The sequence below is a fragment of the Lacerta agilis genome, chromosome 7, assembly GCF_009819535.1.
Source record: "Lacerta agilis isolate rLacAgi1 chromosome 7, rLacAgi1.pri, whole genome shotgun sequence".
Lineage (NCBI taxonomy): Eukaryota > Metazoa > Chordata > Lepidosauria > Squamata > Lacertidae > Lacerta > Lacerta agilis.
The window spans coordinates 9,204,189-9,348,367 of record NC_046318.1 but is presented as its reverse complement, the minus strand read 5'-3'; positions in this window follow the sequence as shown (position 1 = coordinate 9,348,367).

Here is a 144,179-nt window from a genome sequence, read left to right as displayed (position 1 = left end):
GAGTTTTCTATTACCAATTACCACCCCTGTCATTTTTTCCATCGCGAGGCTCATCGTCTCAAACGTTTCTTGTTGCTGCACCAACTTAAGTTTTCCCAACTTGAACAGTAATGGCGCAATCTATCAAGAAATATCTGTGGCCAAGGGTCAAACTACACATGGCTAGACCGTCTGATGTCTTACCCAAAAAGTCACCATGGAGACTAGATATTTGGATTGGTGGGATTTAATGCTGCCCCCCCCCCTAACGCAGATTCACAAAATGTCTATATGTTTTCCTTGATGGAGGTGGGCTGAGGATTAAATCTTCAAATTAAAACGAAAACTATCCCATGTGTGTGAGAGAAGTATGAGAATAAACAGGCTGTGCATGTGCGCGACGTGATCCGACGCCTCTGTGCATGCGCGACGTCATTTGACGCCTCTGCGCATGCGCGAACCGCCAAACCCGGAAATAACGCGTTCCGTTATTTCTGGGTCGCCGCGGTGCGTAACCCGAACGTACGTATCCCGAAGCGTACGTAACACAAGGTATGACTACTACTGACTCCAATAAGAGCTCTGTTTCATTTAAACACTGTAGCCAACTTAATGTTTATAAAATTGGTAGGCCCCAATGAGTTTGAGTTTGTTTAAGCCTTCAATGTATGTAAATTCATGATTTTTGAAAGGACAACATCTGGCGACTGACACCAAAAGCAAGCAGAGGAATCGGGAAGACGTTAGTGCGCACAACCTCATGCCAGTGTGGAAGTTACTGTGAGTTGTTAGCTGTGTAATATGAGATAATACATGTTCCTGGTACTTTTGTCCATTGACTATTTATTTTTCCAAATTTGAACTATAAAATGGTGATTTTCTTGAGTCAAAATAAGAGTACCCCTAAACATTTTTAAAGGAAAAAAAAGCACTGCCCAAGGGCCACATTCAGTCATGGGCAAGCTTCTGGGGACCACATGTTTTGGAACAAGTGGGTGGAACAATGGATGTGACACCTCATCTTTGTTCAATAGGCTACATTCCCAGCCACACCAGTTCAGAGGTTTTGACACATGCATGCTCCATGTCTCTCCATTCAGGCAAGCCAGAGGCATTAGCAGAGTTCTCACAACTCAACAGCACAAGGACAGCGCAGGTTAGCATCTGTGAGGGGTGTGGCTTGCAGAGAACCCCATGGCCAGGCAGAGAGGCCAGGTGAGCAGCTTTTGGCTCAGGGCCCGAGGTTCTCCCTACACTTGGTTTAGACCAGGGGTAGGCAACCTAAGGCCCAGGGGCCGGATGTGGCCCAATTGCCTTCTCAATCTGGCCCACACAAGGTCCGGGAATCAGCATGTTTTTACATGAGTATAATGTGTGCTTTTATTTAAAATGCATCTCTGGGTTATTTGTGGGGCCTGCCTAGTGTTTTTACAGGAGTAGAATGTGTCCTTTTATTTAAAATGCATCTCTGGGTTATTTGTGGGGCATAGGAATTTGTTCATTCCCCCCCCCCCCAAAAAAAAATATTGTCCGGTCCACCACATGGTCTGAGGAACAGTGGACCGGCCCACGGCTGAAAAAGGTTGCTGACCCCTGGTTTAGACATACCTGCCACACCTTTCAGGATCGAGTCCTCATAAGGAAGTACGGAACTAAATAATTAAAAATATAAGAAAATATATAATGACACAATTATCGGCAATGAATTATAGAAACTTAATTACTTCGGTGTGTGTGTGTGTGTGTGTGTTTGTGTGTGTGTGTATATATATATCTATGGTGTATCTATGTAAATTTTGTATAGTATGTATATCTCTTTTTTAGTGGTGGTTGAAATAACTATGATGGTTGTAACAACAAATAAATTCATCCATTCATTTAACAACACAGCTTAAAACCAAGTGGTTAAAAACAAGAATGTGTCAACATAAAGTCATTCAAGAGAAGACTAAAGGAACCAAATGAGTCTTTATGGGCTGTTTAAAACAGCCAGAGAAGGGGCTTGAGGGAGATATTTGGGGAGGCAATTCCAGAGATGTAGGCCTACCATGAAAACAGTCCTGTCTCTGGTTGCTGGCAATCAATTATTTCTTAACGGCCTCTAAGATCTTTCTCTTGTAGCCTTGATTCAAATTGGACAATGGTGGAAATGAGGAGGAGGAGAAGAAGAAGAGTTTGGATTTGATATCCTGCTTTATCACTACCCGAAGGAGTCTCAAAGCGGCTAACATTCTCCTTTCCCTTCCTTCCCCACAACAAACACTCTGTGAGGTGAGTGGGGCTGAGAGAGTTCAGAGAAGTGTGACTAGCCCAAGATCACCCAGCAGCTGCATGTGGAGGAGCGGAGATGCGAACCCGGTTCACCAGATTACGAGTCTGCCGCTCTTAACCACTACACCACACTGGAGAAGAGCCTGTGACTGTATCCAGCCCTCTACCCTGTAAAGTGACTTGGTGACCTTTGGCTTAGTCACCAATAATGATGGGATGGGACTACTGTGAGTTGGACTCTCATCCCTTTGGTTGAATTGTGCCCTATGAGTTTCACAGCAATTTTAAAGCTTACCAGGTGTTCTCCAATAAGAACAAGCTTTCCTGATGGGTGACCCTTCCTTGAAAAACAGCTTGAATGTAATTATTAATCTTCTCCTGTTCTATTAGTTTGTACAAGGCCACATCTAGACCCACCAGATTTGCCCATTGCCCTGGATAAACAGTGGCGTTATGGTCTCCTCAGCGGACAAGTCAACATGGGGAACATTTCCTGATGGCCGAAAGTTTGATAGCCACTGGGCCAGGCTGTAAAACAGATGATAAGTAATGAGAAGAAGAATCTGAAACAAAGATATGAATATAGAATGCTCTATTTTGGTAAAACGGGTTCCCTGGAGAAGATATTTTAAATTGATTGATATGCTGGCTCTTGAATCAGCTGTTGTGACCTTAACTTAAAGCAAGGCCAGGAGGTTTTGCCAAGAAACACAAGGCATATCTCCTGGCTGTACATATTTTAGAAGGAATCACGTATGCATGGTCACACTGAAAATGGGCCTTTTGTGTGAGGCGGTGAGGCATGTAACACCCAGGGGGTAGTGATGCATGAAGGTTGGGTTTTCAGTGTATCACACACAGAGCGCTCTCAGAATGTCTCAGACTGAATGCTTCAAATGCTCAGAGAGCAGAGGTAAGGGGCGCAGCAGCAGAGACAAATGGCTTCTCGGTGGCAAGAGGCATTTCCCTAATTGGATGGCATTGTCACAAAGCAAGACAATTAGCTATAGCTAGGCCATGTTTGGTTAATGTAACAGTCTGCCCATACTAGCCCCAAAGGAAGCGATGGCCGTTGAGGTGCCAGGTCGAGGTTATTATTAAAGTTCATTGAGAAATGTGCCGTGGTGGTGTCTCTTAAGCCTTAAATACTTCAGAGCAATACTTTTGCCTATGTAAAGACTAAGCTGTTATAGCACCTACCAGGTCAGAGGGAAAGCAAAGATGATTTAGATGCATGGCGCCTCTTGGAACCCTGGGATAAGATCATAGCCTTGGGTGACGTTTCGTCTGTTGCCATGAATGTATCACCACAATGGACAGGCGTGTTTCAGTAGGTGCAATCCTCATGCAGCAGGTACAATCCTCATGTTGCTGTGGCCTGGCTGCCATTGTAATTACCCACAATGCACTGGAGCGACACTATGGGGAATTACGATGGCAATCACCTGTCATTCATCGAAGGAGTTGGCCCACATTTCTGATAGAAATAAAGCAGAGAAGAGGAGAAAAGAAGCTGCCTGCCAACATGGGTGGGTGGGGATGGCATGGTAGATCCCAACGGCATAAAGGAAGCTCACCAGGTGGACCCCACACACCTGCAGCCAATTCTGACATCAAGCAACAAACCTGGAGGTTTCCAAATATAGCCCTGGCAGCCAGTGGCGGAGGAACCCTCTCCGGCACCCGGGGCGGAACAGCCCGTACGGAGCGCGCATGTGCGGCATCCCATGCATGCGCAGTCCGTACAGAATGACACACGCGCGCAGTCCGTACGGGATGCTGCTCGCACGTGGCGGCCGTATGGGCTGCCACGTGAGTGGCATTCTGTACGGACAGCTCACGAGAGCGGCAGCCCGTACTGACACCACGCGAGTACGCGCCCTCAACCACTCTATAGCTGGGGGGAGTCAGGGACCACCTTGTCACCCCTTTCCAGAGTGGAACCCAGGGCGGCCCGCCCCCTCTGCTCCTCCCTTCCTACGCCCCCTGCTGGCAGCTCTGGACAGAGTTAATTTCCCTTGAATAGGTCTTGGCACCATTGGCAGGGTTTCTTCTTGCAATTAATATTGCGACCTGGTGTCTGACCAATTAGTCACCTGTAGTTTAGGCTGCATTACAAGATACTATTACTATTTCAAGATGATGTCACTGTTTATATTGTCATCATTGCTATTTCCACGTTATGTGCCTCTATACACTGTAATCCCACTACCCTGAAATGTCATTGATGCCATTTTTGAAAATGCTTTTGCTTCCCTTGAAATTCTTTGGATGTTTCAGCCAAGTGGAAACCTTCAAATTCACCTTGAGTTTTCAGTTTAAACAGAATCCAGTGGTAATACTTCTCTGCAGGATAGCTGGGAGAGCAGAAAGGAATTTTGCACAAGTAGATTTTTTTATGGTTTGTCGCATTCTGTGGGCTCATCCACATGATGGCCTTGTGGATTCGAAGTTACTTATATCCCATTGAGTCCGATGTGTGGCAAAATATTCCAGCATTGCAAGCGGCTGGACTAGATGCCCCTTGTGGTCTCATCCAACTGTACAATTCTACAAGTGTATGATTCTATGAAGCACACTGTGAGATAAGAATGTAGTGGGTTTTTTCTTCGGAGAGTGGTAGATGTTTCATTGGATGCTATTGCCACATCCCCTACTTCTGTCTGCTCCTCAGCCAAGCATAACCAAGTCATGTTGTTTCCAGTAGCTCAAAGGAAAAGATGCAGTACCTATTTCCACTGATTGTTGCTGAAGGCATTCACACAGCACATTTTTTTATTGTTAAAGCAGCTGTTTTGTGCAAAATTGCTCTTGTGCAAAACAGCTGTATTAAAAATATTGTCCTTCTGGAACAATTGGCAGGTATTGGCTCCCAGTATGTTTTCGAGCACAATTCAAAGTGTTGGTGCTGACCTTTAAAGCCCTAAACGGCCTCGGTCCAGTATACCTGAAGGAGCGTCTCCACCCCCATCATTCTGCCCGGACACTGAGGTCCAGTTCCAAGGGCCTTCTGGCGGTTCCCTCACTACGAGAAGCCAAGTTACAGGGAACCAGGCAGAGGGCCTTCTCAGTAGTGGCACCCGCCCTGTGGAATGCCCTCCCACCAGATGTCAAGGAGGAAACCAACTACCAGACTTTTAGAAGACATCTGAAGGCAGCCCTGTTTAGGCAGCTTTTAATGTTTAATAGATTATTGCATTTTAATATTCTGTTGGAAACCGCCCAGAGTGGCTGGGGAAACCCAGCCAGATGGGCGGAGTATTAATAATAATAATAATAATAATAATAATAATAATAATAATAATAATAATAAATATTACATGAGGAAGGAGTTGATTGAACCGCTCCTAATGAAACTACCTGGTCGACCAACTGAAGCATATACCAGATACCTTTTGGTTGACTCAGATTCAGAGACTACTAGGATTGTAGCTAAATTTTGCTACATCACGTCAAGAATAAGACACGCCATGATGTCAACAAACTCCAATGATAAAAAGCCTTGATAATCCCTGTTGGAACACCACCAGAGCGGTGATATATCACTGAGTCTTATTACAAAAGTTTTATAAAATTTTAAAATGCTGCAATATTTATTTGTAATTTTAGTATACAGACATTATCTATGAATTGAATTGTTAACTGTCTTGCTGGTCTTTTGACTGTATTAAAGATTTATATTACACACACACACACACACACACGCGCACACACACACACACACACACATTATTAGACATGGGAAAGGAAAAGATGAAAGAAAAAGGAGAACAACAACAACAACAACAGCTTACTCTCCAAATCCCTCTCACCAGTACTCTTCCCTCTTCAACTACTGCCTTGGTTGTGTTTGTGAAGCGTACTGTTTCCTCAGATCTGAACTGATTTACGACAGCTGTCAAACACAACTTTCTACAAGTCACATCCTGTTGGGGGCTAGGTCTGGAGATCAGAAACACCTTCCTCCACTTTCACTGTTGTAGTAGAAACGTGCAAGAGGATCGAGGAGGTGTAGGATTGGCCTTGCTCAATCAAACCTTCCTTTAAGGCCATAAGTCCTCGCAGGAGCACTCCTGTCCTTGAGGGTGGCCCAGCCAGGGCTCAGTTGCCCAGATTGTGGGACTTGGAAGAGCCCTAATCACCACAGGTGGCAGCCATGGAGGCATTCAGGCCTACATGGTTGGGGCAGGTATAAATGATGCAGAGAGCCTGGAACGAGCCTTGGTGCTGGTGACGTAGTCAACATTGCTGTGTCACAGACTGGATGCTGCTCTTCCAGAGGCTCTCTATGGCTGGAACAAGGGATTTGGCAATCTGGTGCTATACATAGGCTGTCTGGGTGAAGGTCTTGTGATTTTGTGTAAAAGGGTGGTTCATTGATTGTTTGGGGAGGTGTTACATTAGAAGTTTATTTGGTTCAAATCAAAGTCTCTCCCCCCCTCAATAAGTGCTTTATTGTCTACCAAAGATCCATTAAAGAACTTGTAATTGATTTGGCAAAGCAACTGTTCTTTGCCCTGTTCCTAGTGGGCTGCTTCTTCTCTCCTTGGTGTGGCCATTCTGATGCCAGTGAGGGAAAAGAGGTCAGGAGGCACCTCTCTGTTGCTGTTTGGCCAGTGTGACACTCACACATTTTTAATTTTCCTGGGAAATGAGTGAATTGCACAAAACCGGTAATGGAGAAAACCACACACCCTGTTATAAAACATTTAAAATTTGGTCATTTTGCCCACTGTGACTGTCAGGCTTCAGGGAATCCTATCCCTCCCATGGTGTCTTCCAAGAAGCAGATAAACAAGAAGAGTTCTTACCAAGTGGTTTATTCAATATTCACAGAGAGAGAGAAAGGAATGCGGTCTCTTGGATAATGGCATTGCTCAGAGTAAAGTCCCACCCCCTCCATCTCTCCTATTATGTCATCCCTGTGCCAGCTGATCAGTGCTTTCTGCCTCTGAGCTTTCTGTTTTACTACTCTCAATGCATGCCTGGTCCTAGGAGGGGGGTGGTTCAGGAATGCTTTCTAAAGACACTGAGTCTGTCAACTGTCTCTCTCCTCCTGCTGCTGCTTCTTCCTGCTACTCTCCCCATATTTCCCAGCTTCTTTCCTCAGCAGCCTCTCAACTATGACCTTCTGCAAACCACTGTTCTAAATCTATACTGTCCTCCTCTTCTTTGGAATGTTCAGGAAGAGGGTCTCCACCATTCCTCCTCAGTCCACTCCCTGACAGTGACACATGCTTGAAACTTTTGCTTTGGAGGAAGTTCATTGTGCAACCCCGCCCCCCAAAAGGTGCGCACACAAATACTTGTGTGCAAGCCCAGAGAGGAAGCTCAGGTTTATGGATATTCTGGAGGGTGGGGAAGCAGAAATTGAGGAGGGAGGACAAGAGAAGAAGAAGAAGAAGAGTTTGGATTTGATATCCCGCTTTTCACTACCCGAAAGAGTCTCAAAGCGGCTAACAATCTCCTTTCCCTTACTCCCCCCCCAATAAACAATCTGTGAGGTGAGTGGGGCTGAGAGACTTCAAAGAAGTGTGACTAGCCCAAGGTCACCCAGCAGCTGCATGTGGAGGAGCAGAGACACGAACCCGGTTCCCCAGATTACGAGCCTACCGCTCTTAACCACTACACCACACTGGCACACACAACAAATATATCCCATCAAGAGTGATAAGTTTTAAAGTGCTCCTTTGTAGATGAGAGTGAACAAAAACACACACGGGGAAAAAAAACCTATCCCTGTAACCTACATGTGTATTAAAACCCTGGCACGGACACAGTCTGAGGCTTGGTTGGACCATTACATGCAAAACCAAAGAAAGAGGTGATATTTCAATGTGGAAGGTTTGTCTCACATGCCTAACATTTGAAAAAATATATATTTTCCAGGTGAGTAATAGAGTTGGCAACATTTTTATGACATTTTGATTAATATTTGGTAGACTCACTGAGGCCAAATAAAACTGGGCCCTTACTTTTATGAAACGGGAAGACAATAGAACCAAAGTATGTCTAGCCTACATACACATTTGATCAAGTGTATTTAATACTGTCAATGACAACTGATGGTTGTATTCCTCTAACCTCCACCATATGTTGCTCCTATAGAAGATATAATTATGGAAAAACATTGGATATTTGTTTTCACATCCATACATTCTTCATCTGGCTCCAGTTTGAAGATGATGACGACGACCTTGGTTTCTTTGTCATTTTTGGTCCTACTGTTCTTCCCTTTCTTATGTGGTTTATGTTAGAGATTTCAAAGTGCCTACGTGCAGCTAGCCACCTATGTCAATTAACTGTTGGCTGAAAGCCAAGATCTGCTCTCTCTCCAGACCCTTAGCAACAACCTATGATTGGTTCAGGAGTTCCTAAAGAGATGAGCTCTGTGTGAGAGCCACTGTTGGTGTGTGGTGTTGTGTAGGTTGGTTAATGAAGGTTGAGAGAGAGAGAGAGAGAGAGACAGAGAGGAAAGGTTTTACTTTTGTTTCTTTTATTTCCTAAGTCTGTATATAGTAACTTATGGATACTAGTTGCTTCAATAAATATTGTATATAGTTATTCAAAGTGTAGTTGCTGAGTTCCTGCGTCATGCTGTCCAGTCAATGCTCTACAGCCAGAAGCTTCCAGAAAACCTGCGTTCACTCTGCTGTGTCCAGGACTATGTTATTCCTGACACTAAATCTTAATAGTTTAGCCTATAATACAAGAAAGCCGAAAAAAGTGACAAAACAATTTAACATTGGCCTCCATCCCAATATCAATACCAAAAAATATCAACAACCTCAGATATGCTGATGATACTACCTTGATGGCAGAAAGTGAGGAGGAATTGAAGAACCTTTTAATGAGGGTGAAAGAGGAAAGCGCAAAATATGGTCTGAAGCTCAACATCAAAAAAACTAAGATCATGGCCATTGGTCCCATCACCTCCTGGCAAATAGAAGGGGAAGAAATGGAGGCAGTGAGAGATTTCACTTTCTTGGGTTCCATGATCACTGCAGATGGTGACAGCAGTCACGAAATTAGAAGACGCCTGCTTCTTGGGAGAAAAGCAATGACAACCCTAGACAGCATCTTAAAAAGCAAAGACATCACCTTGCCGACAAAGGTCCGTATAGTTAAAGCTATGGTTTTCCCAGTAGTAATGTACGGAAGTGAGAGCTGGACCATCAAGAAGGCTGATCGCCGAAGAATGGATGCTTTTGAATTATGGTGCTGGAGGAGACTCTTGAGAGTCCCATGGACTGCAAGAAGATCAAACCTATCCATTCTCAAGGAAATCGGCCCTGAGTGCTCACTGGTAGGACAGATCCTGAAGTTGAGGCTCCAGTACTTTGGCCACCTCATGAGAAGAGAAGACTCCCTGGAAAAGACCCTGATGTTGGGAAAGATGGAGGGCACAAGGAGAAGGGGACGACAGAGGATGAGATGGTTGGACAGTGTTCTCGAAGCTACTAACATGAGTTTGGCCAAACTGCGAGAGGCAGTGAAGGATAGTCGTGCCTGGCATGCTCTGGTCCATGGGGTCACGAAGAGTCGGACACCCGACTGAACAACAACAACAATCATCCCAATCATATTACTAAAACGACACATATACTGCTATGTTGTAAAACTGAACAGTAGCTTGCTTCAGATCATCATTCCTCTGTTGGGTTTTCAAAGTTCTGATACTGACATCTTCCAATTGGGTTGTTGGCAAACGGCATCCCTTCTAGCAGCTCAAGTTTAGCAAGGTTGGATTTGGAAATGATTTGCAAAATCTGCTTAGAGACGAACCAGTTGGAATCAAGCAAAAATAAACTTGCCGAGAGGTTGAGGCCTGACAATACGCTCTTGCTTTGGAACAGTAGCGTAGATTTCCTAAGGTTCATTTTAATTAGCTAGTAGGAGAGCAACTGCTTCATATGCCTGCTTAGATCTTGTAAACTCAGGACTTGCGGAGGTGCCCGTCAAGGAGATTGTTCAGCAAATCTCAAGGAAGGGGAAACTGACAAGAACAAAGGCAAGTAGACCAGCTTTTCAAAGCCCCCGTGAGATAGATGAGGCCGATTTAGTGGAGGGAGTGCAAACTAGTCTTTGTGGTCCAACCATTTATTTTGATATCATTTATTTATAATGTTTCTAAATGGCTTTTCTATTAGAAATACATAAAGTGCTGTAGAAAAAAACCACATATTGTTGCAAGCTTTTGTGATCACCTGGTCACCATGGACAAGCGGTTGGGGACCTGACAAAAGACTGTTAACTTCTCCTAGCTCTGTGTGGGCAATTCACCTGGAGAACCATGCTCCCCTGCAATCGTAGTTTTTTTGGGGGAAAGAAGGTATGAATCGCCCCCTAAGTATTATAAATGAAATCTAGTTTGGTCCTAAGAGTTCACAGCTGGAATTAGCTGGAACTAGGGGTGCAGCCTTCGGTGAGGGTTTCTGAGACTCTGCAGTCTGCTTATAGGAGTTTGCTTGTCTCTGCTTATATAGATGTAAAGAATGCAAATATTATCAAGATAACCTCAATCTCCAGCATGCTCACATACTAAGCCTGCTAGCACTGCACTGCAAGTTTTCATTGTTTGCTAGTGGGGGTCCTTCACAGCAATATGAAAAAGAAAAAAGAAATGGCTAGCAATTTAAAAAAAATGACAACATATATATTTTAAATATATATAAAAAGCATTCTAAAAAGGCAATATGAATGCACTAAATTAAAACTCATGCTGGAACGTTAAATATCATTTTATGCCAACTTCAAAATACCGTTTAATACCACAGACTATTGCATGTCAGCCATCAAATGCTAACTGCTATTACATGCCTACTTTCAAATACTCTCAAATATCGATTGTCAGCAATGAAGCCAAGATGATGCCAAGCGTGTCAAGTTAGATACTAAATACCAGCAAGCAGAATGTCAAATTAGATCCCATATATTTTGCAAATAGACAATATTTGGAGACTGTTTTACTGTGCGGATGATTTTGAGAAGTAGTTTTGGAAGCAACCATTTCCCAGCTGTAGTTGTAAGAAATGCCGCTGTGATGTGCATTGTCTACCACCACTTAATCTGCATTGCACTTTATGGTTCTCCCTAGAAATGTAGGAAAGAACATTGCTATCCATGCCCTAGTAGTGCAAGTCAGTAGCAAGGTCCTGCAGGGAGTGGGAGATGTGGAGCTTACATCCCCCTCTGGATGACAGTCAGTCACAAGCATCACACCTAAACTGCCCCAGTATGACCCCACAGTCTGCCTTCAAAAGGCCCCAGTGAAGTTACTTTGCATTCGTAAAGAGGGTCACGTCCAAGTCGCATCCAGTCGGGGAGCATTATTAGAGGTGTCTAATATGAGCAGTGGCACGAACACACAGAGCCAGCCTGACCACAGCCATTCGGATTTCTATAAAACGCTGTTTCGTGCAATGCCACCTGGAAATGAGCTAAAGGGTGGCTTTGTTGGGAAACAGAATAAAAATAAAAAGGGAAAGTCTTGTTTGTGAGAGGAAATTACCACGAGGGGAGGAAAAAAAAAAAAGGAGACTTATACAGTCAGCAATATATGTTCAAAAATGCAATTTCTGGATTAATAACAAAGACACAGTTCTACTTCAGCGGTTCCTCTAGGACCTGTGCTTTTGACCCACACAGCTTATTGTACCCCATGGCTCTTAGCTGAACGGTGACTTAACGGTGCCTATTTTTTAAAAAAAATGTGTGATGTCTATTAAAACTAGCTGAAGCTTGTCTCGAGACCCCAGTGGAAATGAAATAGGTGTCTCAGTGGACCGTCCATTGGTTAAATATTAAAGCATCAAACTTTAATATTTAAGAGTGCAGGAAGTGTATTCTCTAAAAGAAATTCCCCAGACTGCGTGTTTTAAGTTGGCTCTTTCCTCCCAGCAAAGCCAACAATTTATCCCTTTCAGTATAATTAAACAGATAAAAAAGGCGCTTTGAGGCTCTATCTACTGTGAAAGATTCAGGTGCTTCAGTGATTATATATATCATTGCTCCTAGGCCCTTATTAATTTGCTTAAAAGTCCATGCATCATTTCACAGATTGTTTTAGCACTTGTAATCTTATCAGCTTATGTCTGAATAAGGCAGACTTGTAAAAAAAAATATGAGTGAAAGATTAAGTCTTCCAGATTGATATACGTTATTAATACAACTTGTCTTCATTTTAAATGAGTTACCATAAAAATGGAGTAACAGAGTGTGGAGAAAGCAGATGGGAGCCACTACAAAAATGCAGTTAAATGGGTGCAAAGGTGAGCAATCCATTTCACAGCAAAACTGGGAGAGTTTCAGATTTTTTTGCTCCCTGTTTTGGAGGACCTAGTATTGGGAAGAGAATTGCCTGCTGGAAAAGCCGGGAATTAGAGGGAAAGGAAAGCAGTTGGGAGTCCAGCTGCTGGTTGAGTCAGAATGACCAATTCACCTCTGCAATTAGAATTTCACATTTGTCATTTATGGCTTTCCATCATAACAGGGTTAGGAACATGCAGAAGCACTCAATACCTCTGCTTCCTAATGAACTGAATGGGTTTAGACCTGTGCGATAGACAGAGGCGGAGCAAGGTGGTTGTGGTCCGCCCCGGGTGTCATCCCTGGGGGGTGACATTGGTGCAGGTGGTGCCCCCCCCCAGGATGCTCCCTGTCACCAGTGCCCCCCCGGGACACACACTGCTAGCTCCGCCTCTGCCTGTTCCTATGGGCGCTGTGCTGCGTGCCCTCTCCTTAGTGCTATGGTGCACCCCATCCCTAGCTCCTATGGGTGCCATACGGTATGCTCTGCCCCGCCCCATGGGCAGTTTGCCCCCCCCTTTGGGCGCACCGCCCCAGCTGCCCAAGAGGCTTCCTCCGCCACTGGCAATAGACTCTTTTTAGTAGTTCTGTCCTCGGTTGCTCAGTCACTCAAGGTTCTGCTTTTGTTTTCAGTTCCAAGTTAAGGGAATCCAGGGGGATTCTCTCAGCGCCAGTCACCTTTGTTGCCTGCTAGCCAGCCCCATGATCTTTGGGGAGGGCCATCGGGGAGGTGCTGAAACAACCCACCAGAAGTCACCTGATGCTGGGGCCCAGCTCTCTTGGGTTTGTAAGCCAAGTAGAATGAGAGAACGTAAGAGAGGGCTGTGAGACTAAAGAATTCTCCAGGTTAGGAAGATATTTTAATCTGCAACCCTAGAATTCGGGAGTAAGTGCCGTTGAACTCCATGAGACTTAATTATGATCTGATTGCCATCAGCAGGCCACTGTGAGATTTTTTGGGGGAGGAAGTAGGCTCTAGGCAAGATCCTTCTAACTCCTGGATCCGGCAAATGTTAAAATATAAACCAGACTAGCTTCCTGGTGAGGTGGTCGCCTGGGTGATGGACTATTAAGAGAACAAAGGAAAGGAGGCTTTGTGCGAGACGAATGAGTGAGGCCCCTCCCTCAACTCAGAGAAAGATAGAAGGACAAAGCCTGAGTTTTGAGTTGAAAGGGGAGTGATGTGACCTAGAAGCAAAACAGCAAGCTGGAAAGAGAGGCAGAGCAACATTTGAGACCATGTTTGATTTCTGTTTGAATCCAAGTCAGCAGCGATGGGAGAAACAAGACCCTTTTGGGGTGTAAATGCTGTGATCCCCTCTATCGTAGGCTCAGGTTGTATATATGTGTAGATAAGCCATATATCCTTAAGACACCACAGCCTGTGCTGTTCTTCATTCAAAAAAGGTAACACAAACTCTGCGTGAGTGTCTGGAATCTTGCACCACTCGGACATTGGGGTTGGCGTGTGCAGAGCTACCGAGCGATGGCACTTTGCCCAAAACCTCTAATTCAATATTGTTTAAACAAAATAGAAAATTCTTTCCAGTAGCACCTTAGAGACCAACTGAGTTTGTTCTTGGTATGAGCTTTCGTGTGCATGCACACTTCTTCAGATACACTGAAACAGAAGTCACCAGATCCTTAAATATAGTGAGGGAGTGGGGAGGGGTATTACTCAGAAGGGTGGTGGGAATGGGTGATAGGCTGATAAGTGTGGAAAACCTGTTGACGACTCTTAACGGCTGCAATTAGTCTTGCAGGGAAAGGCAAGGGGTGAGATGGCTAAAGATAGCTTTGTTATGTATAATGAGATAAGAATCCAATGTCTTTGTTCAGACCAGGTTTCTCCATGGTTTTAAGTTTGGTGATTAGTTGCAATTCAGCCACTTCTCTTTCCAGTCTGTTTCTGAAATTTCTTTGTGTTAAGACAGCTACTTTGAGATCTTTTATAGAATGTCCTGGGAGATTGAAGTGTTCTCCTACTGGTTTCTCTGTCTTGTGATTCCTGATATCAGATTTATGTCCATTTATCCTTTGGTGTAGGGTTTGGCCTGTTTGTCTAATATAGAGAGCCGAAGGGCACTGTTGGCATTTGATTGCATACACAATGTGTTTTGGAGCAGTCACATTGCCTCGTTTCCAGATGGTGCCCATTCTGTAACTTCCTACTGGTCTGGCAGTGCTTTGCAGAGAAGAACAAGAAAAATCACCCGGTATGTTTGCAGGGAGAAGTGGTGCCCATGCTGCACAGCTTAGGCCACAATCCTGGCCACCTGTTGAATTCGGTGGATGGTAGAGTAGAAATGTATAGAAATGACACTGTTATTAATTATGGCCAAGCTAGGGTGGAAGACTGTGAACTTGAGACCACCACATATCTGAATGGTTGGATTTTCAGAAGTGCATAGTTTATGCACATTTATAATGGCAGGCTTAAAATAAAACGACCCCAGCAACCTTAATTATTACTAACTTCTTGGTAGGTAAAATGCTTTACCTCCAGTTCAGTAACAGTATAAACAACTATGAGGGGATTAATGCTTGAAATGCAGAGTAAAAAGGGGAATAAGTAGCCAAGCTCTTTGCAGCTACTGGTAACTGAGCAGGGATCTTTGCTAATCTCCCATTGTTTTTAGCCTCCGTACTACCAGGAGCTGGCATTACAAGACTCTGTGGAGAAATTCCGCACTGGATGATACATGTAATGAGGTTAAAGAGCTTTGGCTCGGAATACGTGTTGTTAATTGATATCATATGATCAGCCTGAAAGCGGCTTTGCAAACCCACCAGCCAAACACACTTGTAAACTAAAATGCTGCTCATTCAGTCTTTGTATAACAACAAATTAAAAAGCTAGCCCATATAAGTAGCAGGTTGTGTGGTAATTACAAGGGGAGGGGTCAAATGTTTCTTTATCATCTATCTATCTATCTATCTAATCATCTGTCTTTCAAGCAACTGTAGCACACCCCCACAAACAAATAAATTAGAGAGCAGGGCTTCCTGCCAAGCCACACAGCACACTTCCTATGCTAGCCTGAGTACAGTGTACCTTGGTTCTCAAATAACTTGGTTCCCAAATACTGAAAACCCGGAAGAGAGCCAGTGTGGTGTAGTGGTTAAGAGCAGTAGACTCGTAATCTGGGGAACCGGGTTCGTGTCTCCGCTCCTCCACATGCAGCTGCTGGGTGACCTTGGGCTAGTCACACTTCTTTGAAGTCTCTCAGCCCCACTCACCAAACAGAGTGTTTGTTGTGGGGGAGGAAGGGAAAGGAGAATGTTAGCCGCTTTGAGACTCCTTCGGGTAGTGAAAAGCGGGATATCAAATCCAAACTCTCCTCCTCCTCCTCCTCCTCCTTCTAGTTTTCAAACGTTTTTCGGAAGCTGAACATCCGAAAATCCAAACTCCTCCTCCTCCTCCTCCTCCTCCTCCTCCTCCTCCTCCTCCTCTTCTTCTTCTTCTTCTTCTTCTTCTTCTTCTTCTTCTTCTTCTTCTTCTTCTTCTTCTTCTTCTAGTTTTCAAACGTTTTTCGGAAGCTGAACATCCAATACAGCTGTTGGCTATTGTTTCTGGGGCACCTGCACCAATAAGAAGCTGTGCATTGGTTTTTGATTAAGATTAAGTTTGGCGCTTTTGTTTTTGCTATTTATTTTGCGTTTTTGTTTTTGATGCTACTGATTGATTGATTGATTGACTGTGTGACTGTGGAAATGGATAAAAGCCCTCCCCCCATCCAAACAATGACTATCATCAGTGCAGGTAAGATTTTTATTTTATTTTTATCATCTACAATATTGTCTTATTTATTTTATAATACAGTACATGATGGCGCTGTGGGTTAAACCACTGAGCCTAGGGCTTGCTGATCAGAAGGTCGGCGGCTCGAATCCCTGCAACGGGGGGAGCTCCTGTTCCTTGGTCGCAGCTCCTGCCCACCTAGCAGTTCGACAGCATGCCAAAGTGCAAGTAGATAAATAGGTATCGCTCCAGCGGGAAGGTAAACGGCGTTTCCGTGTGCTGCTCTGGTTCGCCAGAAGCGGCTTAGTCATGCTGGCCACATGACCCGGAAGCTGTATGCCGGCTCCCTCAGCCAGTAACGCGAGATGAGCGCTGCAACCCCAGAGTCGGACACGACTGGACCAAATGGTCAGGGGTCCCTTTACCTTTACCTTTACATTGATTATTGCTTTAATTTTATGGATCAATGGTCTCGTAGTAAAATTAATGTTAAATTGCTGTTTTAGGGGTTGTTTTTAAAAGTCTTGAATGGATTAATCCGTTTTGCATTACTTTCTATGGCAAAGCATGCCTTGGTTTTGGAATGCTTTGGTTTTGGAACGGACTTCCGGAACGGATTAAGTTTGAGAACCAAGGTATTGGCATCTCCCCCACTTTTTTTTTTAAAGGACGCTCTGCTCCCACTTCTCTTCCCAGGATTCTGATAATACGTAGCAATTTAAGGGAGTGGGTTTTTTAAAGTTCTAGCTTATGGCTGTGTTTGTGCACTGCCGCTGAACCTTATGCTGCTCCCCTGAACCCTTCTTATGGTATCCATGGGTCCTTAGCAATGATTCTCTAGGCAGCAGGGAAGGGCAAATATGGCAATTTTGTTTACTCCCAGTTTCTCATTTCTTTCAGTCTTAAGTTTGGCTCACTTTGCAATTTTTCAAGAAAACAGTCCTCCAGAATGTCCACCAGCATTTTACTGTGAATTTCCCTCAATATGCACATTTTGCTATGCAATTGTTTTTCTGATATACATATTTCTGCAAAACAATTTCCTGTAGCCTAATGCATTTCTGTATGTTGTTTATATCTTCGCACATTGTCCTTGTACATGCATCTTTGGACACAGGATTTGGCTGCAGAACTGCACTGCCAAATTCACAGGAGTGCTCATTGCCTTTCCAGCATTCCCTCTCCAGAAATTGCCAGGAAGGCTCCAGATTTGCCAGCCTCGTTGGCAGCAAGCCATGAGTGCATTGAGCTTGAGACCAAACCTGTCAGCACTCCTGATTTAGGATTATCAACTTTAACACCAGTAAGAAGTATTAATTTCAACACGTTGCCCTAGCAGAGAGGCCCTTTGTTACTTCTGCCTGGTAGAAAAGTAAATAACAGTGCTTAACTTTTAATGTTAAGGATTGCTGAGATAATGTGCCCTCAAAAATCAATCTGCACTTACAACAACCCCGTAAAACACAACAGTACTATGGGTGCGGCAGGGAAGGAGAAAATGAAGGTGCTTAGACCACCAGGCGAGCTTTTGTAGCTGAGCTCAGATTTCAGCGGAGAACTTCCCAGCTTTACAGTGAAACTCTGTCCAGGTTGACCCAGCAGAAAGTCCCACTGTGTTTGATGGAGATCCTTCCTTAGTGTGTTTTTAGGATTGCAGCCTTAAGCACAGCACTACATCCTGTGAAACAGAGGGACTTGAGATGCTGAGTTTTCTGATTGGCTCATCCTACAACTTAAAAAACTGGGTATCCAAACCCTGTTTTTGTAGTCTGCCTGTGTGTGTGTGTGTGTGTGTGTGTGTGTGTGTGTGTGTGTGTGAGAGAGAGAGAGAGAGAGAGAGAGAGAGAGAAGGGGGAGGTATAGGTGTATGAGGTTCTGGGCTGCGCAGACAACAAGATATCCCTCTTTGCCTCATTGATCCAGTTACAGGTGGGTAGCCGTGTTGGTCTGCCATAGTCGAAACAAAATAGAAAATTCTGTCCAGTAGCACCTTAGAGACCAACTGAGTTTGTTCTTGGTATGAGCTTTCGTGTGCATGCACACGAAAGCTCATACCAAGAACAAACTCAGTTGGTCTCTAAGGTGCTACTGGACAGAATTTTCTATTGTGTTTTGCCTCATTGATGTGGTCCAAAGGAAAGCAGAGCAATACGTTTGGCACCAGCTTAGCTACAGGAATTGCTGGAAGGAGGCGTACAGGGTGCCATCCAACCACCTTAGGGACCCCGCTCTGGATTTGTTTTACTCCTTAGCCTTTTCTTTTCCCAAAGATACTCCCCAAAGCAGTGGAGGTTTAGGATCAGAGTTTTTCTTTCCCTAGATGGGCTACCTTCCCAGGCTGGTGAGCCCCATTTGCCCCTCCCTTCCTTCTCCAGCATGTACAGAAACCACCTTCTTGACCATGGGTAGGCAAACTAAGGCCTGGGGACCGGATCCGGCTCAATCGCCTTCTAAATCTGGCCTGCGGATGGTCCGGGAATCAGCGTGTTTTTACATGAGTAGAATGTGTCCTTTTATTTAAAATGCATAGCTGGGTTATTTGTGGGGCATAGGAATTCGTTCACCCTCCAAAAAAAAATAATATAGTCCGGCCCACCACATGGTCTGAGGCACAGTGGACCGGCCCACGGCTGAAAAAGGTTGCTGCCCCCTGTTCTTGACCTTTGGACCTGCTATCGGTCTCGTCTGCTTAATCTGCCAGAGCCTGTCTTTGTATGCAGGGGAAGCTCCTAACTCTCTGAGGGTTTGAGACCCATTGGCTACCCTCACCTGGTTTAGCTGGCCAGTTGAAACTGCTCCTGGGGTGTGGCTGCTGTCGCATGCTGACAGCTTCTAGGAGACACAGGTGAGAGCTGAGTACAGGGTGGGGGACCAAAGGTGGACAAAGTACCCCAGAAGAAGCACCAGAGGCACTACCCCTCCCCTAACACCCCTTGCACCCCAGAGGTGCAGTTGGGCTTCATTTCACCTGGGGATGACAACTATGGTGTTAAGTCAAGGGATACATTGGGAAAGCAGGTTTTGCGGAGGAAGGTGAAGGAAGAGAGAAATTTGAAGCATAAGTGGGTAGCAACGTAGAATGTGTGGGAATGTTTAGGGATGCAGGAGAGGATATATTGTTTATTATATCCTATTCCAACTTGTGTTAACAAGTTCCAGAACTTAGCAGAGTTTTCATTCCCCTTTTTAAACACACACAGCGGATAGCTTGCTCAGGTTCACTAGATAATAATACTGTCCTGGTATTTCCCCCTTCGAATTCCCTCCTAAAATAAGACACAACACAGTCTTCTATAAAAGTATAAAGAGTTTACTTACAAGTATCATCTGTTCACATTCGGGTCCCAGAAGGCAGACTTTTAGCTTAGAAAATATAATATACATTAGGAGACTCTTCCTTAAGGGTGATAGCTCCTTCTCCTCTCTTGGCTGGAGGCCAAGAGAGCATCTTGCCTAAGCACATGTTGCTCCGTTGATAGCGAGTCGAAAGGAGAGAGAAATGGTGGCTAGCCTGTGGTTTTGCTTTACCTGCACAGGTGAAGCCACACTCATCTCTAGTTACGCAGAGGAAGTCTGTTTCAGCCCAGGAAAACAGGAAGTTCCCACTGGCTGACTCAGAGATCCCCTTTCATGTCCACTCTAGGGATGTTGTACTTGACTGCTCCCGTGTTTCACATCCCACAGAATGGGTAGAGTTAAGAGAGTACAGCAGTTTGGGGCACCTGAGCGCAGGAGAATGGGAGGACCAAAAGCCACCAGTGGGGATGGGCAGAGAAAGATTGTGCTGTAGAACAACAGCTACCCAGCTGCTTCTAAGCTTTACCACAGGGCAGGGGCGTAGCAAGGTAAATTGGTACCCAGGGGCAAATATTTTTTTTGTCAACCCCCCCCCCCCCGAGGCTTGGGAAGGTCAGGTGCTGTCCGGTGCAGAAAATTTATTGTCAACCCCCCCCCATTGATTCCCCCCCAATGGTTTAAAGTTATTTCATATTTTCTTACAAAGGAATAATAACAAGTAATAATAATAATAAACTTTCGTTTATATCCTGCCCTCCCCGGCCGAAGTCGGGCTCAGGGTGGCTAACATCAGATACGTAACATTGGTATAAAATCAAACAATAATTAAATTACCTCCTAAAAACATCTCAGAATAAAATTAAAGTCTAATTAGATGGCTTTCCACAGGGTTAGGGTTGGGAACAGTAAGTGTTCTCTGAACTGAAAATTCAGCCTTCATGACATAGGAAAACAGCCAAGTGAACAGCTATTTTGGTGGAGGAGGGTCAAGACCACATAACACTGGTCCTGAGAGATCTACATTGGCTCCCAGTACGTTTCCGAGCACAATTCAAAGTGTTGGTGCTGACCTTTAAAGCCCTAAACGGCCTCGGTCCTGTATACCTGAAGGAGCGTCTCCACCCCCATCAATCAGCCCGGACACTGAGATCCAGCGCCGAGGGCCTTCTGGCGGTTCCCTCACTGCGAGAAGCAAAACTACAGGGAACCAGGCAGAGGGCCTTCTCGGTAGTGGCGCCCGCCCTGTGGAACTCCCTCCCATCAGAAGTCAAGGGAATAAACAACTACCTGACATTCAGAAAACACCTGAAGGCAGCCCTGTTTAGGGAAGTTTTTAAACTGTGATATTTTAAATGTATTTTAATGTTTGGTGGAAGCCACCCAGAGTGGCTGGGGAGACCCAGTCAGATGGGCGGGGGTACAAATAATAAATTATCATTATTATTATTATTATTATTATTATTATTATTAAGATATTAACCGATACGCGTGAAATTTCATATATGGCTATATAATCCCTAGTATAGTAAGATAAGACCTTCAGAGCAGGCATTAAAAAAAATAAAAAAAATTCATTCCCCCATATATAATTTGTCACCCCCTCCATTATGGAACATGGGGTGGCCCACCCCCGCCCCCCACCCCCCTTGCTACGCCTCTGCCACAGGGGTAGGCCAATGATTGCATTCCTTTCCAGGCAACCTTCTGGGGTAGGGGGCATTTGCTAGTGATGGGCAGAGCCACAGCCCAAAGTGGGAGGAATGATAAATTTGAATGTATAGTGGGCTACTTTCTTCCTGCTCACCCATTCTGCCCTGTTACCCAAGGAGCAAGTACACATTCCAACCAGGCAAAAATACTCGAGGAGTCTGCCAAGCAGGGCTGGCAATGGGCATGGCTTGGGAGTGTGTGTGTATATGTGTGTGTGTGTGTGTGGCCTGAGGAGGTTGCCTTTGTTAAGGAAACGCATCAAGCGCTAGGTGCATATATGACCACAGCAGCCAGAACACCTGTTATGCAATGAGTTGGAGGCTGCGTACAATTCTTTCCATATTGATGGTGGGCAAATTGTGGGAATAAGCTCTTATGGCAAAACTAACATACATCAGAATGAGAAAGTAAGCAGAGAAGTGACAAATTTAATTAAAACCGGGTATGCCTCATTGATTATCGCAGAAGCAGATCAGCCTACCCAAATATACAATATTGTTTTTCATTTATCTAGAACGATCTCTTATAGTGGGCTAGAAAGGAGGAAAACTAAGTAGGCAAGTTTTCCATGCTACTTTAATCATTTCTCTTGCTTCTTCTGTGGTTCTGTTTCTAGGTTTCGTGAAAACTTTGGGAAATATATTGAATATAATTTTGCATTTATATAATCAAATACATACAGAGGGTGCACAGGTCCTCAGGGGGTGTGACTGGTGCTGTTTGGGGTTTAGAGCTATCACCAGTGGTGGACCTTAGCACCTCAAATTTCAGGGGCACCCTGTGCAGTGCTAAAATCTTGTCTCTTGCCTTCCATTGGAAGTCACAGTTGTGGCATCTGCTGGGGTGTCCCAGAAACTTTGCACCCAGTGTGACTGAATTGGTCACACTTCCCTAGATCTACCTTTGCTATCCCCCTGGGCTTCTATTTGATCTTCTGCTGTAAATCTGGCTACAAATGGATATTACAAAAAGATCATACATCCTCTCATCACAAGGAAAGCGATCCCCAATAACAACAAAAACAACAAACTCTAACAAACATCTGAAGTCAGCTCTGTAGAGTTTATTTTTTTTTTAAATGTTTAATCTTTCAGTATGTTTTGATATATGTTGAAAGTCGCCCAGAGTGGCTGGGCCAACCCAGTCAGATGGGTGAGGTATAAATAATAATTTTTACTACTACTACTACTACTACTACTACTACTACTAAATATTACTATGGAATAGGACACACTGATTTTCATCAGAGAAACATCAGAGGGTATGAGAATCTTCTTTCCCCATATATTCTGTCGTGGGGGAGCTGGCTCTTGGAGCAGAGTGGTCTTTCTGGCAGGGATAGGGGAAAGTCATATTCCCAGAATCTGCTCCTTCTTTGGTTGATGGATGGTGACCAGTAGTCCCCACCTGCTCTTTGCCGTCAAGTTCTTCAGGGGTGGGGGTGGGTAACCTCCCAGTGGTCCTTGGTCACTTGGCCAGGGGTGGAGGCCAGAAGGTGCTGCCCTTTAGCTCTGCAGTGGGGGCCTGCAAAGTTCACCTGCAAACCAAGGCCTCTGTCCATTTTTGTCAGGGACTATGCTAAGGAAGGCTGCATAGATGAGGAATGGTGGGAGTCTCCCCCTCCCCCGCTCCTGATCAGAATCCTGAATCTTCCCAGCAGCAGTGGGACAGTATAGATTTGGAACAGTGGTTCGCAGAGGGACATAGTTCAGAAGACCGAAGTTGGGAAGAACTGGGTGGTGAACAGTTAGGCGAAGAAGAACCGGGAGAGAGAGAGAGTTAACAGACTCCGGTTTGCTGGAAAGTGTCCAGCTGCTCAGTCCAAGGTCAAGGAGATTAGATAAGGTAGCTGCACAGAAGGCACAGTGGTTGCGAGATCAGGTTGCAAGACAAGGAAGTAATGAGGATGACTCGGGGGGGGGGAAGTGGGTGTAAACCTTAATTGGGAGCACCTTTACTCCGAGAAGGGACTTTCGCTGTGATCATTAAAATATCTTTAAATGATAAGAGACTATTTTTGCTTTGTTATGCTTATCCACAGCCATAAGGGAGGGAGGGAGCCGCTTCCCTGAAGCCTGACAATTTTATGTGCTATTATGAGGGATCTTAACATTTCAATTGAACAGTCTGGGATCCCGATCATGAGTGTACATCTTAATAACAACAGGGATGTTTCTTTACCCCTTGGAGGAGGGATATGGATGTATTTTAATGTTTGGTGGAAGCCGCCCAGAGTGGCTGGGGAGACCCAGCCAGATGGGCGGGGTATAAATAATAAATTATTATTATTGCAACCTGTCATCAACAACAGCCCTTTGTTCTTCATCTGAAGAACTTTGCTTCAGGATAAGAGCAGAAATAGTGTTTTCAGGTTAAGAATGGACCTCCAGAACGAATTAAGTACTTTTTTTTTTTTTTATAAGAATTTATTGACATTTTTACTTATAACCACATACAACCTTAACCACACCTACATTTATACACATACTAAACAAATACAATTACACATCTAATACAAAAATTGCCATGATTTTCCTTCTTAATTAAGTACTTAACCTGAAGTTAAGTACTTAACCTGAAGTACCACTGTGTGTGTGTGTGTGTGTGTGTGTGTGTGTGTATATATATATGTGTGTGTGTGTGTGTGTGTGTGTGTGTGTGTGTGTATATATATATATATATATATATATATATATATATATATATATCGTAACCACAGATTCATGGTCCAGCTTGGCATGGCACAGTTTTGAAATGCAACATGAAAGTGCTTGAGAAGACAACCGGGTTACAAAGAGTTATATAAAGAAGGACCAGAGAAAATAGAGACAATAACAGAGTATTTGAACAAAAGCAAATTGCCGATAATTCCAAAGGAGAAAATAGCCGCATTAAATTTGTCGATAACAGCTATGGAGGTACAGCAAGCAATTCAAAGACCAAAAATTGGGAAGACACTGGGCCCGGATGGCCTACCGGCTATTTATTATAAGAAATTAGAGCAATCATTGTTCCTACCTATGAAAGATACAATGAATGACATTCTACAAAATGGAATATTACCGAACTCGTGGAAAGAAAGTTTCATCACCCTTATTCATAAACAAGGATCTGACCCTTTAAACATGGTGAACTACAGACTAATTGCCCTGCTAAATAACGATTATAAGATATTTCCAGATATTATTGCAAAAAGGCTTAAAACAGTTCTAAAAGAAATAATCCACAAAGACCAAACTGGATTCCTCCCAGGGCGCCATATGCAGACCAACCTTAGGTGTGTGATTAATATCTTAGAATAACTTGATTATAAAATTGTTAAACCGGCTGCTATTATGTTGGTGGACTCTGAAAAGGCATTTGATTAGATTTCCTGGAAGTTTATGAAAAAATTAATTGAAGAAATTGGACTTGGTGAAAACCTCTGTAAAGGAATAAATGGTATCTATTCAGAACAATCAGCTAAATTAATTATCAAAGGTAAAATCACAGATGAATGCAAAATAAGTAAGGGGACCTGGCAAGGTTGCCTGCTATCTCCCTTGATATTTATTTTGATAATGGAGGCATTAAATAATTGGATTCGAGGAGATCAGTTGATCAAAGAAATAACTTTGGGAAATAAATCCTATAAACTTAAGGCCTTTGCTGACGACCTATTGATAATGATCGAAAATCCCAAAGAAAGTTTAATGAGAGTACTGGACTCGATTAAAAACTTTGGAGAAGTTGCTGGTTTTAAATTGAATACCACCAAAACAAAATTATTGGTCAAAAATATATCTCTGCAGGAAAAAGATCTAGAAAAAAAATCGGGTCTGAGGATATGTAACAAAGCAAAGTATTTAGGTGTATGGATTACTCCCCCCCCCCCATATAAATTTATTCCAGGACAACTATACAAAAGTATGGTTAGAGATAAAAAGAAACCTCAAGATCTGGAGCAGGCTGAAGTTATCAATCTTAGGGAGGATATCCATTATAAAGATGAACGTGCTTCCCAGGTTGATTTTGTTGTTTCAAATGATACCGATACTGGGTGGAGCAGGCTGCCTCAAGAATTGGCAAAAAGAATTGGCAAAAAGACATTTCTAAATTTGCATGGCAGGGGAAGACACCCAGGGTTAAACATTGGATTTTAACTGATATAAAAGACAGAGGAGGCTTCTCCCTGCCCAATTTGAAATTATATTATGAGGCAGCCTGCTTCACCTGGTTGAAAGAATTGTGTACATTGCAGGATTCGGACTTACTGGGCCTGGAAGGTTTTGACAACCGGTGGGGTTGGCATGCGTATTTGGCTTATGGGAAAGCTAAAACCCATAGAGGCTTCACAAATCACATTATCAGGAAATCACTATTGGCTGTGTGGGAGAAATACAGAAGCCTGGTTGAACCTAAAATCTCCTAATGGATTTCCCCAATAGAGGCCTGTGCAGTCAAGAGGAAAAATACCCAGGGAATGTGGCCATTGTGTAAACTACTACTAAATGAAAAAGACAACCAAATTAAGTTAAAAAGCTTTGAGGAAATGTGATAAAGTCCCTTCTAGACTAGAGTGGACTCTAAAAATGATTGAGTATGCAGAATTAGATACTTTATCAGAAAGAATAAAAAACAAATCAAAGGAAGTATTTATTTCTTTTTTTTAAAATAATATTTATTGATTTTTCCAAAAACACAAAAAGCATCAACAAAAACAACTACAAAAGAACAAGCGAAAAACAAAGTAACACAACTACAAAAATACAATACATCAAAGAAAGAAAGCAAAAAGAAAGAAAGAAAAAAACAAAAATATATCATCTTACCAAAAATCTACTTTTTTTCTTATCATCTTTTTCGGACTTCCTCCTGTTTCCCCTTATTTGTGTCCCTTTAGAATATTTCACGTAACTTCCAAATTTAGTTTCCTCACATATTTTATACATACTATTATCTCTTTAAAAAAAACAAAAAATACAACACTTTACCATCTAAAACTATTCTTATCTAAAAGAATTTCCAAATCTATTCTAAAATCCATATATTCCTAAAATTCTCCTTAATTGCTTCAACTTAAAATTGACAGCCTATCCTTATTTTCCAAACACACATTAATTTTAAATATTACAATGTTTTTTCAAATACAATTTAAATTTTCCCCATTCTTTCTCCACCGCGTCCTCTCTCTGGTTACGGATTCTCCCGGTCATTTCTGCAGGCTCCATATATTCCATCATCTTCATCTGCCATTGTTCAATAGTAGGTAGTTCTTCCAATTTCCAGTTTTTTGCTATTACAACTCTTGCTGCTGTTGTGGCATACAACACTAAATTTCTATCACATTTCAAAATGTCTTTACCTAAATGGGAAGTCTTTAAAATTTACCTGAAAAATAGCAATGACATCTTAACGTCTGTTGCAGCATTTGAATAACTTCAGTAGGAATCGTAAGTTTGATGGAAAACCCATGATAGAATAAAGAATGTTAAAACCCAAACATGTTATGAGATGGCAGTGAACAATTGATAAGAAACAGAAGTAAGGAGTAGACAGGAAGTCAGATATAAAGAACATTGATATGTTAAAAATATTGTGAATATTAACCAATATATTGTTGTTGGTGTGGTTGTTGTTTGTTAGTTTCTTTTTTTTCTACTTTTTCTTTTCTTTAGTTGTTAGAAGGTGATGGATATTTGTTTATTTTTGTATCTCTTTTTGTGATATATTAAAGTGAAATAAAAAAGAGAGAGAAAATGACCGGGTGATTAATCACCTCCCCCCAATTGCTTATTGAAAGCGTAATATTTGAACTGGCAATTTTATGGGTCAAAGGGGGGCTGCTTTGGAAGATGCACAGATTTCAGTGCCTTGATGCACAGTTACTCAGTTCAAAGAGTGGCAACAGATTGTCTTGACAGTCCCAATTAGCTCATCTGTCCAGTGGCTGTTGCTGTAAAAGTCCTCGACCAAAAGCTTTTGCAGCACAGCGTGCTAAACCATGAGCACGTAAAAACACTTGCCTTTTAAAAACTGTCTACCCTTCCCGTTCATTTACTGCAGAAGGACATGTGTGTGTTTGCGTGCTGCATTTTTATTTTGTCTTTTTGTTTTGTTTTGGCCATGACAAATTGCAAACTTGATAAATTACACTTCTAAGCAATCTGATTCTACAGGCGGAAATAGGGAAACAAGGGATTGCGCTCTTGGCTGAACATGCCTCCTGCCCCCTGAGGTGTAGCATCTCACTTCAGTGGGGGCAGGGTGGTGGTGGAATTATCTCATGTCAATTATTTTATTTATGCAGAGAGATAAAACAGTTCCTGCCACATTTTAAATTCATTCCAATTGGCCACAAGCCAATCTTAAAAATCTTCCATGAATGCATTCTTCATCAAGTTCAGAAAGTGTCTGTTCCTTCTGATCTGCACCCCCCGCCCCAAACAGAACAAGGGCTTGTCTTGAGGTGGGGTTAGAAGTAGGTCTTAATTAACTAGTGTTTTCTAGTGATGATCAGTCCTGCAATTTGTCAAGAGAAGAGTGCTTCTAAGCATGTGCAAAGGGCTTTATTTGCCAGGCCTGTAGATATTCTCTGCTTAAAAAAATACTACTAAAATTCTGCATGGGTGTAATGAATTATGCTGGGTGTAATGAATTATGCTGGGCACTGAAGCCCCACCTCCTGATCACTTGAAATCCTCATCAGAGCCCCAGTTTAGCTTTGGAAATTTCACTGGATAAGGCCTATTTTCCAGCCTATTGTCTCGGAGGCAACTTCTAGGAACTTGCCCTTCAAAAAGGAAAAGAAAGAAGGAAAGAAAGCTAAGATTCTTTGGATGCTCAGTTCTGCATTCAGTATCAGATTCTCCGACTCCAGGATGTGTTCTTCGGCATCTCTCTGCTTCACCCTCCTAAGTGGGACCCATAACAAAACATTGCCATGTGTGGTGTAGTGGTTAAGGGCGGTAGACTTGTAATCTGGTGAACCGGGTTCGCGTCTCCACTCCTCCACATGCAGCTGCTGGATGACCTTGGGCTAGTCACACTTCTCTGAAGTCTCTCAGCCCCACTCACCTCACAGAGTGTTTGTTGTGGGAGAAGAAGGGAAAGGAGAATGTTAGCTGCTTTGAGACTCCTTTGGGTAGTGATAAAGCGGGATATCAAATCCAAACTCTCCTCCTCCTCCTCCTCCTCCTTCTATCCTCAGGCTGCCTTGGTCCCTTCACCCTCCTCTCCCTTATGATTCTTAATATTTGCTGTGTGTACTTCTGCAGACCTTGGTGTTCCCCCAAGTATTATGATACTTCCCTCTTTTCATTGCGGGAAGGGCTGCTCCCAAGCCATGACTGTTGGCACTTGCCACCAAAGTTTGCTATTGGGGTAGTGGTTCTCAAATGTTTTCCTTTGGGCCACACTTTCAGAATAAATATTTGCTCATGCCACACTGAATTTTTTTTATTGATAAGAAAACAAATACAGTGCTTGATTAATAACATAGAACACAACTACTTTGTAATATGACCATGGGACACCCAGAAAGTATAAAACAATGCAGCTACATAAAAACATGTATCCTTCCAAGAATAGAATGATAAAAGAACCTCTTACATATGTACCTTAAGCATATACACAAACTCAATGAGAGGTGCCAGCTTGCTTTTGCTGGGAAATCTGATTTATATTATATAGGAGTATAGCATCTAGATCAAGGGAAGTAATAGTACCACTGTATTCCGCTCTGGTCAGACCTCACCTGGAATACTGTGTCCAGTTCTGGGCACCACAGTTCAAGAAGGATACTGACAAGCTGGAACGTGTCCAGAGGAGGGCAACCAAAATGGTCAAAGGCCTGGAAACGATGCCTTATGAGGAACGGCTTAGGGAGCTGGGTATGTTTAGCCTGGAGAAGAGAAGGTTAAGGGGTGATATGATAGCCATGTTCAAATATATAAAAGGATGTCATATAGAGGAGGGAGAAAGGGTTGTTTTCTGCTGCTCCAGAGAAGCGGACACGGGGCAATGGATTCAAACTACAAGAAAGAAGATTCCACCTAAACATTAGGAAGAACTTCCTGACAGTGAGAGCTGTTTGACAGTGGAATTTGCTGCCAAGAAGTGTGGTGGAGTCTCCTTTGGAGGTCTTTAAGCGGAGGCTTGACAGCCATCTGTTAGGAATGCTTTGATGGTGTTTCCTGCTTGGCAGAGGGTTGGACTGGATGGCCCTTGTGGTCTCTTCCAACTCTATGATTCTATTATTCTATTAGGTCTAATTTGAGACAAGAAAGCTCTCATCTCATCATCAGCACAAAGAAGGCTTTCTCTTTTCTGATCTTTCATTTGTCAGAGTTGAAAATCCCTGTTCACAACAATATGTCGTGAAGAATGGTAGAATAGCCAATTCTCTTGAAGAGAGGCGTGGATACTTTTTTCTGGTTGTATATCCAAAACCAAACTGTTTTTATACTCTACTCTATACTGAAATGTTTAAGTGTTTCTTTGCTTGTTCTTGCGCCACACCCTTGGAGAACCACTATATTAGAGGGACACTAACATTACTGTCATAATTCTCTATCTAAAGGCACATATGCTTAAACTGTGTCTCATTCATACTTCGGAAGCAAATAGGTAAGGGAAAGAAGTCTGCTATTGTACAGTATGGTCTTTGTTCTGCATTGAAAGCATGGACTGGTTTATTTTTGTGCAGGGTAAATGACATTTTGCTCAACCTTTGGCGACTTATTAAATATTTGAAAAAGAAAAACCAACACCACTGCAATCACCTTTCAGAAACATGTTCCTATATCTCATACACTTATTCTCAGGTGTATATATGCTTAGGACCCCTATTGCATTTTAAAATTACAGTGGTACCTCTAGTTACGAACTTAATTCGTTCCGGAGGTCCGTTCTTAACCTGAAACTGTTCTTAACTAGAGGCGTGCTTTCACTAATGTGGGCCTCTTGCTGCTACTGCGCCACCAGCACACGATTTCCGTTCTCATCCTGGGGCAAAGTTCTCAACTCGAGGTAACTCTTCCAGGTTAGTGGAGTTTGTAACCTGAAGCGTTTGTAACCTGAGGCATTTGTAATTCAAGGTACCACTGTACTGTACCTCTACCCTGGGACCTTATGATGAAGGGCAGCTAAGAAATCAAAATAATACTAATATCACTAATAATACTAATAGTGATAATAATAATGTTAATAGCAGCAAATACGCATTTTTCAGTACTGAAAATGTAAATAATGGGTATTTGTTGCATCCCTGTTCAAGGATGGGCCCAGAGCAAGTTCCCACAGTCATGCCACAGTGGTTTATGATCAGCTGTGCCAATAGTTCCAACAAGATCAATAGGGTACAACTGACCCTGTTCACCTCTTGTCAGAGATCATTGACCAAGTGAGTGGTAGTGGAGCACAAAGCCAATATTAACCAGGTAGTTTTTGAATGAATCCACTGAATATTATTAAAGGGGGTACCAAGCTTGTTTTCTCCTGCTCTGCAGGGTAAGACTTGAACCAATGGCTTCAATTTACAAGAAAGAGATTCCCGCAAAACATACGGAAAAAACTTTCTGACAGCAAGACCTGTTTGACAGTGGAAGTTTCCCATGGGAGGTTGGAAACTCGCCTTCCTTGGAGGTTTTTAAGCAGAGGTTTAGATGGCCATCAATCATAGATGTTTTAGCTGAGATTCCTGCATTGCAAGGGTGGACTAGATGACGCTTGGGTCCCTTCAAATTCTATGATTCTCTGGGTTGCAATGTTTCTTGTTGCCTCAAGATAGAAAGAAATGTTCCTAACTTAAGCCACTACAACTTGGAGGCCCATCAAGCTGCTTGCAGCTCACTGGTCATAAACAGAGGCCCACTAGGACATTTGAGTATGACGTGCCCCTCCCTTAACACCTCATACACCCTGTGGTAGTTTGTCCGTCTTTGGTCCCCATCCTGCCCTCACCTTTCACCTGTAGCTCCTAGAAGCTGTCAGCATGCAACAGTGGCCACACCCTGAGAATTGCCTTTGACTGGCCAGCTAAACCAGGTGAGGGTAGCTGATGGGTCTCAAACCCTCAGTGAGTAATGGACTTCCCCTGCATGCAAAGACAGGCTCTGGTTGTGGCGTTCACACAGGGACCCCCCGGACGTTTGATGGCATATTGATCCCTGTGCCACCACGGTTTCCCTATTCCGCTGCCACCAGTCTGGATCTTCCTGACAAACACCGAGTCCAGCTGGGTGTTGACAGTAAATCTAAAAAACAAGTTTATTTTTCATCACGTACAAGCGTATAGTTTCAAAATACACAACTTCCTGGCTAAACTTCACACTGACTGACTCTCTACTGACTCACTTTTTATCCACCCCTGCTCCCAATTGAACTACTAATCTCAACTCCTTCAACTCTTGACTTCAACTGCCTCTATGCTGCACTTTATTTCCAAGTAACTCCTCCCCCCTGGGTTCCCATTGGTCAGTTACTTTCATTTATTTTAACCCTTTCTTTAACCTCCCTGGGTGATGTCACTATCACAGATGGACAAACGCCACACTGGTGGATAGAGCAGATGAGACCAATATTGGGTCCAGAGGTCAAGAAAGTGGTTTCTGCAGGTGAGGGGCAGATGAGGCTCATCAGCCTGGGAAGGGAGCCAATCTAGGAGAAGAGAAACTCTGATCCTAAACCTCAGCTGCCTTGTGGGACATCTTTGGGAAAAGAAAGGGCGGCAGAGTAAACTCTACACAAATCCAGAATGGAGTCCCTAAGATGGCTGGATAGCGCCTTGGGTCCTCCTTCCAGCAACTCCTGCAGCCAAGATGGTGCTAAACCTCTTGCTCTGCTTTCCTTTGGACCACATCAACGAGGCCGAGAGGTAGGTCTTGTCGTCTGGGCAGCCCAGGACCTCCATACACATTGCCCAGTCTTGCACCACAATTAAGTGCTGAAGGGGTTTGACTTCGCCCCTGGAGGGGCACTCCATTGCTTCTCGAGACAGATGAATGCCAGTGAAGAACCTTTGAGGCCCGTATCATAGCTCAGTAGCAGAGTACGTCCTTTACATATAGAGGACACCAGGTCCCACCTCCAGTTAAAAATGACCAGGTAATGGAGTGGTATGGAAAATTTCTGCCTGAGGCTCTGGAGAGCTACTGCTAGTCAGAGTCAAGAATACTGAGCTAGGTGGGCAAAGAGCCTCTGACCTGATAAGAGGCAGCTCCCTGTGATAAGCCTCCTGTTATTGCTGCTTTCCCGAAACTGCAAGAACTGAGAGGCTGCCATGTGTGCAGCTGGCTACTGCAGCACATGGCTCTTTGGTTTGATGCAATGGATGGATCAAACAGACTAAATATGAATTTGTTTCCTTATGCTTGTGCCCTTGTCATCTCCTAGTGTGGTCCACATGGTGGCCCTGATATCTGGGCCCTGATAAGGTCTACATCTGCTCAGCTGCAGCCCTGGTTGCTCCCAAGCCGTTCAATTAAGCAGTTGCTATGAGGATGGACCGTGTTGTTGCAACTCTCCCTGGAAGGTTTTCTGCCTATATTTCTGGAAAGCGTTCAAAGAAATGTTTTGTTGTTGCTTCCCATTAGAGAAGAATGCTTCTTTTCTCCTGCCAACGTTTTCTGCACACGCGATGGGTTTCAGGAGAAGCTCCAGGTGAAGCGTTTGAGGTGCTGAAAGCCAAAAAAGGGGGACGTTTTTCTTTCTTTTAAAGAATCACTTCCCGTATTTCCTTAGGGATTCCACTGAACTGAGTACGAGCTTGATTGAACCTTTATGCAATATTTGTTTAACATGTCTTTAATATATTATCGAACATCATACTTTTGAAAGACATTTCAATTGTACTATTAGTTCACACAATGTTTGACTATGAATGATTTGCTGTATAAAGAGACTCTTAGCAGGAAAATGTTGGTTTTTTTTTAAAAAAGCTTTTTTGCTCAGTAATTTGTAAGAATATGTTATTCATAAGGGGCAAGTTTAACTCGGCAAAACTCATTGTCACCTTTCCCACTCATAGTTTAGCCAACCAGTTCCCTAGCCTGGCTTCCTGCAGGTTTTCTCTCGAGTCAGCTCTGTAGCTTGCCAGAGTGACTCATTTTATACAAAGCCATCACCTTCTTATTAAATTCTATTTTATTTGTATATTATCAAACTTAGTTACTGTTGTTAAGCTATATGTAAGCAAATGCAACCATGAGTTTTTACCCATTAAATAAACCTGAGAGGGATGAGAACAAAAACAAATCAAAACGCACAAGACTAGAAATAATAGATATTGATACAAAGGTAGCCAATATGGCACCCTTCGGATGTTGGAGCATAACTTCCATCCATCCCAACAGGTGTGGTCGATAGTCAAGTCTGATGGGAGTTGTAGTCCAACAACATCTGAGGGGAACCACATTGAGTACCCATCAAGAGGGTTACTAGTTTATTTTAGTTCTTTCATATATATATTTTTTAATACCGCTTGATTGTAAAAAAGCAAAGCTGGTTGCTAGAGGCTTGTTCCAATCAGTTCGTTCTAATAATTAATATACATCTCCCATCTTTCTAAAATGTTATTTTAGTAGGTGGCCTTTATATGGTATAGCTACAGCAGCGACCCACTTCTCATAGTTTATTGAACTATATTAAGGACAAAAAAGAAGACTGGACCATACTGATTGATTGTTTAAGAGCAATGTGTTACTTTGAATTTTTTTGCCAACATTTATTTTGTAACTATTTTAAGACTGTTTCCAGTAAAGCTTTGAAACTCCTTCCAGTAAAGCTTTGAAACTCCTTTGAAACAAATTCACTTCTACTCTGCACAAACTCCAGCTCAGGGATTCCGTTTGTGGCAATTCGAAGACAGACTAGTTATAAGGCTCACTTGTCAAATCCTCACAAACAATGTCTCTGACTTTTCCAAGCCCCACCTGATTTGGGTGCTGACACCCTCTTGTGAAAATTCAACTGCACCCAGATGGTTATGGGGCCCTCTTAGGAAAAGTTGCCCTGAGCACCTCGGTAATCTGGAGCTGACCCCAGAGGTTGGGTTTTTCTGTTTTGTTTTGTTTTGCTGTAACGAATGTCCATGTTTTATTGCAGGTCGGTCGTGTAGCAAACAGTCTCAAATACATTGAAAACAAAACAAAAGAATAGCAGGAGCCACCATCCCAATCCCATCCCATCTGTAATGCATCATGATAGGAAGTGAGGCAAGTTCTAAGGATATTGAAACAGGGCTCTTGTGATCCTAGTGTCACACCATTGATTGGGCAGCTGCGTTAAGTAAAATGGATGAGTTTTGGGGAGGGGGAGAATGTACCTTGCAGGAATCCATTCTCTTGTTGAATTTGTCTAACATCTTTGCTGATAGTTTAACAGCCAATTTGACATCGGAAACGTCTGTTCGCTGCCTTGTTGAACCCTTGTCTAGAAATCTTCCGTTTCAAACCAAAAGACAGACTAAGGGAATTTGAGGCTGGGCTGGTGATGGAGGAGGAGGAGGAGGTCAGTAGCTGGGAGAAAGAACATTTCCTGCAACTCGCCTTCAGTCAATTTAACTGCAAGACAAACTCAGGTTGATGAGAGCTGTGCCAAGTGAGTATGTGCACTGACATGTCACTGAGTGTGTTTCATGATTCATCAGGCACACAGTGATTGATTGGACCTGCAGACTGGCAGAGTCCAGAATACACACCCGCCGACACCCCCCACCCCACCCCCACACAGAGAAATAGTTGGTGGTTCTTCAGGCACTCTGTGATTGATTGACAGGCTGGCAGCAGCTAGATCCCTCCCTTCCACCTTCCTATGACTCAAAAATATTTGATTGCTGATTTATCATACACAGATTATTGATTGGCACATTGGCAAAGCTCCAAATTTCATACATCAAAGATTACGTTTTATTATTTGTCAGAAAATAGACTCCCTCCTCCTCCGTTTGATGTGGCCTGCCAGATTTTACTGTTGATGCATGCATGCATTTTCATAATAGAATCGAGCCCTTGTTATACAAGTGTCAGAACAGTGGTTTTCAGCCTTCCTTCCTTCCTTCCTTCCTTCCTTCCTTCCTTCCTTCCTTCCTTCCTTCCTTCAGGAAACCTGTTCCAAAATGACTCATCAGTTATGGAATCCTGCCTGCTGTAAAGTATTCTGGTGAATGCCCACCAACCCTGGAAAGCATGGCCAGTGGCCAGGAATTATGGGAGTTGTGGTTCAGCAATATTTGGAGGGCCACATCTTCCCCACACCTGTGCGCAGCTGATTCATGCAGGACACTGACTAGCTCTTACAACAGCAGGTTGGAACAGAGAATCTGACAAGAGATCTTCCAAGGAATCTGTCCACATCTCATCATGGGGCCCTTGAGAAGCTTCTGAGAAACCCTGGGTTTTCTGGGATGCAGTTTGAAAGCCATATGCACAAGACCTTGCAGGAGAGCCAGTGTGGTGTAGTGGTTAAGAGTGGTAGACTCGTAATCTGGGGAACCGGGTTCGTGTCTCCACTCCTCCACATGCAGCTGCTGGGTGACCTTGGGCTAGTCACACTTCTCTGAAGTCTCTCAGCCCCACTCACCTCACAGAGTGTTTGTTGTGGGGGAGGAAGGGAAAGGAGAATGTTAGCCACTTTGAGACTCCTTCGGGTATTGAAAAGCGGGATATCAAATCCAAACTCTTCTTTCTGGGCATGCCTGCATTATTAGGCTGTAACATAGTCTCACAATTGGGAATAATGGCCAGTCCGCTGTGTTTATGAAATAGCAATTTCATGCAGTGTACAGAGCGACAAAGCATGTCTTATCTCTGTTCATGTGCAGACTTGCTTCTGAAAACATACCTCTGAAAGACGAGTGGCTAATTATGCCAATAAGGAGCTACTGCCCCTTGCTCCCTATAAATATTATTCTACCTTCCCTTTGTTAAAACAATTGTTTACATGCAATTATTCAATTAAATGCACCCCACTTTAAAACAGATTTTAAAGTAGGCATAGGCAAACTCGGCCCTCCAGATGTTTTGAGACTACAGTTCCCATCATCCCTGACCACTGGTCTGTTAGCTAGGGATGATGGGAGTTGTAGTCCCAAAACATCTGGAGGCAGAATTTGCCTATGCCTGTTTTAAACCTCTGAAGTGTTGGGGGAATGGGTTAGTGACATTGTGGACAGCTGGGTTCTGTTGCAACAGCACTTTCACATTATTAGCCCTATGGTGAAATAATGCATGTTTGGGTGCCATGCAAGGCTACATCATTCCCTCCTTAATGGGCCGAGTACACATGAGTTTGGAAACAAAATTGGGTCACCTAAAAATTAAGGTAGAAACTTCTGTATATTCAGGGGATGCACAAATATGCAGAAATAAAATTAAAATGTAAAGATGGGAATTAAAAGAAAATGACGTTTAGCCTCTGCACTGAAAAATAAAAAATTGCCGACAGAAACTTGTGAGCTTATAAAAGGCAGATGAGCCTAGAGAGAAGGTTTAAAGCAGAAGGAGCCAACATGGGACTCAGCTATACAGCTGCAAATAAAACATTTTAAGTATGTTTAAAGTGCAATATACAATGTGACACTAGATGGCAATGGTGAGCCTTATGGAAAATTCAATGTATTTTTTAAAAGGCTTTTTAAAAAAGTATTTTCAGAATGGTTTTTATATGTGTGTAGATTCCCCCATGGTGAACTTCTGAATGCCGCTGGACTACAGCTTCCATAAGCCCCCACCAGTATGGCCAATTGTCAGGTGGCTGGCATCTATCTGTCTTGGAAGACAATGGAAGAGTGTGCCTTCGGGGGTGAAATAAAACCACTGGATTTAGAGCACCTGCTGTGGCTGCAGAGACCGATATGGGAGAGACATGTTTTGTTGCAGCTGGGGCAGATGAAGGTGTCCGGTTGTGCTGCTGCAGATGCACCATGGCGTTTCTTCTCTCTGTGCTCCTCCCAGTGATCATTCCTCCTCTGGTTACTGCTCTGGATATACAACCCGACTGTCTGTCTCCAGGCACTGTGGTTGTCTGCAAGGGAATCCCACATGGCAGGGTTGATGATGTCAGCCTTCATGTCTCGCTTGCAGACAACTTTGTACACAGTGTTTGTCTGCCAGTGGGCCTGGTGCCTGAAGCCACCTCTCCATGGAGCATGTCTTTGGGGAGCCTGCCATCTTCCACTCTATGGAATGGACACGAGCAAGCCAACATAGACGTCACTGGGACAGGAGTGTGAACATGCTTGGAATGTGGGCTTGGGAGAGCACATACTTGCTTGAAACTCTGCCAGCATGTGATGCCCAAAATCTTCCTGATGTGGATGGCGTTGAGGTGCCACTCCTGGCGGGTGTAAGTTGCCTATGACTCACTTCCATAAAACAGCATGCTCAACAGAGAAGTCTGGGGTGCTAGGCATTATTGTCCATGGTAGCGCTGTGGGTTAAACCACAGAGCCTAGGACTTGCTGATCAGAAGGTTGGCGGTTCGAATCCCCGCGACGGGGTGAGCTCCCGTTGCTCAGTCCCAGCTCCTGCCCACCTAGCAGTTCGAAAGCACATCAAAGTGCAAGTAGATAAATAGGTACCGCTCCGGCGGGAAGGTAAACGCCATTTCCGTGCACTGCTCCGGTTCGCCAGAAGCGGCTTAGTCATGCTGGCCACATGACCTGGAAGCTGTATGCCGGCTCCCTCGGCCAGTAACGCGAGATGAGCACTGCAACCCCAGAGCCGGACATGACTGGACCTAATGGTCAGGGGTCCCTTTACCTTTACCTATCTGGAAGATATCACCTGGTTTAACTGCCCAGTTGAAGCCATTTCCCAATGTTGTTGCTGTTGCATGCTGACAGCTTCTAGAATCCACAGGTGAGAGCTGAGTCCACAGAAACTACCCCAGAAGGAGCATGGCGTGTCCCCCACATCTCATAAGGGCCTGCATTACACAGAGAGTGATCTCTTCATGGCTAAAAAGGAGGTGCATGCAAGATTTTTTTTTTAAAAAAAATATTTATTAAATTTTATAAAAACAACAATCAATACAAACAAACCAATACAAAACAAAACAACCATAAAAAACAAAAAACAAACTAAAATGAAAACAAAAAACTTATACATTCCCTAACATCTATCCTTTACATTATATCCTGACTTCCTCCTGTCTCCACTTCCTGCGTTCCTTGTCAATCATCTTTAGTAATTTCTTACCATCTTAAAATATCTTACTTTACTATAAAGAATCATTAATCTTATCTAATATCTTAACTCATACCTTCACAATTCCTACACTCATAACCAAACTCTAATTCTACAGTCTAACTTTTCTTCCAAATTATATCTAATTTTCAATAATGTAATAGTTTTTTAAGTATAATTTAAATTTCTTCCACTCTTCTTCCACTGCGTCGTCCCTCCAGTCACGAAGTTTCCTGTCATCTCAGCGAGTTCCATATAGTCCATCATTTTCATCTGCTATTCTTCAATCGTTGGTATTTCTTCTGTCTTCCTGTTTTTAGCTAACAAAATTCTAGCTGCTGTTGTGGCATACATGAATAAAGTTCTATCACATTTTGAAATTTCTTGGCCTAGGATGACCAGTAAAAAGGCTTCTGGTTTCTTTTTAAATGTGTTTTTCAACACCTTTTTCATTTCATTATAAATCTTTTCCCAGAAGTCTTTTACCTTTGGGCACATCCACCACATATGGAAAAAAAGTTCCTTCTGTTTCTTTACATTTCCAGCATGCAAGATTTAATAGAGTAAAACAGTGTTTTTCAACCACTGTTCCGCGGCACACTAGTGTGCCGCGAGATGTTGCCTGGTGTGCCGTGGGAAAAATTGTGTTTATTTGATTCCTATTCAAGAGAATTACTTTATATATAGTCAATATAGGCACAGAGTTAAATTTTTTAACATTTTCTAATGGTGGTGTGCCTCGTGATTTTTTTCATGAAACAAGTGTGCCTTTGCCCAAAAAAGGTTGAAAAACACTGGAGTAAAAGACACCTTGGTGGCTATCACTGATCGAGGCTTCACTGCTCAAGCTGCTTGGCAAAAGAAAAAAGAAAAATGGCTAACATACAGAGACTTACTGAGAGAACAAGAAGGCAAATGGAAACTAAAAGAATATGAGGAGATAAAAGGATATGTTCAGAGTTGGTTACATTACAGACAATTGAATGAAATTTATAAAGAAGACAACAAAAAAAGGGTTTAGCTATACAATTTCGAGATTTCAAAAAGACGTGGTAGAAGAGGAGGTGAAGTTGTTGAAGAACGCTTACGGTATTTTGTTAGAATAGGAAACAAAGGATGAAGAGGTTAAATCAATAATGATTAAATAGGCACAGGACCTTGGGCATAACATACAATTTGAGAACTGGGAAAAGCTTTGGAATGTGAATTTGAAATTTACAGATTGTTCTTTGTTGAAGGAAAACTATATGAAAATGATGTATAGATGGTATATCACACCAGTCCAGATAGCAAAAATGTATAAAATACATGTTGGAAATGTAAGGAAAAAGAAGGGACCTTTTATCATATGTGGTGGGAATGCAGAGAAGTTAAAAAATATTGGGAAATGATTTGTAATGAACTGAAAAAAATGTTTAAACTGACTTTTGTTAAAAAGCCAGAAGTTTTTTTTAATTAGGCATTTTAGGACAAGACATACCAAAGAATATAAAGAATTTATTTATGTATGCTACAACTGTGGCGAGAGTTCTGCTAGCACAAGGATGGAAGAAGGAAGAGATACCAACGAAGGTACAGTGGCAAGAAAAATTGATGAATTATGCGGAATTGGCAAAATTAACAAATAAATTGCATGAAAAGTACAATCGGGACTTTAAGGAAGAGCGGGAACTTTATACAAATTATTTGAAAAAACAACAAAGAGACTTAGAATCACGGGCAGGATTTGAATAAACATACACAAATTTTATTAGCAAAACATGAATTTGAATAATAGGGAAATGATATTTAGTGTTGTATAATATGCAGAAACAATATTGAATTAACAAAACAGTTAAGGGAGCTGGGGGAACGGGAGGGGGGAGGGGGAGAGAGGGAGGGAGAGGGGAGGGGAGGGAAAGAAAGGGAAAAATGTATTCGATTGTATTGTGTGATAATTGGTATGGATTTAAAACTTTCTCAATAATATTTTTTTTAAAGGAGGTGCATGCAAATCTTCCATCCTTTGTAGCACTTGTATTGCTTGCATTTGGGCCAAGGAGAAACAGGACTCTGTTAGTCCTACTCTGAGTAGGTTCTGCCCCTGCACTTGGAAAGAATTGGCCTGTTGGTGAATGTTGACATTTCCCACGACATCTAAATATTTAAACGAACCCTGTGAGAAATGTTAGAAGAGCCTGTCATTTACCCATAAATGTTAAAGCCAACTTAGTGGCTTCCATGATGACCGTCCAAATGAAATCCGCATCGCCATCATGTACGAGCAGAAGGCAATGTGTCAATGGCAAAGTTCATGGCTAAGATTTCTTGACATTTGCCACCGAGGTTCATGTCAACATCTACCAACTTTCTGACGCTAAATGCTTAAAATATAAACGATACCTTTTCTCTCCGCAATACCGAGGTATTTGTTATTGCAGGGCACAAACGAACCTGCTTTAATAATGAGTTATTGACCCAAGAAATGCTACATTGGGGGGGGGGAATCCTAGTGTGCAACACAGATGTGCACTGCTACAGCGGCCCCAATGGGTACATACAGACGATATTTTACCAAAAGTGGTAAAGTATTGTAATTGCATGATTAAGAGGTGACATGCAAAGGTAAGCATTTTGAGTGCCCCACCTCTCAAGGTTTCTGGAGAACCTGGCACTTGAAGAAGGGTAATAGCCCCAGAAAACTAGGGTTCTAAATCACATGTGTAATCGGGATCCCCACTCCACTTCTCCTGCCTCCAGTGTGTGGGTGGCAGCCGACAGGGCCTGCAGAGAACACCTGACTAGGGCTACAGACAAGTTGCTTACCAAATGATTACATGTGCACTGTAGAAAGTTTATCCTGATAAATATGGCCACCAGTGCTGTCAAGTATCCCGTTTCCCCCGGGATTCTCCCTTATTTCAAGCAGTTTCCCGCTGCTCTCCCTTATTTTTTATTTCCCTTAAATTTCCCGTTTTTAATGGAAGCAGCTCCTCCCCTGCTGGCCAGGGACTGGGTGGGAAGACCTCGCCTACTTGGAGAGAAAAGCCTCAGCCCTCAAAGCAAGTGGGAGCCGTTTCCCGTGCTTACAGGGGAGTGTATTCCTCCACCTGCATCAGCCCCTATCCGTTGCCGCCGAGCCCCTCAGCCGACCAATAGAGTTAGCTGGCGGGCGGAGCCTGGCTGCCTTTGAGCAGCTGCTGCTTCCTGTCCTGTTTTGATGGGATCAGACAAGAAGACGATGGGGCTCCATTGCGCGGAGCACATGGCTGCCCTCCTCTTTGCTCCGCTCCGAGCCCGAGCCCGCTTGGAGTTTACATTGCTGCTCCGCCCACTTTTGCTTCTGGCTCCGCCCACCACTGACATGTGACTGTTCCCGGGATAGGTGAGACTGCTGATCCCTTATTTTCAAATCCGAAACTTGACAGCTATGATGGCCACCCTAGAGCTTATTGCAGTGAATCAATAGGTGAGGTTCACATAGTTGAATATTTCACCACAGGTAAATAAACTTACCTCTGGACGTGAAAAACTGTAGCCCTATTCCCTTAGTGCCCCCTTTCCAATTCCAATTGCATGAGTGGGGAAAAGCAGGGGGTGTGGGGTGGTGGGCACACATCGGCCTCTACCAGATGGCCCATCCCTGAAGCCCTCTATGCATTTGGGCCAAACCTGTGCAGCAGTGGGAGTCTCTTATACTTGTGTAGGTTCCCCACATGATCTGATAGAGCAGGATTCTAAGTCACACAGGGAGCCTCTATGTGTTCAGCAGATGTCCCATGGCAGAAATTGTGGAAGACTCCAGGGCTGGGCTGTGATAGGAACGGCATGAAAAGGAACAAGTGGAGAACGCTTAAAAAAGGTAAAGGGACCCCAGACCATCAGGTCCAGTCCTGTCCAACTCTGGGGTTGTGGCGCTCATCTTGCTCTATAGGCTGAGGGAGCTGGCGTTTGTCTGCAGACAGCTTCCAGGTCATGTGGCCGGCATGACAAAACCACTTCTGGCGAACCAGAGCAGTGCACGGAAACGCCGTTTACCTTCCCGCTGGAGCGGTCCCTATTTATCTACTTGCACTTTGATGTGCTTTCGAACTGCTAGGTGGGCAGGAGCTGGGACCGAGCAATGGGAGCTCACCCCATGGCAGGGATTCGAACCGCTGACCTTCTGATCAGCAAGCCCTAGACTCTGTGGTTTAACCCACAGCGCCACCTGGGTCCCTGGAGAAGGCTTAATCGGGTTCTAATATAAGGCTCCCCCCACCCAACATGCTTGCTTTCTATGTGCAGTAACTTATGTGTGTGTGTGGAACAGCAGCAGCCTTAAATCACTTGGACCCTTGGCTGAATTTGGGAAGGGGCTATATTACAATAAAATGGAATCTGCATTCTGAAAAGGCCTCAATGTAGGTGGGCAGGTGGACAGTTTGCATGTTCAAGTTATTACAATCATGCACTAAGAAGAACACTTAACATTTCTACAGTGCTTTGGAGTGTGTGGAACAACTTCAGCATGATTATCCCAAGAAAAAATATACCCCAGCCTAGTGACCTCCAGTGTGACGAATGGAAGCCATATTCCAAGACATCTAGAAGGCACCAGGTTGGGGAAGCCTGCAGTAATCTGCTATCACCCTGTAATCTTCAAAGGCTGTTTCACATTCTGGGATATTTTAGGTGTGCAAATAATAATAATAATAATAATAATAATAATAATAATAATAATAATAAAAGTGTTATTAGAAATGAGAGCCAATGTGGTGTGAGAGCCAGTGTGGTGTTGAGAGCCAGTGTGGTGTAGTGGTTAAGAGCGGTAGACTCATAATCTGGGGAACCGGGTTTGTGTCTCCGCTCCTCCACATGCAGCTGCTGGGTGACCTTGGGCTAGTCATACTTCTCTGAAGTCTCTCAGCCCCACTCACCCCACAGAGTGTTTGTTGTGGGGGAGGAAGGGGAAGGAGAATGTTAGGCGCTTTGAGACTCCTTCGGGTAGCGATAAAGCGGGATCTCAAATCCAAACTCTTCTTCTTAGAAATGGAAAGCGTAACTGAGGCAAACCCAAGTTTGCAAATGTATACCTCAGGGGTAGTATTTCTAACAGAGAGACAGGAATAGCAGCATTCCCGCTAATTGTACAAACCATGGTTTGTTGTCGTCACATAATGTGCAAATTAATCCGTAAGCGTCAAAAGTGACTGACTGGGATAAGAATTACAGGGAACTGGGCACCCCGGACTTGTGATCTATCCGCTTGGATGGACTAACGTGGCTTGCAAGGGATGAACGAGGGGCGTATAAGCGTTTCATAAGGGCATGTGCGCATTTCCAGCAGGCAACCGCACACTTAAAAAGAAATATCGAAAACAACGCTCAGGGCCAACCACGTGCAGAAGCAGCCTCTCTTTTCCCCGGGTCTCTCCCACAACGACATGCAATTAGTATCAAAATCCAACAGGTGGCACAAAAGTATTTGAATTTTATATTGATCCACCCGGACCCGTCTCTCCCTCCCGCTCCGTTTAGAGCTCTCCAGTTGTCAGCGGCGCTCCAGAGGCAACAGACGGCAGGGCGAGGCTGGGATCCGGCGCGGAGACTCCCCCTGCCTCCCCCGCTTGCTCCCATTCCCAAAAGCTCGGACTCAAAGCGCAGGCTTTTGGCTTCTCAGCCGGAGATCCCCCCCATTTCCCACCTGAGCTCTACTGATCTCTTTAAGGCGCAGAGGGGATGGGAGGCACCGGCGCGCAATGAAGGCGCGGTGGGCAGAGGAGGGCGAAAGCGGGAGCCCCCCCCCCGGTAGGCTTTGTTCTAAGGCGGGGAGGCGGGGAAGGAAACGTCCGTTTGCAAGCGGCTTTCTCCAAAGGGAGGACGGCGGAGCTTCTAGGGAAAGGAGCGGGAGAGCAGGGCGAGCGCCCTCCTCGGGCGGCTCGGTGGATGTCACGCCAGGGAACGCGCCTGCTTGGCCAAGCTCTCCGCTTCGCCAGGGTTGTTTTTCGGCGCCGGAGGGACTCCCCCTGGAGCTGAATGGAGGTGAACGAGCAGCACTTCGAGGGGTAGTTGCTGCACGCCGGGGAAATGCGCATCTTCTCTCTAGCTTGCAGGAAAACGAGCTTTTTTTCCAAGCTCCCTCCTAAGCCGCTTTTGAGTGGGGCTGCGGAAGAAGCTGTAAGAGCGCTCCCCGAAGTCGTGCGCCTCTCAAGGAGGAGGCCCTCTGCCCCACCCCGTTCAGTAGGGATAAGCAACCGCCCAGCCTGTCTTGCACAGGGTAAAGAGCCTGTGGAGGAGACAGGTGGGCGCAATAACTCAGGGATGGGGAATCTGTGGCCCTCTTCAGCCGTTGGACAGCGGCAGAACTTCTTAGGGCCTCAAATGTCAGTGGTGCCCTGTGGGATGCCAAATTTTGGCGCCCCTCCGCCTCTCGCGCGCCATTCTCAATCATAGTGGCAGCTCCCCACTGACAGCACCCTTGAGACTCCGCACCAAGTGTGACCGAGCCAGTTGCGCACCCCTAAATCCGCCACTGTGTTGGACTCCACCTGTTGCCAAACAGGCAGGCGAGCTGCGATTCACTTCCTGGGCCTGGGCGAAGCCGGAAAGGGTTCGCCCAAGCCTGAGGAAATCCATCGCCTCCAGCACAACTGCCGGATCGAGGGGAGGCGTTGTTGCCTTCCTCCAAAGGCGCCTGACCTGGTGGTATGTGTCACTGCAGCTCACTTCCTAATTTATGGGCTCTGTATCTTTAACGTTCTGTAATTAAACCTGATTATAATTAAAGTAATCACAGGCATGTTTCTCGACAAAACCCCAAATTCTAGGCTACAATTAACAAGTGCTCCTAACAAGGGTAGAGTGTGCTCAGTTTGATTTATTTATAGCAAATAAACTGGTGTTTCGTAAAGTGTCAAATTAGGTGTAACAAAAGATGAACTTGATTTAAAATGAAGAAAAGGTGCAAATAATAGATACACCAAGCGATGCTCTGCTTGCCTGCTGGACCCCCACCCCTTTTTAAAAGCAAGGGGGGGGGAATGATGGCGAAGTAAGAGTTTTCTGTCACCTACATCAAAACTGCACAGGGATGGTTACAACTTCGCAGCTTTCTCAGGCAAGAGGAAGGTGTGATATGAAGTCATTTCTGATCGCTGCTTGGTCTGGCTCACAGTGGCTATGTCAGATTATGCACTTGGGCAATATTTTGGATATCATTTCCAATGAAAAGGATCCTTATTGGTAGTTCTTCATAGGAAATGATTATTCTTTATAGCCTAGATGCCCCAGCATAAAATTCTGTTGTGCTCAAGTCATGGTTACAGACTTCCCAGAGGCATCTGGTTAGAGACTATGAGAACAGAATATTGCATTAAATCGCCCCCTGACCCAGCAGGACCCTTCCTATGGCCTGAAATTGTGAACATTGTTTTGTAAATTAGGAGATGTGAATTCTTATTCCATTCTTGGCATATAGAGCCTGTAGTTAATATTCGAAAGAGGTAATGAAGTATATACAGTAGTACTGTACATAAAGGATTGAAATATGTACCAGGAACTCCCCAATTCAAAACACATCTGAGTATTGCCTTGTTGAATCAGACAAAGAATTCATCCTTTGAGTAGTTCTCAAACTCCCCCCCCCCGACCACACTTTCAGAATAAAAATTTGCATGTGCTGCACCAAAAATTTATTGATATAAATCTTGCTCCCATTTTGAAAAGGTATCTATTCATATTCTGCAAATAAAAAAAAAAAGCTTTGAAACTATACTGTACTATAGTACACTGAAATGTTTAAATGTTCCTTAGAAGAAGAAGAAGAGTTTGGATTTGATACCCCGCTTTTCACTACCCGAAGGAGTCTCAAAGCAGCTAACATTCTCCTTTCTCTTCCTCCTCCATAACAAACACTCTGTGAGGTGAGTGGGGCTGAGAGACTTCAAAGAAGTGTGACTAGCCCAAGGTCACCCAGCAGCTACATGTGGAGGAGTGGAGACGTGAACCCGGTTCCCCAGATTACGAGTCTACCACTCTTAACCACTACACCACACTGGCTTTGATTTTCCTTGAACCTTCCTGCCACACGCATTGAGAACCACTGACTCCTGGCCACCATGCTTTCTCCAGCAAATGCTTTAGAGAAGCTCACAAGTAGGGTGACAGACATCTCTGATCTTCTCTGATCCTATAATGTTTGGCAATAAGTACCGGTAACTAGTGATGTATGGAAGTGAGAGCTGGACCATAAAGAAGGCTGATCGCCGAAGAATTGATGCTTTTGAATTATGGTGCTGGAGGAGACTCTTGAGAGTCCCATGGACTGCAAGAAGATCAAACCTATCCATTCTGAAGGAAATCAGCCCTGAGTGTTCACTGGAAGGACAGATCCTGAAGATGAGGCTCCAATACTTTGGCTACCTCATGAGAAGAGAAGACTGGAAAAGACCCTGATGTTGGGAAAGATTGGGGGCACAAGGAGAAGGGGACGACAGAAGATGAGATGGTTGGACAGTGTTCTTGAAGCTACCAATGTGAGTCTGACCAAACTGCGGGAGGCAGTGGAAGACAGGAGTTCCTGGCGTGCTCTGGTCCATGGGGTCACGAAGAGTCAGACACGACTAAACAACTAAACAACAACAACAAGAAGAAGAGTCCTATATACTGTTATTGGCATCACTCTGTATTATTAATAACGTCCCTTTCATTGTAAAATGACAAGGCAATTTATGGAATAAAATCAGTACAGTAAGAACAGCAAATTACTAAAAGCACAGATATCCAGAATGTCCAATAAGTGGTGGAATACCATTATCACAAGTGCCTGCCATATTTCCAAGGGAAGGATATTACACAGCATGGGTCTCATCCATTTATAGGAACGATAGTAGATCTGTGCAACATATGGGCGGCGGCAGCGGCGGCGGGGGGGGGGGGAGTTGGGATCGGCCCTGCTGGCTTGCCCCCAGCTTCCATGCAAACATTCAGATAAAGGATCAAAGTGCTCAGAGGCTGCGCATGTCCAGCTTTTATGTGCGGAAGCTCTGTGCACAAAGCCTGGTCAACACATACACAATACCGATCCCGTTTGCGTGGTGATTATGCACAGCTCAGAACATCTGCACAGAGCTAATATCATTAGAACTAAATACAGGCTAGTTCTAATACAGTATATAGTTCTATACGGTATAGATATAGTTCTATACAGTATATAGAATTATATTCTAAGTATTGCTAAAAAGAAAAGCGCATCTTTGACTGTCACATTTGCTTCTTCAGCATGGATGGGATTTTCTGCCTGTGCTTGAGCAATTTAGTCTTTTTGGTTTTCCTATCATACATGTGGTGGCTGCACTGGGATTCTGTTTCACCTTTCTCCCATACTCCTGTGTCTGCTTCATGTCTTATCCCTACCCCAAAACTAGGGATGTCACACAATAATGATGGGAATGGAAAAGGAAGCAGAAGGTGCTGTTGTTTGCATGTTGATCTGTGGTCAGGAATGGAAGTCAATCAAGTGAATTTGATCACATCCTTCTTTTTTAAGTTCACAAACGACACACATTTAATGAAAGGGAAATTGTGCACGTTTATAGCAGTGTGGTAGATAGCACATGAATGCCTATGGACTTGGAAAATGCTGGTGGATTTGGGATGGGAAAAGATGGTCCCGACTGAGTAGGGATACTATATGGTTCTCCTTTGAACTTAACTGATGCTGGCTGCTCCTGTAGATTTGGATATCACACACAAGGCTAAAATTAGAAATAATTGCTCACATTGAAATAGAAACACAGGTGGACTAGTAGTTTAGTTTAGTAGAACTGCTGCAGGCAGAAAACAAGTTTCTTTAACATGTATTTTGTACTATCTGTGCTACTTGCTGCGAAAGGATTTGGTACTTATCCAACCATAAAATATTATTAATTGGATGCTGTACAATCTATTGATTTGTTTTTTGCCACACCCCACTGGTCAAGCAGGCAAAAATATGAACTCCTACTCTGAACAAAGAGTTATGAGTGGTAGTTAACTAAGTTTACTCAGAGTAGACCCATTGTAGTTAATGGACCTGTTGTTGTTGTTCAGTCGTTCAGTCGTGTCCGACTCTTCGTGACCCCATGGACCAGAGCACGCCAGGCACGCTTATCCTTCACTGCCTCTCGCAGTTTGGCCAAACTCATGTTAGTAGCTTCGAGAACACTGTCCAACCATCTCATCCTCTGTCGTCCCCTTCTCCTTGTGCCCTCCATCTTTCCCAACATCAGGGTCTTTTCTAGGGAGTCTTCTCTTCTCATGAGGTGGCCAAAGTACTGGAGCCTCAACTTCAGGATCTGTCCTTCTAGTGAGCACTCAGGGCTGATTTCTTTGAGAATGGATAGGTTTGATCTTCTTGCAGTCCATGGGACTCTCAAGAGTCTCCTCCAGCACCATAATTCAAAAGCATCAATTCTTCGGCGATCAGCCTTCTTTATGGTCCAGCTCTCACTTCCGTACATTACTACTGGGAAAACCATAGCTTTAACTATATGGACCTTTGTCGGCAAGGTGATGTCTTTGCTTTTTAAGATGCTGTCTAGGTTTGTCATTGCTTTTCTCCCAAGAAGCAGGCGTCTTCTAATTTCGTGACTGCTGTCACCATCTGCAGTGATCATGGAACCCAAGAAAGTGAAATCTCTCACTGCCTCCATTTCTTCCCCTTCTATTTGCCAGGAGGTGATGGGACCAGTGGCCATGATCTTAGTTTTTTTGATGTTGAGCTTCAGACCATATTTTGCGCTCTCTTCTTTCACCCTCATTAAAAGGTTCTTTAATTCTTCCTCACTTTCTGCCATCAAGGTAGTATCATCAGCATATCTGAGGTTGTTGATATTTTTTCCGGCAATCTTAATTCCGGCTCGGGATTCATCCAGTCCAGCCTTTCGCATGATGAATTCTGCATATAAGTTAAATAAGCAGGGAGACAATATGGACCTGAAATTTGTCTTATTTGTCAATTTCCGTGGCTACACTCTGAGCAAAACTTAGTTGAGTGCCGCCCCCTGTTTTGTTTTTAAAATATCAGCCCGAGAGGAAAATGCTGTTTTAAAGCATTTCAGCTTTAACCTGTTCCTTAATCTCTTTTACATTAAACTCCCCCCCCCCTAGAACGGTCGTCCTGCTGGCTTGGCAATATAAAAATGGCCTGTTAAAAACAGTAAAGGGGCCACTGTGTTTCTACAGTTACTCAAACGTGAAGAATGTTGGGAGCTGGAATGAAACCTTTTTTGTGTGTGTGTGCTTGGGGAGGGACGAGGGACAGGATGTAAAAGCAGGTCCCCCAAATGCCTCAATCTGTTCCAGCTGATTAGGAAAAAACAGAGCAGGTAATGTGACCTGTTTTGTTTTAGAGGAATCATTTTAATGCCTTGCCATTTTCTCAGCCTTCCCCTCTACCTCCCCAGAGCAGCCGGTACTAGTGTGGGATTCTGAAAAAGAAAAAAGAAAATCAGGGGTGGGGTGGGGAATAGAGATGGCAAAGTAATTTGATGCTGCTGCCGGTGGTCTTGTCTGCCTTTGGATAGAGGCTGTGAAAATGTGGAGGAATGTTTGCGCTGGGTGCGAGCGGATGCCTGAGGTGAGGGGGAACTGGAGATCCCTTCTTAAAATAAAAAGCAAAACACTCTTAACTCGAGAAGGGCTTTTTTATGCTTCCCTGGTGTGAAAATTATTAACAGCTAGCCAAGCAGTCCCCAGCTGGGAAATCAGACTCCTGTTTGGTCTTTTTGATCAGATTAGTGGCTCATACTAAAGGGAGCGGATTCTTAGAGAGTCTCTGTCTGAGTTTATTATGGCAACTCCCCCTTTTGAATTGGCAGCATCTGGCTACCGATTCCAATTCTTTAATTCCCCCCCCCCCTTTGGCCTGCCATTTCATTATACCAAATACATCCCCTCCTTCCTCTGTCTTCATCATGGGAAGATGAGGGGAAACACATAAGGAGAAGAAAGAAGAAGAAGAAAATGAGGCTCTATTGGAGCTGTCTCCAAATTAAAACTGATGTGTCACGGAAGGGAACATGGCTGAGCCAACACGTATTTCCCCCCTCAAATCATGTAACCTGAGCTCTGAGTATGGTTCGTAAGCAGATTACTTGAGCGTTTATTACCTGGGCATTTTAAAGAAAAAGGGGGGTTTCTGTTTCTTGCCGTTGCAGAGTTATATATTTTGTTTGTTTGTTGCATTTATATCCTGCCTTCCCCCAAGGTGGCGTACATTCATCTCCTCCACTCCATTTTATCCTCACAACAACCCTGCGGGGTATGCTGAGAATGAATGACTGGCCCAAAGTCACCCAGTGAGCTTCATGGCTGTGGAGATTTGGTGTTTGGTGAAATCTCAGAAGCCTAGGGTAGCAGTGGCAGTGGTCCTGAACTGCACAGACTCTGCTTCTATTAGAGACCTGCTGCGGAGTTTTGCTGTCAAAGAAGCATAGAATTGTAGAGTTGGAAGGGACACTAAGGATCATCTAGTTCAACCCCCCACAATGCAAGAATATGCAGCTGTCCCATATGGGGATCAATCCTGCGACCTTGGTGATATCAGCGCCATTCTCTAACCAGATGAGCTATCTCTCTGGGGAACATGCATGAACAAATACCTCAAGTCAGCAAGTGAACAGGCCCTTGTTCTTTCAGCTTCTCATGGTGGAACTTGATCCCCCAGGAATCCAGAGCTACATCCTTCTTCCTCCCACCAAACTTGAATTTCTCATGGGGCTTTCAGAGGATCCAGCACTCGTCGCTTCAAGTGTGACTTTCGCCTTCCTCCTTTCTTTACTCCTCCTGTAGAGCAGGTTCCCATTTTTAAAGGGGTCTCGGTGTCGGGGATTCAATTAGTTTTGGGTAGGGGAGATGGCTGGATTTTTAACTGGGTTGGACCTGGGTGGAATCAGCAGGTAGATCCTGACTTGTCAGGTTACTGAAATAACAGTTCTTTGGAATTCAATGCAGCACTAAGTAGATCACTAGATCACTCTGCCAGTACCTTTTCTGCTTGCCCAACATAACAATCTGCTATCTGCTCTCCTGACCCCCTGACCAAATATGAGAGTGGAGTACACATGGAGAGGTGAGGGGAACCCCCTTCCCTGCACTAGCAGAAGCCCTAGTTGATTCTCACCTCTTGAGTTTAAAGAGCAAAAAGCTTTTGAGACCTGCAGAGTGTTTCTGTAACAAAGTGAGGGTGACACTAGGCATGCAGCTGATTGTGCAGGTTAAGATCAGAAATGGCAACCCCATCAACTCAGCGGTGGGCTGGATGAGGGCCAAGAAACTGACTCTGAATCCTAGCAAGGTGGAGCCATTGTGAACAGGTGGTTCTGGATAATTGGTCAATTGCTTGCCTTGGATGGAGTCATACTCCTCCTGAAGGATCAAGTTCATAGTCTGGGGGCCCTCCTGGACCTATGTCCCTCAGTAGGGGCCCACGTGACCTTAGTGGTTAGGAGTGTTTTTATCAGTTGGTAAGACAGCTATGACCATTTCTGAACCTGGATATCCAGACCACTGTTGTCTATTTGCTGCTGGTAACCCCCAGTAACGTTTCCGTGCGCTGCTCTGGTTCGCTAGAAGCGGCTTAGTCATGCTGGCCACATGACCTGGAAGCTGGCTGCAGACAAATGCTGGCCCCCTCGGCCTATAGAATGAGAGGAGCACTGCAACCCCAGAGTCATGTGCGGCTGGACCTAATGGTCAGAGGTACCTTTACCTTTAACCTCCAGACTGGCTTGCTGCAATGTCTTTGACCTAGAAGCTGCAGCTAGTGCAAAATGCGGCGGCTTGGCTGTTCACTGGGGTTACGTTGCTCTGAAAGAATTGCACTGGCTACCAATTAACAACTGAGCTAAGTTTCTGGTGCTGATAATGATGTACAAAGAAATGTAAAGTACTACACTTGGGCAAAAAAAATAAATAAAAAAATGAAAGGCACAAATACAGGATGGGTGACACCTGGCTTGAGAGCAGTACATGTGAAAAGGATCTAGGAGTCTTGGTAGACGTAGACCATAAACTTGACATGAGTCAACAGTGTGATGCAGCAGCTAAAAAAGCCAATGCAATTCTGGACTGCATCAATAGGAGTATAGCATCTAGATCAAGGGAAGTAATAGTACCACTGTATTCCGCTCTGGTCAGACCTCACCTGGAATACTGTGTCCAGTTCTGGGCACCACAGTTCAAGAAGGATATTGACAAGCTGAAACGTGTCCAGAGGAGGGCAACCAAAATGGTCAAAGGCCTGGAAACAATGCCTTATGAGGAACGGCTTAGGGAGCTGGGTATGTTTAGCCTGGATAAGAGAAGGTTAAGGGGTGATATGATGGAAATGTTCAAATATATAAAAGGATGTCATATAGAGGAGGGAGAAAGGTTGCTTTCTGCTGCTCCAGAGAAGCGGACACGGGGCAATGGATTCAAACTACAAGAAAGAAGATTCCACCTAAACATTAGGAAGAACTTCCTGACAGTAAGAGCTGTTCGACAGTGGAATTTGCTGCCAGGGAGTGTGGTGGAGTCTCCTTCTTTGGAGGTCTTGAAGCAGAGGCTTGACAGCCATCTGTCAGGAATGCTTTGATGGTGTTTCCTGCTTGGCAGGGGGTTGGACTGGATGGCCCTTGGGGTCTCTTCCAACTCTATGATTCTATGATTCTATAAGCTGTGCATGCTAGACCTGAAAGGGTTGCTTTCCTGTCCCTGCGCTGCTGGCACAGCGGTCAAATTGTGGCCGGTCCTAAGAAGTGAATTTCTTTGGCTTAGGCTATTTGTCAATAATTAATGTTGCGGTGGGAGACATTCAAGGCAGGAGCTTAAGCCTGGCTATTATTTCTGACAAGAAAGCCCTTTTTCCTACAGCGCATATAACTTAACTTATACTGCTGAGGTCTCAGCCTTGAAATTGCAAAGGTTTCTGAGGTGAAGAGAAATTGGCAGCTTCTTAGATGAGAGCAAAGCACCAAACGGCTGTGAAAGCGAAGTTTTTTTTTATATAAAAAAATACTATTATTATTGTTTATATCCTGGTCCAATACTTGCGAAACTCTGCCAGGCTGGAGACAGACAGATGATCGCTGAGCAGGTATTTTGAAGAAAAGGTTTCTGCTTGAGGTGTGTACAGTCATTCCCATTTTGTTTCTGGTAAGCAAGGGGGGAGTGAAAGTTTTTTGTATCACTTCAGAAGCTGGCAAAACCTGTTTTACCTGAGGTGACAGCGGCTGCCATATTGATTCGCCTGTCTAGGAACACCTGCATGTGTGACAGAGGCTCTTTGAGCACCTGCAAAGGTTTCTGGGGCACTTTCAATGGCATACAGTACACAACGGATGTTGGAGGAATTCAGGATTTGTGAATTCTGATATGACCCAACTTACACACACTTCATGGAATTGCTCTCCTCCAAGTATAATGCAGGCCTAGCCCCCAAACAGGCATCAAGATGCATTTTAAAATGGGTCTTTTGAGGCCAAATGCATTTAGAAATGCATATGTTTCTTTATTTTTTTTTAAAAAAACACATTTTGAAATACTGCGAGAGTGAATACACTCAGAAACTTATATAAATATTTGGAGAGAAAATACATTCAAAAACACACATTTAAATGACATCACAGGCAAATAAACCACTCCAAAAGATGCCACAGAGTTAATGCAGAAACAGGCCTTACGAGAAATGGCCTGTACACAGGATTGCAGCCTTGATCATTCATATGAAAAGCATTTTGTGCATAGAAGTTGTTTGCAAATGGAAGAGAACTTATTTTCACACTACGCTGTGAGCCAAAAGAGTTTCCTGCTTATCTAAGGAACGACAGCCATTCAAAAGGTGGATTCACTTTTTTAAACCTCCTTAAATTATTTCTGCATTTCAAATATCGGTTGTCATTTTGCAGTGAGGAGTGTCGGGGTCGTCCTGCTGCCATTTCTCCCCTTTTCAGAGCAATGAATGGAGGCTAGGCTGATGCTGATTCAAAGCAAATCTAAAGACTCTTTGGGTGTAAAAAAAAACAACCCAAACAAACCCTGAAAGGATATAAATTGTCTTTTTTTTCTGCAAGTGAGCTGCAGCACTGCACAAGGGAATGATAATCATAAATCAAGTGCACATGTGTGAGTGAACCCACCTACACTTGCACAAACAAATACATTTTACTCTTAGTGTCAATGCTGAGATCTTTCCAGGGTAATTAATAGTTATGCCAAGTGGCTCCCAGCAATCGAGTGCCTATCACACAAACTGCTTCTCCAGTGGCTGCTGAAAGCCTTGGGTTTTTTTATTTTAAATTTTTATTTTATTCATTTTGAAAGAAAAACAAAGCAAAACACAAAAAGACATAAAAAAGATTCTTCTTACAATAACGTAACTTTTTCCTTTACATCAGTAAGTGACTCCCCCCGGTTCCCTAATCTTCTTTGGCAGTTTCTAACAAATTACCATCTTAACCAAAATTTCTTTCAAAAACAGTTTAATTTTTAACCTAATTCCTGGGTAAATTCCAAAAAAACCTATAATTAATTCCCTAAGCTTTAATAAATATTACATTATTTTTCCCCAAATATAATTTAAATTTCTTCCTATCTTCTTCCACCGTCTCTTCTCCCTGATGGCGGAGTCCAACATTTTCATTTGCCATTCATCTATAGTTGGTAAATCTTGGCTCTTCCAATTCTTAGCTAATAGTAGCCTCGCACCATGCCTTTAAAGTCTGCAGCTACAAAGGTAAAAGGTGATTGCAAACAAATATGATTGGAAACATATGCTAGAAATAGTTGTGACACCCTGTTGAGTGTATATTTATGGGCAAACCTCTGTGTGAAAAGATCCTATCCACCAACTACTGAGTTAGTAGAGCACAGACCAGGTCTCTGTGGTCCTCAAGATGTTGATGGCTATAGCTCTCATCATCCCCAGTCAATGGCCATGCTGGTTGGAATAAATGAGAGTTGTAAACTGCCCTGTGATCCTTGGGTGAAAGCTGATATATAAATTAAGCCAGCCAACCAACCAGCCAACCAACCAACCACCTACAAGGGCTACAAATTCCCCATCTTTGGTATGGAGGTAATCTGTAGCACCATTCTCAAATGAATATTTTAATTTCAGGACCATGTCATCTTCAAGAGAAATGTTTCCATTCGTTTCTGAAATTTCCATTAGTTTCAACAACATCTTTTCCTGGTGAGGTCACTGGAAGTCCATTGAATTATCCACACTGCTGTTGTGCTTGGCAACAAATGCAGGGTTTCCCCCCTCAAGAGTATCCTTAATTTTAGGAACCATTCTAGACCTTGTTTTGATTTTAAACATAGTTCTGGGATTTTAAGAGTTCAGCATCTGCTACCAAAAAACCGAGTTGTATCAGATGTGCTACCAGACCTTGCCAGACTCTCTCATTCACAAGGCAACATTTCCAAACATCTCCAGCTTGTCATCTTTTGTTACATGTTTCCTTTCTCATTGGAAGCCAACATCTTCTGAAAAACCCAGTCTGTCTCAGAGACAAAAGATCGGCGAACCAAATGTTCTGCCATGCCCTCAACAAGGACAGGGAGATGGTACTGTTGTCCCTTGTGAATGAAGCTGTTTGGATCAAGATAGACACATGCACCCCCCTTTTTAAAAACCCAGCAAACTGTGGATAAGCCCCTCCAAACTAAATTGAAGAAAAGCACTGAGTTGCTGGCAGCTGGCCCTGCCATTAGGCAGAGTGAGGTGGTTGCTTCAGGTAGCTGATTTTAGATGTCATTCAAGGGCAGCAAATTGTTAGTAATATAAAAACTACTACTACTGCTACTACTCACATATAATAGAGGTGCAGTAGAAAATATCCGCAAAACAGAACCCTGGAATAATTTATTTTGTATATATCATAATCAGACTGATTTCCTTTTTTGGGGGGAAGTATTTCTATAGCTATAGCACTGTATACAAATGGCCTTACTCATGGTAAATAATAATAATAATAATAATAATAATAATAATAATAATAATAATAATAATAATAATACCCCGCCCATCTGACTGGGTTTCCCCAGCCACTCTGGGCGGCTTACAGCACATAAAAAATTGTAAAACATTAGACATTAAAAATTTCCCAATACAGGGTTGCCTTCAGATGCCTTATAAAAGTCAGATAGTTGTTTATTTCCTTGACATCTGATGGGAGGGCGTTCCACAAGGTGGGCGCCACTACCGAGAAGGCCCTCTGTCTGGTTCCCTGTAACCTCACTTCTCGCAGGGAGGGAACTGCCAGAAGGCCCTCGGAGCTGGACCTCAGTGTCTGGGCTGAATGATGGGGGTGGAGACGCTCCTTCAGGGATACTGGGCAGAGGCCATTTAGGGCAGGGGTCAGCAAACTTTTTCAGCAGGGGTCCGGTCCACTGTCCCTCAGACCTTGTGGTGGGCCGGACTATATTTTGAAAAAAAATGTGAACAAATTCCTATGCCCCACAAATAACCCAGAGATGCATTTTTAATAAAAGCACACACTCTACTCATGTAAAAACACGCTGATTCCCGGACTGTATGCGGGCCTGATTTAGAAGGCGATTGGGCTGCATCCGGTCCCCGGGCCTTAGTTTGGGGACCCCTGGGTTAGGGCTTTAAAGGTCAGTACCAACACTTTGAATTGTGCTCAGAAACGTACTGGGAGCCAATCACTCTGCTGTGCAGGTGATGGCATCCTGCAGCTCCCTTCTCATTGAGAAGAGTTTGGATTTGATATCCTGCTTTATCACTACCCGAAGGAGTCTCAAAGCGGCTAACATTCTCCTTTCCCTTCCTCCCCCACAACAAACACTCTGTGAGGTGAGTGGGGCAGAGAGACTTCAAAGAAGTGTGACTAGCCCAAGGTCACCCAGCAGCTGCATGTGGAGGAGCGGAGACGCGAACCCAGTTCCCCAGATTACGGGTCTACCGCTCTTAACCACTACACCACACTGGCTCTCCATGCCACGTTATGCAGGAATTGGGGTTCTAATGTACCCAGCACCTACCCTCCCATTAAACGCCAGGCAGGTGCCTTCACTATTGCCTTTTCAGCGCCAATTGATACCTTCCTTTCAACAAGCCTTTTAAGCAGAGATATTTGTCCCATTTTGTATCTGTGTTGGATTTGAAATTGTTTTTATGTATGAAATTGTTTTTCTAAATGTTTTTTTTTTTTGGGGGGGGGTCTATGCTAAAATTGCTGAAGTGTAATTGCTAAGCTGCTCTTTAGATGTTTCGTAGCAAGCGGTTTGTAAATGAACATTATCAGAGTTCAAGGGCACATCAGTCCGGCAGTCACAGTCGAGGAAGGTGCAAAGCCAGTGGGAGGCAGTGCCGGATTTACGTATAACATAAACAAGCTATAGCTTAGGGCCCCACTCTTTTGGGGGTCCCCCAAAACCTGGATGTACATTACCAAAATATAAGATAAATTTTTTAAAAAAACCTACATACAGCACAGTGCTTTGTGTTATGTAGGCTCCTATGATGTAAGTAATGGGCCCCACCTGCTAGCATGCTCCCTCAAATATCACTGGTTTGCTCATTTCTATATATAGGGTGCCTACATTCTGCATGTGCAAATGGCTTTAGGTCCTTAAATTACCATATAGCAAATAATAATAATAATAATAATAATAATAATAATAATAATAATAATAATTTATTTGTACTCCGCCCATCTGGCTGGGCTTCCCCAGCCACCCTGGGTGGCTTCTAACAAATGTTAAAATACATTAAAATGTCACAGATTAAAAACTTCCCTAAACAGGGCTGCCTTCAGGTATTTTCTAAATGTCAGGTAGTTGCTTATCTCTTTGACCTCTAATGGGAGGGCATTCCACAGGGCGGGCGCCACTACTGAGAAGGCCCTCTGCCTGGTTCCCTGTAGCTTTGCTACAGCGACAATTTGTTGTTGCCAAAGGACTGTTGGACATATAAAGGGCCCCATTACCTTCAGTAGCTTAGGGCCTCATCAAACCTAAATCTGGCCCTGGTGGGAGGGATAGGTTGGCGAGCAAGGGAGTGGCCAGGAAGTGGCACAGAGGCTGGATAGAGTCAATGGGAAACCCTGTGTATGTGGGGGACCCACCGGTCCATTGGTGTGCAGACAATTGTGGCTTGTGAGCACAGAATATTTTCTTGCAGGAGCCACATTGAAATGAAAGGGAGCTGTAGAAGAGCACTCCTGTATGCCTTTCCAAAGTCCCCATTCATTCCACTGGGCTTCAACAGAATAGAACTTCTTCTGTTTGAACTACCCAGGGAAGCCCTAGCCATGTGCTTTAAACAGCGGCCGGACAGGAAGTACAGATCAACTCAGGAAGTGTGTTACTCCATCCTCTCTGCATACCTCAGCTCTGTGTATTTAATGCATCTTGCAGTTCTCCATCCTCCCTCTTGAAATGTGGCCGGTAAAGAGATGCTGAAAGTATTATTATGCTGCTGAGACCACAAATTCTCTATGGCAGTATTTTTCATTAGTTAGCTTCAGCTTGCTTAACCTTTCCTCGTGTAAAACGATTCTTCTGGTTTTCATTTCTGTTTTGTCTTCTATGCCTGTGATTTCTTCTGGTTTCCCTTCAGCTTCCTAATAGTGTATTGTCTACCACTTAGCTCACTAACCGGGCAATTGTGTAAATAACTACTCAGGTCTATTAAGTTCAATGGAACTTAATCAGTTAAATGTGCATAGGATTGCAACCTAAATATAGCACATTCACATTTACATTTTTCTTAAGAATTACTGAAAGGTTAATTCACCCATGTTCCATTGAAAATGTTGGTGAAGCTTATTTTTTGTTTATTCCCCTATGGAAAAAGATTTATACACCTCTCAGATTTATACACCCTCTAAGCTGTTTATATGACACGATACCACAGAGCCTAGGGCTTGCCGATCAGAAGGTCAGCGGTTCGAATCCCCACAACGGGGTGAGCTCCCGTTGCTCGGTCCCAACTCCTGCCAACCTAGCAGCTCGACAGCACGTCAAAAGTGCAAGTAGATAAATAGGTACGGCTCCGGCAGAAAGGTAAATGGCATTTCCGTGCGCTGCTCTGGTTTCACCAGAAGCGGCTTAGTCATGCTGGCCACATGACCTGGAAAAACTGTCAGCGGACAAACGTCGGCTCCTTCGGCCAGTAAAGTGAGATGAGCGCTGCAACCCCAGAGTCGTTTGCGACTGGACTTAACTGTCAGGGGTCCTTTACCTTTACTTTCAACAACAACAACAACTTAAACTCTAATCTCCGTTCTGTCTAATTCTGAAGTTCAGAACAAATACTGAAGCCATAAGAGTGCTGGCCTGCAAATTAGCATAGAACCCCTGCCAGAAATATGGTGGTCTCTAGCGCCATGAAAACTGCAGTGATGTGAGAAAAGTCCGTGAATACTTCACTGAAACAACTAGACATTTCAAAAGCCCTGTTCAGGCACACTGCCTTCATGCAATGAAAATTGCTTGTGCACGAGGGGGATAGCCAGTCTGCGCTCATTAGTCCTGCTCCCTCTGTCCACATTGTGCGTGAAGGTCCAAAGAGAGGAATGTAACAGCAGCAATGCCCCACAGCCAATTAAAGTTGTTTCTATGGCAACATCACTGATGGCAAACGAAGCCAGTTCAGAGTGGGGAGAAATGCTCCTTGCATTTGCGTTGCTCTTGCTCCAAACTAGCTTCAGCTGCCTTTAATACCCTCTGACTGGCTCTGCCTGCAACTAGCAAGCAGAAGGGCTGTTTTCCTAGCAAACAAAAAAATGGTTCGGAAGCTGCCCAGGCTGTCACCCACAAAGGTGCACTATTGCTACTGCCTGAATGCAAGGTGATGTGGATGCTGGGCACTTGAATGTGTGTGTGTGTGGTGCCAGGGGCGTAGCAAGGTAAACTGGTACCCGGGGCAAAAAAAAATTGTCAACCCCCCCCCCAAGGCATGGGAAGGTCAGGTGGTACCCGGTGCGGAAATTTTCTTGTCAAACCCCCCCATTGATCCCCCCTCCACAAAAATGGTTTTACGTTATTTCATATTTTCTTACAAAGGAATAATAACAAGTAATAATAATAATAAAACTTATTTATATCCCGTCCTCCCTGGCTGAAGTTGGGCTCAGGGTGGCTAACATCAGATACATAACATTGGTATAAAATCAAACAATAATTAAATTACCTCCTCAAAACATCTCAAAATCAAATTAAAGTCTAATTAGATGGCTTTCCACAGGGTTAGGAACAGTAAGTGCTCCACTGAACTGAAATTTCAGCCTTCATGACATAGGAAAACAGCCAAGTGAACAGCTATTTTGGTGGAGGAGGATCAAGATATTAACCAATATGCATGAAATTTCATATATAGCTATATAATCCCTAGTATAGTAAGATAAGACCTTTGGAGCAGGTATTTAAACTCAAACTGAAACAAATTTCTCTTCCAAGCCCCCATCTCTACTTGAAATATCTGTTTTCTGCAGTTCAGCCAAATTATTGATGCCCACGGAAGTAGCCATGGGGGGCAGCTACTCCCCCTAGATCAACAATAGAAATACTTAATTAACTGACCAATCACTACGGTTCTGCCCCCCCCCAACAAAAACATTTCCCTTGATAAAAAATTTCCTTGATAATTTGTCACCCCCTCCATTATGGAACGCGGGGCGGCCTCCCCCCGCCCCGCCTTGCTACGCCCCTGTGTGGTGCCATGTCTCTGCAGTGGCCCTGCTGGGTGGAAAACCCAATGAAAGTAAGACCGGCACACTTTGTGGTGGGGGAAATTATTTGTTCAATGCACCCCCCTGTTTTTGCTCAGGCCTTCATTCCTCAATCCCTTGTTATATTTCCTTTTAAGTGGCACAGAAAAACAACAACAACGTTGTTTGGAATGCCTTATATTCCCTGATATTGTTTTAACTACCGTCCCACTCTATATCTGTCCATGATTTTGGAACTGAAGGTCTCTTTTTTTCTGGGAAAGACTATATGCATGCACCACTACCACCCAGGGAGGTAAATGCATGGTCACTGCTGATGACCACTAAGTCACCTCCCTCAGGTGAAGACTAAAACATCTTTCTGTTCAGCGGGCAAGAGCAGCTTCACTGCCACGTTGGACTTTCCCACCCATTGCTTGCTATTCTTCACCCTAGCAAACTTTTTACAGATGAAAGCAAGGGGTACAAATGCCCATTTATTATTTAATAACAGATTATAGGAGTATTCTGTATGTGGGAGATGATAAAATATTGCACCTTCCACTGATAAACACAGCTCGGCACAAATTTTGTCACTACCCAAGCAGTGGAGTTCCTTTTTTGTCTTAATATTAGTGTTTGACTCTGTGGGGTCTGACATCTCTATTCTTTTGTCTGACAAATCTGTGCACCGACTTGTAAAAAAAAGAAGAAGAAGAGGAAGAGGAAAATCAATATTGTTTTCCCTGGCACATTCTCTGCAGTTGAGTTGATTTATTATCACAGTTCCCTTTCCCCTCTATTTTTTTTTATCAGTCTGTTTCTATTGCTTTAGGGTTGAGCTCCTGATAATATCACAGGGTAGAAGACACCAAAGAGTTTCTGTGACCTTATCCCCTATGTGATCTTGTCCACTATGATTGTGAACTATAGCTATAAGGTGAACAGTGATTTTATCTGGACTTCATGATCAGATTTATGTTCTGTTTTGTCAGAAACAAGGGCAAAGTGGAGCCATGGATGTATTTTTAAAGGAACAATATAAACTCTAGATCTACACCCCCAAAACATTCTTCATAGCTAACATTAATAAACCAAGCTAATTTCCCCTAGATTTGTTTAAAAGAGATTCGTATAGAGCTAAGGTGGGACATGAGTTTGGCCAAACTGCGAGAGGCAGTGAAGGATAGGCGTGCCTGGCGTGCTCTGGTCCATGGGGTCACGAAGAGTCGGACACGACTGAACGACTGAACAACAACAAAGGTGGGACCCAGGTGGCGCTGTGGGTTAAACCACAGAGTCTAGGGCTTGCTGCTCAGAAGGTTGGCAGTTCGAATCCCTGCCACGGGGTGAGCTCCCATTGCTCGGTCCCAGCTCCTGCCCACCTAGCAGTTCGAAAGCACGTCAAAGTGCAAGTAGATAAATAGGGACTGCTCCAGCGGGAAGGTAAACGGTGTTTCTGTGCACTGCTCTGGTTCTCTAGAAGCGGCTTAGTCATGCTGGACACATGACCCGGAAGCTGTCTGCGGACAAACGCCGGCTCCCTAGGCCTATAGAGCGAGATGAGCGCCGCAACCCCAGAGTCGGACACGACTGGACCTGATGGTCAGGGGTCCCTTTACCTTTACGGTGTGGTGTACTTGAAAATGAAAGATGAATGAGTGAAGCTCAACGAAAGACCTCATTTTGCAGTTATCAGTCATACTGAAGAAAGCGGCAGGTGTTGAGATGCCATTTACAAGCTTTGCAAACCAGGTTTCACTGTGATTTCTCAATAATCAAGGTACCGTTAGATATTGCGTTATGATATCCTTTGCATGTTTCTTAGACTCCTTGAAAGTGGGTTCTGGACTTTACAAACAGTAAAATGTAGAATGTATATTCTCAATGCACACACACCAACTTGCTACCCCAAATTGCAGTTTTCAAGGCAGATATTGCATTGTAGTGTTCTGTGTCTTTTTAGCTCTGCACCTGGAATGAAGAACCGTAGGGCAAACATGCACACTAGCTACTCTCAGTTGGAAATATCAAATTGCAATTATTTATTTTACAGCTTTTCTTGCCCCCTTTAAAACATGTATAGAGGTCAAGCTTTCAGACTTAAAATATAGATTGGTATCCATAATCTCCATACAATGTTATAGTATATATAGCACAATTAGTTTGATTGATGCCACCTGAAGTTTAATCACAGAAGTCCCACCATGAAAATGAAATCTAGCGATGTCACTGGATGTCCTTTTCTGGAAGTCCCACATGTGATCTGCAGTGGACCAGTAGGGTGAGGTTTTAGCCCTCTAAGTCAAAATACAGTGTTAGATTTCCTATTCTGATTGGTCTCTTGGGGAATCACGTGTCAGTAGTGGAGCCCTATGTCTCTATAGCAGGAGTGGCCAACTTCCAAGAGACTGTGATCTACTCACAGAGTTAAAAACTGGCAGTGATCTACCCCCTTTTGGGGGGTTCAGGTCAAAGTTGTTGGGCTTTTTTTTTTAGGAAGGAAAGCCCTGTTTTGGGGGGGTTCACGTAAAAGTTGTTGAGCTTCTTTAGGGAAGAGGAAAGTGGTGTTGAGCTTTCTAAAGGGAGGTAAGCCCTGTTTTTGGTGGTTCAGGTCATTTTAGGGGTGCAGGGCAAAGATGGTGAGATTTTTTTTAGGGGAGCTAAAGTTTTTTAGCTTCTTTGGGGGGAGCCACTGATCTACTGGTGATCTACCACAGATGTCCAGTGATCTACCGGTAGATCACGATCTACCTGTTGGACATTCCTGCTCTATAGTATAGGGCCAATCTGGCACCCTATTGCTTGTCGAAAGGCATACGTTAGGAGAAATGAGCCCCAAAATACATGCACATTTTCATGTGGATTTTTTTTAAAAAAGTTCATAGACCAATGAGAAAACCAAATTTAAGATTGGAAAAAATGAGAAACTGAAATCCACACACCTGTCCATCACTAGTTGTAAGAGTTGGTGCAGCATAATGTCACGTAATAGCTTGGAGACGGAGATATGAAACTGGAAGCTGTAGATGGCCTTCTGCAAAACTGCTGTTTCCCATCTTCAGTCTCTGCTCTCATCTGCAATATATAGATAAAAATGCTCACCTACCTTACACATTGTCGCTGCATCCCTTCAAGGATTACAACATTATCCATGTGATCTGCTATCTAAAGGGGCTACCTAAAGGTGAAGTATTACTGTAAAGATCAAATACATAAGTAAATAAATAAATGAGTCAATATTTTTCATGCAACCAGGAAAAGCAGTGATGGAGGTTTTCAAACCCCACATTTCCCATTTTTCTGGGGGGTGCTCAATCATATGTACTACTGGCACTCCACCCCCAGTATTAAAAGTGTAGTGCTGCCCATTAAGCACTGGTTTTACACACACACACACACACACACACACACTCCCTCCATGGTATGAGAAGATGACTCGATGGGTGAATCTTTTTTTCCTGTTTTTTTGTGGGAGAGGTGTAATAAAATACTCTGCAAACAGTTTGTATCTGATCAATGGAAAATGCATTTACAAATGCTCCAGGTTAATGTGCCGAACATTGTGAAAGAATAAGTTATTGACTCTTGAGGAGTGATGTCGGTTCATGTTTTCCTGAACAATGTAATGTACAAGCATATAAAAAGAATGGCAGGAACTGAATCTTAATTCACTGGGCTCATTTGGATGGTTGCAATGAATAAGATGAGATAAGAATTGCATCCAGAATTCTAGAGGTACCTAAGCCACAACCTTGCATTCTTGTATTCTTAATAAATGGTGTGTGTGTGTGTACGTATATATATGTGTATATCTGTGTGTGTGTGTGTGTGTGTGTATGTATGTATATATATATATATATATATATATATATATATATATATATATATGAGAAGGGGATGTGGGTGGCGCTGTGGGCTAAACCACAGAGCCTAGGGCTTGCCGATTAGAAGGTTGGCGGTTTGAATCCCAGCAATGGGGTGAGCTCCCGTTGCTCGGTCCCTGCTCCTGCCCACCTAGCAGTTCGAAAGCACGTCAAAATGCAAGTAGATAAATAGGTACCGCTCAGGCGGGAAGGTAAACAGTGTTTCTGTGCACTGCTCTGGTTCGCCAGAAGCGGCTTAGTCATGCTGGCCACATGACCCGGAAGTTGTACGCCGGCTCCCTCGGCCAATAAAGCAAGATGAGCGCCACAACCCCAGAGTCATCCGCAACTGGACCTAATGGTCAGGGGTCCCTTTACCTTTACCTTTATATATATATATATATGGGCTGTTAAAGGAGCTTTGCCTGTTTATGAATGTGATTCCTTTCGGCACCTTTCCCCCTCTGCAGAAGAGTGAGCAAACCTATTAGGATGGTCCGCCCTCAGAGGCTGATGGGTCCAATGGGTTTGTGGACGTCTCTGCGGGATTTTCCGGCGGGTATGACTGGCCCTCTTGTCAAAGCCCTGGCCGACTTCTGGAGCATGCAAATGGCGCTGGCTGTTGATACAATTACCTCTGAGTGCTCTCTCCCACTTAGCAGAGCCCATTGGGCTCCCTGGTATACTCCTGAGCTTAGGGTGAGAAAATCAGCTGGAAGACGGCTCAAACACGAGTGGAGGAAAACTCCAGTTGAATGCAATTAAACCCTAGTGACAGCTCATCACTGAGCCTACCTAGTGGCAGTGAAGGCAGAAAAGAAGGCATACTTGGTTGCCTCGATTGCATCCTCATCATGTCTTTTCTGGGTTGTACTGGGCCTTTTACAGGCTGGCCCAAAGGAGGTGGTAGCTCGCTGTGACTTGTTTGCAAAGCATTTTGAGGATAAAATAGCTTGCAATCACCAAGACCTTGACTCTGTTGTTATAGCAGATGAATGTCATGGGGGGTCCAGATTACAGTCTAGTCCTGTTGCGTTGGATGAGTTTTAGTTGGTAAGGCTCGAGGATGTGGACAAGGGGCTCAGATCAGTCAGGGCGACCACATGCGCTCCAGACCCTTGCCCCTCTTCGCTGAAAAAAACCAGCAGGAACAGCTGGCTGGGTTAGGGAGGTGATCAATGCCTCTTTACAAGAGGGGGTGGTCCCTGGCTGCTTGAAGGAGGCAGTGTAAACCCTCCTTGGATTCAGAAAATCTAAGAAATCACCATCCAGTTTCCAATCTTGCCTTCTTGGGCAAGATTCTTGAGGGGTAAAATGGATGTTAGTAGGCAGAGAACATAATATCTGCATTATGATTTTCCAAAGGGATATTATAGCTTATATTAATATTTATTTGAATAAAGTCTTTTTTGGACCTTGCAGTTCAGAAAATGAATTTTTTTTGGCATTTGTTTTCAGAGGAATGGGTGGGGTGTGTGTGCTGTATATAACAAAAGCATATTTCAGTGACAGAGATAGAAGGAACAAAATAAAAAATGCTTCCTGTAGCACCTTAGAGACCAACTCTGTTTGTTATTGGTATGAGCTTTCGTGTGCATGCACACGAAAGCTCATACCAATAACAAACAGAGTTGGTCTCTAAGGTGCTACAGGAAGCATTTTTTTATTTTGTTTCGTTTCGACTACGGCAGACCAACACAGCTACCTACTTATACCTAGAGATAGATGGGAATTTGGTGTGTGGATAGCGTCATAATCTAGTTTCATCACTAGGTGGCACTAGACTTAGTTGTCTGGAGCTTTCTGTGTTAGTTCTGATCTCGTTTAAAGTTCTTGATTTCTATGTCCTCTAAGCCTTCCACAACAGCTGCTATATACAGAACACAACAACCCATTTCAGGTTTCAACACCAACTACAACCCTCTCATTTTTCAAGATGTCAAACCCACAGGAATAGAACTTGGTATGTACACTTAGGCCTTAATTCTTAGCTTGATGGTGTGCTCAGCAGCATGATTCCCGCTAGTCATTTGGAAAGGGACATGGCAAAGGAATCATGTCCAGAGCATGCCATACTGTAATTTCTGAAGCGAGTCCTCTTTAGCATCAATTCTTAGAAGTACCAGACCGAGTTTCACCCAAACCAGACTATGTAGCTTCGATTAAATTGCTGGACGTTCACTCGGCATCTGAGGAATTGTGCTTCAGAATAAAATGCACAGCAAAAGAACAGTATCTGTCTGATTTTCTCAGTCACTGCTCACTCCCTGTCAGATTCCTCTAGCTTTGATAAAGCTGAAAAACTCACTGGGGAGTGTGTGTGTGTATGTGCGTATTTTTTAGAAATGTCAAAGAGAAATATGGAATAAATTATCACAAGGGCATTAAAAGGATTTCATTTCCTTGAGCATACATATGCATTCTGCTGCGACGTGTCCTCTCTGCCTCCTAGTGTAGCCATTGATCCACAGCCTTTATAATGAAGTCTAATAACAACTCTATTACTGCCAGCCTCCTGATTGGCTCAGGCGCCTACAAAATTAGCTACAAAGAAGCCAGCTTGTCAATATTAATTCCACCGCAGAGATTACTTGTTATGGTAGAACAAAGGTGTTCTGGCTCGAGCTGAACAACTTAACTCCTTGTCTCATAAAATTTAAGCCGCTATTGATCGCCTCCTTCCATTGTGCCGAAGGATTAAACCCACACAGGCAACGGTGTGCACGCACACAAGCACATGCACAGAAGACAGATGCGCCGCACACGGATGTGGAATCACTCTTCTGCATTCTCCGAAACCACCAGCTGCCCCCTCCCTCCACTCTCTCTCTCTCTCTCTCTCTCTCTCTCTCTCTCTCTCTCTCTCTCTCTCTCTCTCTCTCTCTCCCCCCCCCCTCCACTCTCCCTGGCTAAGAATCATTCAGTTGCATGAAGCAAATTAAATCAATGGATTTGCCCTAGCAGATGGGTGCTTTAACAGTCAGTTAGCCTTTAGATAATTGAGGCGTTGACTCTGGAATCATAAAATGGATGGCTCGTTTGTACATTTTACTGAAATAGATCTCGCCGAGGTTAAATAAATGAAATCCCATTTGTCAGGCAGTAATAAATGGCCTCTCCTTCTGCAAACAGCTCTGTTTGGCCTAATAAATACCGGGATGTTACAATGCTCCTCCCTTGATAGGGTTATGGCTTAATGAAATGGTCTTCCCTCTGCTTGTTTTTGCCTCCTCCTGCACCGTGTGATAAGTAGCGAACCATCGAAGCTTGTAATTACAATCTTACAGAGAACCCGGCCAATCTGTATATAAATCTCACCATCCAATTACAAGATGTAATAATTTTGCAGTCAAGCTGGTAATGAGGTCTAATACTCATGCATGTGATAATCCCCCCTGGATGCTGACTCTATCAGATGTTAGCTTTGTAATTATACTGGCAGAAAATCATTATTTCATGTTCAGCAGAAAAATGAGGTTGGTGGGAAGTTAATTTTCTCTATGCTCTGTGAAGCATAGACAAAATTTTAATGATTTAATCATTATGGTTATCCCTTTTGCAATTGACCCGTGTTACTTTGGTAGAAACATTGGCACATTTAAAAGTCCCTGTTACCCGATAAAGCTCACCAGGTATGCAGCTTTTAATGTAAGAATAACAGTATACAATTAAACTATTAACCTTCTTGATAGGGGGGAAAAATCCATGCCTTTTCATTATTTACAGATAGGATTCACTGGCATATTTATGTCCAGATCTCAGTGCAATAAATGACTAATTAAAAGAGTAACATTTTAATTATGATATACACCCTCTCATTTTCTTTGTTTACAGCAGTATTTTAGCAACTCTTTTGTTCTTCTTACCATGCTGCACGCACAATCTGAGGGGTGAGGGATGATCTCCCATCTCCCACACAAATATGCTATGTATAATCAGAAGCACGGCCGCCTTCCACAAGCAGACTAAATGCTTTTGTTTGTTTGTTTGTTTGTTTAGGTTTTTATTTCTTCATTTACTTATTTATATCCAGCCTGCTCCAAAGCTTGAAGCTTCTCATAAAACCGGTGAAAACAATGCAAAAATATAAAACATTTTTTAAAAACCTTTTATAGAAAGGAAAATCAAAAATTCTTTCCAGTAGCACCTTAGAGACCAACTGAGTTTGTTCTTGGTATGAGCTTTCGTGTGCATGCACACTTCTTCAGATACTTTTTATAGAAAGGTTTGAATTTTGACAAATTGTGGGTGGGTGGGTGGGGGTTCCTAGTATTATGAAGGTTTCAAGGATCTTTGAGGATGGATGTTCTCAGGAAGATCTCATCTCCCATTAATTTTGTATCCATATTTTTAGCGGCCTTCTCATACAGAGAAGTATGCAGAGGTTTGAGAAGGTCCCTGGAAAAATGTCATCTGGTGGACTCTGCCCCCCCCCAAACCCCCACAGTGGTGCTGGGGTACCAGCAGTTGGCCAGCTCTGAGCATTCTCATTGTCACACAGATTGTCATGCACTATTTTCCATGCTGAGAAGGCAACAGAGATTTGCCATAGTGATAGGCAGTTGTGAGACTTTCACGTAGATAAGGTTAAAGGGAGAAGAGAAGAGCCGGTATCCTGAAAGGTAAATCAGGGTTGCTGTAGCTTAGTTCAGAAGGGGGAAATTCAGACAGAGAGCTGCATCTTCACGGGGAGACACCTGGGGGTTGTTTGCTAGTGGTGACTGGGACCAGGGACAAAAGTGGGTGGAGTCAGAAGCAAGGTGGGTGGAGCAACAGATGCATGTGAAGCGCTTTGGGCACTCAAAAGTGGTATATAAATGTTATGCATGATGATGCAAGGGTTTGTAGCATCTGCACAATAAACCTTAACACTTTGTATGCCAGCTATAATTTGGATCAGTGTTCACTTGGTGGATGGATATATTGGTGGAGGAGCTTGGACCCATCTATACATTCAGAGAATACTGTATAATTCCTAGGAATTATAAGCTTGAAACCTGTCCCATAATTTCTCACACAAAGAAAACTGGCACACCAGAGAGAAGACTATGAAATTATTGCTATTCTGCGAAGAATTGCAATCTGTGTGACTTTCATCAGGAGCCAGCTGACAATTTCACAAAAATGCTGGCTGCGGGGTGAGATCAGATGGTGGAGCCAAGGAAAGCAGCACCAGGGACAAACTTGGGAGATTGAGACAGAGACAAGCAGAACCTGGTGGATCCGCATAGAGCCTGGAAGAATCCAATAGACTAGAATCTAGCAGGTGGTCATCAGGGACAAACTGTGAGGATTACTGCTTTATCACATTACGATTCTGACTACTTTGCAGAGTTCAGCCACATCACTGAGAGCCAGTGTGGTGTAGTGGTTAAGAGCGGTAGACTCATAATCTGGTGAACCGGGTTCGCGTCTCCGCTCCCACATGCAGCTGCTGGGTGACCTTGGGCTAGTCACACTTCTCTGAAGTCTCTCAGCCCCACTCACCTCACAGAGTGTTTGTTGTGGGGGAGGAAGGGAAAGGAGAATGTTAGCCACTTTGAGACTCCTTCAGGTAGTGATAAAGCGGGATATCAAAGCCAAACTCTTCTTCTTCTTCAAGCTCTGTGGGTCTGGCTAAAGCTGCATAGGATCTGTACTTGCAGCTGAAAACCCTGATCACATTGGGGTTCCCAGCTGCATGTACCAGTATTGTGTGCACACAGTTATGTGTGCATAGGGTCCATTCTCACCTTTCACTGATTGTGCACACTTGTGAGACTCTGCTTCAGGGACCCCAGCTGTAGGAAGTATGGCGCATGAGCAGGAGAGGCCGGATGTGGGTGGCACTGTGGTCTAAACCACTGAGCCTCTTGGGCTTGCCATCAGAAGGTTGGCTGTTCGAATCCATGCAACGGGGTGAGCTCTGTTGCTCTGTTTCATCTTCTGCCAACCTAGCAGTTCAAAAGCACACCAGTGCACACTTCTCTGAAGTCTTTCAGCCCCACTCACCTCACAGAGTGTTTGTTGTGGGGGAGGAAGGGAAAGGAGAATGTTAGCCGCTTTGAGACTCCTTCGGGTAGTGATAAAGCAGGATATCAAATCCAAACTCTTCATCATCATCATCATCATCATCATCATCATCATCATCGTCACCATATAAAACTATCGCTGCTTTGTCAGGATCTACAAAGCTACCATCAGTGCAGTTCCCAATAATAATAATAATAATAATAATAATAATAATAATAATAATTTGTACCCCGCCCATCTGGCTGGATTTCCCCAGCCACTCTGGGCGGCTTCCAACAAAATCAGATACAAAAATATCACACATTAAAAACTTCCCTGAAAAGGGCTGCCTTCAGGTATTTTCCTGAATGTCAGGTAGTTGTTTATCTCCTTGACCTGTGATGGGAGGGCGTTCCACAGGGGGGCGCCACTACGAGAAGGCCTCTGCCTGGTTCCCTGTAGCTTTGCTTCTCACAGTGAGGGAGCCACCAGAAGGCCCTCGGCACTGGATCTCAGTGTCCGGGCTGAATGATGGGGGTGGAGACGCTCCTTCAGGTATACAGGACCGAGGCCATTTAGGGCTTTAAAGGTCAGCACCAACACTTTGAATTGTGCTCGGAAACGTACTGGGAGCCAGTGTAGATCTCTCAGGACCGGTGTTATGTGGTCCCGACGGCCACTTCCAGTCACCAGTCTAGCTGCCGCATTCTGGATTAATTGCAATTTCCGGGTCACCTTCAAAGGTAGCCCCACGTAGAGCGCATTGCAGTAGTCCAAGCGGGAGATAACCAGAGCATGCACCACTCTGGTGAGACAGTCTGCAATGCTCCAGCAAGCTAGAGGCAGAATTCTCACCTACCTTTCTGTCCTGCAACCAAAGGAATGGCAAGGCACAATCCAGCAATCTTTCCCCATCTCTCTTTTCCTCTCAATGTGACTATCCTTCCTTAATTTTTTTTTTTAAAATACTGTGGCTATTACCTTCATACCTCTGCATGAGTAAGGCTATTTAGAGTTGCATAGCAATGCTCCCACTGGGCTTCAAGGCATCTATCCTCTCTTCTGGCTTCTCTCATTATAGAGAGCCTTGCTCTGAAACATATTCTTATTCTCTCCTGGGTTCCATCACGACAGTCATGACTGAAATACTTCATCAAGGAAGATTATTCAGTGTGCCCGAAAGTTGGCTAAACTCTGAGTCATTCCTGTCACCCGTGGAAGCTCATTATGCATTTGAATCCCATCCATGGAGAAGGTTTTATTTCTTCTTCTTCTCCTTTCTCTAGTTTGCAAGCAGTGTTGTTCCACAAGAGAGCTGCTGTCTTGGCAGGCCAGCCAAGGAGGGACTCCAAGAAAGAGTTATGTAGATTTGCCTGGCAAAGATGTTTCTCCAGTGAGACTGAGGCCGATGTTCTGAAGAAGATCCCCCAGTCACCACACTCTTGTACTCCAGTCAATTGAAAACAGAATTTTTAATTTGTCATTTTGGATCGTATTTACTATAGGATGACGGCCAATTGTTTTAATAACTGCTTTGTATTGTGTGTTTTGCAGCTTTTACTCATTTTGAAATTTTATTTTACCATATTTGTCTTACATTTTTGTTGTCTTGAGTTTTTTTTTAAGGGTAGAAATGCTTTTTGCTTTCAAAAAGTCAACACCAGAGCTGTCAACCTTCCTTTTTTTTGCATTGGGAAATGGCCATAGCTGTCAATTTTCCCTTTTTTTGCAATGGGAAACGGCGCTGGAATAAGGCAATTTCCCACAAAAAAGGGAAAGTTGACAGCTATGGTCAACACATCTGGGATATTTTCAGTGGAAGAAAAAGAAGTAGAGTTTGGATTTGAGATCCCGCTTTATCACTACTCGAAGGAGTCTCAAAGCGGCTAACATTCTCCTTTCCCTTCCCCCCCCCCAACAAACATTCTGTGAGGTGAGTGGGGCTGAGAGACTTCAGAGAAGTGTGACTAGCCCAAGGTCACCCAGCAGCTGCATGTGGAGGAGCGGAGACGCGAACCCGGTTCACCAGGTTACGAGTCTACCGCTCTTAACCACTACACCTCACTGGAAGTTGGCACAACCCTCTTCAGATGATTGACCTGACGTGTGTGGTCAAGAGTGTGCAGAGGTGTGTGTGTGGTGTGTGTGTGCATATAGGGATCCCATCCTGCTACACATTTTTGCCCCCATGTGTCCAGGGCTGAAGGCCCAAAGAGGGTCATGGCAAGACCTGGGCGCAGCCTGGCATAATATAATGACAGAGCACCTGGCTGTGTCTGCAGGCCCGCCCATGAGGCGTCCTGAGGCATTCGTCTCAGGTGGTGGAGTCCCCCAGGGCGGTGGCCCCAGGAGTGCCCCCCCCCGGCCACCACTACTGAAAAAGCGAGGAGAGGTGGTAGTAGTGGCTTTCAGCAAGATGTCGGGAGATCTTGTGGAACTCCTGAGAGATCTTGCCAGAAGCTACTGCCGCTGCACGACCCTGGTAAGCAAAGCTTTGGTGGTGGGTGGCAGTGGGATCTCCCCATTTTGCCTCAGGTGGCAAAATGGGCTGGGCCACCTCAGTCTGTATAAGAAGTGAGCAATTTATGCAGTGTAGTCTGGCCCACAGTGGCAGCATGTGTTATTAACAAGCGTCCATCATCTTTCATTGTATAAATAACTTCCCCAAATGGCCCAGCAGTTTACCTTAATCATACTCGCTCCATCTTCAAAACTAAGATACAGAGCTCAAAAATTTATCTAGGTTTTCTTGCTATTCAGGGTGGTTGTATATTGGCAAGGTTAAAGTTAATAACAGCTGGAATACGTATCTCTAAAATATATATATATTTTTAAGCATCCTGTATGTATATTTAAAAATAAACCATTTCATAAAATGAAAAGTTGTTTGGTTATTATTATTTTTTATGGGCCAGAGTAACTTACATGACAACTTGTTAAATCAATTTTATGTTTCTTTCAGATCTACTATTCAATATTTTTTAAACTGTAGATACCATGGCAACCCCATTTCTCATATGGAATGTATGTTGCCTTAGAGATAAAGAGCTTGTGTGTGCACAGGTGGAATAGAGAACAGCATGGAAACTCCGCACTCCCCCTAACATTTAAATGTGCACCTCAATCATATTTTTCCTAGCTCATTTCCATTTTTGTGTAAAAAACAAAACTTTTGCACCAGCCAGTGCATTTTTTTTTGTATTGTTTTCTGATGAATGTGTACAGAGAAACATTCCCAACAAACTCTGTTTTATTGTATTCCATATATAGATATATTTTTTGGGGAAAAACTTAAAGGCATATTGTTCTGGTCTCAAACTAATGGGATGCAAATTCATCTTTGTTGTTGTTGTTGTTCAGTCGTGAACAAAAAGTAGAAGTTTGAACTTTGTATACTTTGGCTTTCTTGGGTTCTTTCTTGGGTTCCATGATCACTGCAGATGGTGACAGCAGTCACGAAATTAGAAGACGCCTGCTTCTTGGGAGAAAAGCAATGACAAACCTAGACAGCATCTTAAAAAGCAAAGACATCACCTTGCCGACAAAAGTCCGTATAGTTAAAGCTATGGTTTTCCCGGTAGTAATGTACGGAAGTGAGAGCTGGACCATAAAGAAGGCTGATTGCCGAAGAATTGATGCTTTTGAATTATGGTGCTGGAGGAGACTCTTGAGAGTCCCATGGACTGCAAGAAGATCAAACCTATCCATCCTTAAAGAAATCAGCCCTGAGTGCTCACTGGATGGGCAGATCCTGAAGTTGAGGCTCCAGTACTTTGGCCACCTCATGAGAAGAGAAGACTCCCTGGAAAAGACTCTGATGTTGGGAAAGATGGAGGGCACAAGGAGAAGGGGACGACAGAGGATGAGATGGTTGGACAGTGTTCTCGAAGCTACTAACATGAGTTTGGCCAAACTGCGGGAGGCAGTGGAGGATAGGCGTGCCTGGCGTACTCTGGTCCATGGGGTCAAGAAGAGTCGGACACGACTGAATGAATGAACAACAACAAAGCTGAAGGCTGCACCAGCCTGCATGGTGACAGGAGACGAATACTGGGGGGACAAATATTGAGGGGTGGGGTGGAAGGCAACTCACTAGAGTTGGGGCACTTGGTTCCTATGTATGATTCCAAAGATGAACGCAAAACCAGGAATCCCAAGAGCCACTTTAGGCATAGAGTGAAAGTTTTGGTTCTTCCCTCCCTCTAAACACCACACCCTTGTATCAAAAGCACTTTGGCATGTGGCATGCTGGACTCTTGCTGAAATTATGGAACACCAAATTGGGCATGTGGAATCAGTTCCATGTGGGCTCCGTTGGCGTTTGGACCCTGGCCTTAGTATGATCCCTGCTTATAGGAGACACCAGGGAAGTGCCTTTGCACAGACATTGTTTCTAAGCTATAACCGGACACGTCTTCTTAATTGATAATCATATCTATTGATTTATAGGACACACGTATAGAACAGCAATTTTGTTGTACTGACAAAGCATTGCTGTCAATAACGGCTGTGACAAATGGCAGAGACACACCTGTTGCCACTACATCTCAGTCACTCCCGGTGACTTGAACAATCAGGATTTATCTTTATTTATCGATTATGCATACTTTGAATTACTTAAGTTTCTTAGCCTATCGCAGGCTAAGAAACCGACAGCTTTCAAGGCTACAGGCAGTTTGCAAGCGGCACCTGCTGAATTTCAGAAGGTCTACTACTTTGCTAGATCAGTCAAAAGTCCATCTGGTCTCACAGCCGATTTCCAACAGTGGCTAGCCGTATGCTACTCCACCTTCGCTGGCAACTCGCAAACAGGATATGTGATGGGTGCCCATCTCCTGTTCTTTGTTCTGCACACCTGGTATTCATCAGCATACTGCATTTGTACATGGAGGGTCCATTTTGTTATCATGGATAGCAGCCACTGACAAACCTGACCCTCTCTATTCGTTTTTCAGATTCCTACTTTATTTCACCTGCATTACATTTTGAGTGATTTCTGCTCCCATGAGAAGGGGAAATTTTTATTGCTTAACTCTTTGGACCACCGCCACAGCCAAATAGGTGCAGCCAGCAACAAAATGTCCAGAATTCCGTCAAGTCACCTTTGCCCTCTTTCAGAAAACTCCATTCCATTCCCCCAATTTTCTGCCAGTCAGTGAGGATTCCATGACCATTTCCTTTTTTTTTTTTACAGAGATTTTATTGGTTTTCCACACAAACAAATACACACACAAGAAAAAACATACAACAACAAATATAACAATCAATACAAGAATAACAACAATACAAAAATACAAACCTATACTGGAACACCAACATTCCTTTCACAAATTTAAAAAATACTTGTTTCAGATCTTCTTGGGGGACTTCCCCCGTTTTCTCTCTCCTATGCTTCCGAATCTAATTTACTTTATTAACTTCTCATCTTTGAAATTTAAATCCATTACCATCTAGATATTCAAATGTAATTTCTTAATATATAATATAACTTCACAATACAAATTACTTCTTCTAAAATCAATTCTTAAACATCTTATTTTACTAAAACTGCTGCTAATAATCAATCCAAATATTCCTTCAATAATTCAAATCAGAAATTTCTTAACACACCGATTTCAGGGTACCATGGTAAGCCATCCTAATACATTTTTAATAAACATTTTAGCCTATCCCTCTTCTGTCCATTTTCCTTCGCCATCTCGGGATCACCCACCCGGCTTCTCTGCACCACCTTCCATCATTGTCCAGAATGTCCTCTTTTTCTTTATAACCAAAAACCAGCAAACAGTCCGCAGATATTCTTGCAGAGAACTCCAGGGGAAACAAACCGTCATCTTCCAGCATCTCCATTTCTAACTTCCAGTCATTTTCTAATTGTAATTTCCACAAATCTACTCCTACCCCCGGGAAGGCCAGGGTCGCTTCGCTGCCGAAACGACCCTCGACCGTCCGCAATGGCGTACTCGCCGGAAGTCCCAATTCCATGACCATTTCCAACAGTCAGTGAGGATTCTATGACCATTGAGCCTAGTAGGTCCTTATTGGGCTGTTTTGGGTTCTCTCCATTTTGGGTTTTTTGCCCTACACACACACACACGGCTCCCTCAAGCCTGCTGACACCTCTGTATTGAGCATTTACGATACCATTTTGTCTATGTAAGGATCTGCGCTTGGAGAATGCATTTGCCATTAGAATTAAGATTGCGTGTCAATACCCGATCCCTCCCGTGGTGAAATGAAGACACAGGACACTGAAAATAAGGTTAATGGGCATAAAAGGCCACAACTTTATTGGTTACGGATGTTGAGCGGTATTGGCTTAGGCATTGGAACTAACTAACAATATCCGACTCCAGCACGTTGCGCTGGCAGTCCGAGAAGGGTTAACCACTGATGGGTGAGAAACCCTGCTGCTGCACATCAGCTAGGGACTCACCCAGTGATCACCGGACTGGGGCGTGCCTTTGGCCCTCGCCCACCGTGGCTTCGGACAGGGACACGCCCCCCCGGACTCATTTACTGAAGTACCCTTCAGAGCCTGGGGGGAGGTGATGGCCGAACCTCCCCCCCCCCACCGAGATGCTAACTGGGGATAATCCAATGCCTAACCGCCAAACCAAAGTTGTGACGAGTTGCTACGAGGTAGGCGAAAACCACCAGGCGGAAGCCAATTTGCCAAATGGAAAAAAGTCCTACCAGGCCCCTTAACGGCGACCAACCGTAGTCCATAGCAAGGTCAAAGCACCTGCCTAATGGGACACTAAGGGGCGCTACCTAGAGGGTGGGAGGGTGGGAAATCGCGCAGAAGGGGCCAGGAAAAGGAGCAGGCTGAGCCCTGGTCGCGCGCTGGCTTAAATTGAGCCAGCCACACCCAGCGGCTGAGCCGGTTGGCCAGCACGCTGGGCACCGCGCCCAGGGGTCAGCCAGTGATGGCAGGGGATGTGATCATCCCCTGCGCACGTGCTGGGCTCGTGATGCCCGCAACTCCCCCTCCTTCCTAAGGGGTGGAAAAGGATTAACTTTGTGAAAGAGGAATGCAATGGGAGGAATTCAACAAAGCTCTGTGGCAATTGTTTCAGCCTTTCAGATTGCCAGATGGAATGATACCCCCTCTTCCCATCCTGCATGCTGTTCTGGGGGTTCTCCTAACCCCCCCCCCAAGCCAATTTGGGGGGCAAGCTCAGGGTCCACATGGGGAGGAGAGGGGGTAGAAATCCTGTTGCACTAGTAGACGTTCTCGCACAGGCTTCTGCTAGTGGGACCAGCTACTTAACTGCTGACCAATTTATCTTAAACTAACACTGGGGCTCTGAACCAAGGAGATAAAATGGGCGCTGAAATAAGTGTTGTTGCCCTGAAACACTTGCCCCTGAAGGAAATCCATTGTCATCCACAAGGCTTCTCCAGCAAAAGGAATTTGAGAAATGTATCTAGAGCTTGTACTAAACAGGGGTAATAGTCCCATATTTAGCTCCGCCACATGGACTCGCCTTTGTAAAATGTGCACCTCACCATTGCCAATAAATCTACGTTGGCGGAGCAATGTATCTAAATATTATTTTTGTGCGTTGCAGCCCTGAAAATATCCAGCAAAACAAGACATCCAGTACACCAAAATTCAATATGGAACTATAGATTTATGTACCCCTTGCCCATAATCATGCCCATGTTTTGACTCTATTCTTCCAAAAAATTTCCTCTGATAGATATTATCCTTTAAATTGAGCCGGCGACCTCCGTGCCCCCCCCACCTCACAGATGCGGTTGGGTTTAGGAAATGAGCATAAAATAGCACTTTCAAAATGTACCAACTCCCATTAACCATCATTTAAATATTGTCAATCAAATCTGTTTGCATCTGGTACTGATGCCATGTGAAATTTATTTACTGAAAACTTTCAGTCACACATGGGGAATTTTACAGATGGTGTCTCTCCTTCATTTAATTCCGCTCTCCCCTCCTCCTTGCCCTCCCCCAACATTTCCCTGCCCCTCTGGACACACAGACCCCAGCTCCAGGTGCCTTCAGCCTCCCTCAATTTGATCCTTTAAAAATATATATAGATCTAATCAGCCGCATGTTAAACAAGAGGAGCTCTTTTATGTATGCTGTGTTAGGACAAGCTCAGCATCGCTGTAGATCACTAGAATAAACAACTCCGGCTGATTCAATTACAATGCCTTGGCCAAGCCTTTATCTGCTGGTGACATCATTTCAATCAAAATGTAAAATAATACAATCCAATAGATGCAAGGGGAGAGAGATAGGACACAGCCTGCTGCACTTAGTCATTTAATAAAAAAAAAAATACAAAATAAAAAAATAAAGTGGAAGGGAAGCTCCTTCTGACAGGCTTCTAGGACTTCCATTTCCCAAACTCTATTACCTTGTATAATAGTATTCAAAAGAATTGAATGCAGGAAATTGTCTATTACTTTTTATTAGTCGAAGCTGTTATGTAGGATTCAGCCTACTGCGCTGGATTCTCTCCCCCCCCCCCATTCATTTAATTAACGAAACCATGAAATCTTTCTCTTGGTAGGCAGGCAGGTAGCTAGACATTCACTCCAGAATGGCTGTTTTGACCGGAAGGGTATTTCCTTTTCTTCCTCCGTGAACATTTTCATACTTAAAAGAAAAGAAAAGGAATTGTTAAGCAGAATGGCGTGCAATGCCTTGTAAAAGGAAGGGGAAATAGAGGCTAATTTTCTTGGTCAACTGACCTGATAGAGCAATTCTATGCTTGTGGGCTAAACTCAGATCTTCTAGTGTGCCATGAAAGCAGTCAAGTGCTTTCAATCAAAATAATGACGACACGTACTCCAGTTTCCCTTACTTATTTCATTTCTTTCAGACCATTTTTCATCCAGCCCTTCCCCTGAATGTATAGCACTTGGAGCAAGATGCACCCATTCGACAAAAACAAAATTAAAATAACAACAATCAAATAACAGTTGTTGTTAAATGAAGACAAAAGCAGCAGCTAAAACAGTCTAAAAAGAAAGAATATGGCCTTAAAGGAAAGAGAGAGAAAAGCTTGGCAGGTCAAATATTGGCCTGATTTAGAAAAATGGAAAATGGAAAATAGAGGGAGAGGAGGCCAGATGAGCCACTCAAGGTAGGAAGTTTTAAAATTTGGTTGTGGCCACAGATAAGACTCTCCGAAGTGTCTCTCTCAAGCAGCAGTGCCCTAGCCACCACCAGAAAACAATTAAGAGCCTCACCAACAGACCTCAGTGAATGCATTTCTGCACTGAAGGGGGTTAGATTAGATGACTCTCAGAGTTCCCTCAAACTCTACAATTCTATGATTCTAAGATAAGGCAAGATCAGGACCTTGGACAATGACCAAGTATTGGTTCAGGACTGCAGTTAGCTGTGTGCAGTTGATAATGTAACCCAGGAAGCACGTTGGAGCAATTGGAAGTCATAATGGAATCTGTGATGTATGAATTTAATTAATTTTCTTTTCTTTTTGTAATTTGTATTGATTTTGTTGATTGTTTTTGCAAATTTAAAGGAATGCTGTTACCAGTCCTTCAGCTGAGAAGGTAAAAGCAACTGGTCTCAGCAGTGTCTCAGCTGTATACTCTGGAGTCAAGATGAAAGCCCTGCTCCCTGAGTACACTGGACCCAATTCAAGGGCTGGTGACTTTTTCTGCAGCCATCGGCTTATTTTAGGCAGCGTGGTTTCAAGTTGCAGGGACTTTTGAGGAAAATGCTCCTCGCGTCTTTCTTGATCTGCTGAAAAGCATGTGGTCCAGACATTGGAATCTGGTGGCAGAGATGTGTCCTGAGGGGTGAGGATGAGATGCAGAACCCAGTGCCAATGGCTGCATAAAGGAAAGATTGAGGAATGGCTCCATCTCCTCCTTGGGGCTCCTGTTTTGTGTGTGTGTGTGTGTGTGTGTGTGTGTGTGTGTTGGGGGGGCCTCTACATCATTTCCCTGGGTCCTGCCACCTTTGCAAAGTGGAAATGGCAGGACCGTTAGGGTAGTGGCCATTCTGTTGGATGTGCGACCTTGGCAAGTGCCCAAGCTTGCCACCTTCTGGAGTTTGCCCTACTAGGGAGGGAGTGTGTTTTTCTGCATCCATTTGCTCACCTCTGAGTGTCACTGCTGTTTGAAGTGAGATGGGTGGCTACAGGGGAAAACGCAGTATCTGATTTGAGAACAACAGGATGGAACACCTGGTACACTGAGGAGAGAACTCTAGAGATCATTCGCCTCTGCCAGTACCTCTCTTTGCTGCCACCACTTTTCAGAGGAACTAAGCCAGGAGACACACCAGTTAGCCATTGGCCCACCTGAGGGTTCCCAGTCTCACAGAGACTGTCTGACACCATCTGACTGCTTAGCATAGGTGCCAACTCCTTGGGGACCTTTGTGCCCGAGCACCCACAAAATTCCTCATGAAGGGACCAGGAACCCACATTACATGGCACCCATAGCCCTGGGTGGTCACAGGGCCAATTTGCACTTCTGCTGCTAAGCATAAAACTTGCAACTCATTTGAAGGTGGTGACTGGCCCCTAGCTGCTGATGCAGGACCTGTGAGACAGGATACCAGCAGGACGATGGCTAGAGTAATAATAATAACAACAATAATTTATTATTTATACCTCGCCCATCTGGCTGGGTTTCCCCAGCCACTCTGGACATCTACCAATAAAATACAAAAAACCACAATAAAACATTAGACATAAAAATTTCCCAACACATTGTTGCCTTCAAATGCCTTATAAAAGTCAGGTAGTTGTTTATTTCCTTGACATCTGATGGGAGGGTGTTCCACAGGGCAAGCGCCACTACCCTCTGCCTGGTTCCCTGTAACCTCATTTCTCGCAGTGAGGGAACCGCCAGAAGGCCCTCGGCGCTGGACCTCTGTGTCTGGGCTGAACAATGGGGGTGGATGTGGAGATGCTCCTTCAGGTATACTGGGCCGAGGCCGTTTAGGGCTTTAAAGGTCAGCACCAACACTTTGATTTGTGCTTGGAAACGTACTGGGAGCCAATGTAGGTCCAACAGCCATTGTTTCTGAGAGTTCTGAGCACTGGGACACCTTGATACCCTCTGCTCAGAGCAGCAGCAGTGGCAGCTGGGGAGAGCATCCTGGAGGAAGATAGAAAACCTTATGTCTTATGCCAAGTCAGACCTTTGGTCCATCTAGCTCAGTATTGTCTACACGGTTTGGCAGAGGCTCTTCCATGGTTTTAGGCAGGAGTCTCTCTCAGGGAATGAATGTGGGAACTTCTGCATGCCAAGCAGATGCTCTACAACTGAGCCACAGCATTAGGAATCGCACCTTCTTAGTGCCCGCTGTGCTCCCTGCAATGCAAACTGCATTCCATGCACTTGCTGGGAAATTCAAAGGGCCATTAAAATCAATAGCAGTCACTTCCATGGAAATATTCAAGATTGAATTATAGCGCCTCATTTTGATACAGCAAATTTGGACCAAAACAGCTTTGTTCTAGGATCTGAATTCCAACTTGGATGAAAACTTCCTATCCGATTTCTGCTCTTACTTACACTGATTATTTTCAAGGTAACAACATCTTTGAAAATGAATGGATAATGATATCATCTGCTCCGTCATATAATCCTGAAACTTGCTTCTGAAACGCAAATTAACTGGTCACATAATTAGGGTTCAGTTCACAGTCCATTCATAGTTTTGTCAATACTAGGTAAGTCCCTCTGTGAACCAGTACCAATTAGATCATGAGTGCTTAATTCTGCACCAAAGTGGCTCTGTTTTTATGCATGAAATGTTGGAGGGTGTGCAGTGATGGTGACAAAAACAACAACTGAAGCAACAACAGTGACAACAAACAGGAGCGGCAACAAAATATTGTGGTGCAGAGTGTTGTTGCTCAGGATCCATCAACTCCTTTTTGTTCCCCTTGCCCCACTTTTCCACCTTTAAAACAGCCAGCTAGCATGCTGTGGCCAGTGAGCATGTGCAGTCCACAATGAATTGTTTTGGGGATTCCCCTCTCCAGAGATGAGGAGGACCTCCTTTATTTATTTTTGTACTCTGAAAAAATTGGGGTTCCTCTGAGTCTGCTCATGTGCCAGGAGAGTGATATTCTGGCTACTTAAAAACAAACAAACAAACAATCACATACTGAGTATCAGAAACCAGCCACCGCTATCACAACCAGTGCATCCATTTTGCACTACAATTCTGCACTACAACACCACAATTTTAGATATGTTGATTTGGAAGGAGCTGCCATTGATTTCAGTGAAACTTGCTTTCTGAGCAAGCGTGACTGGAATTGGTGCCTTATAGTGCAATCCTATACATGCCAACGTAGACGTCAAGATCAATAGGATTTGCTCCCCGGTATTGGATTGCAACTTTAGTATTTATTTTTTTTTATCCCATATGGACATGGCAGAAAGTGAAATCAAAAGAGGTAATTATCTTTTCTGAAGCTAAATTGAGCAGAATGATTGGATGATGGGCTTCTTTTAGCGGAACAAAATTCTCCAGGGGGAAAATACAATCAAATCAATTTTATTGGCACTGTTATAAATGATATGACTACTTAATAGGGATAAATGCCAAGAGACAGATTAAGTCAACTGGTTTTTTTTTTCTCAAGATGCTTTTAAACACTAGATACATAATATTATTTTTCATGTTTGCTGTTCAGTTTGAAATAATGTGAGTCACAGAGACATGAACAGCCATTGCGGTTTAATACTGTGTTAAATAACACAGCGATTATGCCACAGTTTTGTTGGTACTACCTTTCAACGAGAAAAGATACTATTGGGTAGAACGCAAAAATTAGTAAAGTTCAGGAGCACAATCCCCACAAAGGTAATGCATCTTTAACTCATTCTTAATGAAAGAATTAAGCAGATGATTCAATTTCTACTGTTGAAATAAATGGAAATGATAAGTGGCGAACTTTGGCTGGATCTTGTCGCAATAAAGCAATTCTCTCTGACAAAGTATTCAGCATCAGAGTAGGGGGAATCTCAGGCCCAAGGGGATGTGTGTGGCCTTTAAAGACCGTCCTTAAATGTATACAAGTTTATGGGAAGGAGCTGCTTGAGTGGATCGTGCCATGGTGAACCTCTCTCTACAAGAGGATATAGTTCTCTTGTGCCTGGAAGACTCTGGTGAGATATCTATTAACCCACGCCTAAATTGTGTTATAATTTCTGGCCAGTCTCATTAGCTCCTAATTGTGGGTTTGTATGTGTGGTGGCGTGCTCTGGTCCATGGGGTCACGAAGAGTCGGACACGACTGAACGACTGAACAACAACAACAAAATGTGTGGTGGCTCCTGGATGAGGTAGATTATCTAGATCTGGTTTAAGGTGTTGGTTATGGAACAGAGACTGCTTTGAAATCAGATTACACACTTGCAATATCTGGTCAATACTGTTGCATGGAAATGTTTTCAATTTTAATTGCAACTTCCCAGAATGTTTGACCTGGCCAGAAATGTTCCTGTTAAGTATTTTACCAGAGGAGATCAAAAAAACAGAAAGAGTATTGTGTATGTATGGTTTAACAGCAGCGAGAATGCTAGTGGCAAGAAATTGGAAAAATAAAGTTGCACCAACCATAGTAGATTGGCAAAACCTAATGTTAGAATACTTGCAACTAGCCAAAACAATGGGTAAAATAAGAAGACAAATGACCCAAGAAGTATGGAAAGAATGGAGGATATTTAAAGAATATTTAAGGAATAATGGTATAAATGGAATCCTAGTGGCAGATGTAGACTGAACCCTCAAATAAGTAATTAGAAATTTAAGGATGGAAAAAATGAAATATAAAAAAGAAATTATAACTGTACGCTATACAAATACAACTCTACAAAATACAATGAGGATAATTGGAGGTACGAGAAGGTGTGTGTGTAAAGGTGGATGTATGTAAATATTTAAATTTGAAGAAGTTGATATATGTGATGTATAGGTTTATTTTGTGTGTTTTTGTGTGTTTTTAAATAATAAAGAGAGAATTTGAAAAAAAGAAAAAGAAACTGTTGACACAGAGTTTCTTTTGTGGTACTGTACTTGAAATAGGAAAAGCTGTATACCCCCTAAATATCATGGTAGCTGGGGAAAGTATTGCTGAATGAACTTTTTGTTGTTGTTGTTGTTGAATAATTCCTTGTTCCTCAGAATACTGTTTGAATCTCCACTTTAAATAAATCAGACACTCTTAAGTTATCTTGACGATCCCTCTGAATAAACCATTTACTATATATGCACAATCTTGGTTATGCTCTGAAAATGGAAATGAGTTGGATAACCTGTTACACACCACCCATATTTTCACTTGTGATAGGGGGCTTGGGAATCAAAGAAGATAAATGTATAGTAATAGAAATTGAAAAAAGTCAGAAGTTTTGCATTGCTGAAAGAAACCCTGTAGTTAAGTTGCAGAAGAAACTTCAAAGCTTCAAGATACTTAAAAGTATTTATTGTCCACTTGCAAGAAACTGGAAAGGTGAAGAGATCCCGACATGGCAGATGAATGTTTTTTTTTGTGTTTTTTTTTAAAATATTTTTTATTAAAGATTTTCAAAGGTAGTACAATGTCTCTCTCAAGTTTTTCCATATAACATTTTTATAAGTCAGTGTTGGTGAGACATTAGAAAAGAAAGGGGGGAAGGGGGAAGAGGTGGGTGGGACAGGGAGGTAGGTGGGGTGGGGTGACTGTGTTTCTTTTTTACTTGATATGAATAGGGTTTGGTGTCAGCATTGTTTATGTAGGTTCTCTGTTGTTTGCTTATGCTCGTTTGGCGGTGAGAGAGGTCGGAGTTGGCTTGCGGTGTGGTTGTTCGTTTGTGGTTGGCTGTGGTGATCTTTGGTTTCCTGTGTGAGTGGGGTTGGTGGGTATTTTTGGTCAGGTTAGCCATATTGATTTGTATGCTGCCGGTAGATTTTTGTCATTGTCTTGTTGGGCTGTGTATGTGATGAAGGGGAACCATACTGGGGTGAAGGTGTCTTCTTCAGTTTGTTCCCGTGTCAATTTCAGCTTACTGGTTAGTTTTTCTAGTAGGGCTGTTTCCCATACTGCTTGGTACCATTGGTCCGTGTTTACTCCTGACAGGTCTTTCCAGTGTCTGGTTATGATGTTTCTGGATGCTGAGAGTAGATGGATTATGAGTTCTTTGTGTTGTAAGTGGGCATTATTGTCTTGGAAGATGTTTAGTAAGATCAATTCTGGGGTGATTTCTAACACTTGCTTGGTTATTTTACATATTTCTCGTGTGGTTGTTGTCCAGAATGTTTGGATTTTGGGGCACTCCCACCACATGTGGAAGTATGTGCCTATGGAGGTGCACCCTCTCCAGCATTTTGGTGAGGTTCCTGGGCGTATTAGCGCTAGTTTTCTAGGTGTTAGATACCACCTGTAGGTTAGTTTTAGGGTGAGTTCTCTTCTCTTTGTTGATGGCAGATGAATGTTAATGGACTTTATGGAACTCGCTGAACTGACCGTGAGACTCCGAGACCAGAGGGAGGAGAAGGTGCAACAGGATTGGAAGAAATTTAAGGACTATTTAAAAAATCGTGAAAAGTTAGATATTTGAAGCAGAACTGGCTTGTTTAATTGGCTTTAGCTAGTTGATGTTAGATGAAAATAGTACACAAGAAGTAATGTTATGAATGGTTTAAAATATTTAGAAATGTCTAAGGATATGTTGTTTAAGTAATGAATGATATATGGTTAGTTAGTATCTTTATGATTATTAAGAATAGTGGTGAATGTTAAGAAAATAGTTACAAAGTTACCAAAGTATATTGATATTGAATGCAGTTGAGAGAACGGGGGAAGTCCCCCCAAAGAAGATTGAAATTAGAATTAAACAATGATTTTCTTTTGGTGTTCCGGTTTAGGTATGTATAGGTTTCTTTTTGTTATTCTTATGTTGTTTTAATGTGTTTGATGTGTTTGTTTTCTGTTTTATCTTTTGTTAATTGTTTTTGTGTATTTGTTTGATGTATTTGTTGTTTAATGTAGAAAATAATAAAATCTTTTTTTAAAAAAGTATTTATTGTCCAAAAAAAAAATCCCCGTTCTCCCCACATGACGGTTGCACCCAGCTCCTGTTGAGAATATTTTCTCTTCAACTGTTAGCAGACAGCACTGAGGTCCCTGAATCTCTTTGCAATGTCTGTGTTCAGGTCCAGCAGAGAACCCTGTCCTTTAAGAAACATATTTGATTGCCACTTTATAGTTATTTGTTATCAGATTTTAATTATTGCGAGCCACTTCTGGAGCTGTATTTGGTAGGAAATTGAGCAGCACATGCATAGAACGATGTGCTCATCCCCAGGGACAAAGCCTTTGAGCACTTCTCCTGCAAATAATGGAACAAGATTTCTGCAGTGTTCTGATCTGGGCCCAGCCCACATTCTCGTTGACTTCTAAGATTCCGACTATAAGCTAGGGCCGTCTTTTCAGAATATCAGATTGCCCCTGGGCATGCCTCACTTGGAGTTAGAGATTGAAGAACTTCCACTAAAGCCTTTTTGAAAAGGAAAGGAAGTTACCCATCCTGAATACTTTGTTTTGGCACAAGCATTCAAACCTTTAAGAATGCAGATTCCAAGAGAAAGAGACCAGGATCTGCAAGGTAACAGAAAAGGGAATGGGACTTTGTGCTGACCATCAGGCAATTGCTTTTCCCCACTTCCCCCCACCATGACACATACTAACTGCTTTAACTGGCAAATCCAAACTGCCCCTTGCCCAAGATTTCACCCTTCAGTAGACTCCTCCTCCTCCTCCTCCTCCTCCTCCTCCTCCTCCTCCTCCTCACCTTAACTATCCTCGAAGCAGTTCTGCTCAGTATATGCTCCTGCTATACTTACCTCCTTCCACAGCAGGTGGAAGGCTGGTACCTGGTGAAGAAGTCAGAGACAGTTTCAATGTCAACCTAATGTAGAGTTGGAGACCATAGTTCTGTCCCTTTAAATTATCTGCAGCTCCACTTGTGGGGTGTGGCCAGGGCTCTGGGAGTATATATGTGCTCTACTAGGGTATATAAATGCTCGGTTAAGCTCTAGAGTCTGTTTCTGAGAGCACTTAGCAAGAGGTCTGAGACCCTTCAGAAATGGAGTCTGACCCTTCATTGGTTTGATGGACCTTCTACCCAGGACTTGGATGCAGAGCTTGAAACCTTTCCTTTTCTACTATATCTGAAAGTCATTCCACAGATGGGCCTGGCTTTGTACCTTGTGGGATCAAAGCCCAGCCAGACATGCAGGTGGTTATTCTAAATCACTTGATGGGTCTGTTCCAACAAGAATTTATTTACTGCCAATTGGTGTTGACCCCAAGTTCTTCTGAAGGCAAACTTGGTAGCAAATCCGGAGGCTCCTGTTTGGGCAAACCATGAAAAGGTCCGAGGCTTCAAGGGAAGCTGAATTATTTTAATAAAGCTAGAAAAAAAATGCCTTGGGAGGGTTTTGCCTATCCCTGCCCCCGATGAAATGTACATCAGTTGAAAAAGAGTATTTGCTTTTGGACTTAGCGTGAAGCAGTGAGCAGGCCATTCGGCTTTGTGTGCAGTGTAGACCAGCCATAAAGGAATTTGAATACTTTCTATCAAAGTAACCAAATATGAATTCATCACAAAGGAAAATAAGAGCTTTGAAAGACCAAACAACCGAGATCTTAAGCAGAACTTTCATGTTACAGCACGGCTAGAGAGGCCCTTCTATGGATCACTGTCAAAGAGCAACAAAAGGGTTGTGATCTGTGATTGGCTAGAGCAGTAGGTGTTTTCCCCACTGCATGAACAGCTGGATTGACAGACCAGTATATGATCCTCATTTGACTAGGATCACTTGAGGAAAATGAAAAAGAGAGGGGAAATGGTTAGCAAGGCGGTAGGAAAGATGGTGGCAGGGAATGGTTGTGAACAGTAGGGATTAGCTACAAAAGAGGCCAAAGGTACATGCGATTCATCTCTCAAATCACTGTTTTTTTTAAATGGCAAAGTAAACTTAGAGAATATTTGGTTCGTCCTTAAGTCTTATACCAGGGCCATGAGTCAGACTGAGGTAGCCAGCTCAGGAGCGCCTCCATTGACACACTCTCTCTTGCCACCAGAGAAGCAACGGGAAGCGGTTATGGTGGCTTCAGGGTTCTGGCGAGAACTCATGGGGCTCTTGTGAGATCTCACGAGAACCCAAAGCTTTGGTGAGGGTGGCACGGTGATGCCATGATGTTGGGATGGATTTGCCAGAAGAGAAACTGCTTCATTTGAGCCTTTGAATCCACTAAAATAATACTCTGCATTGATTCAGTGTGCTAAATTGTAGCTGAGGACCTGCTCACATTGGTCCCCCAGGGCCAATTTATCAGTCTTTTCAATTATCACTGAGATAATTGTTAATTTGCTGACAGAAGTAGCAACCACAATGCACTTGAGACAATGCCAACATTTGAAACAATAGAGGGATCCACCCCTTTTATTTCGGGGAGAGAGGTAAGCATGCATTTAACTTTCCCTTCTGTAAAAACAGTTGCTTTGAAGTGCTCACTTTGGACCATGCACAATATAAAATGGGGCGTCCAGACAAATATCTCTAGTATGGTTTCAAGTATGGGAACTGAGACGAACCTCCACTTCAGACTCTCCCCTCATTACTAAGTGAATTTTTAATCAGGTGTTCTGGGTCAAATTACAATGCACCCCACCTGTCCCTCTGAGGTCCGTCTGTTATTTCACTTCCCTTTGATTAATAATCTGGGAATTTCTTAGTAACGGGAGTTTTCCTGTCCAGCGGCCGTGGCCGGTTATATCCTCTGCTCTGGGCTTCAGGGGTTAACCTCTCCTTTGCCTACAGTTCGGGGCCTCTCTTTATTAGATCCCCTCACTATATCAGTTAGCTAAGCCCTCTTAGCAACTCTGTGGCAATACCAGGGTTTCCGCCCGCTAGCCCCTCCTGAGGGAACTCCAAGACACAAACTATCCCCCTTCAGTTTAGTTTTGTCCTTTCCCTGAGTTCACTTCCTCAAGAGCCTATATAACTCGCTGGACCAAATGAACGACGATATTTTCTTAGCTCAACAATAAGAGGTCTTTATTTCTTACAGAACATAACGGTTTCAGTGATGGTTCATAAGCTTAGTTTCATAACAGTGTAAACTCTTTCTTTCAGCAACATATACACATCTTCAACGATCCTAACCTAACCTAAACGTAACCTGGCCCCACACATCCCTTCTTCCAGTCACCACTCACACCTCTAACGGCTCCTCCCTCCTTTTAAAGAGCGGAAGGTCCCGCCTCCCAAGGGGTATCTGCCACTCAAACTGGGGTGCCCTTTAACTCCTAAAACACCGTGGGTTTCTGAACACCCCCTAACTTAGATCTGATTCATTACAGGAACACACTGAGAATCTCTTCACTTGGAATAGTTTCCCTGTTCATTTCAGTAGGGAGAGCTGTTCTACAGCTTGTGCCTGTAGACTGTCTCCTTTCCATTGCAATGGGGCGACTTCATGCACTGCAGCACGGCATGCCCATGTGAGCACGTACAGAATACCAATTGCTACTCAGACATTTATGGAGCACTCTGGAGTGTTAAAAAATCACTTCACACACATACATTATTTCAGCATTGGTTTTAATAATCCTGTAAGGTAGATCGATATTGTTACACCCGTAAAGCGGATGTGGGTGGAGACTGGGGTCGAGAGAGAAAGAAAGGGGATAACTTCTTGGATTTGGGCACTGTGGAGAACTAGCCCAACGCCAGGTAGGGGTTAAATTTTGTGACAGTTAGAGCCAGTGTGGTGTAGTGGTTAAGAGCGGTAGACTCGTTATCTGGGGAACTGGGTTCGCATCCCCGCTCCTCCACATGCAGCTGCTGGGTGACCTTGGGCTAGTCACACTTCTCTGAAGTCTCTCAGCCCCACTCACCTCACAGAGTGTTTGTTGTGGGGGAGGAAGGGAAAGGAGAATGTTAGCCGCTTTGAGACTCCTTCGGGTAGTGATAAAGTGGGGTATCAAATCCAAACTCTTCTTCTTCTTCTTCTTAGGGGCGGGCTCAGCCTGGGTATAAAACACCCCTCCCTGTGGTCAGTAAGGGAGTTAGAAGTGTGGAGAGTTAGAAGGAGAGTTGAGTTAGTTGAGGAGCGTGAGTCAGGAGTGAGAGCTGGAAGTTTAAGAGTCTGAGGTGTAGCATTGGTGGAAGATAGCAGAGAGGATAAACAGATTGTGAAACGTGTTGTTATTGGTATTTAGTTACCTGTTAGAGGTAATAGGCCGGTATCATTTAGAGGTAATAGGCCGGTATAGGACCACCGTTATAAGCTTATTGAACATCCTTTTATTTACCAGCAACCACAAGCTTTTGTACACAATAAACAACTTCTTTGTTGACAATATCCTCGTCTGTGGTAAATGAAGCAAGCAGGTTCCAGCTAGCAGTCTGGTGGGTTGCAGCTGGGGACCGTTTGTCGTTGGTGCAGCACTCATAGACCGTGAAACGTCCGGGGGTGGCTGTACAGGGCGGAAGTGCTCGCGACAGGCACATAGCCAAGATTTGTGCCAGGGAGAAGCAAAGATCACCAGTGTTGAAGTGATGATTCTTCAAGATCAACTTCGTTGGACTGGTCATGTTGTGCGGATGCCTGATTATCGTCTTCCAAAGCAACTACTCTATTCCAAACTTACAAATGGAAATCGTAAAGCTGGTGGTCAACAAAAGAGGTTTTAAGACTGTCTCAAAGCATTTTTTTAAAATAAAAAAGTAGTGTAAACACCAACAATTGGGGAACACTTGCCTGTGAGCGCTCCAATTGGAGAACAGCCTTTACCTTTGTCATGGGCTTTGAGGACACTCGAACTCAGCACACAAGGGAGAAACGTGCTAAGTGGAAGGCATGCTTGGCAAATCCACACCGTGATCAACTCCTGCCTGGAAACCATTGTCCCCACTGTGGAAGGGTGTGTGGATCCAGAATTGGCCTTCACAGTCACTTACAGACTCATTGTTAAAATCGTGTTTATGGAAGACAATCTTACTCAGCTGTGAGTGATCGCCAAAGAAGAAGAAGAACGTTAGAGCTCAGCTTCTTAGGGTTCTTTTCAGTTGTGGCTTTGTGGCAGTGGAAAGATCTTCTGTTTGTTCAAGGCAACACAACCAGTTTTTATCAGTTCCCTTACCTACTGCAGCCGTCCCAGAAAAACTGTTTCTGAGAGCTGAGCCCCCACTTTGAATACTGTAGCTTGTGGTGCATCAGGGAGAGGAGGCCTCCATTTGCTTGCTGCTCCAAGGACAACTTATTGGTTTTTCTGAACAGACAGGGCTTCAAAAGGCTTGGGTAAATTCTGAGTAACAGTCCCCTTGGCTTTGTCTGCCTGGCTTTTGAATTTCTGGCCGGATTCTGAATTTCTGCCAGATTTCTGGACAGCCAATGGCATGGCACGGCACTGTGATCACTACACCATGAGTAATACAGAGATAAGAATGAGTTCCAAACCAATATTTTCTTCAGAGAGAGATAATTTCAAGTTGGTTTTGAACATGGCGTCTTAGATGGTTGCACATGACTGCACCATCAGTCTCGTATCTATATTTTTGCACATGGAATTTTACATCATAAAAGTATAAAGTCACATTACACATAGTCATCTTAGGACAGATTGCTCCTTAAATTGTATCACATCAAGTTTGGATAATATTAATGCATCTGTTCCTCAATCCTCCCCAACTGATGACCTCATATCACCAGCGTGCTTGTAAATCTCTTACAGTTAGTGTTGCTGACTGTATAATATTGCTGGACTTTTGGTGAGGGGATGGGTTGCTCCAGACCCTAGATTAGTGGTTGCAGAACAGAGTGGCCCTCAAGAATATATAGTTATGAGAATAAACGCAAAGGTGGCTGGGTAATATGAATGAATAAGGAGGGATCAATGTGTTTTCTCCTCCTCCTCCTCTTTCTCTCTCCCTCTCCTTCTCTCTTTTCTAAACAAGCTAGGAGTTTTTATAATTCATCACCTGGCTGACAGATGAGTTCTGCTGGAGAATATTAGAAAATGTCTCAAATCTCATATATATGCTAATGGTATGCTGAGAGTGGTTGGTGGTGTGCCGGAGTTTTTAATCTGTCTCGACCAGTGTGGAAAGTGGAGGAGACAAGCCATTGCACTCGACAATTTATGATCAAACAACTGAATTGTAAAGAAAGAAGGACATGCAGAAAGGGAGAGTAATTTTCTGATTTAACAGCGTTGTTACTACAAATAAAGAAATCTTGATTTTGACTGCACTCGACGTTAAATGAGTTTCCTGCACCCTGCTCTGAATTTTTCATTTCCAGATTTGTACGAAGCACCCTGCTTAGATACAAGTGACAGATGAGTCACTGATTGCATATGGAAATCAAATGTGTATAATAAAGCCATCTTCTGTTTATTAAATAAACACATGTAGATGACTTCAGTGGAGAATGCACTGATAATTCCTCATTGTGTTCCAGTTTCCTCAAGTCACAAAGAATCTTATTTAACAACCACAAATGGCTGGATGGAAGCTTTTCTGTTTATTACCTTATAACAAACCAGAGGGTTTAATGTATGGCATTTATAAACATTTTATTTGGATTCTTGATTCCATGCTTTAGCTGTAACATTACTGTAAATCAGTGTTCACGCCATTACGGTTTCAGGAGGATGCCTCATCATATTCATATTTTCCGTACAATATTACATTTTCATTATGGAAATGGTAAAGATTAGCCATGGGGTGACTTCAGCATTACTCAAGGATGTGAATGTATTTGAAATGAAGTTGCAACATTTAGTGCTCTGTGATCTGCAATTACACAATTGCCACATTATGTAACGGGGAAATAGACAGAGGCCTTCTCAGCGATGATTTGCCAGTGCTTTCCACATGATTTAGACCAATGTTTTTCAAACTTTATACCCTGGCAGAAGGCTTTCCAAAAGACCTCAGAAGGTCAGTCATGAAATTCCTGCACAGTGAAGAGGATTCTGGGACATGTCATACCCATGTCCTATGGAAAAGCACAAGCCTTTCTGATATTTTTGTGCTGTGAATAAGTTCAGAAGTAAGTCCAGTGCTTCTTCCCAGACATCCATTCAGAACAAGGGCAGGAAGCAGTGGCCTCACTCTGAATTGGCTTTGCTACACTGTCAAATACAGGCATAGGCAAACTCCGGCCCTCCAGATGTTTGGGACTACAATTCCCATCATCCCTGACCACTGGTCCTGTTAGCTAGGGATGATGGGAATTGTAGTCCCAAACATCTGGAGGGCCGGAGTTTGCCTAAAAGGTAAAGGTACCCCTGACCGTTAGGTCCAGTCGCAGACGACTCTGGGGTTGCAGCGCTCATCTCAGTTTATAGGGCGAGGGAGACGCCGTTTGTCCGCAGACAGCTTCCGGGTCATGTGGCCAGCATGACTAAGCCGCTTCTAGCAAACCAGAGCAGTGCACGGAAACGCCGTTTAGCTTTCTGCTAGAGCGGTACCTATTTATCTACTTGCACTTTGACGTGCTTTTGAACTGCTAGGTGGGCAGGAGCTGGGACTGAATAATGGGAGCTCACCCCTTCGCGGGGATTCGAACCGCCGACCTTCTGATCGGCAAGCCCTAGGCTCAGTGGTTTAGACCACAGCGCCACCCGCGTCCAAATAGCTAATGATGCAGAAACAATTCAGAGTGAAGGCAAGGATCCCTCAGCACGTATTTTATTCACACAAGCTCCTGAGTGAGCCTTTTTGGCCTTACTATTAGCCTGTATAAACTAGGAATTAACCAAAGAAAACATCCAACACACACACAGCTGTGCAGGGCTGGGAGAGATTAGCAGTGATGGGCAGATTGCCTTTCAAGGATGCTTATCCATCATTAGCGCTCTTCACAATGAAAAACTTCGGAAATGTCCCTGAGAAACCCCACGGTTTCCTGAAATACAAGTTGAAATCTACTGATCCAGACACTTGGCACCAGAGTTTTATTTCAGCTGCAGAGTTTAAATCTACTTACTACTAATTATTGACTACGGCTCACTCCCCCCCCCCCCAAGCTTAATAGGCTGCACTGAAGAACAGTGCTGTGGGGGTTCCCCCATAGATATTCCAAGAAATAATTTAAAGCAGGCTTCCTCAACCTCGGCCCTCCAGATGCTTTTGACCTACAACTCCCATGATCCCTAGCTAGCAGGACCAGTGGTCAGGGATGATGGGAATTGTAGTCTCAAAACATCTGGAGGGCCGAGGTTGAGGAAGCCTGTTTTAAAGCTAGGCCTGTTTCCATCATTTATAATGATGGCCAGTCAGAGGGCTGGCCAGAGGTAGAGGTGCTCCTAATGAGTAATTCTGAGGTCTCAGATGTAGAATGAGAGTGGAGCAACACCGCCTCTTCCCTTAGGAATTGGCACCCTCATAGGTCCAGGCTAGGACCTAGAATGGAAGCTTACCCTGCACCATGTATATTTAGGCTTCAGAACCCTCTTTGGGTGCCATAGTAACCAAGGTGTGCATGGTTGGCAGGCCGCATGCAGCTTTTGGATTGGCTAGATATAGAAGTTTGGCCTTCTGTTCAACAGTTCTGCTCCTTAATGGTTTTCTGTGCTTCAACTTTTAGCTCTAGCCTTCGACTTTGAGGGACCTTGAGTTGAAGAACATACTCAGCCCTTGTTCAATTTGTATACAAATGTCCACAGTGAGTGCCATCTTCCCGGCCTTAGCACAATGGCACCTGATACCACTCTCGGATACCAATAATAATAAAAAAGAATGGTTCTGAACCTAGGGTAGCAAGGTCTGTGGAGGATGAGACTCTTAATCTCAGAATTGTAGGTTTGAGCCCCATGTTGGGTAAAAGATTCCTGCTTTGCAGGACATTTGACTAGCTGTCCCTTGTTGTTGTTGTTCAGTCGTTCAGTCGTGTCCGACTCTTCGTGACCCCATGGACCAGAGCACGCCAGGCACCCCTATCCTCAACTGCTTCCCGCAGTTTGGCCAAACTCATGCCAGTTGCTTCCTTCATGGATCACTGCCTTGTCATGGCAAAGGGGCTTGAATAACTCAGGGAAGCTATGAGCTATGCCATGCAGGGCCACCCAAGATGGACAGGTCATAGCAGAGAGTTTAGACTAAATGTGATCCACCTGGAGAAGGAACTGGCAAGCCACTCCAGTATCACTGCCAAGAAAACTCCATGGACAAAGACAACAGGCCTTCCAACTCTATGATTCTATGAATGGCACTTCAAATAAATAGGCCTTGGTAGGAAATCTCCCACAATCAACAGATATCATTAAATTCTCTGCTCCCAATAAAAACAAAATTTTAGGAATAACTATTTTATTGCACTCTAGAACATTCATTTCCAATAATCACAGCGGAACACACTGTACCTTCTGCCCTGCGTCTGGTCAATAAAGTTATCATGTAATTATTACGAACTGGTGTTCAATTATTAATTGCTAGCTCTAGGCCTGTCTGTGGGCTTAAGTACAACATCACAGCTGAAAGTGCTGGCTGAGTTTGTCAGTTGGGTGGGAGCGGGGAAGAGGGATGGAGATAGTGTCAGCATGAATAATTGAGCATTAATAATTTTAGCTGTATTTAGCAATCATTTTCCACACTCATTACTTGGCCAGTGTGCCTGCAGCTCACAAGTTGATTGAGCTCTCCCTATCCCCACAAGAACTCTGAAGAATAAAAATCACATGTGATTGGACTGGGTTGAAGACGGACTAGGGAGTCTTGCAACAGTGCTCTCATTCATTCTCTCCCCCAATATGGGTGAACCCACATTGGGGCTTGACGGTATTTGCAAGGTCCACCCTCAGCTGCTAATTGCTCCAATTAAAATAAATCACCTTCAATGCAAACTTGCCTCTGTCTTCATTTCTCACATAGCGGTTTATGAAGTTTTGAGGCATTGCTTTCTGTCGCCTTGCAGAACTAAGCCCTTTGATTTTTTTTTGGAAGTACGGAACAGACGCCAAACAAGTTCCTGAACTGGAAGATAGCAAATCTATAAGAATTCAGAAGTTCCTCTGCAAGAAGCATGGTTTACTCATGTAGGGACCATTACTTTATCAGAACTCCTGGTGAGACATAGACTTGAAGTCTGGGGCAAAGAAAAATTGGGATGGTTTTCACACAGACTGGTCTCCATTTTTATTATTATTATATAAATAGGGAGAGTCATATAAATACTCCTCCCATGACTCATTTCTCTTTGTGGTTGGGTTGTATAGACTCATCTTAAAATCTTGGCTAAGTATGTGCAACTCCTTAATTTGTTTCTTATCCTGAATATGCTCTGTGTATGGTTCTGATATTGTTTGTATGGTTATGTGTTAGTTTGTATATATGTTTATGATAAATCAATAAAAAAAACAACCCCCCCCGAACTGCACGGGTAGAGAAAACCTTTTATTTACATTATGCCAGGGCTGGAGTGTTGCTACTGATCTGCCAGTGGAACAGTTACTGTATCCAATGTCTGTTCATCTGAGGAAGGGAAGTGGAAACACGGGGAACCAGATTTTCTAAAAAAAATTAAATGTGTAAATATGGCAGACACCTGTCCAGCATTCAAGGAAACAGCATCATTGCTGACAATAATGGTCTTTAACTGTTATAGTTTGCAATAGTCCGTGGGTGGCTGTCACAACCTGCTGTCTTACCAGGCAAATATTTTCTAGAAGATGAGAAGCTTGAGAATTTCAAGATTTGATCCTCCTTTGTGAAATGCTTCGGAACTGAACGAGACTTGCTTTTTGTGGTTATCTGCTCTTGCCTACTGAGCTGACTGATTCAAGATAGCTGGGATCTCCAAGGAAATCTACTAGAGAACATATTTTGTGACACTACTCACATGTATGTGTGGGATGTGAAACACAAGAGCAGTCAAGTACAACATCCCTCGAGTGGCCATGAAAGGGGATCTCTGAGTCAGCCAGTCGAAACTTCTTCTCGGCTGAAGCAGACTTCCTCTGCGTAACCAGAGGTGGGTGTGGCCTCACCTGTGCAGGTAAAGACAAAAGCACAGGGGCCAGTCTCCATCTTTCTCTTTTCGACTCGTTTTCAACAGAGCAACGTGTGCTTAGGCAAGATGCTCTCTTGGCCTCCAGCCAAGAGAGGAGAAGGAGCTATCACCCTTATGGAATAGTCTCCTAATGTATATTATATTTTCTAAGCTAAAAGTCTGCCTTCTGGGATCCGATTGTGAACAGATGATATCTGTAAGTAAACTCTTTATACTTTTATAGAAGACTGTGCCGTGTCTTATTTTAGGAGGGAATTAGAAGGGGAAAATACCAGGACAGTATTATTATCTAGCGAACCTGAGCAAGCTATCTGCTGTGTGTGTTTAAAAAGGGGAATGAAAGCTCTGCTATGTTCTGGGACTTGTTAACACAAGTTGGAATAGGATATAATAAACAATAGATCCTCTCCTGCATCCCTAAACATTCACATAGTACAGAGTACCAACACCGCATGTTTGTCAAGATATGAGTACTGGCACCTCTTTTAAAAAACCCAACAACACCAAAAAAGAAAAAAAGGGGGGGGGAACAGAATGCACACTAGGTACTGGTGTCTGGGAGAGCTCCAAGTTTTTGCTTCCACAATTCTGTTTACATCTATTCATTTCTAAATGATCTCTTGCCTTTCTCCAGCTCTTGCCATTTCTTCTCCCGGAATGATCCCACTCACTCCACTTGTAACTTCTACACTGACAGGAAATTATTACACATCATTACTCTTCGTAAAACACAATTTGCCCAGCCTTCTCAAATTATTCTCCAGAAAATGTGAGGGGGTAATAGAAACTGTCCATTCTATTTACATTTGTCAGTCACTCAGACTATTTTCTGCACTGTGCCTTTCCCTTTCCCCCAGTTAGAAAAGAAAGGTTCCTTTTAGAATTAACAGCAACGCCAACAACAACAATGAGCTTTGGAATGAAGAGTGAACAAACTAGCAAACCCCACCGTCTTGATTCACCATTTTGTGTTGCCATAAATCAGATCCATTATTTTTATTGAAACTTCGTTGCTTTTCATGTCTTGTGCATTACACAATAGCACGTGGGAAACAGCTTCAATCTGCAGGTGCGTGTTTGTATTTACTTCTCTGTGTCCATTCCCATTCACTCTCTCACCCATGCCTCCATTCACATAAATATGTCCCCATTCACAATACTTCTATCGGATGCTGGGCACAGCCTGAGGCCCACTCCACAGCTGGGGAGTGGTGGGCACTGCTAACCCCAAACCCTCCAACTTTTCCCCAATGAAAATAGGGATGACCTATTCAAAAAGATCATCAACAACAAGCCTGGATGATACCTGGGTCCCTTCATTGTTGTGATCCTGCATCTGTGAAGGCAGAATGTCTAAGAAGCAACCTGTCAAACCAGTTCCTTTGCCAAGGTAATGGCTTTGGCTGGCAAGTGAAGTAGCACGCTCTAGCATACACAGAGTAGTGCATGCTCTAGCTATCTCCCGCTTGGACTACTGCAAGGCACTCTATGTGGGGCTACCTTTGAAGGTGACCCGGAAACTACAACTAATCCAGAATGCGGCAGATAGACTGATGACGGAGTGGCCACCGAGACCATATTACACCAGTCCTGAAAGACCTACATTGGCTCCCAGAATGCTTCTGAGCACAATTCAAAGTGTTGGTGATGACCTTTAAAGCCCTAAACAACCTTGGCTCAGTATACCTGAAGGAGCATCTCTACCCCCCTCCCCATCATTCAGCCCGGGCACTGGTGTTTCCCTCACTGCGCGAGAAGTGAGGTTACAGGGAACCAGACGGATGGCCTTCTTGGTAGTGGGGCCCACCCTGTGGAATGCCCTCCCATCAGATGTCAAGGAAATAAACAACTATCTGACTTTTAGAAGACATCTGAAGGCAGCCCTGTTCAGAGATATTTTTAATGTTTGAAGTTTTATTCCGTTTTTAGTCCTCTGACTGGGAAACCCAGTCAGATGGGCAGGGTATAAATAATAAAATTATTATTATTATTATTATTATTATTATTATTATTATTAATTGGGGACGTGGGTGATGCTGTGGTCTAAACCACTGAGCCTCTTGGGCTTGCTGATCAGAAGGTCAGCGGTTTGAATTGCCACGATGGAGTGAGCTCCCGTTGCTCTGTCCCAGCTCCCGCCAACCTAGCAGTTCGAAAGCACACCAGTGCAACTAGATAAATCGGTACCACTGAGGTGGGAAGGTAAAAGGCATTTCCGTGCACTCTGGGATTCACCACGGTGTCCCATTGCATCAGAAGTGGTTTAGTCATGCTGGCTACATGACCCGGAAAGCTGTCTGTGGACAAACGTCGGCTCCCTCGGCCTGAAAGCAAGATGAGCGCTGCAACCCCATAGTCGCCTTTGACTGGACTTAACCATCCAGGGGCCCTTTACCTTTTTACCTATTATTGCGTTTACTTGGGAGTAGAGTTATCATTGGCAGAATCACATCCCCCCGCCCGCAGATCTGCATGTTTGATGCCTCGTGTGCCTCTCTGCGGCTATAGCATGCGTCCTAGAAGATTATCCTAACCTGACTTTGACTTTGGAAATAGATATATAGACGTTTACTTAGCAACCGCAAGCCTCCTGCCATCCTGCCATCTGGAGGGGAAAGCAATGGAACCAAAATTGACTCTGCTCTACTGTAGTCTGGCACCGAAGCAGAATAATCCGTATTCTGAAACCACGGCTCTGCAACTTCCAAGCTTGTAACTTCTGCCTGCCGGAGCAAAATCTTAACGAAATCTGTTGTGTTTCCTAAAATATAACATTATTCTCCTAATCTAAAATAACACGAATGGCATCTAAAATAAAAAAGACCACCAAGTAAACGGCCTGTAATAATACGCATGAGAAAGCCAAAGTGGAAATAAGTGCTCATTTACTTCAAAGCAACTTTTAAAAAAGAAAGCAAACAGAATAGGGCTCTTTCTACCTTTTCACCATTAGCAAAGTCATATTGCTTGACTTTCATGCACTCTTCTGTCAGATTCATTCTGCCTCAATGGGAGATGGATGATGAATTGGCCACCTCTTGGAGGCGGAGAGGAGGAGATGCTAAACCTTGGTCTGGGAATTGGCTAAGTACTTCAGCGGAGCTTCGAGCTCTTAATCGCTCTCAGCAAGTTGGCCTCCTTGATTTATAAACTGGGGCAGTGATTAATGATCTTTTAAGTGGACCAGGCAGGCCCAAAGCTTCACAAATCGGACCACTCAAACATGACGACCACTTGTAAGAGAACGATAACAGCTTTTACATTCACCATATGGCGTGTATATATATATGTATGTGTGTGTGTGTGTACACACCCACACACAAAATAAAACCTATCCTGCTCAGCTAATATCAGCTGGCCAGCATGATGAGATGACTGAACCTCAGTAAATTACTCATCTGGCAATTGTCCAGGCACAGAGTTAGGCCTCACTCAGATAGCTAGGTTGCATCAGGAGAAGCCATGGGGAGGAACTTGACTTAGAAGTATGTAACTTACAGCAGCATGTAAGAAAATTGGTAGTTCCTATTTCTTCACAATGAAAAAAAGTCACATGATTTCAAAACTGCACAATTACAAGCATTGGGGGGAGAGAAATGTACAGTATTATTATTAGGATCAGCTGGATCTCACATGGAAGCTTCCTTGGGTGTGCAATGGAAGCCTTTGCAATTGGTCACTTGGGGCTGTGGCATCGGCCCCTGTGTTGCTCCACTTGCCAGACAATTTGTTCCTCCTCATCTGGCCATAAATGCTTCTGGGTGACATCTGGGTGATGTAGCCCACCTGGGTTAGACAACAGGCCAACAGTGACCTGGAGTCTGTGCCAGAGTTCAGCACTGGAAGCTTGCAAAAGTGTGCATGCACACGAACGCTGATACCAAGAACAAACTTAGTTGGTCTCTAAGGTGCTACGGGAAGGAATTTTTTTTAAAATTTTGTTTTGTTTTAAAAATTCATCACCCTGAACTCATTGTAAGTCAAGTCTAAACACCGCCAAGCTGGGAGCCCAACTTATAACAAGTTAATCCTGGCAATTTCACTCCTTGCCACCACAGCTGTCCCTCCTAATATCTGGGGGAAAAAAACTTTCTGACCTACGGTGGCTCCATTAATAAGGATACTTTTGTTACTTTGTAGGATCTGAAATGCTGATATGATGGCTTACCAGGACTTAGGGAGCTTCCAGGGTACTTTTCCAGTGCACCGGAAACTACAAACCATAGATATGGTCATGAGAGAAAATAACACCATGTAAGCCACACCATTCTGAAGCCAGGGGGTGTTTGCCCATTACCATACTGGCCTTCCTCTTGCCCCATGTATCTCTATTACCCATTTGCCGCTGCTCCCCCTGCCAGATTGCCAGGTTTCCTAGCGACGCCTGCCCTTTTACCTGCTGCCTGGCGGCATCCTCGTTCCTTGCTAGTAAGAAACAAGATAATCGGAAAGAGTTCTAGCTCACCACATCACATGTTGTGCTAGATTTTTATTTGCTGGGAGTTTGGGTGGGCGGGGGGTTGTTTGTTTTACATATGGGAGCATTCCAAAATATGAACCCCTCCCGGCTGCACTCTGAAATATGTGGCCCATTGGGTCACCTCCGAACCTCATTCCCATTTTATTCTGCTGCATGCAGATCCAAACTTCAATGGCTTTGAAAAAGGAGTAGACAAATCCGTGGAGGGTATTAGCAATGATAGATAAATTCAGTCTGTGATTACCAAAAGCTTGAGGCAAAGCAGAAGAACTAACTCCAACTTATTCTGCTTATGCACTGCCAGGAACATCGGAGGGCTCCTGGCTTGCCATCGCTGCCACCTGAGGGCTGAACTACATGGGACCTTGAATTGACGATCCAGCATGGACAGTTCTTAGGTTCTCATGCTTACCCTCCTACAACATATTTAGCATAGCTGTCAAGTTTCGGATTTGAAAATAAGGGATCAGCAGCCTCACCTATCCCAGGGACAGTCACCTGTCAGTGGTGGGCGGAGCCAAAAGCAAAAGTGGGCGGAGCAGCAATGTAAACTCCAAGCGGCCTCAGGCTCGGAGCGGAGCCATGTGCTCCGCGCAATGGAGCCCCATCGTCTTCTTGTCTGATCCCATCAAAACAGGACAGGAAGCAGCAGCTGCTCAAAGGCAGCCAGGCTCCACCCGCCAGCTAACTCTATTGGCCAGCTGAGGGGCTCGGCGGCAATGGATAGGGGCTGATGCAGGGGGAGGAATACGCCCCCCTGTAAGCACGGGAAACGGCTCCCACTTGCTTTGAGGGCTGAGGCTTTTCTCTCCAAGTAGGCGAGGTCTTCCCACCCAGTCCCTGGCCAGCAGGGGAGGAGCTGCTTCCATTAAAAACGGGAAATTTAAGGGAAATAAAAAATAAGGGAGAGCAGTGGGAAACTGCTTAAAATAAGGGAGAATCCCGGGGAAAACGGGATACTTGACAGCACTGATATTTAGTTTAATTTAAAGTTGGACTCGATTTCCCATTTCTCTGACAATGCTGATCTTGAGTTCCTCCTGTGGTTTAGCAGTCAGAAATTCTAACATATATGAGCTCAACACATATAGTACAGCTGTATGTGGATCTTACCTTGAATAACAATTCTGTCTTCTTTGGTCGGAGAGGGAAGTGTTTTCCTCAGTGAACTCTACGAACAACCATTTTTTTTTCCTTATTGGGGAGCCTTTGGAAATTAAAAGAGGGGTCCATCAATGCTACACTCGCCAGGCTGAAGAGAAAGCATTGTGCAGGCTTCATAATTTGCAGCACATTTTTTTTTTTAAAAAAAAGAAAGATAATGGCTGTGATTGGACAGAGTGATGATAACGAGCACAGGAAAGAGGTGAGTGAGGGCAGTTTGCTGAGAAAGAATCAATAACAGAAAACTAACTTCTGCTAAGATAGGAGAAAACAGCACTCCCTAGAGGAAAATTCCAAAGCGTTTTCAATCTGGACTCCACTCAGGGGAGACCTCCCGCCTATGTGAATGCTGAAAAATTGCAGACCTATTTTCTGAAACTCTGTTATAACAAACTGCAAACTGAACCTTTTTGTTTCGCCATTTGGTAATATCTTTTCCAGGAGTATTTCCTCCCCCCCCCCCTCCTCAAGAGCTTCATAATATATTTTCCAGGAGTTTTGCTGAGGAAAAAGAGGTGCTGCAGAAGCAATGAATTATCCGTATACTCTAGTGATCTCAAGATGACATAAAATTCCTTTTTTAATAAAATGTTGTAGCTTTGGGCTTATAGGAAACCTAACTTCAAACTGGAATTTGTCTCCGGGGGCTGAGGGCGGGGGAGAGAAAAAGAGACACAAAAGAGAGGGTTTAAAAACACAACACTTTGGTTGAAAACAGACAGTGTTTTCTGAGCAGTGTGGGTGTTAAATATCAGCACTTAATGATACATACATACATACATACATACGTATACACTATTTGTGTATATGGAGGCCCTGGTTAAACACAGTTTGCACAGCTTTTATAGGGATGTATGAAACTTTCTTGGCCAATTTCTTTAGTCCTGCCGAAACTGTTTTATAAGCTGGGCTCAAACCTTCTCCTAACCAGAAACTTCCCCAACACACCTTGACTTTGGGCTGAATTCCCTCACAACTTTAAAATGCTTGACTCCCTTGTCAAAATAAATTTATTGGGGATTAGGGTGCCCAATCACTGATTTTTCTGTTGTGATCTTTGGATGGAGGGCGGTATACAAATTTAATTAATTATAATAAGAGGCATGGGGCAAGGTTATCCCCATCAGTGTAGCATCCTCATACACACAGCCTTACATTATTCTCTAGATGTGACTGTCTGCCATTTACTCCTGCAGGGAACACCCCTGTTCCCACTGCATCTGGAGACCCCCAGCTGCACACATACGATAACTTCAAAGCACATTCAACAGACATCTGCCCCCTCAAAGAATTCTGGGCACTATAGTTTGTCAAGGGTTACTGGGAACTGAAACAATGTGAGGGCTTAACTCTGATGTCCAGAATTATTTCAGGGGGTTCATGTGCTTTAAAGATATAGCGTGTTCATAACCGCTGTTTTAGTGTGGCTAAAGCCTTCCCCTCACCCCTGATGCCATGTAGCTTTCTTTCTTTGCCAGGGATCCTTTGAGGGAGGAGCAATTATCCTTGGTACAGGGGAAACCGAGACTCATTTTAGCCCCAGAGATCTTTGTGTGGGATGTAAAGCACAGGAGCATTCAAACACAACATTGCTAGAGTGGACATAGAAGGGGAACTCTAGGCCAGCCAGTCGGAATTTGCTGTTTCTCCTGGGCTGGGATGGAGTTCCTCTGTGTAACTGGAGATGGGTGTGGCCTCACCTGGGCAGGTTAACACAAAACCACAGGGACCAGACTCCATCTTCCTCTTTTGGACCACGCTCTCAAAGAAGCGAGATCGCTAGGATGCTCTCTTGGCTTCCAGCCAAGAGAGCACAAAGGAACTGTTTTCCCTTATGGAACAGTCTCCTGAGTAAATGTAACTTTTACTAAGTTTAAGTCTGCCGTTTGGGATCCAACTGTGAACAGATGACTTTTCGTGAGTAAACTCTTTTTATGCTTTTATAGAAGACTGTGTAATGTCTTATTTTAAGAGGGATTAATGGGGAAAATACCAGGACGTTTATTACAGGGGTTTTAACGAACCTGAGCAAGCTATCCGCTGTGTGTGTGTTTAAAAGGGGAATGAGAACTCTGCTAATTTCTGGGACTTGTAAACACAAGTTGGAATAAAATAAAATAAAAAATTCCTTCCAGTAGCACATTAGAGACCAACTAAGTTAGTTCTTGGTATGAGCTTTCGTGTGCATGCACACTTCTTCAGATACACTGAAACGGAACCTTAAATATAGTGAGGGAGTGGGGAGGGGTATTACTCAGAAGGATGGTGGGAATGGGTGATCAGCTGATAGGTGTGGAAAACATGTAGACGGCTGTTAACAACTGAAATTATTACAGGGTCTTACAGGGAAAGGCAAGGGGTGAGATGGCTAAAGATAGCTTTTTCATGTATAATGAGATAAGAATCCAATGTCTTTGTTCAGACCAGGTTTCTCAATGGTTTTAAGTTTGGTGATTAGTTGCAATTCAGCCACTTCTCTTTCCAGTCTATTTCTGAAATTCCTTTGTATTAAGGCAGCTACTTTGAGATCTTTTATAGAATGTCCTGGGAGATTGAAGTGTTCTCCTACTGGTTTCTCTGTCTTGTGATTCCTGATTATCAGATTTATGTCCATTTATCCTTTGGCGTAGGGTTTGGCCTGTTTGTCGAATATAGAGAGCTGAAGGGCACTGTTGGCATTTGATTGCATACACAATGTTGGAAGATGAGCAATTAAATAGTCCTGAGATGGTATGTTTGATGTTGTTGGGGCCAGTAATGGTGTTGTCTGGGTTTATGTGGCAGCAAAGTTGGCATCTGGGTTTATTGAAGGCTCTGGTACCAGTGTCCATGTTGAGTCCTGTTGTTGTATTATTGTGGGTGAGGAGTTGTTTTAGATATCTTAAACAATATATCCTCTCCTGCATCCTAAAACATTCCCACACTTTGCAGTGCGCAGCCTTTTTGCTGTCCCCATTTCCCTACTGTAAGGGCAAGCAGACTTCAGGCTTACAGGGCTGAATATAATGTGTAGTTTGGCCTGCAGACAAAAGTCATTCTGGAGATCCAAGATGCAGCGTGCTTTATCACAGGACCCCTTGAGGAAAATCTCCCACCCTCCAGTTATGCTTACAGAAAAAAGACCACAACATTAGTCAACTCACAGTGGGGAATGGTGAAAACAGTCTTGTTGTTGTTTCAATTGCTTTCAAAAACCACAGGTGCAAGTTTCAAGAAGGAGGAATTAGAATAAGTTACATGCAGGCATTCTTGCTATACCCAGGAGCATAAATACTACAGATGAGACATGCAAGCTCAAGTTTTAACTCACAGAGGTTAAACGGATGGCTTAAACATCCATTTCCCCTGTAAAGTTAACTTCAGCGTTCCCATTCCCATAAGGAACACTAAATTTGAGAAATCATTTTATACACGTTGAATCTAATCAAAAATTATATTCTGGAGAATGCTAACTAGAAATTGCCTTTTCCGTTCTGATGGACGTGTCTGTGGGTATTTTTTTTGCCAAAGTCTAAAACTCAAACGCTTCAGCAATTATGATAGAAGAATGAGGAAGATCAATGCAAAATATGTTAGGCATCCACAGCTGTTCTCTTTCAGTCATGTCCTTCTTAGTCACACACAAACAAATACTATTCAGAACTCCCACTAGAATTCTGCAATCTGGAGGGGAGGGGGAGGCCACATAGTAATAAGCAGGTGTAATTTCTTTCTGCCAATTATCAGATAAGATGCACCCGAGATCCATCTTACCATTTGGTTTTCTAACCAAAGGGAGGCTTTGCTAAATCATTTTGAGTTTAAGTAAGGAGACTTAGGTGCTTTAATCTTCAGGCACCAGCCAAGTACACACATGCATGGATGTGTAGATATATGGGAGCCGCATACAATAGTCATAACTTGCTGTGGAAGGCAAGTGCGTGATTCTCAAATCACAGGTCTGCAGTTTACTCCAGTTCCAGGCGTGCTACAAGAATCGTAGTGGTATTGTGGTAAGGAAAAAGAGGGGGGCACATCAGCAGAACTTCTTTATGAGCCGACGTGATAACGTCATCTTGATATTTTAATTTTATTTTATTCTCTACGGTCTTATGGAAACTGTTTAGAAGTTATGTTGATTAGGAGGTATAGAAATCTTGTCAATTAAAACTGAGCCATGTGAAACCCATGTTAGTCATACAAATGAAGAGAGAGAAATAGGTTCAATGGTACTTTTAAGAAACTTCTTTTTATTACACCTGTGTTTCATAAGTGAGAGCTGACTCCGGCAGCTGCTGAGTGAGAACTGGGGAAAGGAAGGTGGAAATGTTAAATGGAAGCTGCCCAAGAGGAAATACTTTGAACTTCTTGAAGTGACAGCAGCAAGACAGTGTGCAAAGAAACCATAGTCCCCATTAAGCCCCCACCTCCAAAACTTATATGGCATTTTATAGTCCAAAGTTAATAAGGAGTTAGCATCAAGGGGCCATCAAACTCATTTCTTATGCTGAATGATGTAGGATTTCCACCATATCTCCAGAGTCATTCTGACTTCTTCCGAAAGAAGCCCAGAGTGGAAACACACACCAAAAGTTTGAAAAGCAAACAGCTAAAACCTTATAAAAGGCAAAACAAAATAAAAAATAAAAAATTCCTTCCAGTAGTACCTTAGAGACCAACTAAGTTTGTTCTTGGTATGTAGTGGTTAAGAGTGGTAGACTTGTAATCTGGGGAACCAGGTTCGTGTCTCCGCTCCTCCACATGTAGCTGCTGGGTGACCTTGGGCTAGTCACTTCTCTGAAGTCTCTCAGCCCCACTCACCTCACAGAGTGTTTGTTGTGGGGGAGGAAGGGAAAGGAGAATGTTAGCCGCTTCGAGACTCCTTCGGACAGTGATAAAGTGGGATATCAAATCCAAACTCTTCTCTTCTTCTTCAGATACCAAGAACAAACTTAGTTGGTCTCTAAGGTGCTACTGGAAGGAATTTTTTTATTTTTTATTTTGTTTTGACTACAGTAGACCAACACGGCTACCTACCTGTACTTATAAAAGGCAGTTACCGTTTCACATGTAGCCATAGGAAAATGACAAAGTATTTCAGAATATTGTGCTTAAAAGTGTTCATTTTTTTTTTTTACATCTAACTAGATTGCAGCCTAGCCAAAGAAGGAAACCTTTGTGATTTCTGCTTTTTGGCATGGTTTACCCGCTCATGAGGAGGACTGAAGCTGCCTCAGGCGTCGGAATACTGAGGGGCAGCAGAAGCTGCCAACACTCGACCCTCTTAAGCGAGAATTGGGTGGGTGAGGGAGGGAGATAGCACCTTTGCATTTCGCCTCAGGTGGCAGGATGGGATGGGCCACCCCTGCTTTTGAGACATCCTATGTGGATGCTTGTTGTCTTTGTCCATGGAGTTTTCTTGGCAGGGATACAGGAGTGGCTTGCCAGTTCCTTCTCCAGGTGGATCATGTTTAATCAAAACTCTCCACTATGACCTTTCCATCTTGAGTGGCCCTGCACGGCATAGCTCATAGCTTCTCTGAGTTATTCAAGCCCCTTCGCCATGACAAAGGAGTGATCCATGAAGGAGCCCCATGGACTGCAAGAAGATCAAACCTATCCATTCTTAAGGAAATCAGCCCTGAGTGTTCACTGGAAGGACAGATCCTGAAGCTGAGGCTCGAATACTTTGGCCACCTCATGAGAAGAGAAGACTCCCTGGAAAAGACCCTGATGTTGGGAAAGATTGAGGGCACAAGGAGAAGGGGACGACAGAGGACGAGATGGTTGGACAGTGTTCTCGGAGCTACCAACATGAGTCTGACCAAACTGCGGGAGGCAGTGGAAGACAGGAGTGCCTGACGTGCTCTGGTCCATGGGGTCACGAAGAGTCTGATACGACTAAACGACTAAACAACAACAACAACATGTGGATGCTGTGGTCCAGTCTTCCTCAGCTGCCTCTCTAACTTCTCCTTTGTGCTCACCAGCAAGAGAGGTGTTTTTGCAGCAGCAAACTGTACTGCTTTGTGGAATTAGAAGTTTATCATTTATTTATTAATTTTTTTAAAAATAATACTGTGGCATGTGGTATCCCTAACCCATCTTCACCACAGAGTTAAAATCAATGTTTCCGAAGCTTGACATGAATTGCCTGTTGAGAAGGAATCTGAGTTGAATGCCAAAAGCGGTACATCAGGGCAAAACCAGGAAATTGTCATAAATGCTCTGTGTAAGATGACTTTTTCCATTTAACAAAACACCCACTATCAGCCCTTTTGCAAGTTATTTTGATACCACCTTATTTCGTTCTATCTGGAAAAATACAGAGCTGAACATTGAAAGCTAGTCAACGGTGACTCTGTTTTCCGTTTCACAGAATCCAACTGTTCGGAGTAAGTGACTTATAGGGCTTTTTTTTTTAAACAACTTTTTTTTAAAGCCCACATCTGCTGCAGACAGACTATGATTTGAAAAAGCTGATGCAACAGCGCAGCAAAAGTTTATTTTGCCATGGGTTGTTTCATCTCCAACCAGTTGCAATATTGATTTCTCTCGGTGGATTAATTATCGGAGGTAGTTTCAGTCTTCTCTGCAATGGGCGGAAGGGAAAGCGATGTTTTCATTTAAAGGAAGTCTATTGACAATTGTGCACTGCCTTCCCCTGGGTTGCAGAATCAATGGCACTGGAAGACCCATGTCATAAAAGTAGTATGCATGACATTATTTATGTTATCACAGACACAAGTAAATCTTGCTTTGTTTACAGGATTCTAAAATTTTATTTCTATAGGTTTGCTTGATGATGTTGCTGCCATTTACATAAACAGAAACAAGTGTTGAGGTGTGGGCTATTTTAACAATCACTCTAGGCCAAGGGCAGCCAATGTGGTGCTTTCCAGATGTTGCTGAACTCCAACTCCCATCAGCCCCAGCCAGCATGCCCAATAGTCCTGGCTAACAGGGAGTTGCTGTCCAACAACCTACAGGTGAAACTCGAAAAATTAGAATATCGTGGAAAAGTCCATTTATGTAAGCAATTGTTTTCATTAGCTACTGGATACAGGTAGGTAGCCGAGAACAAACTTAGTTGGTCTCTAAGGTGCTACTGGAAGGATATTTTTATTTTTTATTTTTTATTAGCTACTGGAGTTTAATATATGAGATAGACTCATGACATGCAGAGCGAGATATGTCAAGCCTTTGTTTGTTGTAATTGTGATGATTATGTCGTCCAGCTGATGAAAACCCCAAAGTTGAAATTGTTAATTTGGGGTTCTCACCAGCTGTACGCCATAATCATCACAATTATAACAAATAAAGGCTTGACATATCTCGCTTTGCATGTCATGAGTCTATCTCATATATTAGTTTCACCTTTTAAGTTGAATTACTGAAAGAAATGAACCTTTCTACGATATTCTAATTTTTCAATTTTCACCTGTAGCTACTCCCACTATAGACGTGAGTGTCGTTGTGGTCTAAACCACTGAGCCTCTTGGGTTTGCCAATCAGAAGGTCGGTGGTTTGAATCCCCCACGAGGGGGTGAGCTCCTGTTGCTCTGTTCCAGCTCCTGCCAACCTAGCAGTTCGAAAGCACGCCAGTGCAACTAGATAAATAGGTACCGCTGTGGCGGGAAGGTAAACAGTGATTCCGTGCGCTCTGGTTTCCGTCACGGTGTTCCATTGTGCCAGAAGCAGTTTGGTCATGCTGGCTACATGACCTGGAAACCTGTCTGTGGACAAACACCGGCTCCCTTGGCCTGAAAGCAAGATGAGCGCTGCAACCCCATAGTCGCCTTTGACTGGACTTAACCATCCAGGAGTTCCTTACCTTTAGTTTTTTACAGGCTAGTCATCTTTTTTTAAGGCACTAATATTGGGCACAATCCACTTTGAAAGTCTCCATGCAAGCACTATATATTGTCATAGCCCCATCTGGGTCCCATTGCCTAAGAGGACCCAGGAGGGCCTAGGAGTTTCCAAATCTCTGAGGACCTCTTGCCTGGGAGCAGAATCCACATACAAAGTCAGACAGTCTGGAGGTCAGGGAATCCAGATGATCACAGAGCCAAGGGCAAAAACACAGAGTATGAAACAGGACCAATGAGGATTGTGGCCTGAGTAGAGGGATGGGGAGAGTTTTAGAGGCCATAAAGAGAAGCCTAGAGTGCCTGAGATTCCTCACCCTTGATCTCTATATAAAGTGCAAGTAGTCTTCTGAGGGGACGCTGGTGGTGCTGTGGGTTAAACCGGTTCGGCAGTTCGAATCCCCGTGACAGGGTGAGCTCCTGTTGCTCAGTCCCTGCTCCTGCCAACCTAGCAGTTCGAAAGCATGACAAAGTGCAAGTAGATAAATAGGTACCACTGCGGCGGGAAGGTAAACGACGTTTCTGTGCGCTGCTCTGGTTCGCCAGAAGTGGCTTAGTCATGCTGGCCACATGACCCGGAAACTGTACACCAGCTCCCTCGGCCAGTAAAGCGAGAAGAGCACCACAACCCCAGAGTAGTCCATGACTGGACCTAATGGTCAGAGGTCCCTTTACCTTTACCTTTAGTCTTCTGAGACTCCAATACTTTGGCCATCTCATGAGAAGAGAAGACTCCCTGGAAAAGACCCTGATGTTGGGAAAGATGGAGGGCACAAGGAGAAGGGGACGACAGAGGATGAGATGGATGGACAGTGTTCTCGAAGTTACCAACATGAGTCTGACCAAACTGCGGGAGGCAGTGGAAGACAGGAGTGCCTGGCATGCTCTGGTCCATGGGGTCACGAAGAGTCGGACATGACTAAACAACTGAACAACAACTAGTTTTCTGGAAGACTGTTTCATCCCAAATTCATTTCATTCCATATACATAATATGGTTCATTTTACACTGGAAATGTAGCCCCATATTGCTGCCAGGTGAATTTCTAGAGCTCTTTAAAACACCATTATACTATTTGTCCATTATCCTCTTAACCCTTTGATGTGTAGAGATGGCTGCAGTGCTTACTAAACTCATTTAAAAGTATCTTTGAGTCTTGAATCACTTTGTTCTCTGCATTAGTAATACCGGGCATAATCCTGCTTGATTTGCAAGATTCAGGTTGAGTAGCTTATAGCTTTTGAACCATCAGCGGCTCAGAGCACTCTCTAAAGGGGTTGGTGCAATTTATCACATCCAAGCCAATGTATATGCAACAGACCCAATAAATGTGGACAGTCTGTCTTGTTACTTGAAAATTCAGGTGAATAGCTGACTTTCTCAGATGTGCAAATGTGGTTTGTGCACAAATGGCAGGATTTTTCTTTTTCTTTTTTTGAAAAGTTTGTGCTGGGGGGGGGGATAAAAAATGGAGGGGGAATGAAATTCCTAGACAGTAGTAAAAGAATAAATACTCAGGAGCCTGCATCAAAAATTACTCAGCAGTGCATTTCTTTCTTTCTTTCTTTCTTTCTTTCTTTCTTTCTTTCTTTCTTTCTTTCTTTCTTTCTTTTTAATGTTCTAGGTGCTCAGGCAGGGATTTTTAATTCCCAACTTCACCACGTCAAACGTTCTTTCAACTTTGGTGGCCTGCATGTGGAGAGGAGGTGGGGAACCTGCCCCCCCAAGTTGCTGGACTATACCTCCCAGTTGCGGCTGAGGGCAGTTGGGGTTCTCCAGCTCTGACGCAGGGAATTTTTGGGTACCTCTGCAGCCTTGGTGTTTAGTGAATTTGGTTCAGTGGTTATCCCCAGTCTAGAAGAAGAATTTGGATTTGATATCCCGCTTTTCACTACCCGAAGGAGTCTCAAAGTGGCTAACATTCTCCTTTCCCTTCCTCCCCCACAACAAACACTCTGTGGGGTGAGTGGAGCTGAGAGACTTCAGGGAAGTGTGACTAGCCCAAGGTCGCCCAGCAGCTGCATGTGGAGGAGTGGAGACGCGAACCCAGTTCCCCAGATTACGAGTTTGCCACTTTTAACCACTACACCACACTGGCTCTCAGTCTAATCACGATCTTAGTCCTGCCGTCTCCCCATCATCCTCTGTCCACCAGCTAGTATGCTAACTTCAAAACTAGTATCAGGAATGAAAGTTTCTTCCCCTTGTCCCCCATTCAATGGGCACTGGAGGAAATCCCCCTCTGCAACAGTCCAATCAAACCAACAGAAATCCTGTCTCCCCTTACATTGAGTGTGACTGCATGACTAGGATGATTTGGATTGAAACGCATTACAGCTTCTGTTTTATCAGTCGACAAAACAAGCCTGCATCTGTTTGTGGTTAAACATGGCACCAAATGGGATTTCGAATAGTTCCTTGGAGAAAATTCAACGTTGCTTATGGATGGGAGTATGGCGTGAAGTGAGGTTGCTTCTGGAACTGCTGCAGGAATTGGCCACACACAGTGTGCTACAGAGACTCTTGCTACTCTAAACAAACCAGGATCTTTCAAACAAAAATGCAGCTGACAGTACTAAGTCCGCAGAGAACATCTCCAGAGAGGCACTTTCACAAAAATAAAAATTATTATTTGTGCCGTAGATTTTTGAGTCTCTCCTTTTCCATTCTAGTCCACACTTTTGGGTTCCCTTTTCAGTTTTCATCAGTTTAGTTGGGTGGCCTTTATGGAAACCCAAACTTCTTAGCTTAGCACTTCCCCCAAGTGTTTGCATTCTTTTTTTTCTTTTTTTTTTGTCTCCCACCCTACTCCACAATGAAAGACAACAGATAATGATACATTTTAATTGATGAGAATATTATAAAAAATTTAACCCTGGTTGATGGATTCCAGTTAGAAATCAATCACTGTCTCTTAATTCTCTAATGAATCCAATGATATAAGAAATGAAACATTGCTAAAAGCGCCCACACAGGAGATCCCAATTGACGGGAAGCCTTTTGATTTATTATACAACAGATAAGATCGGCATGATACAGCATCCTGATGGTTTATGAGCCCATGAAAACCCTTGTAATGAAGGTTATTCTCAAACTCATAAAGTTTCATATTCCAGTGTGTACTCTATCATTGGCCTGTAATGTGAAACTCAGATTGATAAACATATTAATTATACAAAAAAATTGTTGGGTTATCAGAGAGGAGACACTTTGCAGATGGAAAGTTGAATGCAAAGGAGTACCAGTGGCCACAGAGGAGAACAGTCTGATGCAGCAGTCAATATTTTATTATCCAAGTACTGGAAAATTGAGTGGAACATTTCACTGAGGATTTATTATAAGAATGGCTGGTGAAATTCCTGCCCACACCAAGCAAGCTAGTCATATGGATAGTTTGACTTCAGAATCTCTGTGCATTCCCTTCGCACAGCAGCAATGAAGACCAATGAGGAACAAACCACATTCTGCACAAAACGCACACAAATTATGTGACCTGATGAAATGATGCGAATCAATCAAATTTAAACAAGGAGCACAATGTCCATTTGCTTCTAGTAGCCACGAAGAGGGAAGGAGTATGCAGTCCACACAGCAGCGGGACAGTGCAGGGACATAATGGGGGCACAAAGGGAAGGAACTCACATCTCTTTCCCTCCAGCCAACATTAGGTACAGGAGTCTTTGCAGAGTGGGCAATGACAGGAAACCTATCCTTCCAAAGGCAAGTCTAGGATTTCAGGTGTGGAAGGAGACACTGGCAACATCCTCCCTCCCTTCCTAAACCAGCTTGTAGTTTGTAGAGTGGGTGAAGTCAGACAATTTGTCCTTTTCACTGCAAACTTGGAAGTGAGGGCATGGGAGTCAACATTTGATACCTCACTTCACAACACTTCCTCCAAGACAGCACTAGGATTGCAGAGAAGTGGAGGACTTGCTTCATTTCTCTTCAAGTAATCCTAGAAGAGAAGACTTCAAGTACTCCTAGAAGAGAAGAGAACACTCCCTAGAAAAGACCCAGATGTTGGGAAAGATGGACGGCACAAGGAGAAGGGGGCGACAGAGGATGAGATGGTTGGACAGTGTTCTCGAAGCTACTAACATGAGTTTGGCCAAACTACGAGAGGCAGTGAAGGATAGGCGTGCCTGACGTGCTCTGGTCCATGGGGTCACGAAGAGTCGGACACGACTGAACGACTGAACAACAACAAATCCTAGCCAGTCAGGGATCACATGCTGAATGTGATGTGATGCTGTGACGCCAGATATATGTAGCTATTACCTGATTCACTGTATGTAAATGAAGTCCATTTGGATGGAGAGGAATGCTTCCCATAGAGGTCACATAGGTGACCTTAGTCAGCCAGGGGGTTACACGATCATGAAACTCACAACTGCCTCTCCAAAACTGCCAATTTAAAGGACTGAATAAGATTTTGTAAGATCTTCACAAAACAGCCCCCTTAGGCATTAGTTACATTGAAACCCACGGGAGCCGTGTGATTTCCATTAGTTCCATTAAGTGACCCTCGCACCGTAGTACTTCCCCCTTAAATTATTCCAAAAAAGGTGCACGATGGTTGAGTTAAATTTTAGACTTTAAAACATACGAGTGCAAGAATAGTCATTGGGTTTAAAGAGGCACTTAAAAGCTGCTCTCTGCGTTGGCCTTCAGCTGTAGAAAATACATTTCGCAGTGAGAGAAAAGCCCCTTCTGTGAGCGGAGGAGAAGAGATGCATTTGGGACTCTGCAAAAATGATGAGCTGCATGAAAATCCCATCTGATGTTTAGATTGATTAGTTATTCAATATTTCTCCATGCCAGTGTGCATGAAGTTCAGCTTCCACCCCCCTCTTTCCTTGGGAGAACGGGGAAAGGTTTCGTATTGTAACAGACAAGGCATTGTCAATTAAGTATCACCTTCAATTTCCTTGTTTATGATCCTGTGGCTACTAAGCATCAATAATTTCTGCCCTCCAAGTTGTCACGGGGAAGATTGATTGTGCATGTCATTCTTGATATGAAGACATTTAAATGAAATCACACCCTTCTGTCTATATCAACCTGGCTTTCTGCAAAGCAAAAACAACTCTGTTCACTTACAAATGGACAACTTGCAGAGGGAAAAGAGGCAATTCCTTTAAGCATATCCCCTTTGTATGCACGGTGCATGTTTTATTTGGTTTAAGAGATGGAAGTGTGGACCTGGGAGTCTCTCATTAAAGTTTTGCCTATGTGTTGAACACATTACAGTGGAGTTTGGGCTCCCACCATTTCCCCAACCTTAGTCAATGCCATACAGTTTGCAATTTGAAGATGATGATGGTGAGATGCCGATACTGCTACTATTATTATTACTACTACTACTACTACTACTACTAATAATAATAATAATACTAGTAATAATAATACCTGTCTTACAGGGTTATTGTAAGGAGTACTAAGATAAAGAGTTAGTTTCTCCTCACCACAATGTATTAGGGTATCACTGCACACATCAAATTCTGACTCTATACACACATTTGCTCCTGCGCTTTGACTGTATGACAGTGCAGTCTCTTTTTTATAATATATATAAAAACATTGGCCATCTTCCTGTTTTCCTTTATTTATTGGTTTCACATGCCTTGCACCAATAGTACAACACCCACCAATAGTGAAGAAGAGTCACTTGACAATTCAATGTTTCCCCTCCCAATGCGAATGTGGAAAAGTGTTTGGGTGAATGGTATGAATTTTTCATCGGGGCTGGTAGAGTCCTAGATTAACTTTCAGTTTAGCCTCATAATGTTAGGCTGCCAGTAGTCTTTTTGTACATGCATCTAGGGATTGTTGGAATGGGCAATTCTCTGTAGGTGTAGGTCAGGGTCAGCAAACTTTTTCAGCAAACTTTTTCACCACTGTCCCTCAGACCTTGTGGGAGGCTGGACTATATTTTGAAAGAAAAAAAAATTGAACAAATTCCTATGCCCCACAAATACCCCAGAGATGCATTTTAAATAAAAACACACATTCTACTCATGCAAAAACACCAGGCAGCCCCCACAAATAACCCAGAGATGCATTTTAAATAAAAGGACACATTCTACTCATGTAAAAACACACTGATTCCCGGACCGTCTGCGGGCCGGATTGAGAAGGCGATTGGGCCGCATCCGGCCCCTTGGCCTTAGTTTGCCTACCCATGGTGTAGGTCAACTGAGATACGGGCAGTGCTTTTTGTTCTAAAAAGCTACTCATTGTCCTACTCATATTGAAATAGTGCCCCTCAATGAGGCCAAACTTAGATTCACAAAATGTTTAGGGGTATGCGTCCCCCTGTGTCCCCCCAGAAAAAAGCACTGGATACGGGTATGTTTAGTGGGTGTGGATATTGTAAGTGTCATCTTGTTTTATGGACTTTGAAGTTTTATCCATATTTATATTGTATAATTTATATTATTTAATTTTCATTTATTTATTTGTGAATCTTTTCTGATAAGAAGTACACAACCAATTGAACTGAAACAAAAATATTATTTTCAGCAGTTTTTATTTCTTCAGACATTTCAGGTGGTGATATTTTTTAGCTGGCTGAAGGTTTTTATTCTTCTTAATTTGACTGGATTGTTTCCAACACAGTGCATAGGGAGTTCTGCTCACGCAACAGGACTTCCCCCTTTGTCTCCTCTCTCCCAACACACCCTCAAAATCTGCTTCAGAGCAATCTCCAACCCTCTGAGGGTGCACTGGGTGGGTGGGGGCTGCAGAGGAGAAGAGATTTGGGGAGAGCTCCACTGCACAAATGGAAATCTGCTGTGCTGGTGGAATACAACCCCTTGTATTGTTGGATACAACCTTTTGTATTGTTAGTTGAGTTTTACCATTTCTCTGTATACTGGCCTGAAAGAAGAAGAAGAAGAAGAAGAAGAAGAAGAAGAAGAAGAAGAAGAAGAAGAGTAGTTTGGATTTGATATCCCCCTTTATCACTACCTGAAGGAGTCTCAAAGCAGCTAACATTCTCCTTTCCCTTCCTCCCCCACAACAAACACTCTGTGAGGTGAGTGGGGCTGAGAGACTTCAGAGAAGTGTGACTAGCCCAAGGTCACCCAGCAGCTGCATGTGGAGGAGCGGAGACGCGAACCCGGTTCCCCAGATTACGAGTCTACCGCTCTTAACCACTACACCACACTGGCTACCCGAAGTGCAGTTTATAAAAACTAAAAAACTAAATTAAAGAAATGAAATAGTTTCCACGGACACACCTAGAAAGCAGCTGGTTTGGGGGGGGGCTTCTGGTTTTGTTGAGCTTTCTGAGCTGGCCAAGAAATTCAGGGTGAAGTGGCGCTCAATCAAATTCTCAATTCAGCTAAGCGCCAGGCATCCGATGAATTTCTATGCTGAATTTCTATGGTATCTGAAGAAGTGTGCATGCACACGAAAGCTCATACCAGGAACAAACTCAGTTGGTCTCTAAGGTGCTACTAGAAAGAATTTTCGATTTTGTTATGCTGAATCAGGTAATTATGGATTTCAGTATGATCACTATAGAGGGATGGCTATTGCTTTTTCAAAGATGATCTATCTGGCTGCTTCTGGAAACACAAAATTGTGCATGGCCATCTTTATGTGTTAACTATCATTGCTAAGAGCTATTAATAGAGCTCTACTCTATGGTTCCGCCCCCCAACTCTTTTTATAGTCATCAAAGGTAGTGGCTATCACAAGTTGTACCAGTGAACATGCTAACTATTCTGCAATAGTACTTTTGTCTGCATTGAACCCACCACCAATCCAGTGAACTGGGTGATCATCAACTCGAGTATACAGCGAGAAAAATGTTTCTCCACTTTCTCCAAGCCACGCATCATTTTGTAAAATACCCCCTTTATGCCACCGCTCATTTGTCACTAGTTACTTCCTGAACTGAAAAGCTGCAAATGATTTTGCCTTTCTTTGTAGGGAAGGTGCTCCTCCACGTTGATCATTCCGGTCGCCTCTTTCTGCACCTTTCCCACTGTTTTTATTCTCTCTTTCGCCTCTCCGTGCCTCACATGCCATCTCCCTCTTGGCGTCTTCCTTCCTCGCACCCCCCTCCCCTCAACAGATTAAAGGTCATCATGGTTTTTATTCCAAAAATGAATGAATCTCAGTACAATGTAATCCCAAATCTAGATTCCTGACCCTGTTGTTTTATGAGAGCTGGGGCCTCCCTCCTTTCAGACCTGGATTCCTCTGACTTCTTTGACACGCTTCACTAGAGCTAATAGCTTCCTATTACCAGTTACAATTTAGCATCTGAGCTAGGAGCTGGAGGAAGAAGGGGGTGGTGGTGGGGGGGGAGAGAAAAGAGTGTAAATTATACGGCATTGCGGTGAACAAAGGTTTTATTTCTCCTGAGCACAACTCTTTGATAGGAAAACGGGGGAGACAAATGTGTTGCTAATTTAATTAAGTAGTATGAGATTGCAAGGTCTGCAGATGCCATTTAGGGCTGGATTAATCAAGAGCAGGTGATGAAAATGAATAGTCACACATAATGTTAGCATTTTTAACAATCCGACACAGTCTAATGGAATCAAGTGTCAGTTAACAACAGGGCTCAGTTTTGCTTGCTAATCCAAATTTATCTCCACTTTCTCTCTGCACATCCATGTGAATCAAGAACTCGACACTCGTGCTCCTTCCCATGCATTTATCTGGGGCAACCTTGGCTATTTTTAATGTTTCCACAATATCAGGGTCTCCCCCACGCCCCACGCCAATCTTAAGCCTGAAAGGACAAAATTGAATACGAAGGTATCTCAGAAACTAATGCATTAATATGCAGTAAATTTAGCATACAGCACATTCTGTGTAGGTCAAGAGGGAAGAACAGGGGTTGGGACAGAGCCCTTCGGTTGAAGACCAGATTTTGGATGGAAAGGTACAATAAAACCCCCAGTTTATTCCCACTCCGCACCACAAAGCTTTTGAAATTGTGAAGATATGAATCCATTGAGATTGTCTTGAGTGCATATGTCAAATCCAAATGACATTAATCCCAAACCATTGCACCACCATGTTTTACTTGCTGTGGAGGTCTGTTGGTGACTCTGTGTGCAATCACATGTTTCCAGCCCCTCCTAGATCCTGCCTGCGGCCCCTGCTGTCTGAAGAAGCTGGTGAAACTGGAGTCTGTCCATTTCAACAGCTTTCCGGGGAAGGGAAGTGGATCTCAGGATGTGAAGCATGAAGAGTGGCCCGCAGACCATATCCAAACTGCCCAGTTGCGGCATAACTGAAAAACAACACGCTACCTTATGCTTGTTGGAAACAGCTGTGATGAAGGTGCCTTCGCAGTTGCCTTTGCATTGGCTACAGCTGTTCTTGGTGGGGAATAGCCTTGTGAACCAAAGCTGTCCCCCAGCTGTCCTTGGCCCGGCCAAATATTACCTCTGTTTCTTTCCGCAGTAGCTCACTGCACTCATTTTAGGGCTGCTACTGCTACTATCAGATTCAATTATTACAAACCTATTACACCCAAAGAGCTTCGTCTGTTTCTGGGGGTCATTTATCATCTCTTAAGCCATGACTTTCCCAGGTGGCTCTCAGCGTTAGGCACACCATGCTGAATTCCGTGGTCCAATACATCAGTGAGTTAGCATTCTTAGAGAAGAATAATTGCTGTTGATCTTCACTGGTTTGGGCTACTATTGACCACATTCTGTTCCACAGTATTGGCTACCTCAATAGCCTTTAGTGAGAGGTAAAATGTCACAGATTAATGAGTGTAATGACCAGTGATTCTCAATTTTTTTTTCCTGTGGCCACACTTTCAGAATAAAAAACATGCTCTCACCACACCGAATATATATATATATATATATATATATATATATATATATATATATATATAATACTACTACAAAACAAAACAAATCCAACATTCTCATACATTTTTCAATTTTGGCTAACATAGCCATGACTTCCCTCAGTCCTTCCACATGGCTTTCAAAATTATATCTTAATATTATACTTCTTTAATCAACCATTGCTTACATTATCATAAAATTCCTACTTACTCTAACTACCATACTTACAATAATATTTCTACACATTAACTACAAAACTTCTTGAAGTCCTATTAGCGTATTCAATTGTAAATTGTCTTTTAAATAATTTGTAAACTGTATACACACACACACACACACACACACAATCCTAGTTGTGTTTTCCAGTGTATCACTTGATGCTTTTGCTCTCATTTTGAAAAATGAAGTGTGCATGCACACGAAAGCTTATACCCAAAACTAACTTAATTGGTCTCTAAGGTGCTACTGGACTATTTTTTAATTTTTAATTTTGACTGTGTCAGACCAACATGGCTACCTACCTGAATCATTTTGAAAAGATATCTATCCATATTCTGCAAATTTAAAAAACAAAACATTTTAATACTATACTATACTACACAGAAACATGTAAATGTTTCTTTGATTGCCCTGGATTCTTCTCACTCCACTTGCTATCCTCTCCTGCCATACCAGTGTTGCTCAACACACCCTTGGTGAACCACTGGTTTAGACAAATTTATAAATGTATGCAAGCCCAGATAACTGGGAGAAGCATAATGGAGGGTTAACTGTATCTATATATTTTTAAATCTGCCATTGAAAAGCCTCAGCAGTCCTGCGTAGTTTCAGTCAGTCTGTTCTTCCTTTGTCGGATGTGGCTATTAAGTCCATTAGCAAATATACATGTATTTAAAATAACCATTAGATGTATTTTGAACTTCTCAAGAAAAGAAACAGACAGTGCCAATTAATGTTTCCACTGAAAATGTAATATGTCCAGTGCAATACGTCCAGAGTCTTTGCTAGCCTCATTTACCTGAGTAACAACAGAAAAATAGGCCTTAATTGCCATGAATGCCGTTAAATGTTTGTGTATATATCCAAAGAAAATCTGACAACATTGCAATGCCTCTACTGGTGAATGCATTGCCTTTTCTTTTCCTTTAAGGAAAACTTAGTCACATGACCGCCCTGCACGACATCACAAATCTCCCATCTCTGTTTTGTTGGTCTTATATGCATGAATAATTTTCCCAGTGCTTGTTTGTAGCACAGCCAGAGAGAGAGAGAATTACTCCCTCACAATCTCTTGTTGTCCTCAATCAGCATTCTGTTGGCTTGAGCTGGCTTACAACGGTGTAAAGACATCGGTGGCATGTGTTATAATATATTGAGCATTGTCCTCTTGAAGAACGCACGAAAGAAAGAACATTGTTCAACCAGGGAGCAATTCATTGGGTTTTTCCCAGAAACTCTTGGGTCAAGTTTTTATAGGCCTATTTGATTTTCAAATTCTTTTTCCTCCCCTTTTTCCTCACAGTGCGCCATAGTGTCCAAACTTGTCTACATTTACTTCTCATGTTTTGTGCATGGTAGATGTCCTTTAAAAAGAGTATCTCAAATAAGTCTTTATTCTTGTTTTGTTGGCTCTTCTTCTGTGTTTTCATGAACTCTGGCCCCGGCCATGGCAACTGCAAGAAAAATGTTAACATTGATTGACAGGATTGAAAAAGCCCCTGTCCCTATCCGCATTTCAAACACTTTGAGAACAATGGGGTTTGGTGTGATTGAATTAATGAGATAGCGCAGACTGTCAAAAGAGCACACATACTTTACATAAACCTGATTATCTTTACATGGCAGAAATGGAAAAAAGAGAGAGAGAAGAAGCTGGGAGAAGAGGGTTGGCTTTCAGTCTTACCTCCAAAGGAGCCATCAAAGTGGATGCCCTGGCACAGGGAGTGATGTGCCGACTTGGTTGGCCTTTCTCTCCCCAACTGAGCCTGCTTAGCATACATCAGCCATGGTCTTTAACAAGTCTATTCAGGAAACTAGGCCTCAAACAACACTCTTTTCACTGCTCAGCACCTCTCTTGCTGATTCCCCTCCCCTCCCAGGAGCCATTGTTTAACTTGAACTAAGCATACATTCCAACAATTAGACCTGATCTGGCTCCTCCTGCCCTAACTTAACCCCCAAAGGCTGAGATCACTCATGACTATAACACACATTTAAAGAGGTGAGCCCCAGCTGGTGCTTCCTTTAAGGAGCAGAAGAATAGTGGGAAGAAGGATGGAGAGAAAACATATTTCCATGCGCAGCTTCAAATTATATTTGGCTCCTCTGGGAAAGGTCTCAGCCACCGTCAAGTTCTCGGGGTGCAAACAGACAGAATGCCACGCCGCCAGCTTTTAAATGGTGGCAGAGTGGCTAGCGTTTGCTTTCAAAATGGTGACCCGTGCAACAAGTAGCTGTGGCCCATGAAACTGTCCGTCAGTTGTGTCTGTCTACCGCCTGTTGTCTGCCTGAGACTGTAAAGCCAAGTGGGTTGTCGAGAACTTGGCGGGTGAACTGGGTTTGGCTAAATCAGACACAGGTTCTGTTGTACAATTTCTATCCAACCAAGTGGAATGACATTTACTCATGCAATGGAACTTCCCTTCTGATTTTCTGCTTGTGGTGATGCCTCGTTACCATATGTCTCTGCTTTATAATGTTTAGTTAATTTGTCTTACTTTTTATATCCTGTCTTCCCCCCAAGGCACTTAAGACAGTGTACATGTTGATTTGCTTGCTGTAATATTCATATCCAATGAGTAAGATGGTTGCCTGTATATTTCCACTGCCATGCATCCCTGTGATCAGGCACATGTGAAGACCAGCAGAAGACATGCTTAATCAGATCAAGGGTCCTTATTGGCCATTAATCTGCCTCCCACAGTGGCTTGCCTAAACCATTTAGGAAGCTTACAAGCAGGTCATGATATGATATCAAAGGTTTGTTGGTGTGGATTAATTTGTGAGGGCTGCAGCCATTAAATGATGAACATTGGTTAGAGAACCAGCCTCCATGCTTTTGCTCCTGATCAGTTGATTGGTGGGTAGCACAACATATTTTCTAAGACAGCTCTAAGCACGTAGCCCAGGATTGAGAGTGGGCAAGGAGACAGTTTGATCTGTAGGAATCAGCAGTCTGGAAATTAATACTATCACCTGCCAATATAGTATTCAGATCAAGCTGCTCTTTAAAACATAGAAGAAGAAGCCAGTAAAAAGTTGGTAACTCTAGAGAGATTTTGACAAACGTTTTCTTTTGGATCACCCTTGTTGTTGTTGTTGTTGTTCAGTCGTTCAGTCGTGTCCGACTCTTCGTGACCCCATGGACCAGAGCACGCCAGGCACGCCTATCCTTTACTGCCTCTCGCAGTTTGGCCAAACTCATGTTAGTAGCTTCGAGAACACTGTCCAACCATCTCATCCTCTGTCGTCCCCTTCTCCTTGTGCCCTCCATCTTTCCCAACATCAGGGTCTTTTCTAGGGAGTCTTCTCTTCTCATGAGGTGACCAAAGTACTGGAGCCTCAACTTCAGGATCTGTCCTTCTAGTGAGCTAGATCACCCTATCCTGGATCACCGTATCCTGGATCACCGTATCCTGGATCACCCTATCCTGTTAGAAAGAATAAAAGTGTTATTTCAAGTGTAGATATGAGTGTATCTGCATAGGATGAGACCATGTTTAAATTAAAAGATGCTGCTTGCACCAACTAAATAATTTTGCCCATCTGATATTTACTTTCCTGTGTGAGATATCAGCCTTTATTTGAGATTTGGCAGCACTAACAACTTGCAGGACTTTTCTTTATCGCAGGGGTAGTTTTCTTCGCCACTGCATTCTTCACACAACAGACCCAGTATCCTCGAGTAACCGGAAATCATTAATAATTATAATTATCAGTAGCGGCGCAAGAACAGGGGGAGCTTTGAGGCTGACACAATGTCCTGGCCAAATATGTTTGACTGGATGAAAAACATTTACGGAGATTAACACCCGCCGAGCTTGGTCGCTGGTGGGTTGTCGCAGATTAATGGAAATGTGCAACAACAGCCAGGAACATTAGCAAAGCCTTTATCTTGGAGGCTCATAAATATTCTTCTACACCTCTGCTAACACCCATGTTTCAGGCTTCCCCCCACCCCCAAGAAAGAATTAAGATAGCTAACTCCATGCTTATTGTTAGCATTATGCAAACTTGGTTCAGGTCTCCCACGTCCTGTCCCCCCCCCCTTTGTCTGGACCTTTCTCGCTCTGAGGATACTAATCTTAAAAAAAAGAAGGTAATGTGGCTATCATCTTGCTAAGGAGTGGAAATACTTGATTGTACTGTATTATCTGGAGAAGGGTTTCTCCCCTCTTCTCCCAGTAACGAAATAGTGGGCTGAACCCAAAGATTGTTCTGTTAGGGGCAACATTTCACTTTTGGGGAGAACAGAAAGAGCTTTCAGTGGGAGGGTGACAAGCTTCTTATTAATGTTTAAATGTCCATTCTTGGGTATTTTCAGATATGTGCAGCTTCCTTACGGGAGCATTTATGTTGCGCGGCCAGGCGAAGTCCCCCCGTACCCCGGGGCTGCCCCTGAGGGAAATAAAGACTCATGACAACGTTCTATGGGATTAAATTGGCCACAACTTTATTAATATTTCAGATGTAGGAAGACCTTGGCTCAGGCATTGGGCGTTTTTCCTTCCCAGCCCCCCAGCCGGGGTTCTGGGTACCTTCAGGGTTATCCAGCATGATTGGGAAGTGGGATAGTCTGGAGAACATATGTTCAAGCAGATAGCCCACCCCCTATGTTCGCTGCCGCTGGAAGGGGAGGGCAGTGACGACCCTGGCGTTTGGTCAATGCCTCCCCCTGAGACCCCTTTAATGGGAACCCTGTTATCGCCGCCGCAATGGGGGCGGGGGTCACCGCCCCACGCCCCCCCAATCCTGTAAATGACTAAAGGATTCCGCCCAAGGTCTGCAACCGCCAAAGTTGTGACGAATTGCTACGGGAAAGGCAAAACTTGCCAATGCAGGGAAATTCCTTTCCAGCCCTTCAACAGCGACCTTGTCATAGCAGCGCCTGCGTGGCTGTGGAAAAAAGGGGTGGTTAAACCTGCAAAGTAAGCATCAATTGAGGGAGTGGAGGGTGGGGAAGCTCTGAATCCAATGGCCGCTTCCCAGGTATGACTCAGGTTCTATTGTGTGTACTGTATAATCCCTCCCTCTACCTGGCCAATCCCCCTGGCAACACCTCCCCAGCCGGGATTGGGCGGCTGCTCGAGTAGGTGGAGTCCACAGGTATCCCAACCTGGGAAGGTGAAGCCAGACCAACTGCCAGGAGCTGCCACCGTGATTCAACGGGCCTCCTCGCAACCTCGCAACATGCGCACCCCGTTTGATGTGGGGAACGCTCATTGTGGTAACTTTTAAAAATATCATCAGAACCATTGCCCTCATCTGCAACTAGGGAGAGGGACTTTTGCAGTCCAGGTTCCTGGATGGCACAAGTTGGAATCTGAAGTGCTGAAAGCGGAAGTCCCTGATCTGTTGACAAAGGAAAAGAAGAAGACCAAGCCTTCTAGTGTGTCTACTAACACTGTGTCAAATTTTCACCTTTGAATAAACTCTCCCACCCACTGATTTTAAGGGGATGAAATGTTTTCATGAGCCACTCCCAAATATAATTTTCCAGTTTTCTTTTACTTCTAGGTAGCAGCCTATAAGGCCTCTTCCTCCCCCCCCCCCGTGTATGAGTCCCCCCCCCCCCGCCAAATCAGGGTTGTCCTCACAGACACAAATAGAGGAAAGGGGTAAAGGTAAAGGGACCCCTGACTGTTAGGTCCAGTCGCGGACGACTCTGGGGTTGCGGCGCTCATCTCGCTTTACTGGCCGAGGGAGCCGGCGTACAGCTTCCGGGTCACGTGGCCAGCATGACTAAGCCGCTTCTGGCGAACCAGAGCAGCGCACTGAAACGACGTTTACCTTTCCGCCGGAGCGGTACCTATTTATCTACTTGCACTTTGACGTGCTTCCGAACTGCTAGGTTGGCAGACACAAATAGAGGAAACACCAGGCTAATTCAGACACACGTCTTCTCTCCAAAATGCATTCAAATATAGATTTTAATGCACTTCCAGATGCACAGCTGGGCCAATGCCACCTCTTTTGCTGCATTGCACTAGGACACTTTCTGTGCCACAGCATCACATGCCAAACAGGGAGCATTGGCTTTCTTGGCATGGAAACAGGGATGCAATCTCTCTTCTCCCACCCACATATACACATCCTTTCCAATAACTTCTCCACAGTTGCCAAGATGTGCAGCGGGCTTGTCAAGGGGTCCAAAAACTTCTGCAAAACATTTATGCAAAGGATTTGTGCCATTGACATGAATACCATGAGCTCATTTAATTATTTGAAAGAATGACCACTGGCTGTGTAGACTTAGTCTGCTGGCCAGGAATATAAGGGTTAGGAAAAAAACATAGCTTTTAAAGCCATTACAGCAGGCTCTTCATCTGCTCATGAGGCTAGCTTCCTGCTGGCTTCACAGATAACATGACAGACAAACATTTTATCCAATCAAATGCTGGGTCAGCTGTCAGTCTAGACCTTACTGCATTCTCCAGGTGAGCTACCTACTTTTTCAAATGAGTATAATATGACGTGAATACATTTTTACAGTCATTCTTTATATTGAAGAAAGGCTACAGGAGAAACATACAAATGCAGACGAGGAGGTTTTAGAAAAGGAAGAAGAAGAAGAAGAAGAAGAAGAAGAAGAAGAAGAAGAAGAAGAAGAAGAAGAGGAGTTTGGATTTGATATCCCGCTTTATCACTACCCGAAGGAGTCTCAAAGCGGCTAACATTCTCCTTTCCCTTCCTCCCCCACAACAAACACTCTGTGAGGTGAGTGAGGCTGAGAGACTTCAGAGAAGTGTGACTAGCCCAAGGTCACCGAGCAGCTGCATGTGGAGGAGCGGGGAATCGAACCCGGTTCACCAGATTACAAGTCTACTGCTCCTAGAGTTGGCTTTTATTTATAGGATTGATTTAGTTCAGAGCTTGACCCTGGACAAGATAAAGTTACCATGTTCGAAGTGTATATAAGGGTGTTTTCATTCTGGCCCACTGATCTACAAAGGTTATATCTGTTTTTAACCTATGAATCCCTGAGGAATAACCACATGTGAGCTAAATCATCAGGGTCAGTGGTTTCGCTGTGCTCCCAAAATTGCGCCCCCCCCTTCATATAGAGCATTTGCTGTACTTTTTCTGCTTTTTAAACAACTGCTTCCCATACTCTGTAGCATGAAGAAAACAAAGTGAGGAAGGGGTTAAGGAGCTACGCTGACTGCAGTTTCTCAATCAGCTTTGTGAAGCCTCAGGTCACCTTTGCTCATAAAAACTCTGCACAAATATTTCTTTTTCTATCAAAAAAAGGAAAAAGGAAAAAAAGAATTATAATCTGCACAGACTGGTGCCACTCCGATTATTACACATTATTAAAAATTAATTTTTGGGGGGGGGATTGTCTGGTCTTGGCAATCTCATGGGGAGATGCTGTGACAAAATCCTCAGTCCTATCTTGATTTCTCAATGCCTAAAATATACTTTTAATACTCTTAATTCATTTCTTTTGTTCCCTACTTCCCAAAGCATTGCTGTTTTCACTGGCTGTGGAACAGTTGTGTGTGCTTTAACTAATGGCCCTCTGACATAGTATATATTAAGGATTACACTTGCAAATTAATTATGTAAATTAAACAAGAATCAATCAAGATTACTTCCACAACCTGATCGTCTGCATGTTTACTTGCTGAGACATACCAGAGGTAAGTGTGCAATCCAGCTTCCACATCATGGAAGCATGTAAAGAAAGCAGCTCGACAATTTATTGAGACACACACACACAAAGAGAGCCTTCCCCAGCTCCTTCCTGTCATCATGGTCAACAAATTCATAGCCATGATTGTGGCCTCCATCCCAGCCAGGCCCTTGACCTCTGCAGGATCCATAGGACTTAGCTTAGGACGCGGGTGGCGCTGTGGGTTAAACCACAGAGCCTAGGGCTTGCCAATCAGAAGGTCGGTGGTTTGAATCCCTGTGACAGGGTGAGCTCCCGTTGCTCAGTTCCAGCTCCTGCCAACCTAGCAGTTCGAAAGCACGCAGTGCAAGTAGATAAATAGGTACCGCTCCAGTGGGAAGGTAAACGGCATTTCCGTGCGCTGCACTGGTTCGCCAAGAAGTGGCTTAGTCATGCTGGCCACATGACCTGGAAACTGTATCCCTCAGCCCCAGTTCCCTCAGCCACTAAAGCGAGATGAGCACGCAACCCCAGAGTCGTCCACGACTGGACTTAACAGTCAGGGGTCCCTTTACCTTTAGGTTTCATTTGTTTGTTTGTACAGTTCAATAAGGAAGGGTCACTTCCATCATGTTGAAGACCACTGGGAGTTTTTCCTCACTCCATCAAGCAGTATACAGTGGTACCTTGGTTTTCTAACATAATCCATTCTGGAAGACCGTTCAAAAACCGAGGTGCAAAGAGTGGTCTGCAAATTTAATAGGGAAAATTGAGAAAACCACAGTGGTACCTCAGCGGAAGCCATTCAACATCTGAGGCACATTAGAAAATAGCACAATTCTTTATGTGTATTGTTCAGAAGTAAGCTTCACTGTGCACAGTGGGTCTTAATCTCAGCTAAGTGTGTGCTGGCAGTCATGAAATTAAAAGACGTCTGCTTCTTGGGAGTAAAGCAATGACAAACCTAGACAGCATCTTAAAAAGCAGAGACATCACCTTGCCGACAAAGGTCTGTATAGTTAAAGCTATGGTTTTACCAGTAGTAATGTATGGAAGTGAGAGCTGCACCATAAAGAAGACTGATCGCCGAAGAACTGATGCTTTTGAATTATGGTGCTGACTCTTGAGAGTCCCATGGACTGCAAAAAGATCAAACTTATCCATCCTTAAAGAAATCAGCCCTGAGTGCTCACTGGAAGGACAGATCCTGAAGTTGAGGCTCCAGTACTTTGGCCATCTCATAAGAAGAGAAGACTCCCTTGAAAAAAAACCCTGATGTTGGGAAAGATGGAGGGCACAAGGAGAAGGGGACGACAGAGGATGAGAGGATTGGACAGTGTTCTCGAAGCGACTGGCATGAGTTTGGCCAAACTGCGAGAGGCAGTGGAGGATAGGGGTGCCTGGCGTGCTCTGGTCCATGGGGTCACAAAGAGTCGGACACGACTGAACGACTGAACAACAACAACAACAAAGTGTGTGCTATGAACCGCTCTGAGAGTTACAGTTGAATTGAATAAATAAATAAATAAATAAATATACAAATTTAATAAATAAAATTGATTAATACAAATTTAATAAATGAAATAACAAAAACAATTGCAACCTAATAATGCAATCCTGTATATAATTGCTCAGAAGTAAGTGCCATTGAGTTCAGCAGAACTTACATCCAGGGAACAGTCCATAGGATTGCAGCCTAAATTAGCTGGAATGCTCACTCACATTATAAATTCCTCTCTTTTACGCATTCTGTTCCACATCAACAATGGTCACGCATGCAGATAAACAGAACAGGGCAGGTTCAGCAGCAATTTAAATATTGTGTGTGGAAAAGTTAAATGGCTTTAGTTTCAGGGTGAAATTAAACATAGCAGAATTCAACAGCATGCAAACTGGCCATTGCTCCATGTCTCTGGCCTCTTTCTCATGCATTGTACTTGAACACAATGTGAGACATCACAGCATACCTTGTACTGAATGAGACATTACGGGGAAGGCAAGCAACACGGATCGAGAGCAGCTCCATGTTGCTTGTAACATCTTGTTGCATGGTTTGGGCCGGTAGCTTCGGGGTTAATTCTCCGTGGGAGACTGAAAGCAAGGAAACAATCTGGATGCTAGTTTGTAAAAAAAACGAATTTTCAGTGCCTAGCCCACAGACGATCATTGATTGCGGTAAATAAATAAAGCCACTTCTGACTTTTATTGTTGTAGGGAGTAATTATAATTCACACAGCCAGACCTTTTGTGCCACCGAAAGCTTCGTTTGTGGTTTGCATGAGCAGATACATTAACTCCTGTAAGCTCTTTTCATTAGAACGCGATTACTCATTGAGGACTGATCAATATATCATCTATACAACATCTTGAAAGTGGATGTCTGGTCTCATTGTGGGCTTACTGATAATGACTTCTTTATTCAAGGCAGCTTGTACGAACAAGAAGATAAAGAAAAGAGAGGAGAATTATAGCATATGCTTGTGGAAGTATTGTAAAGGATATAAACAAACAAACAAAACAAAAAAGGTAATAGGAGAGTTACAGGGTAGGGGATGACAATTCCAGAGGTAGAAGAGAAGAGGGCAAGGGAGTAGAAAGTTAAAAAGAGAGGGTGTGTACGGTTTGTGACCATTTCCAAGAAGTATAATACACAACGAGCAATGCTTGGCGGAATCTTCTTTTGAATAGCAGCATATTCCAGTGCCGTACATCATCTTTTCGATTTCAGCACTGGAAACCATGCTTGGTTTGATGATGATGATGATGACGACGACAACAACAACAACAACAACAACAACAACAAAACAACATCTTCTTCTTCTTCTTCTTCTTCTTCTTCTTCTTCTTCTTCTTCTTCTTCTTCATACCCCGCCCATCTTTCCCCAGCTACTCTGGGTGGCTTCCAACAAAATATTAAAAATACAATAAAACATCAGACATAAAAAACTTCCCTAATGTCATCTAAAAGTCTGATAGTTGTTTATTTCCTTGACATCGAACGGGAGGGTTTTCCACAGGGCGGGTGCCACTACCAAGAAGGCCTTCTGTCTAGTTCCCTGTAGCTTCACATCTTGCAGGGAGGGAACTGCCAGAAGGCCCTCAGAACTGGACCTCAGTGTCAAGGATGAATGTTGGAGGGGGGTGGGACACTCCTTCAAATATACTGGGCTAGGGCCGTTTAGGGCTTTAAAGGTCAGCACCAACACTTTGAATTGTGCTCGGAGCTGAAGAAGAAGAAGAAGAAGAAGAAGAAGAAGAAGAAGAAGAAGAAGAAGAAGAAGAAGAAGAAGAGTTTGGATTTGATATCCCGCTTTTCACTTCCCTTCCTCCCCCACAACAAACACTCTGTGAGGTGAGTGGGGCTGAGAGACTTCAGAGAAGTGTGACTAAGCCCAAGGTCACCCAGCAGCTGCATGTGGAGGAGTGTAGACACGAACCCGGTTCCCCAGATTACGAGTCTACTGCTCTTCACCACTACACCACACTGGCTCTCCAAATGGAAGAGCCTCCAAATGGAAATAAAATGGTCTTCTCCAACCACAGCAGCTTTTCTCCGACACACCCCCTTCCCATTTTTTACTCTTTGCTTATCCCATTTTTATTTTATTTTATTTTTATTTTTCAGGGAGCACTATCAATGCACATAAGCACTTTCAGAACCTGCTCTATACTAAGTCTGACACCAGTCCATCTGGCTGACTATTGTCCTCTCAATGACTGCCAGGGTTTCAGACAGGTGCATTTCCCAGGGCCAGCTGGAGATCTGAGGACTTGAACCCAGAACCTTTGCATGCCAAGAATATACTCTATCACTAAGCTAAAGCCTTTCCAGTCTTATAGTCCGGTCAATCTACAGAAAAAAAAGCTGGAACCTGGGCAAAATTGCAACATAAACGCTTTTAGTGGCATTTTTATGAGAATTGGGTGTAGAATAACATATTAAAAATTAGACAAAATTAAATGACAGGAACACTGAAATCGTGATTTCAAAATGGCCGACCTGCTGTATCAATTGTATTGTATTTCGATTAGTTTTCTAAACTTAATTGTTTGTATCCTATGTTTTTTAATTGTTGATATATTAGAAAATGTTGAAAACAGTCACATTCTTCTAGTTGCGGACAATATTGATCACAATATTCTTACACTGTTGGTGAGAACACATTCCATGGTATGGGGATGATAGCAGCAATAACCCCAGCAAAAACCTTTTCTCGTTGTATTCCAAGAAAGAATATGTTGAGCTGTGACTTAAAAGCTGCTGCATCTATCAACATTCATGAATATCGATTTGCATCCTTAAGTTTAAAATATTGCCTGATATCTATCCCACAAATGTCAAAGTAGATCTGCTGTGGAAACTGTCAAGGAACTTTGAACAACCAATGCCTGGCTGGTCTGGAATGATGCACTTAATACATAATAACCAAAACAACCAGAAAGTTGAGAAATCATCAGTACTTTTCCTACCTATCATTGATATGAAGCCCACTGAAATGGCTTGCATCCTGTCTACCTTAACATACCTACGAGATTTAGCTCTTAAGCACAATATACCAACTATCATAACATTTGATCAGCCACTCTTTTGGAAAGCATCACAAATAGTTCATTCATCATGTGATGGTAGTGCTCTCAAGGACATCATTCTATTGCTTGGTTCCTTTCATACTTTCATGAATCTTCTTGGGGCCATTGGTACACTCATGGCAGGATAGGGCCTTAAAGAAATCCTAGAAGAGATTTATGGGGAAAATACAGTAGTGCATATGTTAAATGGGAAATCAGTATCAAGAGCTTTTCGTGGACATTTGATTCTCGATTCATGCTTAAGTGCTGAAATAATGTCACAGATAATTGAAGATCATTCAGAATTCCCCCACTAGTGTCCTGTAACAAAACTATAGAAGAAGTGGATTCTTCACAGACTATGATACACCTAAGCTGTGCATTGGATGCAAAGAAGAGCGAACTGAAAGCAAACTCAGCAACAAGTAAACTATGGCTTAAGTATCAAAATATGGTTGATCTTGCTAGAAAACTCATCACAGCAGATAGAACTGGTTCATGGAAAATGCATATTGATGCCATACATCAGTGTCTACCCATTTTCGCAGCTGCGGGTCTCCATAATTACTTGAAATCAGCATACCTATATTTGCAGAATATAATTCTGTTGCCAACAACAAATGCGACTGTATCTGCAATGTTTGAAAAAGGATTTCATGTGATACGCAGAAGTGAACGGTATTGGGCAGGATTGGGTTCTGACTTAGTAATCGAACAATGTCTGATGCGCTCTCTTAAAACTACAGGGGGTTTGACCAGATGAAGTGGATTGACTGGCGTTCAGAGAGCAGTTTGGTCTTTATCATTGCCTGTATCGTCAGGGTATAATCTAGCTATGCAGGAGTTTACCAATGTGTCATATTCATCAAGTGAACAGCACAAGGAACTATCTAGTGCAAGGCTGATTAGAGACAAAAGTGATTCACAACTGGTATTGAGCAAGTTGCAAGCATTCTCGGCATTTACACCTCAGTCAAGTCTGCGTAATATTGTAACAGGTGTAACTGCAGATTTGGCAAATGTTAATGTGCATGAATTGCAAGAAGTTGGTAAGGTCATTGTAGCTAAACTTATTGACCAAGAAGTTTTTGCATATAAATGTAAGCATTGCTCGTTGTCTGAAAAGGTGGATCTTTATGTACTGAAAATGGCACCTCCCATGCACAACAGGTAGGTAACAGCAGACTTGGACATGGGTGTACTCAGGGGGGGCAGCTACCCCCCGAAGCAAAAATAATAATAATTAAATGGTTATCGGCAGCCTAAAAGGAAAAAAAGTTCTCCTAAAAAAGCTCAACTACTTGTCTGTCCCCCTCCCAAAATCTCAATTGAGCTCTTGGCCGACACTGTGTGTGTGTGTGTGTGTGTGTGTGTGTGTGTTGCGCCGGCTGGCTGATCGTTGCAAGGGAGCTTTGGAAACTGAGTTCCCTTGCATGGTGAGTAGTTCCTTTGCGAGGACTGAGGATCCTGGGAAACTGAGTTTTTCAGCCATTTGGGGCTTTCTGTTTGGGGGGGGGAGTTTTTCTGTTTTTTGAAGCTGCTTTTGTTTGCTGTTTACATAATGTGGTCAGTAATCTAAAAACGAAACGAACCCCTAAAAAACGGGGCATTCCTCATCCCTAAAAAAGGTCAACAACTTTGAGCTGAACCCAAAAAAATGGGGGTAGATCACTATTGAAAGTAGATCACGTCTCTTGGGAGTTGGCCACCCCTGGTATAAGACATGTAACTAGAATAAATTTTTCTTTAAAAAATTCAAGCAAATAATTGTAAGAACTACTGTAATAAAGCACTGCTATAATTATATATAATTTTCCTAAAATTTTGGTTTCATTCTTCTTTCCGTGCTGAAATGTAACAACCTGAACGACCATGGTTTGCCCCCCCCCCTAGTTTTGATCCTGAGTACGCCCCTGGACTTGGAGTTAACACACCCAAGGTTAGCAGAAGTACAAAAGGGTTTTCAGGGTTTTCAGGAAGGTGGAGACCCACTGAGGACTGAGCATGTTCAGAGGCATAGCTGTCAAGTTTCGGATTTGAAAATAAGGGATCAGCAGCCTCACCTATCCTGGGGACAGTCACATGGCAGTGGTGGGCGGAGCCAGAAGCAAAAGTGGGCGGCACTGGTGTGAAGTAGGCTTACTGTTTTTTGGAAACACTGCCCATGGGCTACGACGCCTCGGCTGCTCAGCGAGCTCCGGTCTGAATCAAATGTTGTAGGAGAGGAGTTTTAAGTGGGGAGGGAAGGAAAAAACACTGAAGGGACAAGGAGCATGTGTGGGGTGTGTGGAGAAGGAGGTGGCTAACGATGCAGGAGAGGGGTTTAAGAGGAGGGAGGAAAGGAAGGCAAAAGTTTTTCCCCCCCCCCAGCCAGCTCTCTCTCTCTCTCTCTCTCTCTCTCTCTCTCTCTCCAAGGAGCATGTGTGGGGTGTGTGGAGAAGGAGGTGGCTAACGATGCAGGAGAGGGGTTTAAGGGGAGGGAGGAAAGGAAGGCAAAAGTTCTCTCTCTTCCCCCCCCCAGCCAGCGCTCTCTCTCCCCCCCCTCTCTCTGAGCACAGAGAGGAGGAGGAGGAGGCAGCTGTTGGTTGCTGCCGCAGCCGGCGCTGAGCATTGGAAGGGGAAAGGATCGTGTTAACTTAGCTTATTGTAGCATTTCAAAGCATCAGTTGCCCGTTTTCAAAGGCAGCCAGGCTCCCCCCCCCAGCTAACCCCATTGTCTAGCTGAGGGGCTCGGCAGCAGCTGATAGGGGCTGATGCAGGGGGCCAAATACGCCCCCCTGTGAGCGCAGGAAATGGCTCCCGCTTGCTTTGAGGCTGCAAGGAGGTGAGGTCTTCCCAGTCCCTGGCCAGCAGGGGGAGGGGGAGGAGCTGCTTCCTTTGAAAAACTGGAAATTAAAGGGATATAAAAAAATAAGGGATGGCAGCGGGAAACAGCTTCAAATAAGGGAGTTTCCCGGGGGAAACGGGATACTTGACAGCACTGTTCAGAGGACCAGGGATGCAGGGATGCTGTCTATGGGAGTGGTGAAAAACCAGGGATGGGGAGAGGAAATGGAGTTGACCGACAGGGAGAAAGCTTGGTTAGATTTCTGGAACACCGAACAGGAGCAATCCACGCTGCTTGTGAGTCTGGTAGTACCCAGGTGTGAGTGGCTCAGTGCTGAGCTTTCCAATGTTTATGACTTTAATCTAGCTGATGATGTAGTATAAACTGACCCAAAGTTGAAATGCACTGCTTTACGGTGGAACACAGTTGTGTTTTATTACAGGTCCTTTCTTTTATAAACTATCTTTCAGAATCAAATAAAGCATGGCGGGGAACTGTGCGTGCTATAAATTATAGAAAACACTAGTGCAAAGATATTGCTTAATGAATAAATTAAACATTCAATCATAAGACCAATAACAGAGGCAGAAAGAAATTAAGAGATGTAAATACAAAAAAAAAAGGCGGAATGAGACCAGATATTAAATGAATAACTGGTAAGGAAGAAGCAGAGTGTCCTAGAAGCAGCCCAGATCAAAGCATCAGAGTGACTGGAGAAAAAGAAAGGTGATTTGTTTTAGATTTCTTGCATTGGGGTGTCAGGATAAAGTACAATTTGCCAGAGCTTAGATTAGACCTGGTGTGCTGGCCCCAAGGGTTTGTCCATGAAGCGAGGTCCAAATCCAGTCCTGGGTCTAGGGGTCCAAAGGAGGTCAATCCGGCAGGGAGCGAGGCAGGGAGCAGAACAAGGTCCAAGGCAGGTTCAGGCACAAGGTTGCAGGTTGAGCACACGCTTGCAACTAAGTTGCTCACGCAACTTGGGCTGGGTCTGGCTGGCTTTTATCTGGCCCTATGCTTAGGGCGGTCCCGATCCTCCGGAGACTCGCCTCTCCTCCGGGCCTGGAGGCGAGCACTCCTCCTGCAGACACTTAACTCCCTTCGCCTCTCTGCCCTGAGCCTCTGTAGCTCAGGAGAGGATGGTGGGTTACTGGACCCAGGGGATGCCTCAGCTTCCTCTGAAGAGGCTGGGAGTGGAGCACCTGCAGGCAATGGGTCCTCCCTCCCATCAGGAGCCAGAGCAGACTCTGCTGATGCCTGCACCTGGGGATCCAGCACAGGTGGGGATCCTTCAGACTCAAGCCCTGGCCCCAGCTCAGCTGGTTCTGGAGGCGGGGAATCCCGTGCAGGCTGGGATCCCTCAGGTTCAGCATCAGAGTCTGACTCCCAGGCCATCACACCATCCCCCCTCCCAGGCCCCCCCCTCAACCGAGGGGCCGGACCAGGCTTGCTGGGGTAAGCTGCATGGAAATCACGGAGGCAGGCAGGTGCGTGGACGTTTTCCGCTGGTTCCCATGAACGATCCTCAGGCCCATACCCCTTCCAGTCGATGAGGTATTGGAGCTTCCCCCTGCGGTATCGTGAGTCGAGAATGCGCTCCACCTCGTACTCAGGCTCCCCCTCAACCAAAACTGGCTGCGGTCGTGGATTGTCTGGGTGGAACTCGTCGGGCGGGGCGACTGGACTAAGTAGGGACCGGTGGAACACTGGGTGAACCTTGAGCGATGGAGGTAACTGGAGGCGAAACGCCACCGGCGACACCTGCGCAGTGATGGTGAATGGGCCGGCAAACCGTGCATCCAGCTTTCGTGAGGGCCGAGAAGGATGCAGGTGACGGGTAGAGAGCCACACCCGATCGCCAACATGGAGTTCTGGCCCCTCCTGACGATGTCGGTCAGCCTGGGCCTTGTATGCGTCCTTGGCCTGGCGCAGTTGCTCCATCAATAATTGTTGCTGGGACTGAAGCTCCTGAAGCCAGTCTGTCACTGCGGGGACCGCGGAAGCTGGCAGCACGTCCGGGAACAAACGAGGATGGTAGCCGTAGGAGGCCTGGAACGGGGTCTGCTGGGTGGAGGCGTTCACTGCATTGTTGTAGGCGAACTCCGCCAATGGCAAGTGATCGACCCAGTCATCCTGCTGGAAACTGCAGTAACACCGGAGGTACTGCTCCAGCACCGCATTTGCCCGTTCCGTCTGGCCATCGGTCTGCGGGTGGTGGGCCGAAGATAGACAGACCTCCGTCCCAAGGGTCTGGTGCAGGGCTCGCCAGAAGTGGGATGTGAACTGGACGCCGCGGTCAGAAACCACACGCTCGGGCAGGCCATGCAGGCGGAAGATGTGCTGCAAGTACAGTTGAGCCGTTTCCTTAGCTGTGGGTATGGACGGGCAGGGGGCACAGTGCACCATCTTAGTGAAATGGTCCGTGAAAACCAGGAGGCAGGTACAGTGACGAGATGGGGGCAAGTCCACCACAAAGTCCAGCGAGACCGTGTGCCAGGGACGCGGTGGGACTGGTAATGGCTGGAGCAGACCGGGGGGTCGCCCGGTAGGACCCTTGGCCCTCCGGCAGACATCGCAACCAGCAACATAGCGTGCCACATCAGCCTTCAGGCGGGGCCACCAGAACTCCCGGCTTACCAGATGGGTGGTCCGGTACCGCCCAAAGTGCCCTGCTGCTGGGGCATCGTGGGACATCTGGAGAACCTCAGCCCGCAATGGTCCTGGTGGGATGTATAGACGACCCTGGTGCAGCAGTAGGCCCTGGTGCAGGGCCAGCCCCGGATATCGAGGGCATGACCCGTCAGACAGTTCCCGGAGCCGTTCCTGTGCCCAAGCGTCGACCCGTTGCTGTTCTCGCACCCGAGCCTGCAGCGGCTTGGCCTCCTGAGTGGCCAGGAATGCGGCTGGTGGTAAGATAGTCGTCGGTACTGCCTGCTGTACAGTGTCTGCGACGTCCTCAGGTTTCCGGGACAGGGCATCCGCTTTCCGGTTTTGGGAGCTAGGGATGTAGCGGATCCGGAACTGGAACCGGGAGAAAAACAGCGCCCACCGGATCTGCCTTTGGTTCAACTTGCGGGTGGTCTGGAGGTACTCCAGATTCCGGTGGTCCGTTCTCACTTCCACCGGGTGTCGTGCCCCCTCAAGATGATGGCGCCAGACCTCAAAGGCCACCTTGATGGCCAGTAGTTCCCGCTCCCACACGGTATAGTTACGCTCCGCCGGAAGGAGCTGCCGGGAGTAATATGCGCAGGGTAACAGTGGCGCATCGGGTCCTTGTTGCTGAGACAGGATGGCACCGAGAGCCGTACTGGAGGCATCAGTCTCCACCACGAAGGGACGAGAGGGATCAGGATGCTGTAAAATCGGCGCCCTCTGGAAACAGGCTTTCAACCCCTGAAATGCCACTTCAGCCTCCTCATCCCAGGAGAAGGGCGTCTTGGGGCGCAGCAGTCGGGTTAATGGGGTGGTGCGATGAGCATAATCTGCAATGAAGGTCCGGTAATAGTTGGCGAACCCTAGGAACCGCTGTAAGTCCTTGCGGTTCCGGGGCGCTGCCCACTCTCGAACCGCAGCCACCTTCCCAGGGTCCATCTGCACCCCGTCAGGGGAGAGTCGGTGTCCAAGGAAGTCTACTGACCGCTGGTGGAACTCGCACTTGCTGAGCTTGGCGTACAGTCGGTGCTCCCGCAAGCGCTGCAACACGGACCGAACATGACTCTCGTGACGGGCTGGGTCACGGGAATAAACCAGAATATCATCTAGGTACACCACCACGTATTTGTCTAGCAAGTCCTGGAACACGTGGTTGATGTACCGTTGAAACACGGCGGGCGCGTTGCATAATCCGAACGGCATAACCAGGTATTCAAACTGCCCATACCGGGTCCCAAATGCAGTCTTCCACTCGTCCCCGGCACGGATCCGAATCAGGTTGTAGGCCCCTCGGAGGTCCAGTTTGGTGAACATCTGCGCCCCCTGCACCCGCTCCAGCAATTCTGCAATAAGGGGCAAGGGGTACCGGTCTGGGATGGTGATCTTATTCAGGGCCCGGTAGTCATGGCAGAGGCGAAGCTCCCCACACTTCTTCTTAACGAAGAGTACAGGAGCGGCAGTGGGTGAGGTAGAGGGCCTAATGAACCCGCGTTCCAGGTTCTTGCGAAGGAAGTCCTGCAAGGCTTCACGCTCTGGCTCCGAAAGAGAATATAAGCGGCTCACAGGCAGGGGCGCCCCAGGCTGTAGGTCTATGCCGCAGTCGAAGGACCGATGAGGCGGCAGCTTGTCTGCTCCCTGTTCCTCGAACACGTCTAAATAGTCCTGGTACACAGCAGGGAGCGTTGACAAAGCCTGACCCATGGGGGCAGCTGCTACTAACTCGGACTGAGCATGGGAACCCGGGTCTGGGAAGCGTACCGTCCGATTGACCCAGTCGATCTGAACATTGTGCGACTCCAGCCAGTCCATCCCAAGCACCAGGGGAAACCGGGGCATGGTGGCAATGTCCAGGGTTCGCACCTCCCGGTGCTGCTGGTAGCACAGGACCAAGGGCTGGGTCTCCCGAGTAACAGCGCCCGAGCGTAGGAGCCGTCCGTCAATTGCCTCCACCTGTACTGGTTCCGGCTTGTTCTGAAGCGGCACCTGATGCTGAGTGGCGAAGGCAGAGTCCATATAGGAGCGGGTTGCCCCCGAATCCACCAGAGCGTGGGTGAGAATCCAGGGCCCACCGGGGGGGTATAGACGCACCGGTATCATGAGGTGTTGCAATTCCACTGGTGAGGGCCCATCATGCGATGCTTGGGACCCCAGGTAGCCTGGGCCATCGGCTACTGGGGTTGGCCGTTTTCCCTGTGGCTGGCGTTTCTCAGGGCAGGTTTGGGCGTAGTGTCCACTCCCACCGCAGTAGAGACACAGGTTCCCCTCCCGACGCCGAGTCTTTTCCGAGGGGGAGAGGCGAGGCCGCGCTGCCCCGAGCTGCATCGGCTCCTCCAATGACTCAGCTCTGGCCACGGAACTGCAGGGAAGCACCGGCGCCGGGAGGCCGGAGTGCCGGCGGCCCCGGGCCTGGCGACGGTCCTCCAACCGATCGTCTATCTGCAGACTCCGTTGGATGAGGGCATCCAGTGTGGCAGGGCGATCCAACGTGGCCAGCTGATCCAGTATCTCGTCTGAAAGTCCCTCGAGATACTGGTCCCGCAGGGCAGAGTCGTTCCAGGTCAAGTCCTGCGCCAGCAGCCGAAATTCCGTGGCATAGGTGGCCACTGTGGACTTGCCCTGTTTCAACCGCCGAATTGCCCGATTGGCTTGACTCCCCTTCTGAGGGTTGGCGAACGTGGTTTCCAGATGATTGCAAAACCCCGTATAGTCTGTCAGCAAGGGGGAGTCTTGCCGGAGCAGCGGCAACGCCCACTTGGCCGCCTGGTCCTTCAGCAAGCTGATCAGGAAGTGCACCTTAGTGCGATCGTCAGGGAAATCCCGAGCTCGCCCCTGAATATACAGCTTGGCCTGGGCGAGAAACATGGGAAAGCTGGCTGGGGACCCATCAAATTTCTCTGGCAGGGCCACTGGGTACTTGCCAGGAGCTGGGGCGGCGGCCCCAGGAGCCAGTAAGGCATCCAAACGCTGCTGAAGCGCCGTAACCACATTGCTTAGCTGCTGCACGGTGTGAGTCAAGGCCTGGTTCTCCTGGGCCAATGCCACCAGCGCAGCCGCCTGGTCAGCCATGGCTACTAGTTCCTCCCGAACGCACCCCAGCGAAGGGGGAGTGCGGGTGTGGCGTGAGCAAACTGTGCTGGCCCCAAGGGTTTGTCCATGAAGCGAGGTCCAAATCCAGTCCTGGGTCTAGGGGTCCAAAGGAGGTCAATCCGGCAGGGAGCGAGGCAGGGAGCAGAACAAGGTCCAAGGCAGGTTCAGGCACAAGGTTGCAGGTTGAGCACACGCTTGCAACTAAGTTGCTCACGCAACTTGGGCTGGGTCTGGCTGGCTTTTATCTGGCCCTATGCTTAGGGCGGTCCCGATCCTCCGGAGACTCGCCTCTCCTCCGGGCCTGGAGGCGAGCACTCCTCCTGCAGACACTTAACTCCCTTCGCCTCTCTGCCCTGAGCCTCTGTAGCTCAGGAGAGGATGGTGGGTTACTGGACCCAGGGGATGCCTCAGCTTCCTCTGAAGAGGCTGGGAGTGGAGCACCTGCAGGCAATGGGTCCTCCCTCCCATCAGGAGCCAGAGCAGACTCTGCTGATGCCTGCACCTGGGGATCCAGCACAGGTGGGGATCCTTCAGACTCAAGCCCTGGCCCCAGCTCAGCTGGTTCTGGAGGCGGGGAATCCCGTGCAGGCTGGGATCCCTCAGGTTCAGCATCAGAGTCTGACTCCCAGGCCATCACACCTGGAGGGTATTAAGAAGCTGTAGGGACTTACAGACTGAAGAAGTGTGCATGCACACGAAAGCTCATACCAATGACAAACTTAGCTGGTCTCTAAGGTGCTACTGGAAGGATTTTTTATTTTATTTTGTTTGAACCAAAGAAGGTGTGCTCTGTTGACCAGGCTAGCGCAGGATGGGCTCCTAGTGTTTATTCCAGGCCTGGCCAATCCAGAGGCTGCCTGCTGCCTGCCAATCTTATGCAACCTTTCAGTATATGAGGAAGATTCTGAAACTTGAGTATATGCACTCGAGTCCTACATGTCATAGATGCAAAGGGATGTGCTTGGTTCATTTGTGGCTGACATTCCTCCTTGTTTATTAGAAGGGTTAACTGAGTGCCTTCTTACGCTGATGTTAAATATATAAATGGATTGTGTATGCTTTAATCAATTTTATCAGTAGAGTAGATTATATCCCACCTTCTCCTTTGACTGGAACTCAAAGCAGCTTGCAGCTAAAATACCATTCCATTTATCTGTTGAAGCTATGTTGTACACAATCTCTTCCCGTACACATTTTTTCTTTACAACAATCCTGTGAGGTAGGTTCAACAGAGAGGTTGTTGATTGGCTAAAGGTGACATGTGTATATGTGTATTTGACATACTGTATATGTGTGCAGGAGATCAGATATGGGAGAAACTTCCTGATGTGGAATAGAATGTCCCTATTTTCATCTGAGAAATGTTGGAGGGTATGTTATTAGGACCAAGGTGAAACTGCCACGCTCCCTTGTTATTGTTGTAAAACGGTTTGACGGTTTTCTTCTAAATTCAAGTGGTATATAAATTTTATGAAATAAACTAAAATTTTTGCTACTGCCAGGAGCCACAATGTTGCCAAAATGACCTTGTTATAGTGATAGTACTGGAATGTTTATTTCAGTATATTCTTATATTTGCTAATGTGTTCCGCTGCTATGAATTTCTTTTTGCACTGTTTGATTTCAAAATGCGTTCCTGTTTTCATTGTTGTAAGCTGCTTGGAGCATGTTTCTTTTTTTGTGGAATAGCAGCGTGCAAATGGGAATTTCTAATGAACCAACGACTGTCTCAAATATACGCACCTCAGCTTTACTGCACAGTGAATGTGGCTCGTGCTTTCAAATCGGATGGAAGCTGGTTTGAGAGAAAACACATCAAACAGCTGTATGTCTCAAGAAACTGCAGAACAAATGC